The sequence below is a fragment of the Ochotona curzoniae genome, unplaced genomic scaffold, assembly GCF_017591425.1.
Source record: "Ochotona curzoniae isolate NIBS_2020 unplaced genomic scaffold, NIBS_Ocur_1.0 scaffold_4701, whole genome shotgun sequence".
Taxonomy (NCBI): Eukaryota; Metazoa; Chordata; class Mammalia; order Lagomorpha; family Ochotonidae; genus Ochotona; species Ochotona curzoniae.
This window is the reverse complement of record NW_024467122.1, coordinates 10,005,059-10,149,237: the sequence shown is the minus strand read 5'-3', so window position 1 is coordinate 10,149,237 and position 144,179 is coordinate 10,005,059. Positions and strand designations below refer to the sequence as shown.

Sequence of the window (144,179 nt, the reverse complement as noted above, 5' to 3'; positions counted from 1 at the left end):
AAAGCTACGTTCACTCAAATCCCCCAGGAAGAACTTACAGCATTTTAATAAGCTGACTTTTGGTCAGGAGAAATTCAGAGTGGGCAAAATAAATCTCTTGACTTTTGAACTTATACCTCAGCAACAGACACACACCTGGCCATAAAGGCTGTGAAGTGAATTTGAATGTAAAACTGCAGTGTGCCCTTGCTACTTGGCAACAGGGCAATCCACAATCCACAATTCCTTTCAAAAAGCTCAATATTGAAGTTGTTATGCAGCATTTTATAAGATGATAAAGCTTTGCCTTTCTTCATATATATCTATAAACTGCTGAGTTGTCAAAGTGCTCTATAAATAATGCAAGATTCTTGCCCACCATTAACAAAAGACACTGCTAAGTGGACAGAAAACTCAATGATTCCTTTTTATAGAGATCATAGGACACACACTTAGTGCAATTTGCTGATCTTGCCATCAAAAATTACTGTCTTCAAAAACTCTGGCCCGGATTCTTTCATGTTGGAAAATGGAGACTTGGAGTTTTGAATGGAAGACACAGAACACTGGTTAAAACTCTGGCTTCACATCAGAATTGAGCCATGGAGAAAATCTGGAACTATTGCTTCTCTATCATTAAGAGAACCTTCCAGCAAAGGCATTCTGAGACCAAAGTCTGAGCTCTTTCAGGAAACCCACTTGTACAAAGGCCAAATAAAGTGCTTAATCATAGTAGTGATGTTACCATTCATGATAGGCCACATTCATTCATCTCATTTGTATCATGACAAATATACCAGTCAAGCGCATTCACTGGACATCAGTACCAGGGACGTTGCCAGAGAACTGCTACAGAATAACAGGCAACTAGGTGAGTACATTATTCTGAACAAAGCAGGTGCTCTCAGAACAAATCAGCCAAAGCCAACCAGATACCCAGCAACTGGTGTGAGTGCTCACCCATACTCAAATTAGATTCTGGTGCTCAATTTTTTCATCTTCCCAATTAAGACAAAAACAAAACCAAAAAAACAAAACCTCAGGTCTACAATGGTGAATTAATGCCCTTTGTTTCTATCTACCCACTCCTTCATTTAGCATACTCCTCAACAATCATATTTTCCGGTGTTCTGAAAAGTGAAATTGTGTGGATCGTGAAGTACAAGTTCTCATGACCACTCCAAATTTCTTTCCAGCAGATACAGAAGTTAGACTTGAAGTATCTCCAAATATCCCATTCTACATTCTCCTATCAATATTTCATTCATTTTCCTAACACAGACATTAGTAAATCAGTTGTCTTCCCTGACTTTGGCCAAAAGAACCAAAATGATAAAGCTTGTTTGACGTTTTCCAGAGACACAGTCCACTATGATTAGATTGCCTTATACACAAGCAGGCTTCCTAAAATAAAGGCTAATACTGTGTTAGTACCCCTTTTGTCCAGGTGTCTTCTGTTTTTTGTTTGTTTTTTGTATTGAAATTAACTTTGGGACACATTAAAATCTGGATGTCTGAGTTTCACCCCAGAGCTATTCAATTAAAATTTGGGGGAATGACACTTAGAGACTGTTATGTCTTATAAGCAACCATTTACTGCTGTGCACATTGTAATTTGAGCAATATTCTGGGTAGATTTTCTCTAAGACCCCCTCTCTACCCTGATGTTCAGTGGTTCTAAAAACATCTCAAGAAAACTGTCAGTGCCTACACCACTGTTGAAATGTGCCCAGACAGGCAGGAAATAGGGGGAAAAGGAGAGAAAAAAAACTAAGCAGGGAAAGCCTGGGGCTAGAAATCGTGGGTCTGTGTTCAAGTTCAGTGTTTTCATTGCTGGTTCTTCAGTCTGAGTTCAATGACTTCTCTAATCTCAGGTTTTCTCCAGTAGATGAATTCCATCCCCCATGCCAGAAGCCAGTAGGATTGAGATTTGAAAAAAAAAAATGTGAAAGCTATCAGAGTCAAATGGAGTTATTTTCATCAATCCTTTAAAAATAGAAAGAAATAAAGCTGAAAGTATAAATCAAGAGTTCTTACTTGCAATTCCCTAAGAGTGACTATCCAAAAAATACTACTGCCAAAACCATGAGCTTGCACAACAGCCACAACAACCTTGTCCCAAGTCCTTTTATAAGAACATGTGTCCAATAATTGTCTTATCATTATACTGACATCACCCTGCTTATTAACATCATACCCGAAGGATATTGTTTCCAGGTGTCTGATGTAATCCTCCTCAGTCTTGCCTTTCAAAACTTCCCCTTGACTCCATTTCTTTGAGTGAACATTTACAATGCACACATGTCCCCACTGAATGTTCTACTCTTCCCAAATCAATATTATTTTTGGAGACCTTCTCTGCAATTTTTTTATATTTAAAAAAATAACAAAAATACAAGAGCCATGTACAGCAGGGATCAATCAACACAAATTATTTAACCCAGTAAATATGAGCCCCCTTTCTAAATTCTCATTTGTAAAGTGACAGTGACAGTAACCTCTGGCTATTTTGACTATTGTTACATGTTGGTAAGTGACTCCCATGCATGGCACTATGAAGCACAGGGTCCTTGAATTCCTTTCCTAGCCTTGTTTGCCATAACTACACTGTATTATTCCCTTTATTAGTTTCATGGTTATCACATAGACTGTTGCAATATTGATACTCATGTATGTAAATTTTGCGTCTGTCTATTTTTGCTAGCATTCATCAGACTCTTGGAATATATCCCCCAAGTATACGTAAGAACTACAGTAGATGGAAAGATGGTAATTTGATGACATGAGTAGGAAAAGATAAACTAATGGAATGCCATAGGCCAAGTAATTCACTTGTTTCTAAAATATGAGGAAGGCAAGAAAAAGGATTCTTGCCTAAAAACCTAAGAAAGAATTAGTACTCTCAACACTTTGATTTGTGCCATAGGATTTGTTTCAGATTTCTGAATACAATGAGTATAATGAGTATAATGCTTAAAATTGCAATACTTGAGCTATCCGAAAGAGTAAAAATAAAGCTTGAGAAATCACAATTCCAGACCTCCAGACAAACTACAGGGAAGTGGTAAGCAAAATAGTCTGAAACTAGTACAGAATAAGAGAAAATAGATGGAACAGACCAGAAACTGCAGAAGGCAACCTACATGTGTACAACCAAGTAATCTTCAATAAGAGACTGAAAATAATCCACGGGAAAGGTTTGTTCTCTTCAACAAATACTGTTGGGACAATTGAACAGCATCCTACAGAGTTAAGAGGCGGGTCCCCTACCAGCCGGACACAGTCCACACTTGCAGGCTACCCCAGGCCCTGTGCCTTGCCTGAAGGAGAGCTAGATCCCTGGTCACTCTTCAGGCCCAGGAGAGAGTCAAGGTGTCAGGCTTGGTCCCAGAACTGCTCTCAGTAGCTCCAGAATGAAATCCTTTCAGAGAGTGGGTTTTATCCAATGGACCTGACCTCTTGAGACTTGACCAGGTCAGGAATCTTACTTAAGGGGGAAGGAATTTCCTGCATGCTATCTTAGCCTCATCTATTTGCTTGTTTTTGTTTTTTGCTTTGTTTTGCTCCCAAGTCTCCTCATTTCCTTTTTCACTCTGTCTTCTGGAGTCAAATTGCCAAGGTTGGTTTTATGACTCATTTTTTTTTTTACTATTTTTTATATTATTTTTCATGGGAAAAACAAATCAGCCAAAATGATTCAAAGCACAGGGTCAGTCCCCAAGCTAGCAATAAAGCAACTGTGTAATACATCTTTCCTACCAACACTGTCCAAAGGTAGCACCACCTTCCCAGGGTAGGATTTCAGTTGGAACAGAAGAAGTTATTCTTCAAATTTCTTCTTTATTTATCCACCAGGGCAACACAGACCAATATCTATCTTGGACTCTGTGAGAGGCCACCAAGGGCTGAGCAGTGTTTTTCCATGGATAGAAACAGGCCACTAGGCCTTCACTCCCTTTTCTGCAAGAACACCAGTGGTCATGTGTTGCTCATTTTTCCCCAGGCAGAGCACTGGATTCAGGGGATGGGCAGGAAGCTCAAACCTTTGAGATTGTAACCTATGGCTAGACCTTCCAAATGCAAAACATATAAATATCCAAGTGGAGAAACTTGTCTCATCTATAACAAAGACAGATGATAGATAGCTAGCTAGAGAGTTAGATAGATGATAGATGATAGATCAATAGATAGGGAATTCTGAGGGAAGAGTTCTGAAACATGAACAACTGATAATAACTATAAAAGGTGCCATAAATACAAGCTTACAGAGAGGCCACCAGAATCTTATAAATTAAGTCCCTCTATAAGGACATCTGCTCAGCTACTGTTTAAGCACAGACTAATGTTCCCTGTGGTTATTAATCATTGTGGCCCAAATCATGGTTCAAAAATAGCTGATGTGATTCTTATCTTTGCCTTTAAGAACTTTTCCTTGCCTCAACCTCTTGGAATAATATTTTCTAACTGCAATCTTTTGTTACTCCCAAGTACCTACCATATTCTTTGGGGAAATCTCTTTAATTGTTTTTTAGGTTGGCACTAAGGCTCAACGATTTTTGAGAGGTTGTCAGCCAGGATTCTGCCCCATGTACGCTGCTCTCCTGAGCCATCTGTGAAGCTTCCGTTTCTCAAGGGAAATGCCCTGAGTTCCCACCCCATTTTCACAGTTGTCAGGAATCACATACCTTGGATTCTATTACAGACCAAGAGGCTTCCCTAACATTAAATATCCTTTCCACATATCTGATTTTAATGCTACGTTTATGACTTTCCATTTACTAGCCTTGTGGGGCAGTGAGGGAGGGAAAAAACACACACACAAGAAATTCAATGAAGTTTGTACGTCAGATAAACGTTATTTATATATTTTTGTGCTGAAATTTCCCATGTAATATTTATTTTGTTCTGGAGTTCTACATTCTCTCCATCCTACACCACCAGAACTGGAAGAAATCGTTTTTTAGAATTCTGTCACACTATAGCGTTGATATGTAGTACACATAAGAATTACATATTCAAACACACTTATTTGAGACTGGTGGATCTGGTGCCATATTTAAAATGCTACTTGGAATCCCTGCATCAGAGAGTCTGAGATGGTGACCCAGTCCTAGTTCCAACCCATCTCCCTGCTAATGTGCATGCTGCAAGGCAGCTTGGGGAGCGTGGACAGAGGTTCAGGCTTCTGCCTTTGCCCTGACCCATCCCCACCTATTGGAACATTTAGTGGACATTTGGAGAACAGATCAGAAGATGAAGAATTATTCTCTCTTGCTCTCACACTTGCTCTCTCTCTACCTCTCTTTCTCTGCACTGTAAATGCATAAAAATTAATAAATTAATTTTTTTTCTCCTAACCTTCTACTCCTGAGAAGGTTGCAAGGAAGGAAAAGTGAGTGTGATCATTGTTTCCAAAACTTCTGTTTCTTCTTGTTGTTTTGGGGTGGGAAGGGTGAAAGGGGGAGATAAGGGGAGAAGCCATAGGCAGCTATGAAACAGCCCCAGTATCCAGGGATGGGGAACAGCCACCAGATATCAACTCAGGGTGGTGTGGTGCATGCTCCAAGGGTTCTGCCCAGGTGTTTTTGAGAGTTCTGTAATGCTGTCAATCTCACGGATTACAGACGTGGCACCCACCTCACAGGTGGGCCTAAGGACCTGGTCCAGGTGACTCAGGCCTTGCTACAGCCACCACCACCAAAGCACAGAGACTAAGCACCTATCACCCCAAGACTGGCATCCACCATGGGTGTTGCAGTCTGTCTCAGTCCAGCTTGCCCCTAGGTCCTGCTGGAGGATGCTGTAGCCTAGCCTGGTCCAGCCAGCGCCCATTCCTGGCCCCTGTGTGAATTGGCTGATGTTACAGCCCCACCCAGACCTTGCTGCACCCCACTCTGTTTCTCAGATCTGCCCATGACTGTTGTGAACTGGCCCAGCCTGGCCCTCACCCAGACCTGACGCACATGTATCCTGGCCTGGTTTGAACTGTTCATTGCCTTGGTTCTTGCACTCACCTACAGAGATTGACTCTTGACAAAGGAGTTCCCCAGGATCCTCTATCAGGTCTCGTCCCAGTGGCTGATTTGTCCTTGGACCAGCTTGATTTTGTCCACCTGTTGCTCTAGCAGGAACAGTGTCCTTGTCCAACCAGCCCACACCCAATCTGGTTCTTACTGTTGAGTGTTACAGCCCAGCCAAACCTGGTCTACATCCATATATAGCTCTCACATGGTTCAGCAGGAGCCAAGACCTACTCAGCCCATTCTACACTGCTCTGGCTCTCACAAGTACCAGTGGGTGCTGGATTCTAAGCTAGTCCTATGTTCCCCAGACCCAGTCCAAACCCATGCCAAGGGAGACTGCAGCTCAGTCTCCCCATTCTAGCTCTTGTGCTCATCAGTGGTAACCCCAACCAAGCCAGGGCATCCACTTAACTCCTCAACCAGGCCTGTTCCAAGCCACAGATTTTGCATGTGCCAACAGTGATCTGCTCCATGTGGTTGAGCACACATATGCCCCAACAGATTCTGCTCCCAGACCTGATTCACTCACATGCTGTCTAGTGCCAAGGCCCAGCCTCAGATTACCTTTCCCTACAATGGCCTTGTCCATTACAGTCCCTCAGAAAATATTCTTCATCTAGACATGAGCCCTCAGGTCTCCACACTTCCCCACCTGTGCCATCCGCATGACCCCATGGAAGCCCACACCCCCAAGACTTCAGGTCATGCCACAGGGCAGCCCAAGGGCTTCGCCTGGCCCAGGTTCTACCAGCTTCAGCCACACAACAGGCAGAGCAAGAATCCCAGGCCCCGAGTCTAAACTGACCTGCATTCCACCTGCCACAGCCATACAGTAGGCCCACTGAAACTCTTTCATCAGCTCCAGACAGAACAATAGATAGGCTGCTCACACATGTAGCTTTAATCTTCCACCTGACATGAAGAGGTCTCCAGCTATTAGTATCTACTAAGTACTGATTTTTTTTTAACTTGACTACCAAAAACTTAAAGTCTATTTATTTATTACTTATTTGTTTATACTTATGCATGTAAAGTTAACAATTTTTTGTGAAATTTTATGAACAGATTGATTTGGGGTATCTACTGGAACTTTTTTTTCTTCCAAAAATAAAAATGTTCTCTGAATACAAACAATAATGGGATATCAGGGGAGTGTAGGCTTAAAAACAAACAGCAACAGGGCTGCAAAGATGATTTCATGGCCTGGGTAGTTCTCATTAAGCAGATAACTTATTGAGGAAAGTACAATTTCTAGCTTCATGGAGTTGTTCCCAGACTTAGCCAGACGCTATAGAGGACAAAGATGGTCTTAGCTCAGAAGTTGAATTACTGGGTGTTCTGGAATCTGAAGTCTGAAGTTAAACTGTTGTGGGCTGGCTGGCCAGATGAGGATGCAATGTGTAGGTCTTCTTACAAAATTTAAGGGAAATTAGCCCATGGATGCTCTCCGCAAAGGGTATAAATGAAAATCTCCTCCTGGACAAATTGGGCTTATTATTCTTTGGAGCAAGAGAGACCAAACACAGGGTACATACCAGGAGTTTCTCAGAAGAAGGACTAGAAAAGGATTTATGAGGGCACTTGAGCTGGAGATAGAACAGGCATAACCAGCCTCCTCTGGTCTCATGGAGCTTGGCATAGTAGCTGCAACAGATCATTGCTTTTGTGCTACAAGCCTCATCTTTTATTTTCGCAAAATTCTAGAGGGCAAAACTGACCATCAGCAGCCTCTGTTCCTCAGATATGAGACAGAAATCCAATATTCTCACCACATGTAACAGGGAATAAGTTAAACTTTTTTCTTGCTTTAAGATCCCAAGAAAACAATCCTCTGTGCTCAAGTTATGAAAGTCAGAAATGAAAAAGGAAGAGTTAGGTATTTTCTCCATCAGCATAAACAAGATTTCCATGGGAAAGACTCCTGGTGAAAGGCTATTTTGGCATATCCACTAGGATAAAGGCAGTATCCTGTGAAAGGCAATCTGTATATACCCCAGTCGGCCTCCTCTTCATTTCCTGTGAGGACAGGGCTTCTAGCTGCTTGGAATCCCAAGTTAGCTGGGCTCTGCTCTCAAGACAGCACATTCAAGGAAATAAGGTTTTGCCCTGATCTGAGACTGTCAAAAAGATGGCAATGTTGTGTTTGGATGTCAGTCTTATCTAGAAAGAAGACAGAATGTAGTGAGGCAACAGGTTTCCAATTACAAAGAAAGGGATACTCACATTGGGAGAGGAAAATATTAGGTCAGTTTGACAATGTTCCTATTTTGTGTGGATTCAGGCTGATGGTACAGTGGCCTTGTTTACCACTGGGGAGAATTTTTCTTTTTTTTTTTTTTGTTTTTGCTATAAAGATTTATTTATTTTTCTTGGAAAGGCAGATCCACAAAGAAAAGAGAGAGAAAGATCATCCATCTACTGATTCACTCTCCAAGTGGCTACAATGGCTAAAGCTGAGCCGATCCAAAGCCTGGAGCCTCTTCCAGGTCTCCTTATGGGTGCAGGGTCCCAAGGCTTTGGGCCATTCTCTACTGCTTTCCCAGGCCACAAGCAGAGACAGAATGGAAAATGGAGCAGCCAGGACATGAATTGGCACCCATATGGAATGCCTGCACTAGGAAACGGATTAACCAGTTGCTAAGTCAATGTGTGGGTCCCCTGGTATCATTATTATATATGAAATTATTGTTGAGCAATGCTTTAACATCATTCTTTCATAAAAACCTGAAAGAGAATCAACTTAGTAGAGATATTTTAAGTAATGGAAGGCATGCAGCAAAAGTAATCAAGGGGTTGTGGACTAAAATCAAATTCTGCAATACACAATGTACTCTACTGCTGCAGCTACTAAGCCAAACTCCACGAGATCATAGGAGGTTGGGTATGTCTCTTCTCAGTTTAGGTTCCTCGTTTCTTCCAAACATGTTTCCCCAAGGCGAGTCCTCCATTGGAATGTCCCTCTGTCCAAAAGCACCACTGACCCTTTTCAGCACCCACACCTTTCCTTTATTTCATGAAATATTTCCAAATGTCACAGTTTCCCTCAAAGTACATCCCCCCAAGTCTAAGACAGTGCATTAACGAGGCAGCACCACCTCCCAACAACTGGTCAGGATGAGATGGGGAGACCCCAATGGCCGTCTTCAGCATAATGAAACATGTGTAATAACACAAGAAGGAACCAAAGGAGAATCTTTCTAGATCAGATGGAGATATAGGTTTCGTACCCCAGGAAGGGACAAACAGCATAGTCATAAGGAACTTCACTTTCCCTGACCTAGCACTCCGCAGGCAGTCTGGAGCATATTCCACTCTGACAGAGTGAGGATTTGTCTCAACAAGTCAGCTTAACACCATCAAAAGGGACAGATCTGGGGCCCACCAGCACAGGGGACATTTGAGAGGCCCTTTCTCATGAACTGTGAGTCCCATCAATTCTCATCAAGAAATATAAGGAATGCACATGGGGTAAGGGAGGATCCGTTAGTTGATCCTGCCTCAAAACATCTTTATTCAGGGTCCAGCATGGAGGCCTAGTGGCTAAAGTCCTTGCCTTGAACGCACCAGGATCCCATATGGACACCAGTTCTAATCCCGGCAGCCCCACTTCCCATCCAGATCCCTGCTTGTGACCTGGGAAAGCAGTCAAAGATGGCCCAAAGCCTTGGAACCCTGTATCCATGTGGGAGACCCAGGAGAAACTCCTGGCTCCTGGCTTTGTATCAGCTCAGCTCCAGCCTTTGCAGTCACTTGGGAAATGAATCATCAGATGGAAGATCTTTCTTTCTGTCTCTCTTCCTCTTTGTATATCTGACTTTGCAATAAAAATAAATTTTAAAAAATCTTTATTCAGACACTGGAGCCCCCTGGCCTCTTTGAGAGACATCCAAGGCTCAGCCTGGGGAAATTTCTACCCCTCAGATAGCGTCAGCACTGCTCATGGAAACCCCCAGAGACATCAGATAAATCAAACAGAAAAAAATAACACCAGACACCCAGAAAATGTGACTCAGTGAAATCACAGTCTATAAAAGAGGCCAGAACCTACACGCCACACATCCACAGGCAACTGCTGCTGAAGTGAAAAATTTTAAATGCATCAAAATCCCCTAACACAATCGACAAAACATTTGCAGCACAACTGAAAACTAACCACCAAGAATCAAGAGCCGCCCAACTTGAGTGGGATAATCAAGGGCTGCCAGCATTGAGATGAAGTGGAAGTTGAATTCTCTGATCAGGACTTTAAAGTAGCTCCCATATCAACAATTGCACACTTTCTTGACTGAAATCAAACGCCAGAAAATCTCACCCTTTTTCTGTCAATTCCAGAGCTGGCAGCAGCTTTAGGTACAGAGGCGCTGACCCTAGACTTAAACTGGGGCTGTGTCTCAAGAAACTCAACATAACTTGAAAGTATCTGAATGGCAAAATACATTCAAACCATGGATCCTACTGCACGCCTAGCTAAGCACTCAGCATGCTGGGTGACATCAGCTCCTTCCCCCATAGCCCAATGGCAGAGCTAACAGGGAGCTGTGCTCATTGCCATTACCCAGCATCACTGCAAGCCTTCAGATCACTAAGGGCCAGTGTGGAACACTGTCTGAACCCAAAACTCCAAGTGTGTGCACTCAACTCTTGCACTGCTGTAAGGCATAAGCGTCATTAACTGGAACTGTCGTGAGTAAGGGACTGTCTGGGCTTGCTGCTGCCTCTGTTAGATCAGTTGGTGGGAGATGGTTGAATCTGGGGGTAAAGTCAGTGACCAGGAGTGGTCCTATGTCATCACTAACCCAGAGGCACCATAAGAGATGGTAAGGGAACAGAATTATCAGCCAGAAGGAGCCATGGTTTGTTTTATTCTTTGGTAGCCAGCAGCTTTCTTCATCTGTTTAACCATTCTTTATACGGAAGTTTCTATCTACAGCTGGCATCATTTCTGGCTCCTGGTTGCACCAACTGACAGAGGGGACCATCTAGGGCTTTGGAAATATTCATCTGAGGAGATCCAGAAAAGGGATTATATAGCGCTGTCCTGGAAAATGCTTTATAAACTTAAGCTGATTTTTCCTGCCAGGTCCTTTTGTCCTGGGCCCTGATCAAAAGTTCTCAACCAGTTTCCTTGCCTGCATTATTCCATTCCTTTTGTGCTCTATAAGTCCCACCTTCTAGCTGATCACAAACACAAAAGTAGAACCAGTTCCAGCTATCAAAATTGCTCTTATCAAACTTGCTTGCTGAGCAGAGTTCTCAGCTAACACCTTCCAGAGTGCAAAGAAGCAAAAATGATGCAGAATTCCCCAGGTTGATTTTAAGACTCCAGAAATAAATCAGATTATATTCCTTCTCTGCTTATACCCTTTAATTGTCCCTATTGCTCTAAATAAAAACCACAGAATACCTCAGGGTCCCTTCCATCTCCTTTCTTCTCACCAGCCCCCACAATCCTGCTCCCCCATGGGTTCTTGCTATCTCGGTTTCTCCTTGCTTGATTACTCTGGTCCATCACTGGGGCTTGCAATGCTCAGGCCACCTCCAGGACAGCCAACATGCCATCTCACTCCCCTCAAGGGCTAAGCTCTGGCTCTCCAGTCTGCCCTCCAGGCATCAAGCTTCAGGCAGGTAAGTCTGTCTCTTACCTCCTTGTCATCTCTGAACACACTTACCACAGAGTAGGCAGTCACCACATGTCCATTCTGTGAACAGCTTCTGCTGTTGTTCATGTGTAATGGCCCATCTCTAATGATTCTGGCAGTTTCCTTAGAGACACATTACCAAAACCCTGGCATTTTTGACATGTGCTTTACAGGATTTGTGTTCTGGAAGATGTCACTAAGGAACAGACAATTGGCGCTGGCTTTTTAAACTTTCCTTTTCCCTGACCAGAGAATATTGTGAGGTATTATTGTCCCAGTGGCAGGAGGAATTTGTTAAACTTGAAAGAGAAAGCTATTTTTGAGAACCATTCACAATAAGAAGATAGCATCTTCCACGTGGGAGGGGTGAGGTTTGATCCTGCAGATAATAAACCTGGTTGGCATTTTCTGGGTACATCTTGTGCTCCAGGCTGTGCTCTACACTGGTACAGTGGTCTCCCTTTATCTGCACTTTTGTTTTCTGCTTTTTTAGTTATTTGTGGTAGTTGCAATCCAAAAATGTTAGATGGAAAATTCCAGAAATAAACAATCCATATCTTTTAAATTTTATTACAGTATTTTACTATACTAAATTGGTCTACTCATCATTGTTTGAGTCTCTTACTGTGCCTAATTATGAATCAAAATACCCTAAATATGTATGTATAAAAAGAAAACAGGGCTTACTATATATCCATTGTTTTAGGTGCGCAAGGTATTTTTGTTTGTTTGTTTTGATTTGCTTTGTTTTAACACATCTACTGTGGGTAGAAAACTGGGTAAAGGGATCCACACACAGAGATCAGTTGGTGGGAGATGGTTGAATTTGGGGGCAAATGCAGTGACCTGGTGTGGTCCTATGTTATCACTAACCCAGAGGCACCACAGATGATGGTGAGGGAGCAGAATTATCAGCCAGAAGATGCCATAAACAAATTTTCTCAACAATGACCACCCAGCATATCCTTTCTGTGGTTCCTGAATACAGCCCCAGAACATTCTTTGGGAACCTTCTAGCTACATAGTTCTTGGGAGGTTCACTGCTAGGTTGTCTTTTGATCATGCCTCAACTAGAAGCAGTTTTAGAGACAGCTGGTGTTGCAAGAACCAACATATTGAACAGACCATGTTTTAAAGAAAAATAATTTCACCCCAAATTTTTCCTTTATAGCTACCAAAAGCAGCACATATCTGTGACCAAAATGAGTCTCTCAAAGAAGCTAAAACTAGAGTGGATAAGCCAGCGGTGGGGAGGAGGGTCTTAATTCCTGTCCATTCCAGGCATTCAGTGACAAGACACTGCTCTAAATTCCTTGTCATATTCAAGGAAGTGAAGACAAATATGTTGAGGGTAAGCAGAAACAGTATCAGAACATTAAGTATCTAGCCCAAGTTCAAAGTGACTCAGCAACTCATTGTTGGTCTCAGTGCTCTTACCTGCTGTTATCTAAGGCATCAACATCTCTAGGAGGTCTACCATGATTGTGCAAGGCTGGACTTCTTCACTGTGTGGCCCTTATCTCTTTGCTGACCTGGTTAAGAGGCACTCTCATCTGACTCTATGGTCCTACTACCTGGCAGAGGCAATAGTATACAATGTGGTTCCCTAGGCTGTTTGAACCAAGGACCACAGCCAAGGTGGTGTAAACAACACTTAGTGTCCTACTTCTCTGCAAACCAGAAGGCCAAGATCCAGATATCAGCATGGCTTATTTCTTCCAAATCCCTCAACCACCACAAGCCCCTTGCAGGTGGCCATCTTTCTCTGTGTCCTCATATGGTCTCCTGCCAGAGGGTCTGCATCCTAAATCCTCTTATTATGGGGATCTCAGTTACACTGGATTACAGCAGATGCAAAAAGATTAATTTAGCTTAATTTTTAAAGCTTTCATCACACAGGTTCTACATATTAGGGTCAGGGCTTCAATACACAAATTTGGAGAAGACATAAATAATTCAGTCTATAACAGAGTCCAACAGGTACCAGGCAAATACTGGATCTCATTCTATGGTTCCGATGGGCTCATGCCAGTACATGTTCTGATTTTAAGCACTGTCAGCCTAGCATCGGGAACCCTACTGTGGAGAATCTTCCTAGGAGCCTTGGAGATTTTTACAAGAAAACCTTGAAGCAAAGCACTGCCACTTTCCCCTGCTGAGAGCAAAAGGTCCCCTACGTGCAGACAATACAAGACGCGTGCTGCTCCCTGCCAGTCCTCCTGCCTCAAATCACTTACAATCTGGCTTCAGTCCTTAGATCAGGTTCCAGTGCAAGACCAACCACACAGCTTGTCTTTGGGCCAAACTTTAAGGATCCTAGATGCAACTCCAGAACAAATATTCTTCTCTCCTCTGCTTATAGAAACAGTTTTTGTTGTTATATACATTTTAAAAGAGTTATTTTATTTTTATTGAAAAAATCAGATATGCAGAGAGGAGGAAAACAGAGAGGAAGATCTTTCATCTGTTGATTCACTCCCCAAGTGGCTGCAATGACTGGAGCTGAGCCAATCTGAAGCCAGGATTCTGGAGCCTCTTCTGGGTTTCCCATGTGGGTACAGGGTCCCTAGGCTTTGGGCCTTCCTTGACTGTTTTCCCAGGCCACAGGCAGGGATCTGGATGGGAAGTGAGGCCGCTGGGATCAGAACCGGCGCCCATATGGGATCCTGGCATGTTCAAGGCAAGGACTTCAGCCACTAGGCTTCTGCACTGGGCCCTGTTATTGAAAGGTGAATTCTAAGCTTCTATAAGGTTGTGTGTGTGTGTGTGTGTGTGTGTGTGTGTGTGCATTATTCTTTCTTTTATTTTTCTCACAACTGTTTTTTTATTATTATATTTTTGACAAACTTTACATAGTTAATTGGGGTAAAAAGGTTCAAGGGTTATAGGAAAGTAGGTAAGACTATTATTTCCATATTGTTTCCTTCAGCTTAAAAGGGGGGTATTAGGGAGAAGGACCACCCAATTTCCCACACTCCTCAGGTCCTGCATGTAGGGTATGCTCCAAGGTTCTTGCTCAAGTGATTTTGCTAGTTCACCAATTAGGAATCGCTGTCAATCTTGCCACTCCAAGCACTATAAGGTCTTTGAAGAATCCACTGATTGACATAGTCCATCATAGAGTCTCCGTTTACCCTGTATTTTGCTGCCAACATATAGCTGAGATGGCTGATTGACCTGTTCTGTCTTCTCTCTTTTCTTGGTTAGGGTTCTGAGTCCAGCATTTCGATTGGGGAAATCTCCAAAGAAACTTTGTCTGAGCTGTTCCCAGACCAGATTCTTGTATGTACTAGCAGGTACAGGGCCCGGCTCAGTCCATGGTCCTGATCAGCTGGTGGTTGCGATCGCTGGGTTGATTCTGTTTTTAGCCTCGACTTCCACTGGAACCAATGGGTGTTACAGTCCAGCCTGGTTCTGCCCAGCACATTCTCAGCCCTCGCATAAACCAGTGGGGGTTGCAGCCTAGTTGGATTGACCCGCAATAACCCCCACCAGGCCCACCCCCTACCTTGGTTTGCCAGTATGTGTAGCAGTAGTCCAGTCTGTCCCACACCCCATTCCACCCCAGCCCCTGTCCTGGTTTTCGTGCCCTCCCGTAGAAATGGTAACCCAAGAGGGAGGAGCCCACTATTTCCCTCCCAGGCCTCTCCCACTCCCGAATTTTGCACTCTCCAGGTAGTTCTGTGGTTTGAATTGACAGAACTAGTCCCCAGTGCCAGCTTCTGCCAGCTGATGCTGTGGCTAAGCCCAAACCACCCTCACCCACTCTAATTTTGTTTGCACCAGTAGGAATAATCAGCTCAGCCTGGCTTTTCCCTGATCTAGTTCACATGAGACGTACAGGTGTTGTAGCCCTGCTTAGTCTGGTCTGCCCCCATCCCAGCTCATGCTCTCCAGTGGGAGTAGCTGTCCAGCAAAGGAACCACCTCTTATTCCCCTGCTGGCTCCGCCCCCTCCCTTCCTGGTTCTCATGTGTGCTGGTTGGGTGCTGTGGTCACTTCTGGCACAGGCAACCTCACTTTGGCGCTAGTTTTTGTTGCGACCAAACCTGGCTCGACCCACACTGTTCTGGTGCCTGAATTTACCAGTGGATGATGTGAAGAGATTCAGTCTGGTCTTCCCCCAATCCATGCCAGCTGTATGCCCATGGTTAACTTTCCATGGCCTGTTTTGGCCTGTTTCCTATCATGTTTCTTGCGCTTACCTGCAGGGACTGTGTCCTGCCAGAGGAGTTGCCCAGGCTCCTCCATCAGAAACTCTCCCAATGACAGATTTTGTGCATGGGTCCATGAGCCAGCCCTACTTAGTTCACCTCCTGTCATAGCAGAAATAGTGGCTTTTCCTGATTGGTCTTCAACCCAAACTGGTCCTTGCTGTTGGATATTTTAGCCCAGGTATGGCTGGTCCATACCCACATATGGCTCACACATGGCTCAGTAGGGGTTGAGACCTTGCCTAGTTCATCCCACATCTACCCTGGTCCTCCATAGCACCAGATGGTGTTGGAGTCTGGCCGGGCTCGGTGCATCCAATCCCAGTCCGCATTTGTGCCAAGGGAGACTACAACCATTTCCCGTTCAGAACGCACAAGTTTCTATAAGTTCTAGAAATTCTGAAACCAGTTGAATAGAGTGGATGTGTCTCTTCCCATAAAAGATTCAAAGTTCTGTCTTCTAAAAAGCAAACTACCCTTTCATCTATAGCTAGCACTGCAAGGGTGTGAAGGGGGTGCTTGGCAACTAAGGATGCCTGTGAGAATTCAAGGCTATCACCTAGGAATCAGAAAGCCAAGGATGACCAGAGTACAGGAAACATGCTAATGTACAGGCCAGATTGTGCAAATCGGAAATTCCAATCATGTTTGAAAAGTACAAGAGCAGTTTATAGTATACAGTGATCATCAAAATGCACAGGGAAATATATAATACATGTTTGACTCCAAAGCATTTATTTCTGTGATGCTATCCTTAATCACAGTTCATTCACTTGTTTTAAAAAACAACAGTGCTGTTAGTATTAATAAGACATGACAAGGAGTGTCAAACTCAGCTATTTTCATTTACTATACAGAGAAAACTAGAAAAATGCAGTTGGAGAAATATCAAGCTCCAAATTCACACAAGATCCTTCAACATAAACTTTAATTGCTTCAACATAAAGTGAAAAAGACCTGCCAGGACACTCAAAATCATTGAGATGTGGCTGGCATTGTGGTACAACAGGTTAAGCTGCCACCAGTGACCCTGGGATTCCACATGGGAGTGCCAGTGCTAGGCTCAGCTGCTTCTCCTCTGACCCAGCTTCTGGTGAATGTGCCTGGAGTGACGACATCCCAAGTACCTCTGCCTGTGCCACCCACACAGGAGACACAGCTGACCCAGACCCAGCTGCTGCCAACTGGGGTGCAAAGCAGTGGCTAGAACATCTCCCAATCCATATCTCTCATCTCTCTCTCTCTCTCTCAAAAACAGGTAAGCAAATAAATAGATAAGTTAATCACTTTGGAAAAAATCAGTGGGAGATAACTTATTACTTAGCCTTGGTTGTAGGCCGACCACTTGACACTGCACTACTAGTTATGTCTCTATATGGTTAGAGTCTTGGGGTAGATATCAGGGTTAATGATGTGCTCACCCAGAAAAGCAACTCTTACAATAACATCATCCAAGTGAAGGGCAAGGGCCTTTCACCATAGTCTTCAAAATACCAATGGTAGGAAAGAGAAAGACAAAAGGTATAAATGTGCAAAGTATAGGCCCTGTCTTGGTGCACCCCATCCTATAGATGCCTCCACAAGGAACATTCCTTGTCTGAAAGTCTGAAACCAAAATTGATATGCTATCACCAGTGAAAAAAATCCAGACAACTTTGTTTCATGCACAAGGTTATTAAAAGCATTGTATAAAATTGCTTTCAGGTTACACATATAACGTATATATGAAACATAATGCATTTTTTCCACTTTGAAATAGAAACATCCATTTTCAAGCTATCTCATAATGTATATTGAAAATAAGAACCTGAAATATGAAATACTCCTGGTCCAAAGCCTTTCTGACAAAGATCATTTATTTATTTATATTTATTTTTAAATTTATTTCATTATTTGATGATACAGTTTCATAGGCTCTGGGATTTCTCTTCCCCCTCCCCAACCCCCCCACTAGTTGCCCTTACATTACAGTAGTATAGTCATTCATAAAAAGTCATAAGTCCCATCATTCAGCTATTTAGATGTATCCTGACATTGTAGGCATGGACAATGGCAGAGAGTCCAGCATCCTATTGTTAAGATACATTTAATAGTTTCATGGGAGGGTGGTCCATGTTTGATTTGGAAGTAGAGATGCACACTGCATTATATCCTCACATCTGGATATGATGGACTCTGTTACACATTTATATACATCCCTGTAAATGAAAAGCCATAAAACAAAATCAGCAACAGGAAGGAAAAAAGCTCATAACTTTATAGCTGATCCTGCTCTCCCTACCCTATCTATACTGCTCATGCGGAGTAAGGGTGATTAAGAAAGGAAGTTGTGGACATCGCAGGATGGCCTAGTGACTAAATTGTTACCTTGCATCCAGCAGGATCCCATATGGGCACCAGTTCGTGTCCCACATGCACCACTTCCCAAGCATTCCTGCTTGTAGCCTGGGAAATCAGAAGAGGATGGCCTAAAGCCTTAGAAACCTTCACCTGTGTGGGAGACCTGGAAGAAGCTCCTGGCTCCTGGCTTCAGATCAGCTCAGCTCTAGCTGTTGCAGCCACTTGGGGAGTGAATCAACAGACAGAGGATCTTTCTCTCTGTATCTCTGTTTCTGTATTTATCTGCCTTTCAACAATAAATAAATAAATAAATATTTAAAAACATTAGGTACTATTTATAGTTAGGAATCACAATAAATGCTGCTTAGTATTGCAAAGGAAGAAAGAAAGGAAGAAAGAGGAAGGAAGGAGAAGAAGAAAGAAAGAAAGAAAGAAAGAGAGAAACTGTAACCAGTAGGCAAACACTTCCTATGCCCTAGCAACACAGGGGATGTCAAGAGGAGGAGGAAAGTCAGGAGTGCTCTTCCAGGCCTTCTCAGTGGGCAGCAAGGAAAGGGGTGCAGCTATAACCACCTAAAAGGCGCAGTCAGGGCAACAGCTGAATGCTGCCACCAGCCCATCAGCCTCTGGGCACAGAGGCAGTGCATCCACAGATAAATGTTGATGAAGGATCTGAGCTGAAGAATCTGGGTAGGTGAATACTGATGGAAGGCCAAACTGCGGTGAGAAGGCTGAGTGCCCCAATGCTGGCAGGTCCCACTATCTTTGGCCACAACAGAGTAATTACTGGCAGTGCAGGTGTCCTTCAGGTAATGCAAAGCAGGGCATCTGGACCAACAGCACAGAGAACATGGTGAGAATAGAAAAATTGGCCCTCCATCCCAGCAGTTGAACTTCCTCTCCGATCCTCAGGCCGGAAGACTAAAAGCGAGAGGGAATATTGAGTTTCAACTTGAGTTTGAAAGACAGAATAATTAGGGAACTCAGGAAGAGGGTCAGAGATCTTGTCTAGCACAGGAAATTGAAGGCCCACATGGAGCTGCCCAAATTAAGACAAGATGAAAATGAAAACAAAAAGCAAAGAATTCGTGCACACAGTACAGGAGACCAGAACAGGGCATAGCCTGAGAACAGACCGAGAAGTGAACACACAGAAGATGCTTCTGTCTAATTCAAAAAGAATTAACAAGAAACTAATGTCAATGAAGCAAGAACTAAGAGGTGGAAAAATGTATTGAAAGGGAAATTACCAAAATAAAAAAAAAGCAACAAGAACAGGTCAAAAAGTAAACACCAAGAAACAGAATATATTATTTTTAAAAGTGTCAACAAAGGGAAAGATTTTCCTATCTCCACTGAAGATGAATGATGACGACACAGCCTTCACATGCAAACCAAGGTGTTAAAAAAGATGAAAAATCCATTTTGTGCATGTAACTATTCTACACATATGATGGCAAGAAATGAATTTTCAGAAGGGAAATGTTAGTATTCATAAAGCTTTAAAAATAATAAAGAAAATTACACTGCCAAAATTTGGAGGAAAAGATAACATGCACATTGAATTAATTTTCATATCCTTTTCAATATCGTTTAATTTGTTCCCAGTTGAGGCCTTCAGATATGCTCTGAATTAATAAATAAGAAAGCATGTTGCATAAAGTAATATGAGTAAGAAATAGAAAAGATAACTAACAATATGCTGGGGTTTGAAGTGAAAAGTAGAGAACTAACATATATTGTTATGCTGATAAATTATAAAATATGAGTTCAATTATATTGTCTAAAATTATATAGGTAACTATGTGCATGTAAAAAATAACGAGTCTTCCATTTTAGCAAAAGGAAAACACATTCACAGAAAATGAAAGGGAGAAGTCTAAGCAAGATACAAAAAAAGAAAAATTAATTATGAAAGTTTACAAAATAAAACAAAATATATCAGTTATACTGAAAGTATAAATGCAATTCCAAAATATTTCTACAACCAAGTACCTTATAAGGGATAAGAATAAGGGCCAAGGGCCAGCAGGATTGTGGCTTAGTGAGTTAAGCCACTGCCTGGGATGCCAGCATTCCACATGGGGGTTAGTTCCTGTCCCTGCTGCTCTGTTTCTGGTTCAGCTCCCTGCTAATAGCCTGGAAAATACACCAGAGAATGACCCCCGTGACTGGGCCCCTGCAGCCATGCAGGCTCCAGATGTAGCTCATGAATCCTGGCTCTGCCAGTACCGGTCCTGGCCATTGTGGCCATGTGGGAAATGAACCAGCTAAGACCCTCTTTCTCTGTAGCTGAATATCAAGCAAATGAATCAATTGATTTTTTAAAGATGAGTGTGAAACAAGAAGAAATGCATTTCCTTATGCCAGTCTCTATCTTCATTTCCTGACACAACACCTGAATTTCCTGTGCTTTCCTAAGTGACAGCAACACTAGCAGTAATTTTTAACAATTACTTATCAGAGAGACACCTGGAGGGAGGGAGGGTGGCAAAGTCCATTTGCTGGCTTGCTTCTCAAATGCCTGAAATGACTATCTGCAACAAAGGGCTAACAACCCAAACCAGGTCTTCCACCTGGGTGGCCAAGGCCCAAGTATTTGAGCCTTTCCTTGCTGCATGCCAGGGCATTACAGCATTAGCAGAAAGCTGCAATCTGAAGCAGGAGTCAGGAATTGGACCCAGGGACTCTGGTGTGAGCCGCCAGCTTATGACCTTCACCACTGGGTAAACGCTTGTCCCACCCATCCTCTTTTTTTTTCTGAATATCTGGCCTTGACACAGAGATCCCAATTCCATGTGCTTCCACGAGTGATAGGAACATCTTCTGCTGTAATGAAGGGAGTCTTGGTAGCTCCTGCATGGGAGTTGATCAGCAGAAAAGATCAAGCCATGGTTAAAAGCTTAGAACATTCAGCATCAACATACTACCCTCTGTGCAGAGAGCAGGGTCTGGAGACAGTTTCAATTTGATCCTTGCTAGGTGATGAAGCCTAAATAGGAATGCCTGGAGTGTATACTTCAGGGAGATTCTGGTCTGGCACACGTAGGAGTGGCGCCCAGGGAGGTGTGGAAGCTCTGTGCTATTCAACCTTCTGTACAGCTTTTCCTGAGTTTGACAAAAATGTCTAGAAGATAAAGCTAATATAAATACCACCTATCAAAACACATGGGTTGGGCGCTGGTATGGTGGTTTAACAGGATAACCTTTGCCTGCAAGTGACAGTATCCCATGTGGGCACTAGTTCATGTCCTGGCTGTTCCACTTTTGATCAAGCTCTGTGCTTATGGCCTGGGAAGGCAACAGAGCATGGCCCACATCCTTGAGACCCTATGCCCATGTGGGAGACCTAGAGGAGGCTCTTGGCTCCTGGCTTTGGATCAGTCATGGAGGCCTTCAGGCCAGTGAACCAGAGCATGGAGGATCTCTGTCTCTCCTTCACCTCTGTAATTCTGTATTTTCAATAAAAAATAAATAAAAATTTTTAATAGAATAAAAAAATCAAGCAAAATAAAATTCAGAACCCAAAGTACTTATATAACTAAGGAAAATAGAAATACATGCATGAAGTGTCTAGTAACACAAAAAAGCTAGAGGAGAAGCTACAACGTGGATGAAACATGAGAACATTTTGCACAGTGACAAAGATCAAGATCAGGTCAAATGAGTCGTGACTTTATTCACATAAGGTACCGTGAGTAGACAAGTTCATAGACAGAATGAACAAAGAATGGTGGGGAAGCTGAGAGGGAGAGCAGAAGAGAGGGAAGAGGCAAGTAAGTGTTCACTGGGCACCAAGTTTGAGTTAGGGAGTGAAACATTTCTGCAGGTGAGAAGTGATGGTCAAACAATGTGAATGCAGGTTATACCACTGATTAAAGTGGAAAGCAGCATATTAAGTCAATTTATCGCGATTAAAATACAGAATAACTTTAAAAAGCAAGACAGAGGGACTAAAATACTAAAAGCAAGCTATTTTTAAAAAATGAAACACAGCAGAATTTAGTGGATGGCATTGATTAGAAGGTAACAGACATCACAGAACTCAAACATAGCAGAAAGGGAGGGGAACAAGGCTGAGAGTGAAAACTTAAGGGAGAGGTAGAATTTTAACTGAAATTGGTGGAGAGAAACAGACAGGAAAGGGTGAAGATGCTGGCAGCAATACTGACCGGGGCTTCACTCCTGTGACTTCTGCAGGGGGATGCTCTGAGCAAACTTGAGTTCGACCAGGAACAGTTTCATGAAGACCAAAAGTGTAGGCCATGTCTTCCAGACCCCATTACTTGGGACCCCATTCTCTGCTCAAGAAAGGCTGTGATGTTAGCTCAGAGGCACATGCAAATGACATCAACAGTCCTTAGGAAAGGAGTCAGAAGCTCTGAGGTCAGCTACACTCACATGAGGGCTTTGGAGGATTGGGAAGGGTTTGTGCCTGAAAGAAGTTTATCTGTGGAAGTAATGGTTACTTCCTGTGGCTCTGGCTAAAGCTCCTGTCATCTTTTCTTCCACTGAACACAGCCATGGCAAGTGCAATGCTAGCTGGTATACCACAGCCATGATGGGTTCCCTCCTTCACCCTACTGGCTTCCAAATTTGCTGGGGCAGGGGAGCAACTGTGGTTCGGGCCACTATTTCTTGCTAGTGCCAGGAAAGCCAGGAGAAGCTCCTTGGCTAACAGCTCTCCATACCCAGATCTTCATTTTGATGAATGAATCTTAGCATTTAGGGTCAAAAAATATCAAAAACATAAAACCCAATCAAAAGCACAAAAGAGAAGGGCACAGAGCCAACAATGATTAAAAAAAAAAAGGAGAAATAACCTCATAGAGGATGTTAAAATTATAAACTGCCTATATTGCAAAAACTATACAAGTATCTTGGAAAAAATGGATGAAATTTTACCTTAAAAATTTATAATGAAATTTGATTTCAGAAGTGCTCAAAGACCTAGCCTACTGGTGGGAAAAGTCCAGAAACACAGAGCTGGCCCAGATGGTCCAGGTAGGTTTTTATACTGAAGTAGAAGAGGATTCTAAAATCAAATGTAGATGTCCCTAGGTGTCTGTGGCAGAGTAATATCAGGGTTCCCTAAGGACATTTAAACCCAAAGGTGTTCAAGTTCATTATATAACATAGCACAGTATTGCATATCATCTGATCATATCCTTCCATATACTATAAATCATCTCTACATGACTTAAAATATCTGATAGTAATATAAATAGTATGTAAATTATCATTACCCTGTATTGTTTGCAGAATAGTACTTGTAACAAGAAAAAAAACAGCATTAAAAACTCAATGTAAATGTCATACAAATTATTGTTATACTATATTATGTAGGGAATAAAACTCCTAATGAGAAAAAAAAATTGTACACATTTAGTGCAGATGCACTTTCTTTCCCAAACATATTTGATCTGCATTTAATTGAACCCATGGGTGTGCAAAAAAGCAAACAGAATGACTAATCTTAATTATGAATATTGACTGCAAAATTTTAAGTCCAAGTAGGGATCATTTTAAGAACACTCTTAGGATTTGATCTTAAGTGTTCTATCAGTCCAATAAAACAAACTATTCCTACAAAGGGAAACATGTTCTCATCAGAGAACTTTAACAGAAATCTAATATCCTCATTTTTTCCAGACAATCTCAATAGTTTGAGAATAGAGGGGTACTTTCTTATTATAAAAAGGAAAATATATGCTTCACATAAGTTATTTGAGACACTAAAACATCTTCCATGTCAAAAACAACTATATCACCTGAATTGCTGTCACTGTTCTGACTGGTGCAAGCCGAAATTGGAGTGGGTGAGGGATGGTTGGGTTTTGCTGTGGCTTCAGCTGGCAGACACTGGGACTGGGGGCTAAATCTGTCAAGCTGAATCCCAGAACCACCTGGAGAGTGCATAATCTGGGAGTGGGGGTGGCCAAGAAAGGAAATAGTAGGTTCCTCCTTCTTGGGTTACCACTCCCACTGGAGAGCATGAAAACCAGGACAGGGTCAGGAGTGGTTAGACAGAAAGGCAACCAACAGCAGGTGTGTGGGCTGGATAGTAGAGTTGGTTAGGTTGAACTAGGCTGCAATGCCCATTGACATGTATGAGAGCTGAATGGAATGTGGGACAGACTGGACTAGTCTGCTACACGTACTGGCAAGCATGGGAACCAGGGCAGAGGGCAGGCCTGGTGGGGGTTATTGTGGGTCGCTCCGACTAGGTTGCAGCTCCCACTGGTTTATGTGATGGCCGAGTGTGTGCTGGGCAGAATCAGGTTGGATTGCAACACCCATTGGTTCTAGTGGAAGACAGGGCTAGAAACAGAACTGACCCAACAATTGCAACCACCAGCTGTTTGGGGCGATGGACTATACCGGGCCCTGTATTGACAAGTACACACAAGAATATGGTCTGGGATCACCTCAGACAAAGTTTCTTTGGAAAGCTCCCCAATTGAACTGCTGGACTCAGAACCCTAACCATGAAAAGACAAAGGACAGAACAAATAATCAACTGCCCCAGCCATATGTTGGCAGAGAAAAACAGGGCAAATGGAGACTCAAAGATGCACTATGTTAATCAGTGGATGCTTCAGCGACCTCATCGTGCTTGGGATGGCGAGATCAGCAGCAATTCATAACTGGTGAACTATCAAAACCACTTGAGCAAGACCCTCAGAGCATGCCCCACATCAGGGACCTGGGATGGGTGGGAGACTGGGTGGGGCTTCTTCCTTTACCTCCCCCTTTACCCCAGATACAGGAAAAAAATGTGGAAACAATAGTCTTACCCACTTTCCTGTTGCCCTTGGACCTTTGTGCCGCAATTAACTATGTAAAGAATGTCAAAAATAAAGGAAAAAAAACTGTCCTCAAATGTAACTGGATAAGAGAAAAAAGGGAAACCAGATATTTCTCAGTATGCGTGTATGTATGTGGGGTGGGTGTGTTCCAGGATCCCAGTGGATACCAACATTTAGGGATGCTTTGGTCCCTCAAACAAAATCCTATGCACATTCTTTAAATCATCTCTAGATTACTAATCATCCTCAACAAGAAAAAAAATGCGACTATATTATATTTACTAGGAAACAATGACAAGAAAGAAGTTTGTGCATGTTCAGAATAAATGTAATGTGTTTTTTAAATGTTTGGTCTATAACAGGTTGAATCTGCAGACAGAGAACTCAAGTATACAGAGGGCTGACCCTACTAGAAAGGAGGAGTCAAAAGAAAATCTGAAACGACAGATATCATTGGGGCCAGCACAGTGGCTCAACAGGCTAATCTTCCACTACCAAGTGCTGACATTCCATATGAGCAGGGTTTGTGTTCCAGCTGCTCCATATCCCGTCTTGACCCCTGCTTATGGCCTAGGAAAGCAGCAGAGGCTGCTTCCTTCAGTCTTGGGACCAAAAGCCTACATGGGAGACCATGAAAAAGCTCCCGGCTCCTGGCTTCACTCTGGCTCAGCTGTAGCTGTTGCAGCCATTTAGGGAGTGAACCAGTGGATAGAAGAACTTTCCTTCTCCCTATAAGTCTTTCTTTTCAATAAAAATAAATAAATCTTTAAAAAATAAATATCATAATTATACTGGTTGGTTTTGAACATTAGAAGAGAATGAGCTAGCATTTTTCTACACTTTGAAGAGGAAAGTGAAATGAGATCATTCCATTGCAAATGGAAGCCAAATAATAATAAAAAAAATCTATAAAGTAAGCAACAAGAAATTCAGAGTATCTGTCTGGACAAAACCATAAAACTCTATTGCAAAACATAAAATTACTCTTGAACATGAGCCTAGATTGAGATGCTCTTGAATAGGAAGACTATAAATTCATTAATATCCCATTTTTTAAAGAGAAGATGTGCTAAGGTTTTGAGAGGGACAGCATACGTGTGTTTGTGTGTGTGTGTGTGTGTGTGAGAGAGAGAGAGAGAGAGAGAGAGAGAGAGCGCAGAGGGAGGTTTTGACTTGAGTTGATTTTAATGTTAATAAAACTTTAGACATTAAAGGTATCATTAGATAGATCAATGTTACAGAAATAGACCCAAATACTCAAACTTAGTTTATACATAAGGTAACATTTTAAACAAGTGGGAAAAAAAACTGTCACTGAATTAAAGAACCACAGTTGTTTTATATTTTGTTGAGAAACTGACCACTATTTGGAGAAAAAAAAAATCTGTACCTCCAATTGCTACACTAAGTAAATTCCAGAGATTCAAGAGATGTAAAGATTAACAAATAAAACCATAAAGTTTTAGAAGAAAATATGAATAAGTTTATTTATAGTCTCAGAATGGAGAAGGCCTTTTAAAACTAGAAACAAATACATGTTGTACAAAGGAAAATATGGATAATTTAATGATATAAGAATTCAAAGCTCACATATGACAATATATATAAATCATAAAATAACATAAAAAATAAATTACAAATATTTCCTAGACATGGCAGAAAATTCCCAACATGCCGAAGTAATTAATAAAGAAAAAGCCAAGTAACTTGACAACTGTGCCAAAGACACTCACAAAAAATTGATTTTTCAAAAAAATAAACACTTGTAAAAGTACTCAAGACCATCCACAGTAAACTGAATTAGAATCAGAATATTATCATACAATTTTTCAATGATCATATTTGAAAAAATAACTTTGAAAACACCCCGTGCTTTATAACTTAGAGTCACTCCTTTCATTATTTGTTTGGTGGGGGTCCCAAGGGATCAGTTTCTGCAGAGTAATCTGTCAATACCGATCAAAATGTTAAGTGCACCAAGTCTTACAGACCACAATTCCATCCCTAAGTTGGAATTTATACCACAGTACAGTTCAAAAATGTGCCAAGATATAATTATAGCTTTTTGTATAAAAGTAAAGCTGGGGATAACTTTATGCTCACCAGTAAAAGTCTAAGCAGTTTCAGTCCATTGGTCAATGGAACGCTAAGCAGCTACTCAGAGGAATGAGGTAGATCTTCATGTATTACCATGGAATGATAAAACACTAAGTGAAGACAGCTTCACACGGCATGAGGGCTGGAAGAGGATCCTCTTTGTCTGTACTCGTGTCTCCCCCTCTGCAGGCCCCTGCCCTTTCTTCTTTTCCAAGAAGGACCCTAACTGCTCATGCATGGCACCCTTATGGTGATGCCCTGGAAGGCTGCTCTTAACCAGCCACACTCAAACTATGTGCACACTTATTTCGTGTTACTTTCATATGTGACAGAATAGCTATGTAGGTGGTCAAAACATGAGCTACTATTATTTGTTCTTGATGGTTTTATTTATTTATTTATTTTGGCAGAAAATACAAAACAGCCAAGGTTTTCCTTTTACGGCAAAAGTACGGTAGAGATCAATTTGGGGATGACAATCAGAATGTAGCACTCTCTTTATAAGTCAAAACACTCATCCTTGTTTCTAAAGACATTTTAATAGAAAAAGAAAACTCAGAAAATAGTGTGCATCACTCATCAATTGCACAAAAAATGAGTGAATCCAATTTGAAGATGACCCTACTCCAAAGGCCTTGATGCTGCAGGGTCCTGATTCATCGGCCCTCTTCATGTGAACATGGTGCCCTCTCTTAACTCACATGAACAGGTGCGTGTGCCCATGGACATACACAGCACACAGGCCCCATCTTCTTTCCTCCAGGGCAAACTAATTGATGTGCATTACCAAAAAAAAAAAAAGAGTGAAACGGATGGCTGGAAAGATAAATGCAATTTATTTTGCTCTGAAAACTTAATACTCTTGCGCGATGTGTCCATCTTGGGAATTAGAAGTAAATCAAAGTTCTCTAGGAGTTTGGAAGGTTTCTGTGACTTTGAGCTGTGAACTGTTACCGGATGATATATTAGAACAGGAGAAGTTTTTTCTTGGTCAATTAACCTCTGATCTCATCTAAAATTCTGATAATATTGTAAGCTAGATAATCTAAATGAAGCAACACTACCACTTAGGTTTAAAATTTCAAATTATTCTTGTTTCCAAGACACACGTATGCAGTGAACCCACTGACTGACCTGGGGCAGCTTGTGGTGCTCAAGCTAGGACAGGTAAACCGAGGGGAGGCAGAACCCCAAACGCCAGAAAACCGAGTTGCTGACCGTGCAGTCACAGAAGCTGGCTGTGCAACTGCAGATGCTGTCCCAGCGCCAAGCTGCTGACTACACTGGCTGGGCATCCAACAAAGACACTTCTCACAGTCTCTGCTCCCCAGCTCCTGTCACACCTGGGGCCAGCCTCCACACTCTGGTCCACACTTGGAGGAAAGAATCAAGCAAGGGATACTTCCACTTCATGTTGTGCATTTGTGTGGATGTACATATTTTTAAAAGATTTATATTATTTTTATTGGAAAGTCACATATGCAGAGGAGAAACAGAGAGGAAGATCTTCTGTCCGATGATTCACTCCCCAAGTGGCTACAACGGCTGGAGCTTGCCAATCCAAAGTCAGGAGCCTGGAGCCTCTTCTGGGTCTCCCCCACGGGTGCAGGGTCCCAAGGCTTTGGGCTGTCCTCCACTGCCCTCCCAGGCCACAAGCAGGGATCTGGATGGGAAGTGGAGCTGCCAGAATTAGAACTGGCGCCCATATGGGATCCCGGTGTGTGCAAGGCGAGGACTTTAGCTACTAGGCTACTGCGTTGGGCTCAGATGAACATACTTTTAAGAAGAATCAACACCAATACATTTGAAGCATCTAATGTGTTCCTGCTTTCAAAAGAACACAGGCATGGTTCGCGTTAGCTTCAGCTAGTCATTCAGGTGGGGAACTAGCCATCCTGTGATTTTTGCAGAACATAATAGACTCACTCAACTCAAGTCAGGGCAAAGGACAGAGTGTGAAGCTCGGGGGTCCTCTGATATCGACAAGCGACACAGCTCTGTCCCACTGGGTCTGAGCAGTTTGGAACTGACTCATATCTATCCATCTGATCCCCTTCCCAGAAAAAAAGTTTGCAGAAATTAGGCTGGTGAAAACAGATTTCGAGAGATCAACCATATCTCTGCTTTCATTATTTGTTTTCAGGGCAGAATAATAGCATCAAGTTATTTCTGTCACATGTCTCTGGTGAAGAGGAAAAGTGTGAATCAAAGGAAAATCAGCAGATACGGTTTTAGTTCAAGAGTCTACTGTTTGGTTTGGTTTGGTTTGCTCTCACTAATCATAGTGGAATTACTGAGTTTGGCTTATTTTTACTAGCTTCAGTCTAGGTCTGTCCATAAGCAAAAGCGTTTCCTTCCTGCCAGATGACATGCACGCATGCAGAACTGACCGCACAGGCTCTGCCCAGTGATCCAGAATTCTCCAGGACTCTAGAAGCAGCTCCCCAGGAAATGGGCAGAACGCTTAGTGACCCTGTGAGTCAGGATACATCAAGGGTACGTCAGCTCATCAGAAGGTTTCAAACGACAGGTGCTGGGATTCGGTTACTGAAACTAACAAGGCAATCACAAGCAACATAACTACCATTCAGGAGGATCAGAGCAGTCACACTGAATGCTTCCATGAATTAGCACCCTGAAGTCTCACCGAGCCAGTGACTGTCCTTTTGTACATTTTGTTCCTGTACAGAACCATGTGACATTACGCGAAGTCTTTGGACACAGCCTCGACAAAGTTGGGGGCGGACATGAGGATGCCGATGGTGCAGATGATGGTGAAGACGGAGAAGGCCATGAGGCACAGGCGGTCCACCACACAGGCGGCAAACTTCCACTCGCTGCACACCGCCTCGCTCTCGTCCTGACAGCGGAAGCGGTTAGCGATGTAGCGCACCTCCTCCAGGATCTTGGCCAGGTCTGGGTCCCCCTCAGAGGGCTGCCCACCATGTAGCAGGTGCTCATCATGTGTCGGGGAGCAGGCTAGACGGCCACACACCACCCCGGAGTCAGGGGTAGGGGCACAGTGCATGCCATCCAGGCCTCGGAAACCAATGTAGAGCAGGTTCCCATTGGGTGCTGGCGGCCCGACTCCTGCGCTCAGCTCCACGCTGGCCAGGCTGCAGCGACGCTGCTTGTGCTGGCAGGCGGGCCGCACCTTGTCCTCCCCAGGCCTCTTCATGCGCAGGAACCACGCACACCAGTTCAGGAGGATGATTCTGGTCTGGAGAGACAATTGCACATTAAGAGCAATTACATGCATGAGAGCTACAACGCAAGCCCTCCTTATTGACCCATGGGGTAACAGGCTCCATTGCCTCCTGGTCATTTCACCCAGGCAACCTATGTGAACACATCAGGCTGGCTGAGTCAAAGACAAGGGGAGAATGAATGATATGGAGGGGACACAGCGCAAGGTCAGAGAAGGCAGACTTAGAATGGAGACTTCTTTCTTAGCGAGGGACTCCCCTGAGCTGTGCTATCAGGGAACGCTGCTTTCCCTCCTTGATTCTTTTTCAGACCTAACTCCCTGGCCCCCACCCTGCATGGCAAACACTACAGAAGGCTACAGCAAACTCACAGTGTCACAGGGAAGAGATTACATTTCCAAGGGTAACCCTGGGATGCCCATCAGACACCCAGTGGACCACTGGCTCGAAGCAGTACAAGTTTACATATGAGGTCGCCAAGTGTCTCCTACCAGGAAAGCATTATCTTTTGCAACATTTTCGAAAGTTGCCCTAATGAGAAGCAAGTACCGAGGATGTCAATGTGAAACAGAAGAAAGAAATGTCTGATCTGAGATTTGAGAGGGCCAAGCTGTGAGCCACAGATACTCTGTTATTAAAGCATATATACAAGGGAAATTGCTTTGATACATTTAGTAGCTCTGAAGATCTGTGAGAAACTGAGCAAACTCACAATCCTCTCATTTAATGCATGAGGCTTCCAGTACTTGACGGTCCAAGTACATGGGCCCGACACCAATGTGGGAAAGTAAGACACAGCTCTTGACTCCTGGCGTCAATGGAGACCCAAAAAGAAGCTACCTGGAACAGATGCACTTTGAAAAGTCAAAAGGAGGGATTGGCAGGCCTTCTGTCAAGGACCAGTCTCAATATTTTAGTTCCAGGAGCCAAAGGTTTTTGTTCCAAGTACTCAACTCTGTTGATGCAGCACACAGTGTAAGCATGCCAATTTACATGCCTGCCTGGTTTGTGATATATTTACTAAAATGGTTGACAGGCTGGATCTGGCTACCACAATTCTCATTTCCTAACCTCTGACTACAGTGTTACAAGAAAGTCACCAAGCAAATTCACACCACTTTAGTTTCTCATGGAGAGAAGGGAGGCAGTTAAAGCTTCGATTCAGGCAAATAGTAATAATAATAATAAGAAGAAGAAGAAGAAGAAGAAGAAGAATTTAAAAGCCTTCTTGCAACCATAACCAGAGTAGTATATGAGTAGTAAGCCCCTTCACTGAAAATCTCCAGACACTGGCTTCATTTCCATTTGGTTTTATGACTATGAGCTAATTCCACTGGATACCCAGGTGATGTGTTTCCCATCTGTACATGCAGATAGTAAGCTACGAAGTTCATGTCTATGGGGCTTTCTTTCTTGATGATCATTTTTATGCCATCTTTTTTTTTTAAAGATTTATTTTTATTATTTTTTTATTGGAAAGGCAGATATACAGAGAGGAGAGACAGAGAGGAAGATCTTCCGTCTGATGATTCACTCCCCAAGTGAGCGCAACAGCTGATACTACGCCGATCCGAAGCCAGGAGCCTCTTTCAGGTCTCCCACGCGGGTGCAGGGTCCCAAAGCTTTGGGCCGTCCTGGACTGCTTTTCCAGGCCACAGGCAGGGAGCTGGAAGGGAAGCGGGGCTGCCAGGATAGAACCGGCGCCCATATGGGATCCCGGGTGTGCAAGGCGAGGAACTTAACCACTGCGCCACTGCGGCACCGCGCCGGGCCCCATTTTTATGCCATCTTATCAGAGGTACTTGCAACCAATTCTCTGCAGACAGGGATTGAAAGAAGACTGCATAGGATCTCTACTGCACCTGTACAGATAGCCCTTTGTTATACAGAGCACTTTATGTGGGAGGGGACATCCTGAATACTCTGCAAAGGCTGGGCCTGCTGACCCCGAAGGGTTTTCCTCCATCAAGAAGTGGCAGGGACACCTGGCCCCCCGAGGCCTCCATACTAGTTTCAGGAGACACGGTACCCCACCTGGGCCTTTCAGGGTCCTTTGCAATGAGCACACTTCCCCCATTTCAGAAACAAATGGAGGTTCAAAGAGAAGAATAAGGAGCTGGCACTGCAATGCGAAGGGTTAAGTTATGCTTTCTGGGCTGGCATGTGATACCAGAGTGTGGTTTGAGTCCTGGCTTCTGTGCTTTCCATCTAATTCCTCAGTAATCCACCCAGGAAAGAATTGGAAAATGATCCGAGTACTTGGGACCCTGCCATCAATGTAGGGAGCAGAATGGGGTTCTTGATTCTTGGCTTCAGGCTGGCACAGACCTGGTTGGGGAAATGAACCAATAAACAGCAGATCTCTCTTTCTCCCTCCACTATTTTATCTTGCAAATAAATAAACAATCTTCTCCAAAAAGACTAATAAATTGGCACAAGATCACACAATGAGCAAGTGGCTAAAGCATTTAATATGTTTAGACTTCTACAAACTTCCCTATAAAATGTTCTCTTTGAAACTTTAGCCCAACCCCCTCTTGACAGACACCAGAAAGCTTTGGCCGGATCCCAAAGGAGGCTGTCGTGCAGCAAGCACACGGGCATCCAGAGACACAGTTTTGCATGCAAAATCGGTGAAGTGCCAGGCACTTCTGCCATGCGGGGGTACTCATCTCCAGAGGCGCATCGCTAATATGGCCTATACTGCTGAGTCTATTTTGAATTTCACGGGTTGAATCATTAGCCTGGGAGGCCAAAGCATCTCCACAGATGAAATTATCCTCTTGGCACTTATCAAACTGCTCGTGACCTCTTCGTTAGGTTGCAGTTTTGTTTCTGGCTGTGCAAATGTCATATAATGCCACTGCTCCTGGCAGTGTCTTCTTCATAGCTACAGATCATAATAAAAGTCCCTGGGAGGCTATTGATGCTTTAAATGCACAAGGAAGGGAAGAAAAATGTGGAGTGCTATGTAAAGTGAGAGAGATGCCTAAGCCTTATACTTCATTTGCAGACAATTGGTTTTAACAAGCTCTTACTCTGGGAGGTGAAGAATTAGCATATGCTCTTAATTAAGGTTTTTCAGGAACAGGAGAATTGCTACCAGGACATTAAAAATGATTATGAGCTACTGTGTCTTAATCGCTTTATCTTTCCATCAGTCAAAATACTCTTAAGAATGTGAATAAATGTTTATATTGCTATATTTGCATAAATAAATGATGGAAGGGAAAACAAAGAATTCATTAAATCAACACTGAAAGAACAAGCAAGGTAAGGGACACAACTCCACATAACTTTGACTTTTGAAACACATCTGCTTCAAGAAAGACAGAAAGACACAGAGACACAGAAACAAGAAATGGTTTTACAAAATTGGGCTGCATTTTGCCCACCTGGGTTAGCAGCTGAGTGTGTACAAATGAATCTCAGCCTTTCAAAAGGTGGGAGAACTTCCGCAAACAAGCCATGTGCTCTGGGCATGAGGCAACAGCACTGGGCCCCTGCTGGCAGCCAGAGCTGAGGCTTGATGACGCTCATAGGAGGGACATGCCACGGCAAAGGATCTGAAGGCAGAAAGTCTACAAGGCTTTTTTCTTTCTCTTTTAAAAATATAATCATTTCTGAGTTAATTCTGGGGCAACTGTCAATTACTGTGCAATGAACACACTGTTGTCTGGTGGGTAACTCAGTGTGTCTCACGCTATCAGTGCCTTTAGCATGCCAGCTACTCTCAGAACTCTTTCTAAATTGGGATGCAAGCTACTGCCTCTTTCAGAGTGATAGGGTGTTTATAGCTTCTAGCCGGTTTGAGGTTTCAGGAAACCTGGGAAGGTTGATCAGGGTGCAAGTGAGAGGCAGGCAATATGCAGCCTTCCCCTGCCTGGTGATTTATTCTTGGGATAGGGAAAGCTCAGACTCTGGCTTGTCCTTAATCAAAGTTTGCTGATTGGCCAACAAGGGTAGGTGCAGAGCTCCAGGAGGTGGAGCCCAAAGGAGCATATGTTGGAGACCAGGCCTAAGGCCAGCACACAGCAGCTACGGGGAAGGAGGGTGCAAGAGCTGGGGTGCGGTCTCAGGCTCTGGATCGCTACACTTTCTCCTCTGTTTCCTTACATGTCATCCTATTTCCAACTGGCTGTGATTATTCACCTGTGCTGTACAGGCATTTGGTGTAATTACATTCCTACATGTATTAAATGTGTGTTTTTATATAACTCGTTCTGTTTTTTTTTTTTTCTTTTTGCACCTCACTCTGCTGTGAAGCTCCCTCCGCCTCACCATTTTGTGTCTCATGTGATGCTCCCAGCTGCTGCTCAGTACTCTGTGGGGTACATGCCAGGAGTCAGTTTGTACCAACTCTGAGTTTGCACATCATACCGTGCAGCCAGCGTACAGGCTGCAGAGGGACATTGAGTTCCCACACGGCATGCTGGGGACACAAGGAGCACACGAGCTGGGCCTGCGCTCCATGCACACACAGGCAGACCATGTGAGACAGCTCTGTGCTTAAGAGAGCCACCGTGAATTCTCAAGCGGCAACCACGGCGGGCGTTTACCCTAGTGCCTAAGATGCTGATTAAAATCCCTGTGTCCCGTATCTGAGTGCAGAGGTTGTGCTACTTGGTTCTCGCACCTGACTCCAGCTTCCTGCTAGTGCAGACCCTGGGAAGCAAGAGTGACCACTTGAGGACTTAGGATCCTGCCACTCACCCACCTGGGAGACTGATTAAAGTCCTGGCTCCCACTTCAGCCTAGGCCGGCCCTGCTGTTGTAGGCATCTGGGGAGTGAGGCAGCAGACTGCCTTTAGAGTAAATAACGGGTAAACCACAACAGAAACATCTTTCCGGAGGAGCCTTCTCAGGGAGGGGTACTGGCTTCATGGTGCGGGGAGAATGGGAAGGAGGAACGCACCCACTTGGGCATCTTGCCACCGTCAGGGTCATGGTGGTGGTACTGCAGCACGATCACTGTCACTACCACAGAGAGGCCCACGATGATCATGGTGCTGGCAAAATACTGGGCTGTGGAGAGACAGATACACAGGGTGAGTCTGAAGCCAGGTACCACAAACACCACAGGGCACATTTCCTGACCATTAGGGCATGGGGTGCAGAGATGCCGGATCTATGTGGGCCATTCTTGCACCCCACTCCCTGCTTAGGCATGAGGGCATGGAGCTCTTCACTGGGTTGGAGCTCCTGATTGGCTGAACAGGACTAGAAGAACCCCACAGCAGCAGGAAGGAAATCAGATCCCAACCCAATGCAGAACATAACTTCATATGCTTCCTTGTCCTTTTGTCCAGTTTCTTTTCACCTAGGATTTGTATGAAATCAGGACCCTGGCTAAAACACCTGAAGTCTTTAGCTCCCCAGTAAGGAGGGCATTTCTGGGAGGAATTATAAAGGAAAGGGTGTTTCTGCAAGTGGAAATCAACTGGAATACTTGACACCTTCTGTCCCTGATTGGGCAGGGTGGGCAGAGGCCATGGGTCACTGTGAGTGGTTACAGAGCAAGTCAACTCCTCAGACAGAGAATGGAGGCCATGTCTGCTTGAGGCACCTGCTGGGAAAGCTTAGACATTCTCTCAACTCTGCATCTTTAAGACACAAGCCCAGCTCTGCCTTACCTATCAGAGGCACTGAATCAGATGTTGCAGGCATGATTTCAGCCACAAGCAGCATGAAGACAGTCAGGGAGAGTAACACAGTTATCCCTGAAAGAGAAACACACAGCAGTCTCTCAGGAAAAAAGAAAAAGACAAGACAAAGTGCTTCTGGGACATGTCCTGAATTCACAGTTCCTGTACATATGGGCTTGGGTGATTCTCTGGGGACAGTGTCATCAATCAGTCCCAAAGTACTCTCTGGGGGAGACACAGGAGCCAGAACCTTGCAAGAATCAATACAAAATGGATAACTAATATCCTAAAACTACTTTTCATTTCATTACACTGTTAGTGAGAGTTATTATTCATATTGCAGACCAAAAGGAATAGGCAGAAGACCTGAGTTCAGAACTTTGCTACTTGGTTGCTTGCTTCTTAGTGTTTCTGAGCCCCTTATTTGTGAAACATGGGTTTCAGGATGATTTTTTCCAAGCACTAAAAATGATCTGTTTTCTTCATACAGCTATGAGCCAAAGCAATTGTACTGTGTGGAGCAACAGAGAAATCAAGCTGGCATTGCATAACAGGTCACTGCTCACTAAGTTTCCAGCAAGGAATGGGGGAAAAGCACAGCTCTAGGTAGAACTGAGCTGAATCCTTCTGGTGTCCCTGTCACTCATGCAGGATCAGAGGATCAGGGTAAACACCATGAGGTTTGTGGGACAGCACAACTACAGAACATGAGTCTGACACAGGAGTTACACTGGATCAGGAGGCCTGTATGCGAGGAACCCGGAGCCCCTTCACTGCCCTCGGTGAGCCTTGAACACGGGATACTAAGGAAGGGTCTCCAGGCCCAGTCACCGTTTAGTGATGGCTGGACACTTACCAAGGGATATTTTCTCTCCGGAGTCTGCAGGGAGCAAGAACACCAGCAGTGCCAGGGCTGAGATGAGCACACAGGGGATGAGCAGGTTGAGGCCGTAGTAGAGCGTCCTACGGCGCATGGTCACTGTGTAGGTGACATCCGGGTACGGCTCCTTGCAGCACTCATAGAACTTCTCGCTCCTCTTGCCCGGAATGCCTCCACAAGGAGAAAAGGAGCCAGTATTGGAATGCACAATTAGTCCCTTTGTGCCAAAGTGCACACCTTGTACAAGTCCCAGCCGCGAATCTGTTGAACCCTAAAACACTGGGTAATCAGCATCTGAATGAACCCTTGGCTGGTTTAAGATAAAGCTGTTAATAGGGTATCTCAGTGACAGCTGAATAAGAAGTTAGATAATCTCTTACTCCAGTAGAAATACAAGGTTATAAATATTATGTTGTCAATTTTACAGCATTATACATGTAATCAGCTGTTTTTCAATGGAAAATAATCAAATCTAAGTTCCCAGTAACTGCAGTGGGCTGCCCAAGCTGATCTGGGGAACAATGTGGCTCTGAACAATGCAGGGCGTCCAAGCCAGCAGGTGTGGGCTTGTTGTTCACCTTGGCTCAGGTTCTTAGAGAAAAAGCTCTGCATTTCCTTACAGTTTTCTATTTCTTAGCTTACTGTTCTCCATACATTATGAGGAAACTTCAGGGTTCAAAACATGCTCACCCTGAGAGGAACAGGGCAAAATCATAAACTCTACACATTCACACAGAAAGCAAGCCTCTTTCTCCCAGGCTGTCGGTCACATGTCTTCCCTGAGCTTACCCACAAGGTCCCACTCTCCATTCGGGATATAGCCGCTGATGTCCGCCTCCTGCATCTGCAGGTCCAAGGACCAGCCTCCATATGACCAGGATCCGAACTTCAGCTTGCACTGCTGCACATCAAAGGGGAACCAGCGCACATCGATGTAGCAGGAGCTCTTGAATATGCCTACACAGTGATGGGAACGCTCGGAAGACAGGAGCCAAAGCTGGCTGTGCTGTGCTCACAAGGCACAGCAGCACCTTCAGCCAAACCCACCCTCCAAGCTACTCCTGCCCAGAACAAACTGTCTTCTTTCTGCAAATCTCTATGAACCTGTAGCTAACGTGTCAGTGTTTGTTTTCAAATTCAAATGCCATAAGGATACATTCTATTGAAGAATGCTGAGTGCTCTCTGTACAAGGCTAGAGCAATTCAAAGTTTCTGTAAAGCAGAATTAAAAGGAAAGTTTCTATTGAGCAAAAGCTTTTATTTCTAAATTCATGCACACTTTTTTCATAAATATGCACTTTCCTGAGCTTTCTGGACAGCTACTATGTGCATGGATTTCAAAAGTTGTTTGTGTCCAAATAATAAACTTATTTTTTTTAAAAAAATCTCTTTTCCATGAACTGTTTAGAGAATGCTAACATAAATGTGCATTCACCATGAGCATCCTGAGACTTTAAATGACACAGGTAAACAATGTGAGAAAAAAAAATCTCAAAGAAGGGGAAAAGGCTGAAGGCGTTAGAACTAGGTAGAAAAAGAATCTGCAAGAGGTGTTTTGTGTGTGTCCTTGCGTGCACATGTGCACACAGACATGTGCTGGTGAGGGGTGAGGTAGATATCTTCTTTATGTTTAGTGTTTGAAAAACATTCTTCATCTAGAAATACATGTAAAAGAGAATATCAACTCATTCAAGTTCCAGATAAAAAATGGAATCCTCACTGATACATTTAGGTTGAAGAAGGGGTACTTAAATAAAAGCAACTTTTCCTATTGAAAACATCCTGTTCAAGCTAGGTAATGTAGAAAAGGGGACTAGGAGAGCTCACTCCATTTATTTATGCTCATTTCCAGACTCGAGAAGGATGGAGCCAGTTGAAAGGTGGGCATAGCTTGAGAGTCCCAGGGCTAATGGGACAGGACCTTTGCTCTGTAAATTTCTGCTATTAAGTTAAATAAAGAGTGAAGCAAGAGGGAACCCAGCACCCTTGCTAAGAGGATTCCCAACCAGCAGATATGTTAATAAAATATTGCATCACTTTGTATTTCTTTGAATATGCTTAGCAGCATTGCGTCAATGCTCATAAGAATCTGGAAATTATTCCAGAAACTTCCTCATTAAAGTGCCGGGTCCCCCAAACCCACATTGTTTACAAATTAGAAAACCCTGTATGACTGTATTTCTATGAAATAATGAGAGATGGAGAGAGAGAGAGTGACCGACTGAGAGATGGAAAACAGATCAGTGGCTGCCTGGGACTAGCAGTGGCAGTGGGGAGTAAGTGCAAACAGGCGAGAGAGACCTTTGAAGGATGATGAGAATTTACTAAAACTAGATAGTGCTGATGGTTACACAACTCCATAAATTTACTAAAAGCTGTTGGATCATGTACCTAAAATGTGTGAAATATAAATTCTACCTAATAAACCTGTTCCAAATAAATACATGAAAGAAGTTGCAGGGGGAGCACGATATAACCAAGTCTGTATGCCAAAGTTGACACCCCAAATGTTCCTTTTAAACTGTGCCTCACTAAGCAGGCAGAGTGGCATCCCAGAACCAGCACTGCACTCCCTGAGGGCACAGCCAGGCTGTCTCCTAGCTGAACAGTTCAGCAACCGCCCAGTATAAAGATCCTCAGGTGGTGGCAAAGCGGTGCCCTGTCCTGACCAGGCTCCCAGGGCCACTGAGGTCAGCTTCCAGAGATGGGGCCAGAGGCAGCTGGTGCACTTGCTGGTCTTGGGTAAGAGGCATGGCTCCTACAGCTGAAAGCAAGTTTCAGCCCCATCATCTACATGGAGGACCAGGGAAGGGTATTTTCTAAAATACCCCTTGTAATGGAAGCAGCAAGTCATAGGCCTGATTGGAAAACAAACAAACAAACAAACAAACAAAAAAAACAGGCACTGCAAATGTGTCACAGTTTCACAAGGGGCCTTACTGAGGAGGACATGCTGGAGGAGAGTGGGGAGCATGCCCAAAACACTGGGCTTACTAACCTGTCCAGACACTATTATCAGGAGGGATGTGTGTGTGTCAGGTTCAGTCACTCATTCCTTCATTTATTGACATTTGGGTTAGGCACATGGAGGATTAGTGATTGATTCCAATGTTAGCACACAGATTCTGCAGTGAGATACTATCGCCAGCTGCCAGGAGGAGCAGGTGAAGCCAGTGTCACCGTGTACTGCGACATGGGCAAGGGTGTGTGTGAGTGTATGTGTATGTGGGGAGAATTACATGTGTTGGTTTTTACTTGTGCAAGCAAGTGAGGCTGTGTTAAATATATGCATATGATATGTATGAGCAAATATGCATGCATATGTATATATGCTTGCTATATGCTTGGCTTGCAGTGTTTTAATTATATATATGTGATTTACACATGCATATGCATGTGACAGTGCATGGAGTACATGTACATTTATGCATGTGTGTGCATATGTATTGTAGGCTGTATTAGTGTATACATATATATAGAATGTATAAATGTGTGGGTGCATATGAGAGGACATGGTGTGTGGCTGTAAGTGTACCAAGAATCCATGGTTCGAATGTGTGGTTGGTGTGGGTGTTTGCAGGAAGAGGGCATGTGGTAGTGGTGAGATGGAGGCAGCTGTTGATTGCCTATGAGCAGGAAAAAATCAAGCAAAGCAAACAGCTGTAGTGCAGGAATTGATCCTTCTGAAAAATGTAAATGACTTCTAAAAAACAAACAAAAACCCATCAACTACTAACCCATTAAGTCCCAATTTTTATTCCAATAACATAATATTTTAAAGTTACTGCAACACTTCATAATTCATTGCTCAGTTTGAGTCTTTATATGAGACCTGGATAAAGGATAATGGGGCATAATTACATATGCACCAAAACATATTGTGAATATGCCTCATAATCATGACACCTTCATCGGTTTCCCCAGACAAAAACTGTTCCTGTGCAGCCCACGTCTCCATGATGGGATGGTGGGAAAACAACCCCACGGACTAGCTAACCTCTAGGAGGCTGAGAATGAGAAAAGAGAAATTTCTGCAGGAAGTAACAAATGAGTTCTCTCTTGACATCACCCCACCTTATGCCTTCCCCAAAGGCACTCTTGAATGTGTACGCTTAGAATGCGTTCCTGGATTTCCAACCATCTTCCACCCCAAAACATGGTGCTGAGTCAGGGTGAAAGATGTTGGGGTTGAAATGGGGTGGAAAGGACCTACTTTTCTGGTTTACTTGGAAATTATCCAGCGGAAGAAACTTGATTTAACTGTGGATTGAGTTTCAGGAACACATGACACTCCAAGGAGAAGCCTTAGGAAATACGTGAAAAGTGGAAAGTAGGGAAAGGGAAGGGGTGGCAGTGAATAGTGGCAAGGCGGGCACATCGCACAAAACTGGACTCCACCAAGGTGGGCACCTGCTTACACATTCTAGCTGGAAGAGGACTAAGGATGTGGCTCTTACCTGGAGGGAGATATTGGCAATGCCCAGAGGAATTCACCAGAACATTGGTGTGGAATGTGGCATCAAACCGCTCGTCAGCACTAAAACAGGAAAGAGGATTTTGTGAGCCAGTGCTCCCAGGATAGGGACTTTTCATCTAAGTTTTGTCACAGTCGCGGTCAGAGCAGCAGAGACCGGAGTTGGGGCATGTCTGTGCCTGAGAGAACCACCACAGCTCTCCTGGGAATCCTCTCAGAGCACAGCTTGAAAGGGCCTGCATCTACCACATTCCTCATGAACTGTGAAGTAAACAAGATAAAGTGCTTAACCAAAGTGGAACTTGAAAATAACTTAGGATATCAGTAGAAGAGAACTCCTAATGTACTTGGAGGGGACCCAGAGTGGGAAGAAGCTCACGCTATCCCTATCAGTCCCATCGGGACCTCCTGTGTACAAAGTCCTCATTCCAACCTCTTGAATGGGGCCCAACATTTGGCTAGTGTTTAAAAAAAATCCTGTATTTCTGACGACTGAAGATACAGGTGCATGGAGAAACTCGGTGCCAGCAAAGAGGGAGGCAGAATTGAGTATAACTTTAAGCAAAGGCACCCAGCTTGTTCCTCTGCCCATGTTCAAACCCCCCTGCAGCCCGTGGTTACCAACTTGTATAAAGAGAAAACGCACACACACACACACACACACACACACTATCTCCCCCAAGGAACCCTCAATATCCAAGGTCATTCTCCACCTGTCATCATCACCCTGGGCCAGGTATCAGAAAACTGACAACACCCCAATGCCTCAGAGCCTACTCCAATCCATCAAGGCAGCTGATCCTAACAGTGATAACATGGCTGTGCCTGTTCTCTCCCATGGAAAACACAAAAAGTCTCTTGTTCATACTTTCCTCACTCCCTCTAGCTCAGTATGAACCCCGGTATTTCCCAGGATGACCCTGTGTGCTGTGCTATAATTCTTGGTGCTGACAATCATTTCCATGTCTGAGTGTCTGGCTACATTCAACTCAACCAAAATGCTGGTTGCCCTTGAAACATAATTCTACATGCAAATAAAAATAAGTTGTCTCAAGAAAATAGAACGGGAAGAGTGGGGGTGAGGGGAGGTGGGAGGGAAGGTTTGCAGCAGAGTGACACTCTCCTCACCCTAGCAACCAGGGAACCCCAGCAGGTAGCCCACAGAGCAGAGTCCCAGGAAAGCTCTCTCAGTAGAGACCTCAGAATCATGAGATGGATGAATTCAGCCTTGAGCATGAGACATGCACAGGCAAGGGCACACACCCAAGATGATGCAAAAGGCAAGTCAATGACAGGAATAAACAATGACTTCTTAAAAACGAAGACGCCCCTGCACAAAAAAAATAAAAGAGAGAGCAATATGGAAATTAAACTATGAGTTATGACATAATTATTTATAAATGGGTGATGGAATTTGTTGATAAAAATCACACAGATGACACTTAGGACAGAAATCATGCATGCCGCAAAGGATAAGGCTGGGAGAATTCTATTGATCAAGCAAGCAAAAAATCTTATCAAGAGGAAACAGGTTGAGTGGGGTGGAGAAAAGTTCCAAAGCAAAATGACACAGAAATTTCCCAGAGTAGAAAAGAACCCATCCAAGCATGAAGGCCAAGAAAGGCATTGCCCAGTCTGTTAAGGCTTTCAAGAGCTCTTCCCCATGTGCATTCTCCCTGGCACCTGCAGGAAACAAGGATGAAACCCAAGACACCAGAAATAAAGTTTTGGACCAAATCTGGAGATTAGGAAAAGGGAATTCCACAATGATCAGAGCAGGAAGAAGCCTAAAAAAAGGAGTCTCCGAGAGAGATATACTGTCAAGAGATAAACTCCGAGGAGTGTGTCGTGGTGGAGGGTAACAGGCTGAGTTCATCATGAAGTTGGAGACACTTTTTTTTTTAATGTGCTAGTAAGAAAATGGGCAACCAGAGAGACAAGAGGAGAACAAAAGCTGTGCACAAAGTTATGATGTGAATATGAAGTAGATAAGTGGTAAAGTTTAAAGGGAGGGAGAGCAATTGGTTATCAAAGGATAATGCACTACGATGACAGGAAATATCCACCCCTTACCTTCAAACTCACCTAGGGAAAAAGGGAGAGCCAGTGCCATCAGGATGTAGCTGCTCTCTGCAGGGCTGCATTCTGTAACTGGTTGGATTAATGACTCTCATGATAAACAGGATTGAGCTACAGAGTATCTGAAAACTCAGATTCTCCAAAACTCACTTAAGATAATACCATGGATTTCAGATGAAGTTCTCCATGACCCTGAAATGCTGTGCAGATACTTCAGGGTTTTGGCAAATGTTTTATTCCAAAATTTATTTTTCCTTGTATTTTAAGATGTTAACAAAAGTCAACACATTCAGGCCCAGAGCGGCATGGCCTAGTGACTAAAGTCCTCGCCTTGAATGCTCCAAGATCCCATATGTGCGCTGGTTCTAATCCCAGTGACTCCACACTTCCCATCCAGCTCCCTGCTTGTGACCTGGGAAAGCAGTCAAGGACGGCCCAAAGCTTTGGGACCCTGCACCCATGTGGGAAACCCAGAAGAGGTTCCTGGTTCCCGGCTTCGGATCAGCACAGTGCCGGCCGTTGGGGTCACTTGAGGCGTGAATCATCGGATAGAAGATCTTCCTCTCTGTCTCTCCTCCTCTCTGTATATCTGACTTTGTAATAAACATAAATAAATCTTAAAAAAAAGTCAACACATTCAAATGATTGCTGACAGAATTTTAACTCTTCAGAGACTTCGAATGGATGTGGCCTGTTCAGCTTTCCAAGGTTAAACTACAACATGAATGTGCTTACCTCTAAAAGTCCTGGGAATGATTTCAACCAGGATGTACTGTTCTTAGAATTTCAAATTTGTACTCCTAACGACGCAGCAGTGCCCCTGCCCAGGTACCCACTAACATCCATGTCCATGGTAACACAAAGTGTAGTCACCTATATCTGTCAGACACAACTTGTACTTTGGTTTCTCCTGCATGCTTTCTATATTTGTCAGAAAAACTGTCTGTAAGAGCAAAGATTCAACTCTGAAAGAAAAACTCATAGTTTCAGCAAACTTGAAGCATGTGGATCAATTTAATTGAAGAGACTCTTGAGATCACAAGGTGAACGGATAAAAACAAGATTAAAACAAACCTGTTGCTATTGGCAACAGCTTACCTATGTGACTCTGTGATTTCTCAGTATTGTTCATCCAAACAGAACCTCTTGATGCATGGAATTGCAACACAGTCACTGCTATTAAAATTCAAACCTTAACACTCATAACAGCAGCTGCGTGGCTTCTTCTCATAAAAAAATGATTTTACCATGACTAATATAAAAGTAAACTCTCATACTAGATGAATGCCAACACTGTTTTGTCTGTTTGGAGTTAGTAATGGCTGATACCAGATACATTTGAAAAGAGGCCATGTTGCAAAAATATCAGTTTGAAAGATGCTCTCTGAGGCAGGAAAAGAAGTCTCAGAAACAGGAGTGACCATGATCCCTCAAGGACCTGGGTGGCATCAGCATCACAGAGGTGTCCTGCACACCAGCCTTTGAGCATGTGGGGCAAATGAGCCAAACCAGTGCACAGCAAACACAACATCCAATGCCAGTGTGGCCTTGCCGCTGACTGGTGCTGAAAACCATGGAGAAGGGACAGGTCCACAGGGTTTCCTTTCACTCCTGTTTGATTTTGTGTATGTTTGACATTTTCTGCATTAAATAATTTGAAGATGATGAACTCTTTTTGTTCTCTTGGATCCTGAAAGTCACAGTGCATCTGTGTGATTCTTAAGGATCTGGCATGGGTACCCTTGCCCTTTCCAATCTGCCTCCCTCTGTCTACCCCCAGCCAGTGACGACCAGTGATCCCCAGTGCTCCTGGGGTGAGGAGCACTCTTAGTCCTACTCCCACCACTGGTGGGAAGACAAGGCATGTTTGTAACTCAAATCTGCAGAATGTAGGCTCTATGTCTCTGAGGGATGCACCTCTGCAGGGTTCAGGGCCCCAGGCCTTATGGATGTGGAAGCTGTGTCTTCAGGCATCAGCGGTAGCATAACTGAGCCCTGGGAGTCTGGCTTTTGATGTTTTCTTCCCCCTGCATTCCCTGAAGTCTCACAGTTGCCTGGGTCTACCCCTGCAGAGGGCTGCAGGCCATGGCACAAGAGTCCTCTGATTCCAAACTTGGCACAAGCTGCTGCCTCATTCACTGCACATCAGCAACCCAGGTATCCAACCATCAGCACCCTCAGAGGAGAGAACACGGTGGACAGCCATCCAGGAAACCAACACCCTGTTCACCTGAACAAGAGTCTGTACCCAGGAACTGTTGAAGAGAAAAGAGAGCATTAGACACCGTGTGCTCTGGCTCAGGATGACCTAATTAGTGAAACAGCTCCACTCTGTTATCGCTCATCATCCTGGAAGACAGACGGAGGAGCAGAAGCAACAGAAATGAAATCCACCCAAAAGAGTAAGAGCCAGAGCCAGGCAAGGAGCGGGACCTTTCCTCTCAGACAATGGAGGATCTAAATGCCCCCTCCCCCCATTTAAAATCTCTGGCAAAGCAAGATAAAACTGCCAATGATGTTAAGATACAAATGATAGAAGGTATGCCGGGATTTCAGAGGCGAACAAGTCTGCTTAAAGCAGATGAATTTATTGGGTCGGAGAGAGATACAACAGACCAACCCTGCCATCGATACTTTTAGTTTTGTAGGCAATCATTACTTCAACCTCAACCTACCAGTGACCCCTGAAGGCTAACACCTCGGGCATCAGCAGGAGGCTGCCAGAAAACTCACTAAAGAAAGAGAATAAAGCATTTGTTATCAGAGCTGTGGAGGCAGGACAGTGGGGGAGACCTCGGTCATAGTATGAAAGTACTGGCAGATACATAGAAAGAATGCATCTAGAGATCTAACACAACATGAGGATGGCAGGTAATAAAACTGTCCTATAAACAGAATACCTGATGACTGGATTTTAACTGTTTTTCACACACACACACACACACACACACACGTACACTACTACAATAGAGGATGGATATGTTAATTTGATTCACTATAGCAAGATTTCTACTTTTACATATAATTCCATAAATATATATATACAGTAAGTTTGAAACAAGGAATCCTTTCTTGATTAATTCAAATGTTAATCTAAATGCTGTCCAACCATTGCATGCAATACTGAATAGATTATAGCAACATCATAAAAAACACAGGATAATGTCATTACTGCATATATTGAGTTTCTGGGCTCCCTTCTTCATTCCTTGAGTTATATCTCCACCACTGACTCAGCAAAACAGAGCATCATCTTAACCCTACAACAGTGTAGAAATATTGGTCTTTGGAAAGGCAAATCTCCCAACTTGGTTCTTTTCCTTTAAATTGCCTGAGTTACTTGTGAACATTTCTGCATTTATTTTAAATTTAGGATCTGCCTATTCTGTCTGAAGGAGATCCTGTTGAGACTGGTTGGAATCTCATTTGACTGAGTTGGTATCACATGAATCATAACAAATTTTATCTAGTGAGATAGCATCTTTATGGTGTTTGGTCTTCCCAGGCAGAAATATAACTCAGTGTTTATGGAAGTTTTTGTTACATTGATTTATTAATTTTTATTTATTTATTTTATAACTACAGATATTGTATACATAATTGGTTAAATTATACATTTCTATTATCTATGCAAACACATAGAGATATGCTCTATACTTTCATGACATTGTTTTCTTAAAAAATTTTATTTAGCTATTTATATATTATTTATTAAAGGATAGAGTTAGAGACATGAGTGTAACAATGGATTACTCCCCAGAGGGCTACAATAGCCATGGTTGAAGCAGTTGAAAGCCAGGACTCTGGAATTCTAACTGGTCTATCATAAGGGTGGCAAGAACCCACCCACTTGGGTTATTTGCTGCTTTTCCGGGTGCATTAGCAGAGCCCTGTGTTGGTAGTGAAGCAACCTGCACTCACACCTACATGAATATGGGATGTCTATATGACAGGCAATACCTTAATCTGCTGTGTTATAATGGTGATCTAGTAATTCTGCTTTATATCTAACATCCAACAGATTTTATATAGTCTATTTTAAATTACTTTGATTGTCAAAAGTTCAGATTACCATAAAATGCCTGAATATTTTGTAGGGATCTAGTGTGATACCTCAACAGATAAACACAGCATGAGTCAACAGAATAGGCTGGTAGTCCTTCCTCTAGCACTGTCTATAGTCACCATATTGTTCTACAGAACAACAGAGCCCACCACCTTTACTGAAATGCATTCTGATACTCATTATCAGATTTCTCTCTCCACACCTACCCTCCCCAGCCTTCAGTAATCACTATTTTAGATACATATCAACATTGATGGATATCTCTCTATATATCTAACTTTACTACTGTGAATAGGGCTGTAATAAGCATGAAAATTCAGACATCATTTAATTGGCTAACTTCAGAATTTCACTGTCTGCTTGAAAATCAGAATGCTCCCATTTTCTGGATCATTCCCCAAAAAGAAAAGGGCTGGAAAGGACCAAAGCAGAGCACAGGTCTCCTACTCTGGTGGCCGAGACCCAACCCTCTAAATCACCATTGTCATCTTCTGGGTCTGCATTACCAGGAAACTAGAGTCAAGAGCCAGAGACAGGCACCAAAGCCAGGTACTCCAGTACGGGATGCAGGTGACTTAACTCCTTATTGAAAGGCCCACCATCTAGGGGTTGTCTTCATAATAAATGAAGTGTGTGATTTATGATAATTGCATTTATTATTTTTGAATCTTGACATATTTTGTTCTTTTACTTTGTCTTCCTATTTAAATGCATGTGCTTACTAAGATTATTTTTAAGGAGAGGTAACAGCCAATCTCTAGCCTCATTTTGTTCTGCATAAGGAAAATTCCCATGCTTCAGCATCAAATCATCTCCTAGTGAAGATCTTCAAGTTAGGAGAGTTTTCTTCTGTTTCACATATGAAGGTGGATTCATTTCTGTGTCTCCATTCTATTAATAGAAGAAATTATACTAATGGATTTTAAAAAGCTACATTTTTAATAGAAACTTACACTCAAATATCAAATTTGTTAGTATTTAGTAAATTATTTCTGCTGATATTTCAGTTAAGAGCTAAGAATTTAAGACTATAAGTTATATTTCATGCAACCTGGAATTTGCCAATAAATTTATTTTTTAAAAGTTCTTTCAAAAGTTATCTTATTTGAAAATCAGGCAAAGATATTCCATCAACTCCAGTCCTCCACAATTACCCACAACAGCTGGGGTTGGGCCAGGCCCAAGCCAGGAGCTCCATCAGAGCTGCCTTTGCAGATGGTGAGGACCCCATTGCTTGAGCCATCACCTGTTACTATGTGCACTAGCAGGATACTGACAAGAACAGTTCAGCTGGGATTTGACTGCACTGTGATATGGGATGGGGGTGTTCCAAGTTGAATGTTAACCATGGTGCCAAATGCATACGCCTTGAGTTTCTCTTTAAAAACATTAACAATCAAATGAATGGAAAAGCCGAAGCCAAACACTGGGGAAAGCTCTCCATGAGACCATGTCAGATAAAGGACTGTTACTCAAAACACAAAACAACTCTTAGAATTCAACAATAAGAAAACAAAAACAAATAGCCCAGGTGGAAAATGCATCCAACCCCCTAACAGATATCTCTGATATGCAAATGTGCAATAAAACATAGGGAAGCATGGTCCCCAATACATGACATCAGGGAAGCAAAAATTAAAATAACATGTCGTCTCTGCCGAACATTAAAGCAGACAAAATCAAGACCGCAGGCAACACCAGACTATACAAGCTGCACTCATTGCTGGCTAAACTGCAAGATCACACAGCTGCTCTGGAACAGAGTTCGCAGTTTCTTGAAAAAGCTAACCATGTTCCCATCACACGATCCAGTGGTACACACCCAAAGGAGTCTGAAATTCATGACCACATATGCAGCTGCACCTAGATGCTTATAGCAGTTTTAATCATTATCAGCTGACCTTTTTAAAAGTCTATAATACTTTAAACATTTTTTAAATTTTGTATGCATGTGTGCTTCCGTTGTAAACATAACCGCTCATTCCACTTTGGTTCCTCACTGTCAGTTGTTCCTTGCCTCCCTGATCGTGGTTCACCTCTTGTGTGATTTATGCTTTAATTCCATCTAAAGGGCTTTGTGGAGGGCCTTCAGCACAGTGGCCAACTTGCTGCTTGAGACACCTACATCTCAAATTAAGTGTCTGGTATGAGCTCTGGCAACTCTGCTTCTGATCAAGTGTCCTGCTAATGTGCACCCAGGAAGAAGCCAGATGAAGGTTCATTTATTCATGTCCCTGCCATGAGACAGGCTGACAGAGTTCCAGACTCCAGGCTTCAGCCTGCCGCACACCTGGCTGCTGCAAGCCGTTGGAAGATTTCCTGTCCCGTTGCTTTGTTTCCTTACTCTCTCACTCTCACCCCCTTTTCTCTGAGTTTGTAGTTGGATTTTATAAAACTACACAGGGTTAGGAAGTGTTTAATCTTTTAACCTACTGGTAAACCCATTTATTTTTATCTTGTCTACTACAGTTTTATTTCTATTGATGTTGAAATATTTTAGTTTTCCCTCCTTTAATTGCATTTATCCTCCTTTCTTTAGGTTTCTCAATATTCTTTATTTTTCCACTCACCATCCCTGTTTGGGAGCTAAATATTAATAGTTCTTGCAATTCTAGCTTGTATATCTTACTTATAACTGGCAATATGTGGAATTCTGGAATAACTGAAAAATACATGAATGATTTGCCTTTTGTGTCACTGAGTCCAGGTATTTTAGTCTTACTTTATTTTCAACTGTGAGTTAACCACTTCTATGTTATACTTTCTTTGATTGTCCTATGGCCTATGCATGTTATACCTCTTTGACTTCTTTTTTGAGAAGTCTTGATTTAGACACCCTCTATCCTGCCCTGAAAAGAATGATTTAGCTTGGAACAGAATTTTAGGTGAACGATTATATTCTGCAGTATTTAACAGATACTATTTTCTGGCATTTTATGTTGCCTTTAGAAAGTGTACAGTGTAATTGCCGTGACTCTGTCAGTCATTCTCTTTTCTTTCACTGTTTCTATGACCTCCTTTGGCTCTGGGCTGCCTACAGCTTTCTTTCAGCACAGTATGTCTCAGGTTCATTTCTCATGTATTTTTCCTCAGATTTGTATCTCCTGGATCTGAGAGCTTTTATTTTTCATCAATATTAAATTCTTAGCCATCCTTTTGGATCATAACTCTTAAGGAAAAAATAAAAACATTGTGCTTCAACAGGAAATGATATATCATCGGTAGTATGCAAAACCAAGCCAGCCATTCTCACTTACAATCTCACCTCTGCTATGCAGCTTCTGCATCTGAAAAATCAACAACTTCAGATTCAATATATTATAGAAACAGTGAGGGCCAGTGCTGTGGCATGGTGGGTTCCACCACCACATGAAGAACCAGCATGCCACTGGGGCATCAGTTCAAGTGCTGGCTGCTCCACTTCCCAGAAAGCTCCCTGAGAAAGAAGGCCTGGAAAAGCAGCAGAGAACAACAGTCCTAGTGGTTGCTCCCCTGCACCCACTCAGGGAGCTAAAAGCAGCTGTATTCTGGCTTTGCCTGGCCCAACCCCAAGCACTGCAGCCGTCTGGAGAGTGAACCAGTGAACGGAAGTTAGTTCTCTCTGGAAATCTGCCTTTGAAATGAACAAATCTTCACAACAAAAGAAAATGAAAAATGTTACGTCACTATAAATATATACTTTGCAGGTATGCCTGTGATGGTTTTCCCATCTTTAATGCATCTCAAAATTCCTTTATTCTCCCTGAACATGCAGTGGCTTGACTTTTCCATTGAACTGGCTATAACAAATGTCTGGTATCCTATGAATAAGAACTCCTTAACATGAGGTCATTTTTATACCTTTACATGAAACAATGTTTTAACACTTTAGGTGTTCTCTCTGTTCCTGCCAGGGGAGATAACTGCTGGCAATGTGGCAACGCCCATGCTTCCTTTTGAGGAGCCTCATCTGCATGCCAGGCAGGGGTGAGAGTATCATTGCTCCTTGGCCTCTTGGGTGAGGACCCAACCTTTCAGATTTGCCCTTGGTGTGACCTTGGACACTATGCTTGTGTTTCCTGATCTGCAAATCACAGTGTTTTCTTCAAAAGGTTGGTAACACATGCAAAGCACCGGGAACTGGCCCTGGCACACAGAGGCAGCTTCTGTTAACCATTCTTTCCTATTCCCATCTATTTAGCTTTCAGTGACACATCCAGTAAATTTCCTCTGTTCCTTCAACCTGTGCCTCATCTAAGATCCTAGGCCTCCATTGAGATTTAAATTTTGATGAGTATATTTCTCACTCCTATTAATTTTACTTGATTCTTTTCAAAATTGCTTTTTTAAAAAGTGCTTCTTCTTTTCTCATGTTTTCAGTTCTTAATCATATTTAATTATCTGCCTTTCACTGAATTTGCAAATGCTAGCTCAAAATGAACTTTTTCTTTCTGCATGTTGTAATTTTAACCCATAGTTCTTCTCTAGCAAGTCATTAATTTTTTGGTTCTCAGTTGATATTTTCATCTTAGTTTTAAAATTATTTCATTCTATAACATTTTGTATAAACTTCAAGAAAAGCTGAAGAGATATTATGGTTGTGATAGCATAAAGGTGAGGGGCAGTAGAACCCTGCTCTCCCCTCTCACAGATGCACCATTTGCTTACCCATTCACTCATCACAATGCAAACTATTTCTCAGATTGCAGAATACTCCAGATTCAAACACCAATCCCCTCATGGAGGTGGGGGCATGAAGCTCACTGAATGGACAGACCTAGATGAGTATCCTATCTGTGTGAGAGGGCCCCACTTGGGCTTTTATAATCAACTCTCCTGCCAAAATTATCTTCCAAGGGAACAGCCCAGGTGACCTAAGACCTCCTTCTAGGCTCACTTCTTGATCATAACTGAACTAAATGTCCTGGCCCCTAGTGTGATTAACTTATGACTTTGTGGTTGAACCAACTGTAGGAGGTCAGGAGCCTATTCATTTTCAAATGTACTCAACATCATCTGAGGCAATACAGCTAGATGACTAAAGAATCACCTGAAACATAAGATCCAAGGCCACAAAAGCAACTTCTGATGATGCTGCCTGCCACAAAGGTATCCTGGAAGCCTCCAAAAAACTGGGGAGCTCCAAATCCATGCCTGAGGATATTAGAGATTAATCGAAAAGTGAAAAAGCTACCTTTTAAATGAGCCTTTTTTTTATTAAGGAAATCGACAATATTAATTTGAATAAACATTTATCCTCAAAAAACTAAACATATACATAGATTCAGAAAAGGGAGCAAATGTTTGGTACAGCAATTAAGATGTTTCTTAGAATGCCTGACTCCCATATCAGAGTGCTGGGGTTGGAGTCCTTGTTCTGCTCCCAAGCCCAGGTTCTTGCTAAAGCACAAGCTGAAAAACAGCATATAACTACTCAAGTAGCTAGATCCCTGCCAGCCAAGCAGGAGGTCAAGTGGAGTTCCTGGATCCTGGCTTCAACCTGGCAGGGCCTTGGCCATTGCAAGATCTGGGCAAGTGAATCTGAGGATCAGAGATCTCTCTTTCTCTGCCATTTGCCCACTCTGTCAAAAAAAAAAAAAAGAATGAAAATTTTTAAAATAAAAGGAAAAAAGGGAATGAAAAACAGCACTTTCTATGACACTATCAGTAAAACAAACAGAAGACAAGGAAATGATAATGCTGAAATGAGAGGGAGGAAATAAGACCAGTCAGGAGCAATCGAGGATGGGCAAGGCATTTCCAGATGAATGAAAATTATGAAAACTAGCTGCTAACAGAATTAGCCAAAAGAAGAAGCTAAAGAAGTTCTTGAAACAAAGAAAAACAAAGGAAGATAAAATTTCTATTTTTTTGAATTGGTAAAATGACCACAGCATATAATTTGTTAGGTGTCTACTACTGTATATACCTGAAAAACCCTCCTTGCATGTCTGTTTCTTGGTTTCAGTGCTGACCCCATCTTTGGATGTTGTGGACATTTGAGGAGTTAATCAGTCAATGAAAAAGCTTGCTCTCCTCCCACTGCCTACCTGCCTAACTCTCCTTCCCTCTCTCCCATTCTCCCCTCTTTTTTTCTCCCTTTTCCTCCATTTCGCTCTCAGATAGATTTACAAAAACACTATCAACACATTTTTTTCAAATTCTAAAAATGTTCAAGTAATTTATAGGATAGAGAAAAGCAAATACGGAGGAAATATTACTCAAAAAGAAAACAAGAGGCCTACATTATCGTCAGATAAAGTAGACTTTACCCAGCAAAAACATTAGGAAGCACAGATGTAAATTTACATAATCATAAAGGCTCAGTCCACCAAGTAGACACAGCAATCATAAACACTATACCAAACAAGAAAGCTGCAAAATATGTGACCCCAAAACCAATGAAAATGAAAAATAGAAACCAACAGATGCACAATTATATTTGGAGACTGCAAGATTCTTCTCTCAATATTTGATGACAAGACAGCTAGACAGAAAGTCAAGAAAGATACAGAACAACTTCACATACCATCAACCAAGAGGATCTAATCGGCTTTTTAGAAACAGGCTACCAACAACAGTAACAATGAATTCTTACAGCAAACATAGAGCATATACTAAAGAATACCATATGCTGATTCACAAGACAAACCTGAATCAAGTTTAAAAATCAAAACCACAGGGAATTATATTTACCCACAGAAGAAGAAGACTAAACAAGAGTAACAACCAGATAACAGGAAAACATCCAAACACTTGGTAACTAAACACCAATGTGTAAATAATTCATGAATCAAAGAGGAAGTCTTAAGGAAACTAAAGAAATACACTGTACTGAATGAAAATAAAAATGTGATATATCAGCTTGTGTGAGATGCAGGTAAAGTACTGAGAAAGAAATTTACAGTAGTGCAAGAGAAAACAGTTTCCAAACTGTAGTCCATGGTACCTCCTCACCTCAAGAAAGTAGAGGAAAGAAGAGAAGTCTCTAAAAATATATAAGGAAGAAACAACAAAGGGAAACAATAAAATTTAAAAGAGAAAAAAACAGTAGGGGGAAAAAATCAACACAACAAAAGTCTGCTTCTTTGAAAAGATCAATAAAACGAAGGCAATACCAGCATAAATCTTAGTATCTTACTGCAGAGGGTGCAGACATCACAAAGAAGATAAATTTACCACCCAGCTGAAGCCCACCAGTTCTTTGAAAAGGATACAAAAACTCAACCAGGAGGATATAAAACAGCTGAAAAATACTAAAACAATTAAACAAATGGAATTCTTAGTTTCAAAACTCAAAACAGCATGGGAAAAGCATAAAAACAGAAGTGTATTAATGGAACAGAATAGAAGTCTCTGAAATTAATCCACATATCTATATGCAAGTAATTTTTGGCAAGCAAACTGAAACCATTCAAGGGAGAAAGGACAGTCTTCTCAACAAACTGTGCTGCGAAAACTTTATCTACACATGCAGAGTATGAAACAAGACACTCTACTTATCCCTCCTACAGAAATCATCTCTACATGGATCAAGTATCTAAATCTGTGGTATGATAGCAATAGAACTATTTTGGCAAACTCCACAAGACACAGGCAAAAGTAAGGAACAAAGACTTCATAGAAAAAACTTCAGAAGCATAGGCAATTAAAGCAAAAGTAAACAAACGGGATTGCATGTGCTGCAAAGGAAACTGTCAACTCAGTGAAAAGCAACCAGCAGAATGGGAAAAATATTTTCAAACTATGCAATGAACTCAAGAAACTCTACAACAAAACAATCCAGTTAAGAAATGGGCAAAGGCCATGAACAGGCATTTTTTCAAAGCCTGACATACAAATGGTCAACAGAAACATGAAAAGATGCTGAAACTCTCTAGCCACCAGGGAACTGCAAGTTAATCTATAGTGAGGTTTTACCACAACCTGGTTAGAAAGGCTATTATCTGAAATTTTTTTTAAAGATTTATTTTTATTATTATTTTTTTTAATGGAAACGCAGATATACAGAGAGGAGAGACAGAGAGGAAGATCTTTCGTCTGATGATTCACTCCCCAAGTGAGCGCAACAGCCAATGCTATGCCCATCTGAAGCCAGGAGCCTCTTCCGGGTTTCCCACGCGGGTGCAGGGTCCCAAAGCTTTGGGCCGTCCTAGACTGCTTTCCCGGGCCACAGGCAGGGAGCTGGAAGGGAAGCGGGGCTGCCGGGATAGAACCGGCACCCATATGGGATCCTGGGCATGCAAGACGAGGACCTTAACCACTGCGCCACCGCGCCAGGCCCCTATTATCTGACATTTTTAAAAAGTTATAATAATCCACTGTAAACTAGTGCAACCATTATGGACGGCAGTAGAGCTATTCCTCAGAGACTTAAAAATAGATCTACCATAACCAGTCATTTCTCTCCTGACAAATTTACCCAAATGCAATGAAATCAGCATACAAGAGAGTTATCTGTGGTCCCTATGTTTATAGAAATAGGTAAGCATGGGGTCAATCTAGATATCCATGAGCTGGTAAATGGATAAAGAGAATTATGTTATATCCACACTGTGGAATACTACTCAGCCATAAAAAAATGAAATCCTATCTTTCACAACTATGCAGATATAACATTATGCTTAGTTAAGTGAGACTCAAGATTAAAATGATATATATTGCATGCTTTCCCTGGTCTGTGGTAACTAATACACAATGTCCAAAAAAATGTAATTCATAGGAGCAAACTTGGCATTTTGAGATCTGATTAATATTTACAACCTTTGTCTACACTCTTGAGGAACAGTAATTTTTTTTCTTGACATTTGTTGAATTCTTTGCCTAATGAACAATTAAGCCTATGATTATGAAGTGAACTGAAAGTATGTCATTGTAAAAATTTATAGAGAATGTATTAAAGGAGGAGGAGGATAGAGGGGAATATGGTTGAAAGGTAGTGTAGGTGGGGAAGTATCACCATACTCCTTGATTTGTATAGTGAAATACACAAAATGTAAACTATATAAACATATATAGTCCTGTCATTAGCATCTTTATTGACAGTGAAACAGTGACTGTTTCCTCCATACTCAGAAACAAACCACAATGTCAAGTTCCAATTCTCTTATGAGGTGTAATACTGGAAGCCCTCACCAAAAAGGCATGGGGACCTGACAGAAAGAAAAATTCCCCTATTTGCAGGTGACAAAAAGAAAGGTCTAATAATAAAATTCTAAGGAATTTTCAGAAACAAAAACAAAAAGAACTCGTAAGTACAACCAAATTATTGCACAATTACATCTATATGAGTAACAAGCACAATACTATTTACAGTTGCTAAAAGCTTGAGCCAGTTTGGGAGGGCACTATGGCTCAGCGGGTTAATCTCCCGGTTGAGACGCCCACATCGCATGTCAGAGTATCTGGTATGAAGTCTTGCTTCCACTGATATACACACTGGAAGGCAGCAGATGATGGGTAAAAGCTTGGGTCTGTGACCTTCACGTGACAGATGCAAATGAAATAGGGGTCCTTGGCTTTGGCTTGCCCCAACCTTAGTTGTGGGGGCTTTTAGAGAATGAACCAGCAGATGGAAAAATCTGTCTCTGTGTTTCTCTCTCTCTGGATCTCTTATTTCTATTTTCAAGTAAAATGAAAATGAATATCTTAAAAATACATAGACCTTAGAATAACTTAAGATATCACATAATAATGATTAATTCATAATAATTCATAGGCATAAAATAAGAACCAAAACTATAAAACTGCTTGAAAAAAAAAAGAAGAAACATTTAGGACCTAGGTCTAGATTGAGTTTTTTTTTTTTTTAGATTTATTTATTTATTTATTTTTATTGGAAAGGCAGATACACAGGGAGGAGAGACAGAGAGGTAGATCTGTCTGCTGGTTCACTCCCCAGGTGGCCACAACGGCCGGAGCTGAGCCAATCAAGCCAGGAGCCTGGAGCTTTGGGTCTCCTCAACTGTTTTCCCAGGCTACGAGCAGGGAGCTGGATAGGAAGCAGTGCTGCCAGGATTAGAACCAACACCCATATGGGATCCAGGCACGTTCAAGTGAGGACTTTAGCCACTAGGCTATCTATTGTGCCGGGCCCTAGAATGAGTTCTTAGACTAAATATAAAAATACAGTCCCAAAGTAAAATTTGATAATCTGGACTTTACTAAAATTGAAAAAAAAAAAAGAAACTACTTTTACTCTATGAAAGAACTTTCTAAGAGGATGAAAATACAAACTATAGAAGAACAAAATAATCATAAAATTTAGTTGGAAACCTAAATCCCCTAAATGGCCAACTCAATCTTAAAGAATAAAGAACAAAGGTTTAGGCATCAAAATACCTCATTTCCATATATATGATAGTTATTATAATGAAACCAGTAGTAGAGGCATAAAAATACACAGAGACTAAGGGACCACAACAGAGATATCAGAAAATAATCCACATCTCAGCCAACTGAATCTTGACAAAGGCATCAATAAAAGGATAATCTCTTCAACAAATGACTCCAGGAAAACTAAACGTCCATATGCAAAAGATTTAAATGTTATGCCTGTCTCCCACCCTACATAAAAATCAATACAAGTAAATCAAGCACCTAACTACAAGATGAGAAAATGTGAAACTACTACAATAAAACACAGAGGAAACACTTCTAGACATAGGATATTTTTATAGGAATAGCATTTAATCTGTGAACCACCTTTGGGAATATGGACATTTTAATACTAAATTCTTCCAGTCCACAAACATGGGAGGTCTTCTCATTTTGAGTGTATGTCTTGCTCAGTACAATTCATTAATGCTTTGTGATTTTGATTGTTGAGACCACTCATATCCTTGGTTAGATTTATTCCGAGGTATTTTTCTAAGATTTATTTTATATACCTGAAAAGCAGAATGATGGAGGAAGAGGTAGGAAGGCAGGGAGGAAAGAAGTGGGGGAGGCAGGGAGAAGGATAGAAAAAGAGAAGGAGGGAAGAAGGCAGTGAGAAAGAGAAAGAGATTTTCCACGTATTAGTTCACTCCTCCAAAAACCCAGGGCAAGCTTAGGTTGAACGCAGGATCCAGAAACTTCAATTGGAGTCTTTCATTTGGGTGACTGTGGCCCAAGCACTTGGGTCATCTTCTGTAACTGCTTTCTCAGGTGCTTTAGCAGGAAGCTGGGTCATAAAAGCAGCAGCTGGGACTCAATGTGGCAGTCCTATGTGGAATGATACAGTCATAAGCTGTCACAGCCACTGTGCCACTATGTCAGCCCTTCCACGGCATCTTGGTAGCAATTATGAATGGGATTGCTCTTATAATGTCTTTCTCAGCAAGTATGTTACTGATGCATAAAACACCACTGACAGGCCAGGCACAGTAGACCCGTGGCTAAAAGCCTCACCTTGCATGTGCTGGGACCCCATATGGGTGCTGTTTCTAATCCTGGCTGTTCCACTTCCCATCCAGCTCTCTGCATGCTGCCTGTGAAAGCAATAGAGGATGACCCAAAGCCTTGAGATCCCATACCCGCCCATGTGGGAAATCCCGAAGATGCTCCTGGCTCCTGGTTTCATATCAGCTACACTCTGGCCACTGCGGCCACTTGATGGAAGATCTTTGTCTCTGTCTCTCCTCTCTCCATAAATCTGACTTTCTAACAAAAATAAGTAATTTTTTAAAAACCAGTGATTTTTGCTTAATTATGTTCCCTGCAAATTTGCTGAAAATTTTTTTATCAGTTTTAATGTTCTCCTAATGGAATCTAGATATCTCTACATACAGTCATATTAGCTCCATGCAGAAACACTTTGACTTTCTCCAAAGCAAAATTAAAAAATCAAAAAATAAATGGGGACAATATTCTGGCACAGTGGGTTAAGCTTCCATCTGCAGCTCCAGAATCTCAAATGAACATCATTAAGTCACAGCTGCTACATTCCAACCCAGTTCCTCTCTGTCAACATGCCTGAGAAATATGGTCTAAATTCTTGGGGCCCATTCTTGTAACCCAAATGGGATACCTGGATGGAGCTCCAGGTTTCTGGTTTCAGCCTGGCTTAGTTCTGGCTACTGTGGTAATTTGTGTAGCAAATCAGCAAATGAAAGATTTCTCTAACTCCACCTTTCAAATAAATCAGGCTTTAAAATAAAAAAAAGGGGGCCCAGCGGCATGGCCTAGCAGATAAAGTCCTCGCCTTGAACGCGCCCGGGATCCCATATGGGCGCCGGTTCTAATCCTGGCAGCTCCACTTCCCATCCAGCTTCCTGCTTGTGGCCTGGGAAAGCAGTCGAGGACAGCCCAAAGCCTTGGGACCCAGCACCCACGCGGGAGACCCGGAAGAAGTTCCTGGATCCTGGCTTTGGACCAGCATAGCATCGGCCATTGCGGTCACTTGGGGAGTGAATCATCGGACGGAAGATCTTCCTCTCTGTCTCTCCTCCTCTCTGTATATCTGACTTTCCAATAAATAAAATAAATCTTTAAAAAAAATAAAAAAGGACAGTTGAGATTGTATCAAACTAAGAATCTTCTTCAGAGAAAGGAAAAAAAAAAAAATAAAGAGTGAAGAAGCAAACAACTGAAAACTACCTGCAGACTATGCTTTTGCCCGATGATGAACACACACATCTGCAGCCAACTGAATCTTCACACAGAACTCAAAAAACTCAACCATAAAAAACACAAATAATCCGGTCAAGAAACAGGCAAAGAATCTGAATAGAAGAAATACAAGTAGCCAATAAATACAAGAAAATACTCAGTATCACTGCCATTAGAGAAATACAGAAGATCACAATTTTAGTATAATCTCACTCCGTTACAGAGAATAGTATGGAGGTTTCCTCAAAATAAAACAAAATAAAATAAAATAAAATAAACCTGCCACTCAGCCCAGTTATCCAGCTTGTGGGAGCATCTCCCTTAGAAATAAGATGAGAACATGAGCGAGCTGCCTGCACTCCCACATGGTTGTAACATCACTCCCAGGAACCAACCCACTAGAGCCAACCTACATGTGCATACAGAAGCAAGTCTGGTACATGCATACAATGGCTATTACTCACACACACTGAGAATGAAACCTCAACACTGAAACAGCAAAAGGGATGCAACTGGAAGACATAACATTATGTGAAAAAAATCCAGATGCAGAGTGCCAAATACTCCATTTCTTTCATATGTGAAATTAAGAGAACAAGTTGTTCTGAACTTAGAATATTGATTACAACAATGGGAAGGATGGGGAGAGGAGGACAGAGGGAGGTTGTAGAGTCAGCATAAAAATACACAAGTAAATAAGTTTCACCATTCCTCAGCACACCGGGGCATCTGTGTTACATCCCATGGGGAGAACGTGGATGAAGGAGCTGGTAGATTCATAAAACAAGGAAAAGCAAATGAACTCACACCTAGTATATATGTTGAAATATTTCACTGTATTGCATAAAAATGCAATAATATTATGTGTTCATATAATTTAACAACTGTATTAAGTAGATTTACTCAAAGATACAGGTTGGTCTTCTCCCATTAGGACCAGAGGAATTTGAATTTAATTCTCTCAGATTTTGGAATACTTGCATATTTGTAATGGGGAATCTTAGAGACCAAACTCAAATGTAAAGATAAAATCTATTTATGATTCACATACTTCTTTGACAAACAGCCTAGAGTTAATTTATGTGATGTTTTAATAATATTTGTTGTTCCCAAAAAAGCTTCATGGTACAAAATTTACTACTGATATTACTAGTAAACAAAAAGTTACAGTTTTTGGAAACGAACATTAAACATTTTCAGGTCAGGAAAGCTCAATGTATATCTAAAAATATATTTAGCTGATTAAGCATGGACAGACAAAAATTTCAACAATATTTTTAAACTGATAAGAACAGATACTACACTTGATCTTAGCCAAAAGGCTGAGAAGCAATCAACAATATTTTTAATATTTGTTTTTAATAGAAAGGTAGATTTACAGAGAGAAGCAAGGACAGACAGAAAGACCTTTCATCTGCTGTTTTTTTCCCCAAGTAGTTGGAACGGCTAGAACTGAGCTGATACAAAGCCAGGAGATTCTTGCAGATCTCCCACACAAGCACAGGGTCCCAAGGCTTTGGGCCATCCTCTACTGCTTTCCCAGGCCCAAAGGAGGGAGATAGATGGGAAGTGACGCAGCCAGGACACAAACTGGTGCCAACACAGGACCCAGAACTTCCATGGCAGAGTCATGGAAGAGTCATTACACTGGGCCCCGGTACAATTTCAATGTGTGATGGCCAGTGATCTTGTCTGGTGAAACAGGTAAGTTTCTCTCTTTGCCTGGCCTTCAATCTGAAGCTAACTTTCACAGTAAAAGAGGTGGAGTTCAACAAAGTCAAGATTAAAAATAATGTGACAATGTCAACTACAGCCTTCTAACTCAGCAGCTATCTGCCACAGGTGTCTGGTAAGCCATGAACATACCAGTAGATGCAGAACACGTAATGGGTTCACAACTATAGCATTTATAGGCACCACCTGAAAGCCTATAAAATGCAGCCCATATTACATTGCGCTTAGTCACATTTTCCTATTGACTACAAAATGAACTGGGAATTCTGTAATGATTCTCTTGTTGCCTAGCCTTGGAAATTAATGTTTCTCTAGGAAATATGAGAAGTACAAACTAGGTAAATGCCAGATGTAGGAGGCTTATGTCTAAAATCAAGTTCCCAGCTATTCTTTTCCCATAATCCTCCATTGGTGACAGCACCATTCATCATTCAGATGGCTTTCTCTGGACAGCAGGTGGGAGACAAGAATGTAATTGAGGTGAACATGCAGGCTGAAATTGCTGACTTCCAGTTACCAAATTGCTCCTAGTTTCCACCTAACAAAAGCTGTGCCAGCAGGGCAGAGTCCTGTTCAAGGCTTGGAAATCAAAGACCACCCAAAGCTGACTTCTGAGTTTTTTTACGCCACATCTGCTGTACGAGACACAAGGGTAGGCAAAGACGGAGATTTCAAGGTGACAAGTCCTAGGAAGCCTTTTAGGCATTGCAGAAGTCAGACAATCACGGCTACAGAGTCAAAGCGGAATGAAGAACTTCAATGAACCTAAGAAACTGTCAAGAAGCCAAGTATTCCCAAAGCTCATCCCAATATTCCCTTGTGATTATCTCCAACCTGGGACACAAAGGACTGCAGAGAAGAGTGTCTTCTAGCCGGCCATGCAGTAGAGTGACTCCAGAGCTCCGATCCCAGAACCTAGGACAGCAATGCCAGGGCAGCTCCTGTCTACCTTCCAGCTTACTGGTGGCTGCAGAACCAGTGCTGGGAGGAATGCCCACTCTGTCCTGGGCTATTCTACTCTTTTTGGTGCTTGCATAAATGTTCAGTTTTCCTTTCAATTGTCTGGTACATTTGTTACCAGGTTTATTTCTTGGTATTTTATGGTTATTAACTTGAGTGTAAATGAGACACTTTCTATTTCACTTCACTATTACTCATTGACTTCTAGCTCAGCTATTATCTTGTCTTCTTTGCTTAACCAAACCTCTTATTAGTTCAGTTTGTCAGTGGAGTGATTATAAGAAATGACAGGGTTGCCTCTTCTCCTGCAAAGTTTAGATGTTCAATTTGCTCACATGGTGTTCCACTTGAGAGCTGTGACTGCTGTTGTATTGGTTCAGGCTGTCAGCACTTCTTTCTCAGTTCTGGAAACTGGGAATACAAGGCTATAAATTGTTGGCAGATTCACTGTCTTGGGATGGCTACCTCCTGGCTTCTAGATGCACATTTTTCACTGTTTCTTCACATGGTCAAGAAGGCAGACAGCAAGTAAGTTCTGTGTTTCTTCCTCCAAGGGAACTAACATTTTTTTTTAATGTATTTGAAAGAGTGAGAGAGAGAGAGAGAGAGAGAGAGAGAGAGAGAGAGAGACAAACAGTGAGATCATCTATCTTCTGGTTCACTCTTCAAATGGCCACAATGACTTGGGCCACATTCTACTGCTTTCCCAGGTGTACTGTCAAAGAGTTAGATTAGAAACAGAGAATCCAGGATTTGAATTGGCTCTCCAATATGGGACACTGGCATTGAAATTCATGGCTTAACCTGTTGCACCAAAATTCTGTCCCCTGTCTGTATAAATGTTAGCATATGTTGAAGATGCACTGTGTCACATAATTGTGCAAGACCTTTTTGTCTTCTCAAAGATGTTTGTTTCAAACAGTGTAAAATACTCACTTTCCCCTCATATAAAATATATATATGCTTATATATAAATATTTTAGTCTATTTGTTAAGTATATTGCTGTCTGGTTTCTTTTTATGGTAATTTTGCAGACAAATCTTTTTTAATCTCTTTATTTCCAACCTTATGGATAATTCTGATTAAAAATCTACCTTCTGTAAATATATACCCTATGATTGGATTCTGATTTGCTAAATCAAACATAAAAGTATATTTTTGCTCTGGAATTGTTGGGATTTATATTCACTTGAATTCCTGTGATTAGGGATTGTTCTAGCTTATTTCTGCTATTATTTTTTAATAATACTTTCTTATATTGAGGAGGAAATGCTTTTCCTCTACCATTTGAGCTGTATTGGAGGCCTGTGAATTAATCTGACAAAAGAGAGATTAAGGAGAGAAAACAAATTTTTATTCATGTATGCACAAGTGAGAACCCAGCAAAACGTGACATGACTCTGAACAGCTAATGATAGGGACTCCTCTACTTAATAGAGAAGGGGGAGGGGCAGCAAAGGCTTTTGTGAGAACAATGGCTTCTAGGGGCACACACGCCTGCGGCACCAAGTGACCTTCTCCATCTCTGTTCCTAGCAATGAACAGTCCTGGAAAGAGTATTTATGGAAGTCTCCCTTCCAGAAATTTCTATCATTAGATTCCAAAAAAAAGAATGCTTCTGCTGAATCGTAAATGCCATTAGTTTAAAATAGCATCCATATCAACTCTGTGTCCAAGTGGGTTCCTACACTTCAACTGCTCTGTACTTTTCTATTCTTATATTTTATGCATTTTTGTGTTTCTCATTTTACATCTAGTGGTTTGAAAGACTTTTAAAAAGATTTATTTATTTATTCAAAAGGTTTGGTCCTCATGCCAGGCAATCACATGAATTCCTGGCTAAAACCAGGTCAGTCTTAAAAGTGAGAACAGTGATGCCAGGACACCAGGCAGAAAGGAGGCCAAAAGTCCCAGACAAGCCACCATGTGGCCTTTGTCCATGGTGACCAGCTTCTCACACTGGCCCGGCTGAGCTCCTTCTTCCGGATCTAGGATGTGGTGTCCCTGACACCCAAATTGCTCTGTAGCGGGCTTGTCCCAGTCTCTCACCCAAGAAGAGGTTGTCAAGGTTTGGTGAAAGCATGAGGATCTAGACCTCTGGTATGGGCCTTGCACAAACAACCTGCTGAATCTCAGAAAGGGTTCCCTTAATGGGGATGGAGGGAGAGTAATAGGTCAAATCCTTGATGGCCACAAGCCCAAATCTCAGTAAAATGACAATGACATGTGACCGATTACTCTCAGCGTCTCTCTGGAGGCCAGTGAATGGTAAAGGGCACCATATCTTACACAGTAGGTCCTTAGAATATACTCCTGGACTGAAGACCTGAGGCACAGCTGCACCAGTCCCACAGTCCTGGCCCACAGCCTCAGATTCTCCAGGCTTTGAAACACTCCAGCGGACACACTCAGAAGTGGAGGTGTCCTCTAACACCTTGTCCCTGCGACCACAGCTTCCTGCATGCTCCTTGCTTGTAAGAAGCCCTGGCTGGCAGGAACTCCCATAGTCAGGCTTGGGGAGATTTGGGGGAGAAGTCGATTTTGGCCCCAATTGGTCTACCTGCCTTCTCCCTGGGGTGTCTCATGATGATGACTGAACTGCCCACTAAATTCCTGCCACACATATTTATTACACAGATCCCTACAATCTCGGTGTCTCTCTGTTCACTGCCATGATGATCAGTAGGCTTGTCTCCAAGGCCATGTTGCATGGTCTCTTGGCCCGCAGGGCACCTGGGCAGGGAGTTGCTTCTTGGCCCGGCTGCTAGGCACTGTGCCCAAGTAGACAGCCTGGCCCTGTGGTCACCTCAGCGATTAGGTTGGCCCCAGAAAACTCTGCTCCCCTCAGCAGGTAGGCCTCTATCTGAATTCTGATCATATTCCTGCACTGTGGCTGGATTCTGTCATTCCACGCTCCACCAGGGGAGTGCTCTGTGACCTGCTGTGGCTGGCAAGAAATTCAATCAAAGCAAAGGTGCATGTCAGAAGTTGAGGGAAAACTGTCAAGAGTGACAGCACGGAAATCCCAGAGTGGCACCAGAAGAGACAAACTGACCTCTTCCAGAGAAGCAAGGAAAATAGTTGAAATAGGCCAAATAACACAGAGGGCTGAATATGGAGGCAGTTCAGAAGAAGAGAAAGAGGAACTACTGCATTTTCAAATGTGGAGCATAACAAAAGAGCGTGTTGCAGAGGTGACCAGACATGGGCCAGTAGGCAAGTACAGTTTTCTAGGGTCAGCCAGACCCAGTAGGGTGACCTTGGGCCAACAGCTAAGCCTCTTGGAACACAGGTTCCAGATGGCTTCATGAGGTCTAGAAAAAAAGGAAACTCGAGCTCAGAGCTGCAGCCTTCGACATGAGACCAGTGCACATAGCCTGGAGTGAGTCAGGCAGCGCTGACGGTCAGCAGGTGACAGCATGCTCTGTTGCAGCAAGGAGCTCATGGTGGCTGATGATCATAGACACTCACTTCCCCCCCTGCTTCTCTCCATGTTACAGAGAGGCCGGAGGAAATAAGGAACCAAAACATGTCTCTAGCATAAGGTGGAAGCAGTGCTCAAGCAGAGAACAGAGAATAACTGCTGGTTACTCTGATGGGAATCAGTTGATAGCAAGTTGGAAGAAGAATACAAATGAGATATATTACTATTATCCAAAGCAAAAAGAAACAAAAATTCTATTCAAAAGATCAGAGTCTTCCAGCTGCAAAACCAAGACACCCTTCCCCCGCCTCGTCTCTTGCCCTCTCTCCAATTGCTAACCTTCCCACCCCGCCCCCAGCCCCTGCAGTTCTCTCTCCCTTCTATTCCTGGGACAGGTCTCAATGACTGGTTCCTGTTCTGGAACAATCAAACAATGACAGGCTTTGTGTTTTTTTTAAAGGTAAGATCAAGACATATCCATACTTGGATAAAATGAGCACATGTCAAAGACCATAGTTAAGAAACAAATTTATTTCCTTTTCTACATGTTTTCTGGAGGTCACAGTTTAAAATTAGTTGGAGGACCACTATAGATTACCAAGAAAATGCACCTGGCAGTATCCAGCATTCCACGGGATACCAGGTTCTCCTTTTTCTCCTCTTTCCAAGTCTTTCTCAAGCAGTCCTGACAGGCACGTCATACCTGCTGCCCTTTCTGCCAGGAACACAGCCTTCCTGATGCCATAAAGCTCAGCTGTTCACCACTTTCCTTTCACTCCGTGACTCTCACTTGCACTTCTCTGGCTGGGCCCTCACTCTCCCCTTGCCCTGCACTGTTTCCTTTGAGCACCACCTGGCATATGTTCGCTCTTGTTCCCTTCTCTGTCTCTCTCTTCCCAGAGGGATTTTGGTCTGGTTTGATCCCTGCTGCACTCTCACTTAGAACAGTGTGTGATAACAGTGGTGGCATATACACTAAATATTGGCTGAGCAAATGGACAAATGAAAAACAAATAGTGCCTGTGGCCAGGAAGAGACAGGAAGCTGAGCTGGATCATTTGGAGAATGGCTCTGGAGATGCACACACAGTTTGTGGGCTCCATCTTGTTCTTGAAAGCAAGCTGTTTCTTGCCACTCTTGCTAACACACCTTATTTTGAGGCAGCCTTCCACTAGATTAGGTCTGCACATTTGAAAATGCACATGCTGGAGCAACAATCCCCTCCCCCACCTCTCCCGGCTCCTTTGAGGTCAACAGCAGCAGCAGAACTACCTTTGCTCATTTGGACATTTCTGCCACATCCAAGAACTATTCCTAACAATTTTTCAATAGTGGCCTCATCCCCCATGCTCCAAGTCCAGTGATGACTCCATCACTGCTCTTAGTGAGGCCCCAGTTCACCATAACTCAGGAACTGTGACAATACAGAACCAACAGCTTCAACCCCTAAGATCCCATTCCTCATGTGGACCCAGGTGATATCACAAGCAGCAGATCACAACTCCCAGTGGAGTAGGTGCTACTCGTTGGCAGTCAGGCCTGGGAACTCCTTCAGCCACCTGCTCTGCTCTGCTCTGCTCTGAGAATATCCTCTGGGAACCTAAAGACACTTTTCTTCCCTTACCATGCTGTCATGCTCCCTGTCTGAAGCCAAGACAAGACCTTCAGGGATATGTGGCAAAAAGGATTGGACAATCACCCTTCTCATGGCCATGCCCAGGCACTCCTCCAAGCACTGCAACCTCATTCAAGGCTCTGGCTACCACCACGTTCTCAGCACAGAGCTGCAGCTGATTCTCTGAAGGTAGCTCTCAATCTGAAACTGCAGGCAGCTGGCAGACACACACCCCAATTTCTTCAGCACAGATCAGGTCTCCCAGAGGTCACCAGTGCAAATGAGCTCCAAGCACCCACAACAGCAGTTTATATTTTAACACATCCCTTATTGGCTTCCCTTTCTGCCCCGGTGCACTCTCCATACTGGTGTGCTGAAACCCCTGACTTGGGCTGACTTCTTGGAGAGCCTAAGATATCTGGCAAAGATATAAACTCTACTGCACTGGCAATCACTGATAGGCACAATCACATGCCCATGCCACCTGGACCACACTGCACCCCAGGAAATCTTGTGTTTCTGTCCCCTTCAAAGCTCTGGCACCACTCACAGGGTGATGGGAATGTGTGAAAGATACAGGAGGAACACACGGAAACGTACCCTTGCACAGTCAGTGAAAGGAAATGGCTGATACTCCATGCTGATGTGAAACTGCAGGGACAACAGAAATATCTTTAAATATATTTATCAGAAGATTTCCATCACTGCTACAGAATTTTCTGGCCAAGCTACTCAAAAGTGAGTAAGCTCAGAAAGACTGGTGCTATGGCTCCCTGTCACCCAGGACAAGGTGGCAGAGGGCTGACATAGCAAAGCCTTTGATTCTACCCAAAGGGAGAAGTCGCGTCAAGTTGTTCTTTATTGCTACTCATTTTGAACAAGACTGAATTTAGAAAAGAAGCTTGAACTGAGGTTTTAGGTGAGGCAGAACAAAGCAAGGAAGAAATTACTGGGATCAGCATCGGGCAAAGAGGCATTTACTAACAGCTGTCCTCTGCTCAGAGGACCCAGCCAGCTGGCTGGCAGCTCCCTGGCTGGCTCTCCATCTATCACCGGAATAAAGCAGCCCATTCCAGAAATGATGCAGAGATAGCTATTTTGCAGTGACCCAGCCTCCTCGAAGCACAGAAAATGCATTATATCTCAAAAGCTATTAGTAACTCATACGTGGATGCCAATATCAAACTGAAACAGAGTAAGAAATATGGCAGTCACGTCCGTGCGCTTCACCGAAGTAAATCAATGCCCCTTTACAAACTGTGGCTTCCACAGGGAGATGGCATTTTAACCCCTCCCTTCCTTAAAAAAGCATCAACACCCCCAATCCCTGCATTAACGAACCGATAGATTCATCTAGTGCAAAGAACATATTGAGAGCTGGAATCTGGCAGAAAGAATCAAGTTGGGCATCTCCCAAAATTTCCAATAAAAGAGTATAAGAAAGTCAGGATGTGACTAAAATCAAACCTGTCTGCTACTCACTGTGCCAAATTTTTTCCAATGTTTCCTAGGTTGCAAATACAACTGAATTCTCTTGCTGTTATTAGCATCTTTGTGTAACACTGATCTACCCTTGTCTCTCCTAGAAATTCCTACATCATCCCCTCCTCCTCCTATCTTGTCTGCTAAAGGCATCTGAGAAGTGTTGACTTCACGCACAATGGGGAACAGGAACTCTTTTACATGACAGAGTGACAAACACATCCTATATGTGGCAGGGATGGGGGCATCTGGGTGGATTCCCTCGAGGACTGGGAACTGAGTAGACCTCAGGTGCCTAGAAGGAAGCTTCATGTGAATGTCCCATATAGGAAAAAGTCAGGCTGGAGAGACATAGGTATAGACAGGCTACTAGAAAAGAACAACCAGACATAAGAGCCGGTGATCCCACAGCTCTATAAGCAAAAGGCTATGCTTCCTTAAAACCACTGAGTTTCCGGTCATTGACCCTGCTTCAGTATATGTCCGGCACTGCATCTGTGACTGGACTAGGGATTCTCTGTAACCATCTATTTCTCACTGTGGGCATGCAAACCATATATTCAGAAGTAGTCCCATGTCCTATTTCTCAGACAAACTAAAGCAGAAAAGAAGGGAACTTCAACGGAGTCCGTGGGTGTGGTCAATGGGCACAAGGGAAGAAGAAGAAAAGGGAAAATTATTGAGTTCATGGGGAGATTCTGTGCCCTCCAAGTGGATCAGGCAGGGGAGTGGGCAGATGATACCTGAGGGCCTGTCACCCTGATGACAGGTATCAGGCAACTACTGCTTTCTTTTTGCTCCTTGGAATTCAATTATAATGTGGTAACTCCCTGTTACATTGAGAACATTGGAATCATCAAGCATGTCTTGGAGTTAACAGTCTCATACTTAAACCATAAAACCCATCATTGTGATTCTACCATATTAAAAAATCTGCTTTTGATTTCCATTGGGAAAAAAAGCCACATTGGGAACTACAAAATACACTAACATTTATTAGTAAAACCATCATACCATTCAGCTCTAAGCAGACATCCTCATCGCCACGACTATGAACATACAATCATCACACTATGCACACTATGTATAACAGAGGGTTTCTCACTAACTGTCAAGTTGCCATCTGCAAAGAAGAAATCTCAGACTTAGTGATAGTGGAGACAGTAGTAATTATGTCTAAAATTTACACCCACATTTGTTCAATGCTACCTTTTGCCCTTAGGCAATCAACCACAGTGTACCTGTTACTGTTCAAATTGTTGCTGAGAAAAAATTGTAACCCCCAGTAACTCAGCATGTGATTGTATTTAGAGATGGTTTCTTTACCAGGGTGATTAAAGTAAGATGGCTGGGTCCTAATCCAGCCTGAACCTTATGAAGAGATGAGGATGCAGGTACATAGAGGGGGACCACGAGAAGCCATAGGGAGAAGATGGCATCTGCAAGCCTCAGAGACAGCGTTGGAAAACAACAGCCTTATTCACATCTGGATCTCAGATGCCTGGCCTCCAGAACCATGACAGAACACATTGTTGTCATTTAAGCTGCCCATAAGGAGGTAACTTGTTATGGCAGCCAAAGTTTGCTCACTTCCTAGAAAAAGATGACCTACTGCTCAAAATTGGAAACTCCCTTGCTTCCCTCATGCAATAGGGAGCAATGGCCTCTAACTTTAGACATACTCCCAAGCTCAGCTGTCAGAAATAAGAAGCAGAGAGTAGCAGCACACCAGATGGGGAAATACTTCCAGACCCAAACAATAATACAAGAGAAATGTGACCACCTTTGGCATGGGCAGGAAAAGAGCTAAAAGTACATAAAAGAACCCTTTTGTCACAGCTAATGTCTGGTGAAATCATCAGGTGGTTCAGGAGGACCACAGGGGCACCACAAAGGGAAATGGCTCTCTACATTTGGAAAGTTCCAGATCCCATCTCCTCCCATCTTGGATTAATGGCAACAGTCAGCACTAACCTTTTTACCATAACATATAACTTAGGGGGAAGAGATGTTCCAGGTTTCCTTACATGACAACATGTTTTAACAAAGAGTTTTGTTGCTTCAAGGTATACTTCCCCTAGATACCTGTCCGTTGGGCACTTGTTCTGGCTCTTGGTTTATTGATGAGTCTCTGACCTTTTGTCCTCAGGAGAATAACTATTAGAACTACCTTTAACTACATGTTCTTTTGTTGCGTGTGCAAATTCACAAGCTCCTATGAACAGGTAGGGATTAGTGTCCTCAATGCCCTCAGCCATGTTTGTAGCAGAACTCTTCCAAATCCAAGTAGGAAACCAATCAGTAAGAATTTAGGTCCATAGCTGTGCACTCCACAGGACAGCACCTTCTGCTGTGGATCATAATGGTCACCATCCAGGGAGCAGAGGCAACACCTTAGCAAACCGCATCATGCGCCACACACAGAAACAATGCTGTGCACCTTGCACGCACAACCCTCCAGATGTGATCATCTTAGGCAGCATGCTGGGCAACTCAGAGAATAACTGCAGATGAAACGAAGTTGTCTCAAAGGCCTGGTTACAAAGAAAGCTTCATCAGAAGCTGTTTTCCCAAGTTAATGTAACCAGCATTCCTGCAAAGCATTCAAACATGATTGATTGTTTCCTTCTGTCATCAGGGCTTACCTGTTGTACAGAAGAATGTCTGGTTTCCAAATCTGGCCATCAGGGAAACGAACCGTCTTCACGCCCGGGTATTCTGACATATTCCATTGCAGATAGTGATCTGTCCAAGACTGACACATAAGACAATGACATTAGCAGTCACTTGCTTCCTTGAATACTAATACTTCTTATAAGAGATTATTAGGTAAACTCAAAGCCAGAAAAAGCTCCAGATATTTATTTATATAACTGAGTTGCTATCTGAATGATATAAGGGAACTGGGAATTACATAATTCCTTTTGAAATAACCATGAATAGCATAAAAATCACATTCAAGGTCCTGCTGTCTCTGTGACCACATTCAGATGAGAGCATCAAAGTGAATTCCAAACCCCTGCATGTGCCAAAGTCCTCCCCTCCTGCAGCAGATGGGAGACTTCTGGACAAATGAATAACTAGTCTGCTTACCAAACCCTCACTGTAGGATATTTTAAAAATAAATTCACTTATTTCAATTGTTATAAGAATGAGAGGTTACCGAATTATAAAATATTTTCAGGAAGCACTGCTGTGTAGCTCCATGGTAACCTTTTGGTTACTTGGTAGGGGACATTCTCAGATTTGACTTCTTAGTTTGTTGCAGGGATAGCACTTTGGATACCACCACCTTATGACTCAAAGAGGGTCTCAAGTGATGGAAAACTAAGGAATCAGAAGACAATGGCCTATGTGAGGACCCAAGAAATGGACAGGGTCAGCTTCTTATGGGTGGATTCCTGAGTGACCAACGCCAGAGGAAGGCATGGTCTTGGGGTCCTTGTTTCCTAGATTGCCAATTCTGTGGGGCAGCTGGGCCATTCTGGCTGGCATCTCAACAGCTCCCACAGGGGTTCTATAACCAGTCTGCCATTCAGTCATCCAGTCTCCTGAGACCATCCACACTCTGGAGCTGACTTGCTGTGATTTAGAAAGTTGCATGATTGGACTTGGTGTGGTAGCCTATTGGTTTAAGTCCTCGTCTTGAACATGCTCAGATCCCATAAAGCCAGCGGTTCTAACCCGGCAGCCCTGCTTCCCATCCAGCTCCCTGTTTGTGGCCTGGGAAAGCAGTCTAGAATGGTCCAAAGCCTTGAGACCCTGCACCTGTGTGGGAGACCCAGAAGAGACTCCGGGATCCTGGCTTCATATTGGCTCAGTTCCAGCTGTTGCGGCTGCTTGGGGAATGAATCAAGGTCTTCCTCTCTGTTTCTCCTCTTCTCTGTATATCTGACTTTGCATTAAAAATATATAAATCTAAAAAAAAAAACATGTTGCATGATCATAACACCCCAGGTCAGGACCACAGTGATTCCCCATGACCAATCACATAGGTATTTTTTGTAGCATCATATACATAGTTACACTGAGAGACAAATAAATGCTTCAATCACATCTATTTCAACTTAATATTACACAAGATGAAGTCAAAGTTACAAATTACATCAAAGGCATCAACATTTCAGATTGTTTACTTGAGATTCAGAAATTACCCATGAGGGATTATGGGCCTAGGGCTATTTCACCTAGAGGCAAAGCGTACAAGGGCAGATGCCTGTGGTCTGACACCCAGATGAGTGACATCACCTTACAACCAGGGGCCTTGGAGAACAAGGCGTATAAAGGGGAAATGTGAGGAAATACCATGTGGTACATGGGAGACTGAGACCTGTCTTGCTGGGGTTCCCAATTACACAGGAGTAACTGGAGGGCAAAGTACTGAGGGAGTATCTGCTGTTCAAGTTGTTTTCATCAGCCAGACTATGTTTATCACAGCCTGCTCTGCCATGGTACCCTGGGCCTCATGACTCCAGATATCCTCCCCCTTGTTCTAGCACAAAGCCCTTGCATAGGCAACATCTGTGTGCCATCTTCATCACCATCCTGAATCTCCTCTTGGGAGACTTCCCTGGGCTGGTGATGATCATGCCAATAAAAGTATAAACTGCCTTGAAATTGGGCATCACAGGCAAACCCTCGTCTCTGCTATCTGCTGAGATGATGGCCATTTGAGGGACAGCAAGAAAGATGAATGTTCAGTATGTTCAATGTAGAGCTCTCTAATGGTCAACCCATAGAGCTACACACTGCCTACCAACAGCCACATTTTGTCCTGTCTTGTGTATGAGCCCAGCTTTGTGCACCATGCAGGCTTAGGCCCTGATCATTCTGCTGTCTTAGTATTTGGAATAAGCCCCACATCACCACAACCCAGGAGTGATGTGGTGGTGAGAAATAGTAGTCTGTTTCTCAGCATGACAAGACAGAGAGGATGCTGTGCTTTTAGTCAGCCAATGAGTCAGGATTAGGCTGTTACCATTCAACTTTTAAGCAAAATAGTCTTTGGGCTCCTCAGAACTGATTCTTCCAACAAGATTTCTGCATCAGAAAACCTCCCACCATGACCACATAGGCTGCACATTGTCCCTGAAAGTATTATCCATCTACTCACACTACTATCCTTTACTCCAAAGCCAAGCATCTGAACCTCAGGACCCAAAGATGGACTACAAAAAGCCTCAGGATGAGATAGATATGGATTTCCTTCACAGTTCTGGCAAAGTCTCAGTGTGAGAGCTTGAACAAATGAATCACGCTCACTGAGCTGTAGCTTCCTTGAGTCACCTACCTTTTCAGTACAGTGCTATGAAGGAAAAAAAAAATGAGATCATACATGTAGCAGGTTTGGCACAAGAGTTACCATGCCACTTGGGATGTCCACAACCTATTTCAGGAGCTTGGGTTCAAGTCTGTGCTCTGATTCTGAATCAGGATTCTTGATAATGGGCACCTCTAGAGATAGCAGGTGACAGCTCAAGTACTTGGGTCCTGCTACCCACATGGCACACAAGACTGAATTCTGGGATCCTGGCTTTGCAAGCATTTGAGGAACGAACGAGCAGAAGAGAAATCACTCTAGCTCCTTCCAAATAAAATTTTTAAGTGCCCGGGTTGTCTGGCCCAGGTCCTTGGGCCTGCCTGTGTAGTGGGAGCTGGGTCTGTGAGCCCTGGGGAAGGGAGTCCAGTGGAGCCCAAGTTGCCTGGCATGGTCCTTGGGCCTGCCTTGCGAGTTGAGTGCCAGGTCCATGAGTCCTGGGGGTGGGGGTTTGGCAGGGCCCAGGAAGCCTGGGCCAGGTCCTTGATCCTGCCTTCAAGGTGGGTGCCAGGTCCTTGAGCCCAGGGGTGGGGATTCTGGCAAAGCCTGGTCTGGGTACTGGGGCCTACCTGCGGGGTGGGTGCTTGGGTCTGTGAGTCCCAGAAGCAGGAGGTTCAGCAGGTCCCAGGCTACCTGGCCCAGGTCCTTGGGCTCACCTGCACAGTGGATACCAGGCCTGTGAGCCCCAGCAGTGGGGGTTCTGGCAGATCTGAGTCGCCAAGCCCAGGCTTTTTGGCCCACCTGTGAGAATTGTTCCCCCTCAGTAGAAAAGACAGAGTAGTGGATGGCTGGCTCAAATTCAGAGAGGACACTGCAGCCCACGGGACTGCAGAAGACATGTGTTATCATAGCAGTGGAAAGAGACACCTCCTGCAGCCCAACAATGACAGCAAATATCTGGGCAATTGGAGACTCTAAGGTGGCAATGTCACCCAATGGGCATTGAAAGTGTTCTCTCATCTTTGGATTGGCAAGACTGACAACATTTCAAAACTATAGAAACTACTTGGCAGAATCCTCAGAGCATATGCCACATTAGGATCCTGGGTCAATATTGGGTGTCTATTCCTCATCCCTGGGTGCTGGGGTGTCTGGCCTCTCCCCTTGTCCTCCCCACCCCCAGATACAGGAAAAAGAAACAGAAAACCTGGAAATAATGACCATTCCCTCCCTGATCAACTGTAAAAGCATCATTTAAAATAAAAATACATGTGTGTATACATACTCATGAGGAAGTATTTACAGGGGAAGGAAGAAGAAAAGTGTCTTTGCTTTTAAAATAGCGTATTATGAAATAACAAGAAATGTGTGTGGTCTTTGTGGCACAGAGCTCCTAAATTTCTAAATGTCTTGTCTTAGTCATGAATAGCCTTTTGGACCACTCCTGAGTTTATCCTAATGAGGCAACTTAAGTTTGGGAACCTAGATAATTTAAAGTTAGTGGTCTGGACACCAGAAGTCTGGGTAGGTGATTAGAGGAGGGGGACTTTCAGCTCCACTCCACCCTATCTCCAAAGAGAGACAGTGGGGCTTCTGACTTGTGAAAGCTCTTAAAAAATGAGGTGGCAAGAGCTTCCCAGCAGGTGTACACAGGAAGTGCTAAAAAGACCCTGTACCACTGGAGACAGGAACTTCTATGTTCCTCCTGATCCCTTGTCTTATAGATCTTGTCCATGTGGCTCATCTGAGTTGTATCCTTTATAACAAACCAGTAAATATAAGTAATGTGTTTTCCAGAATTCTATGATTCTTTGTAAAAAAAAAAATTACTGAACTTAGGGAATGGGGAATTATGAGAAACCCTGAATTTGTGGCCAGTTAAAAGTATATCCAGGTAATCTGAAGTCTGAAGTAGAAAGGGCAATAGATTCATGCTGTGTAACTTCAAGAAGAAACTGTCAGAATTAAACTGAACCATTGAACAACCAGTTGCTACTACACAATTGCTCTTTAGTACTGAAGAAGACATCTGAAAAACCACACACATTTACTCTTTGAAAATCCTTTCAGTCAACTATTTTGATCTCAATGTAAGAAACTGGGGCTTCCTTCATACCTTGTCCCCAAACCTCTTTTACTTCCTTCAATGACACACAGTGATTGAAACACTACCCTTATCCCCTTGTGGTGCTATCGTGACCCCGTGACCCTCGGGAAGTAAGCCACTGGCCAGCTTTTCTGTAACATGTGGCCTTTTCATGTATCATAGTTGAAGTATCAAGGGACACAAAAATGGCAAGGTCAACATGTTGGAAATAACAATGTGTTATAATCTAACCTTCTAGAATGCTAAGGCTATTAGCATCATAATGAAAATCAGGGAAAAAAAATAAACATACCCCGTAAAAAAAAAATAGGACAAGGCTGGAAAAATCTCCTCCTGTAAATAGTACTACATGACTATGTACACACACATGCATTTTAAAAAATTTTATTTCAAAGGCAATGGAGATTTCCTATGTGCTAGTCCATTGCTCAAATGCCTGCAACTGTCAGGGCTGGGACATGCCAAAGTCAGGAGCCCACAACTCCAAGACGACAGTAGCAGGAACACATGTACAGAAGAATAATAGAGATATGAAAATAAGAGAAAATAGACTTTTTAAAACACAGGTGCAAGTTGATGAATATCTCTTTAGAAACAGAAATGGTTTCTATCCAGTTCTTCCCACAGATGGGGATAGACTGTGTCTGATGGATTCATCTGCAGAACAACTGCCAACCATTTCCTCCTGGGAGCAGGAAGAAGTAATTAGATGAGCAGCTTTCTACTTTTTCCGATTATCCCAGTATCTGAAAGTTGGGCAGCTGGAAGAAAGAAATAAAAAAACAACAAACTGTAGAGGAAAAAGTTTATTTGCATTTGTTTATTTACTGCTGCTTACAATCTGAGTGATTGAAAAGTTGATCATCTGCAGAAAACAGACCTCAGAGTTTCAAAGCCCTGGAGAAAGATGATGTGGATTCAGATATTTGGAGCAGTCACCAGCAACAGTCACAACTGGGGGTCTTTTCTGTGGCTCTCTGTTGACCTCCTGCCGTATTGCTGGTTTCTTTCTGAACTCTGGCCCTGCTACCTTTGAAACTGAGCTTCACTTCTTGTAAATATCTGTTATTCTGACTGGGTCATGCTGAGCTGGTCTCTGGCCAGGAAACACAAGACCAGGAATCAATAGACAGCTGTTTAGCAATGGCCCCTGAGCAGCTTCCAGGCTGCCCTGGGCGAGCTCTGAGCTCCCTAGATTTTTCAGACTGACATACCAGACAGTGACAGCAGGCACATGAGATTTTGGTTAGAAATTTACCATTTACTTCACACCCAAGATCCTTCTAATCTGTGCAAAATTCAGTTGGGAGGAAGTGCTATGTGCTGTGATTGCTGTGTGATTGCCAGAGGCCACTTCCCAGGTGAATTGCCCAGCTTTCCTAAAGGCACAGCTAAAAGGGAAACCAGCATGCTTTTCATGCGGCAGACATCTGCAAATGAGCATTAATTAGTGAATTCCCACTTTTTTCCTATTCAGAAATCTGTGCCTTGGCTCCGCTCTCAATTCCATACTGTGTGCTCCCCACTGTCCAATCACCTGCCTGTCCCCTGCAATATCTCTAGGGAACTACTTTGGTTTTTGGTCTTGCTCTGTTAACTTTTTCTTTCATTTGTTAATTACAGAGCCTGACTGTAAATAGCTTTGAAGTAGAAACTTGCTGTTATATGCTGCTCAGAGCCCTAATGGCCTTATTCAATAATCTCCAGATAGCAGGTGCACCAAAAGATGAACTAAACGGGTAAATGAGATGAAAAGGCCAGTTTCCAAACAATTGAAGTTGTAGATGCTTCTGTAAATGTGAATCTTAATTAGAAATAAGTCATGTTTGAAATACACTTAGAGATCTCGGGTGGCATCCTTGAAGCAACATGTTTAATTATGGAGCTCCTGAAATCAACGCAGTGATAATTCAGGTATGGTTTTCCTGAAAACAAATCAAATCTTAACCTTGTTCACATCAACACTGTTGAAGAACGATTATTTATTGCGGTCAAAGGGAGTTAGGCAACACATGAGAAGACCTGATACATTTCTCTCTGTAGGGGAAAAGCAGAAACACAGCCTCATTCCTTGCACAAAGAGTGTGTGTGTGGGGTGGCGGGGATAACCAGTTATAAGTAAAAAGGAGAAGCTTATGCTTATTCTGTCAAAGCTTAATCTTACACTAAGGTGTGGCAGTATTATGTAGGAGATGATTTTTCTTCAGGCTCATAATATCTTGGGCTGTCTTGGGTTAATCTAGTCCTTTTTCATTCATTCACTCCAAAAGGAACTGCCTCCTCCATGTGTGGAATTGAGACAGAAGCTGGGCGTACGGGCTAAAAGCAAACCTAACAAGCTCAGCCCTCTTGGTGCACACAAGTTAGTGCAGAGAAACAGACTTGGAAACAAGGCAGAATCTCAGTACCTTAGATTGTGGGAAGTGCATTCAGAAACATAACATTAAATTTATTAAAACATGAAGCATGGTAAAAAGAACAAAATAGATTGGAAGTAGTAGGGAGTGATTTGGGACAAGACATACAAGCAGAGGGAAGATCTCTCATTAGAAAGGTTATCTGTGGGATGAGACCAGTAGTAACTGGTTCTTGGAGAAGCAGCCTTCCAGGAAGGCAGAGTGACAAGCACAAAAGCCCTCAGATGCCCACGTATGTGGGAGACTAGTACATCACCAACAATAAGAGGGTAAAGAGCAGAGTAACCTGGGGCAAGGGGTCAGAAAGGAAGAGGCAGGGGGAAAGTACAAAGGGGTAATCAAAGACAACTTCAAAGACTTCAGCTCCTATGCTGTCCCATAAGACAGGAGCTCTAAAGGGTGCTGTGTGAAACAGGCATGTTACAAAATTCCAATTTTTATCCCACAAGGTTCACACTGGCTACTATTCGGAGCACAGACACAAGGCAGAGGCAGAGTTCAGGCAGAGGCAGGAAGACTGGACTGGAGACTCCACAAGAGAAGTGAGAGATAACACTAGGAAAGACCAGAGTAGATAAATAATAGAATTGACTCATAGTGGGTAGGTTCTGGGTTTTGAAAGACAAGCTGCCAGAATTTGCTGATGGATCACACGTAAGGCGCAGAAGACAATTTTTTAACTGTCCAAACAAATCTGTCAATGGAGCTGTGATTTATCCAAATGAGATTACTGAGTGGGCAACAATGAGAACTCTTGAGACGTAAGAGGCAGTGGAGATAACTAAATGCAGGTGCAGGAAAAGGGATGAGTCCACTGATGGAAGGCTCCCTTTCGAAGGGTGAGTAGATTATAGAGGGGATCTGAGAAGGAAGCTGGAAGAGGACATGGGTGAAGGATGCGATGTGCTCCTGGAAAATATTGTGTTAAATCCTGCAGGGAAAACTCCCCAAGGTCTCTATTCATTACAGGTAGCTTCTGCAAGGGGTGGTAAGTATTGCTAAGGGTTCCCTTGGCATGCTGAGCAGATGGCAGTAAGTGAATCATTTCCCATCCTTCAACTCAATATGTATTCCCACAAAAACTCACCTGGTAGGACCAATCTGGGAATCCTATCTGTCCCTATTTTTATTTCTCCCACTCCACTTCTCAAAGAAGGGCATATTTCCATTACCTTATCTCTTTTAATACATCAGTGCCTATGTGGATTAACTTAAATATTGAGGAAAAGGCACTTTCAAAAATTAGATGCGTTTTAAGTCTATAAAATTTTTGTTTCAAAAAAAATAAAGGAAAACTTAAAGTATTAGTTGCTATGTCTGATGAAAATAACATTACCTTTGACATAAAATCTGGAGGGAGTTGAAAGAATCAGATAACATTGCTTGAATAAAACGCCTATTATTAACACATGCATATCCTTCCATATCTATTTAAAAACAGCTAAGGAACTGAGGATAAAAATTGCATCTATTTCCCATTTCTATAAATAAAAAGCAGCCACCTGTGTATACACAAACTCATCAAAAACAAAATCCCGTACTTTGCACAGACATAGATCTCCAGTAAAATATGCTATGTAATAATTATTAATTAAAATTTTGAGGTCACTTTGATAAATTATCTATGAATGATCTTAAATCAATCTAGAGGAAAAATTTGAACATTTATTCTTTTATAAGAAAACCAAGAAAGAGTTACTAATAAAAGACTTTTGGACATAAGATTATACTAAAGTAACATAAAATTTTGCGCAGAAAGTTGAAAAAAATTAGGTAACAGGAAAAAAGTTTATATATCTGGCAATTGAAGAAGGGCTTGTTCATAGTTTATGATGGTATTTAAATTCCACTTAAAATAGAAACTGATGGTTTTATTTTTGGAGTCAATACTTACCATTTGACAAAGTGATGTGATTTGGAACAAATTAAATTTAGGTTGTTGATTCCAAGTTCAACGATTAGGAATGAAATACAGCATTCCCAGATCTTTTCGGAGGTCACTTGAGCAGAGCCTGAGATTTCCGGCTTAGGAATCCTCCATTGGACCGAGCTGTGCAGCTCTGGAGGGTGCAGGGGCCAGGGCATGTGCCCCTGCATGCTGGGGACTGGCTCTGGCACATGCTGTGAATGTCTAAAAGCCACTCTGCCTCTTCCCACTTGCATGGCCTAACTGGCTTTTGAAATGTCCTCAGATCACCTTGTAGTACAATACAAGCCTACCTTGAGCCCTCCCGTTACTCAGTATTTAACATTCAATCTCAGCCTAAGGGTTCAGTCAATTAGTAATTAGCAGGCTGCAGAGCAAGATACCCAACATTCTCTGCTAGCATGTGTGGGGTCAGGGGTGACATCCCAGGCTTCTCAGAGGCTCTCTGCTTTCCTTCAAGATTGAAGGCGAGCACCTAGGAAGTAAGAGAAAGTAGATTCATGGGCACAACCAACACCTTCTTTACTTACCATCTGCAGCCAAATATTTGTGGTTAAAACTTGGTTCTTCTCATCCTTAAAAAAAAAAGAACAAATGCAGCAGCATCAATATGGTTTACAAAAGTAGAAATGATTCATTATTCATGTAGAATCTGACTGTTGGGACCAGCACATTGTGTGTGGAAATTAGAATGCACCAAGCACTTCCAAATACATGCAAGCAGCATTTCCCCAGAGTTGAGCTTTTCTATTTATTCTGAAGTAATAGACATTTATTATAGAGCACTTACAAAACGCAGAAAAGAACAAAAAAGAAAATTAAAATCCTGCCATGATACCATCCAGAAATGATGCCTAGTAGTGATATGACTATTTATCTTTGCATAGTTTTATAATTAATATACCTAAGAAAATCACCAAATTGATGCAAATTCTAATTTTTGAAGTCACATCTAAGGAATGTATGCCCAGGAAAGGAACATGGACCCAGTCAAGGTGACACGGCTGTGTTGAGGATGCTGTCAGTACACGGCTTAGCTTTGTCCCTGTGGGTCCCAGATGTCTCTTCTCTTATCCTCCACCAATTATGCAGCAAGGAAAGAATTTGATTCATACCTGCAAAGTAATTGCTTATCCAAAAAGGATCAGAAAATGGAGGTGGAGCCAGTGCTATGGCACAGCATGCTACATTGCCATCTGCATGCTGCAATGCTAGCATCCCACAAGAGCACTTCGGAGCCAGCTCCCTCCTAATGTGGCTGGGAAAGCAGAAAATGGTCCAAGTGCTTGGTTCCTGACCATCCACGTGGGAGGCCTGGATGAAGCTCCTGTCTTCACCCTGACCATTAGAGGGGGAAATCAGCAAATGGAAAGGTTCCCTCACTCTCTCTTTTTCTAGTCCGGTCACAACTAATCTTTCCAAATGACAGGCAACTAGCATTTCATCAAAACCCATACACAAAGAGACACACGAGCAAGTTCTATGCAACAGTTTTACTTAGAACACTGCTATCAGTATTTAGCACTCAATCCCAAACTACAGAACTTGGTAAATCAGCCCTAATGCCCCCTTCAGGGAAAGGGAGCATTAGTGACTCTCAGAAGCTGCTATAATGAGGACGTGGCCAGCTTCTCCAAAGGGCAGTCACCAAATGAGGACTTGAGGGAAGAAAGCACAAGGTTCCTGCTGAGGCATGATCAGCAGGCAGGGAGGCAAAGAAGAAAGACTGCCTCTTGTTAAGAGAGAAATATGTGCAACATGTAACGAGTTGGCAGAGATGCTGGGCTTCAGTGATGCCCTGCTCAGCTGCTCCCACACTAGGCACGGGAGGGGTAAATACAGCCAGAGGGAGACAGACCCCACAGAGAGGACAGGGCTGCCCAGGGAGGGATGTGGAATGATATCCAGTTGGTACCAGTCTGGGGGCCATGTCCAGAAGAAGCTCTTTCTTTGGTTTGAAAAAATGCATTCCATATTCTAAAATAAACAAGCCAGGATTGTTCCATGTCAAAACATTGCAGGGCTCACATGCCATGGTGCTCTGTGTGGATTATATGTCCCAACAGAGTTTAACATCTAGACCACACCAGTGCCTCATTCCTGACTCACCTCCAGTATGATTGGGAAACTCTTGTGAAAGTCTTCTGGATGCACATCTGTTGCCTCAACTTACTAGAAAGTTATTTTAAATGAACTTAAAATTAGCAGGGGTTCCACCTAGGAGTCTTTGCTTCTTTTAATTGCATTTGTACTTCCTTTTCAGAGAGAATGGCTTCTGTGGTTTGGGAATCCAATTACTACAGATCTAATTAAAAGGTTTTCTCATTTCCAGTGTTCTAAAGGAAACCTTATTAGAATGACACTGAATTTCTGAGGTGTGTGACAGCATGGGACCAAGGTACAGCATACCTGTAACCAAAAGCCAGCAGCAGTCAGCTATCACCTGAGTGGGTATATACCAGGGAAGGGGGCCAGTTTCAGAGGCATCAGGAGACAAACCCCCACCATTCATAGGAAAGATCTCCTTTCCCACTTCCCCAACTGAACACACAGTCTCTCACTTCCCACCTGCAGTGTTCAACATATTACGCCTAGCCTCCCCCTCCTGATCCCCACGCCACACATATCCTCTGCTCACTTCCACAGGGGGTTTTCTGACCACTAACAGGGTCAAATAACCTTCTTCTTGCATCCCACAAAGGTTCAAGTCAAGGGTCCCTAGCACAATGCACAAACCCTAATTCAGATAACTTTGTATTCATTCACTCAACATTTATGGAGCATCTCCAGTTGCAGGAGTGATTTCAACCTAGTATGTACAGTGGAAGTTAATAACTTACTGAAGTACGTGGTGGAGGAAATAGGGGTAAAAGAGCAGGGGTGCATGATATAATCATGAAACACATATAACCACAAATGACAAAGGTCATAGGCCCTTGCAGGGTGGGGGTGACAGGGAGAGAGTTCACCCCGAGTGATGAGGCAGTTCAGAGGAAAGGCTTTGCTTCGACATAATATGATTTTGGAACACCACAATGCATTCATGTCCTCACTCAGCCTTGTATACACCACCTCTGAGTCCTTGTGTAGAACCCTACTTTCCAAGGCTGTAGGCAGGTGTTCCCAGCTCTGGCTTTCTTTGCCTAAGTTAGAATGCAACCACTCTCACCTCAAGACAGTCTCTAGAGAACCAGACAGCTCTCCACAGGCCCCTCTCCTGTAAAACACAGACATGCTGACCAGTACACTCACACCTTCTGCCCTGTGCTGCCCCCAAGGCAGTCCTTTCCCCATCCATGCCCAGCTCCAGCCCCACCTTGATCTCTACTTCCTGACCATCTTATGCACACAGGACCCTGAGCATCCAGGCACAAGAGCCACGCTGCTTTCAACTTCTGGACCTCCAGCTTTACACATCACTTTATAAGCTCAGAAAAAAATGAGAGACATGCAGATGTGACCAAGTATCTGAGGTTGGAAAGCCTGCTAAAGGGACAGCTGTATATACCTGTCTCTTTGGCATTGGGTACACATTCAGGGCAGTGCATCACGCAGAGCCTACCTAGGCACAAGTTTCAGCTCCTCGATCCAAAATATAAACTTTCTTCTCCAGAGAAATGTCCTCTGCTGATCCTCAAACTGTCTGCCTCCCACGCAGAATCTGAACTCTTAAAATCATGATTCAACAGTCACGAGCTGGAAGCCATCCTGGTCAGTCTCTGAGAACACTGAGGGGGAGGAGGTTGTCATTTCCAAACCCTAGGCCAAGGATCTCTGCATGAGTAACACAGGGCCGCCCCATGAAGAACAGCACTACATAGGTGCCCCTGCAGTCAGAGCCGGCCCAGCAGTAATGTTGTCAAGAAAGGCTGTGCACTGTGAAGTTTATAAACAGAGATGGACTTCCCACAGATCTGGAGGCTGTGAGTTTGAAGCCCAAGGTGCTGGCATGGTTGAATTCTGGTTTCTGGTGAGAGCCCTCTGGTTCACAGGTGGCCACCTTTCCACTGTGTCTTCACACAGGAAGGGACAGAGGGGCTCTCTGGGTTCTCCCTACACAAAAGCCCTAATTCCATTCTCAGGGCTCTACCTCACAGAGACTCCCAGCGTCTAGCATAAGCCTGTTAAGGGTGGTCAGCATTTGAGTACCTGAAGTTCAGAACACGAATGAAGTAGCATTTCAGTAATTCTGGGTGCTCAGGTTGCTGTCTGGCTATCACTGCCTTGCCCACACCCAGCAGAAGGCGAGCAGGGAGCTCTCCGCAGGGAGACGGCCCCTGGGCCTCAGGCTCAGCTCCCTGATTAGCAGGGACTGGCTTTCTGTGGGGTTCAATGGTCTTTCCTGGGACCATGGACAATAACAGTAGTCCCTGTTGCCTTCCAAAGACTGGAGTAGGGGAGGGAAGGTGAAGGGCAACCTCTTACGAAACGTTGCTTGACACTAGCAGCTGTCATCACAGCTGCCTGCGCATACAACTCCCAGACAAGACTTGGAAAACCCCAACCCTCAAGGAACGACACAACCAAACATGGCAAAGCATCCCAAAGTCAGCAAACCTGACTCACCTTGCTCCTTTTTAACCCAAGCACTACAGTTCAGCATACAGTTTGATTTACTTGAACATGCTTTTAATTTCACTCTCTCTGAATCATCACGAATCTGATTTAGGGCAGTTTCACTGTTCTGATGATAAATAACATGTTATCTAGCATTTTGGCAGCAATTGTTCTTTAGGAAGTTATCAGCAGGCATTATTTTATGGAACTTCACTTTCTTTTAGCTTTTGTACACATACTGAGAAAAATAAATAGAGAATGACAGATACAGTACATTTAAAATTCTTGTTTGCACAGGAAATTATTGGATGACATACATTCATATTTACATAGGCTCTCCAGTTAACAAAGATGAATTCTTTCATCTAATTTAATCTTTACATCAATCATATTTTTCATCCTGGTTATACATGAAGGAACTAGGATCCTCCCTGAATTAGAAAGATATTCAATCTAATGAAAAGATTCATTTCCAAAATAAAAAATAAACTCACAAATCAACTCAAAGAAGGCAGACAACCCAAGAGAAAAATGGTCAAAATATGAACATACACATTACCACAGAAGCGATCAGTAAACAGTATTTCAAAATAACATGGCTAATCCCTAAGCAGAGTTTTCATTCCTCTAAATGTTGTGTACACAGACACACATGCACATCACAAATACTTTTCAAACTGTTATGGCCTTGAGAAAATGCAACAAATTAGGTCTATTATTTTTATTACATGTTAGGATAGCATCTAAATGCAATTGTATGATCGTCTCTTCTGTTTGCTGTGAGCATGTATTACCTTCATAATCTAGGGTACAGGGTATATATAAATATATCAATTGTGGAACAAAACAGAATATTTTTCCAGCTCTAGGTCTCACGGCTAAATATAGAAGCTGAGATCCAACTCCTGATACTTGTGCTTTGAATCACAAACCCCTCCTGTTCCCAAGTGTGACAGTTTGATTCTGACAGTGGACATGGATTCCCCTGGGTATTGTCCAGAAGTTCTCAGGTCTAGCCTAAGAACTCTGGGGTTTCTGAACTGCTTCCAGAGGTTCACTGAATTCAAAACTTCTCTTCATCATCACTGGAAGTCCTTTTCCTTTTCCCCTCATCTTCCAATTAGCATTCTGTAGAACTTTGCAGAGACTATGTGACACATGAAAACAGCAGTGTCACATAGAAAACACAGAAGCAGACCGGAGAATCCAGCCATCTTCAACTGAGTGAGGCATTCAGAAGGTTTTCAAGAGTATAAGGCAATGCTTATCATTTATTTGGTTTGGAAAGATAGTTATTTTCTATAATATGACTTACGAAAATATGTAAGTGGTTTATTATTTTAAATGATTTAATAATAATTTTTCTTAATCTCCACTTCTAACCTAGCAACCACTGTTAGATATCACCATCTAAAAAAAGGAGCATCTTCTACAACTTTTAGTGAGTAAATAGATCTTGAAGCCTGAAAGTTGGAGAGAGGCTAGAGTACGACTTGGCATCTCGTGGATGCTGGCAGGCCTTGGGCCCCGGTCCTTCTCCTGCATAGAGCTCTGCTCCACCTTAGTTCTCAACGAAAGGCTGCTCAAGGTCTGTGCTTGGTGGATGTGGGTGTTACAGGTGAAAAGCTAAGATGTCACAGGCAGATCTGGGCTTTGCTACTCACTGGCTTTGTGAACTTTTGAATGTTTACTTAACTTTCCGGAAGCCCAATTTCTGCTCCCCCCATCTTTTCTTTAAATAGATTTATTTACTTTACTTGTAAACTCAGAGTTATATAGAGAGAGATCTTGCATCCCTCATCTATTGGTTCACTCCATAAATGGTCACAATGAACAGAGCTCAGCCAATCTGAAGCTGGGAGCCAGAAGCTTCTTTCAGATCTCCCACATGGTTGCAAGGCCCCAAAGACTTAAACCATCCTCTGCTGCTTTCCCAGGCTATAAGCACAGAGATGGATAGAAAATAAAGCAGCCTAGACATAAATCAGCACCCTAAGGGATGCTGGTGCCCACAGATGAAGGATTAGCCTGTCATCCCACTATGCCAGCCCCAATTTCCCTTTTTGTGAAAACAAGAGTTATCACCCTCTCCCTTCCAGAATATACTGCAATGAATATTTAGTAGCATAAAGAAAAATGTCTAAAATATTGTAAAGTGCTCCACCATTTAATTGCCAGAAGAAAGTTTCTCAGACACAAAAGTACTAAAAGGCCTTATAGTTGTTTACATTTGGAGGTGGCACCTAATTATTGGCTTGGGTCTGTTCTCTCCGAAATGAAGGTTAGGAAACTAAGTGTCTAGAAGTCAACACTGAATGCTCTAATTGGATTAGCAATTCTGTGATGTATTAATATGCAGATCAGTCTTTTCAAACAAACCCCAGGGCTTTTACTTCCTTACTAGCCTTGACCTTTTGCCTCTTGCACCAGCTAGCTACCTCAGCAACGGGTGTAGCCATCTGGCTATCACTTCACTATTCCTGTATTAAAAGCCTAGAACACCTCAACCATAGCTGAAATATTCTGACAACACTGTTAAACACACACAAAGCAAGGAAATGCACGGTGACATAGCCCTTTAAGACACAGCACCCCAAGGGCCAGAGAAAGTAAATAGTGCTCAGGATCCCTGCAGCAGAGCCTGAAATTCTTGAATGAAAAGTGCCTCTAGAACTTCCCAGAGTGGTTCAGAATCCTCTGATTCTATTTTTTAACTATCAAAGTTAATCCTGCGCAGCTCTTTGCATTCATAGAAGCAATGCAAAGAGAAACATTTGAATTAAGCACAGTTGAACTTTTTTAAAAAGTTCTTTGTAGACAAAAATTTCAGAAAAAAACACATGACAACTGGAAAACTAGGAGATCAGGCTAACCGCTTTGCAAAGACAAACTGCCAGGTGGACAGGTACAGGAGTATCCCATGAGCATATGAACCTTTGATTCAGGTGATGCCAACTGGGTATTCTTTTTTTGATGTGCGCAACAGCACATCAGAGGACCAAGAACATTGCCAAGTCACACCAGAGAAGGACAGCTCTACTGGGGAGGTGCAGCACCACAACCTGAGGCCAACGCGGTTAACGCTGGGTGAACACCCCACTCCCCATTGTCCTGCCCTTCGCAGAGCTTCATCATCCTTCCCAGGGAGTGGGGAGGAGTTCAAGGGTGCTCTTCTAACTGCAGCTGGAAGGTTCTCCTTCCTCCCATGAGAGCCCAAAAGGATCTCAACTCTGAAAGAACCAAGTCCGGGAGGTGGGTCATGAGAGCATAATCAGAGAACTGGCATCAAGATGGTAGAATGAATAGGGAGACATGCAAGCTAGAAACAGGAAGGGAGGATGGTAAGGAGTGATACACTAGGCGCTAGGAATACAGAAGGATGGAGGGGGAACTGTGAATCAAATTGCATCTGAACTATCCCTGGAAGGAAACAATAAATTCTAAGCCACTACCTTAACCCAATCAGTTTCTGCACATTTCCTTCTCTGTTTACAATAAATAGAGCAAAAATAACAAGTTCTCTTTGACAGCTCTATAAGCAAACAATTTTGCACACAGCCAGATCTCCCCACATTGTCTTAGTTTCAGTGTTGGGGTTTTCCATTGATTTCTGCCAGAAAACATGCTGTGACAGATCCCATCAAAGTCAGGGTCCTGTAAAGAAGTGCAGCAGTCCTGTCCGAGCCCTCAACACAGAAATACTAGCAACTCTGAAGAGCAGTGTAGGAGAGTGAAGGACGGCAATCAAAGTAAGCAGTATGATTTAGAAGCAGCAGCTTTTCTTTGTCATTGGATTTGTCTCAATTGTTTTTAGAAATAATGTAGATTAACTGGCTTAATAAACTAAGGAAAAATAAACTGACCCAGAACTAAGGAAAGAATAATGTGAAAAATAATCTATCCATATTATATTATAGAAAACAGAAAGTATGAGCTGGCACATAAGGTAGGAACAAGACAGCAATAATTTGGAATGAACTATAGAACATAGTGCAATTTTAAATAAATGAAGAAATAAACACAAACACAGAAAAATGATAAACACACACACGGGAAAATGAAACTTTAAAAAAACAGCAAATGCAACTAGGAAAAGAAGAAAAGCAGACAGACAGGCACAAATCACATGCAAAGAATAATCTGGAAAGATATCCACAGCAGAAGTCACTTCTCATGAGCTCTTCCTACTGCGTAACTCAGTGAAGCTTCGGACCAAATTAAACATGATTCCAAAATTAGACAGTAAACCAGCAGAACGAGATGAGAGGGAAGACTACAGAGCTAAGTACACAGAGAACAAAAATCACACTATCGCATAGTTAATACATTAGAGAGAAACAAAACACACTGCGAGTGTCACTGCTAAGTTCTTGGCCTGAAGGGAAGGCAAGACGTAATCATCATTTGTACAGAGAAAAACCACAGAGATGAAGGCAGTTAGCAGACAGGGTGGACGTGAAGGTGACACAGACACCAACAGCAGAACTGGGGAGCAGGATGCACAGAAACCAACTAGGTATCTCAGGTTAAAATGCAAGCGGCTTGCTTCCGTGATCAGTGAAACAGCAGCTTTTGTAATGAAAACTCCATCCAACCACACAACACCTAGAAAATGCTGGGGAAAATGGAACACATGTCTTCTAAAATGCAAATGGAAGGTCGCAGGAAAGCGAGGGAAATGCTCAAAAACAAAAACAAATCTAAGAGGAAACCTAGAAGATTTTTAGTGCATGAGCTGACACTTTGGGATGATGGCGTAATCAGAGGGGGCTGGAACAAAGCCCATGTGGGACACAAGACCAGGCTCTCCCACAGGCCACATGAGGACAAGAGCTGAACAAAAGTCCCCACACCATACTCTACACCTCACCCACCTGGAGCTAGAATCTTGAGGAGGTCACTGACAGAGTCAAGCCAAAAAAAAGGTAGCTTCAGTCTGAGCTTAAAGTAGAGGGGAAAAGGTGTATCACATCTTCAGGAAAACAAAATAAAAACACACAGATCCCCCTTCTGCTGGGAGTCTCAGAAGCCAATCCTCTATATTGCCTGGGACCTCTGAAAGCCAAGGAGGCAGCGCAAAGGTCATTCCAGGCAGTACAAACTGGAGGCACCAGACAGAAGCAACAGGACAAAGAAATAGACCTGAAAACACCTACCTGCCCCCAACACTCATACACGCGCGCACACACACACACACACACACACCAAGTGATTATGTCCTCCTGAAACAAAATGCAAGAGAAAAACTGCCTCTGAGTGAGACTCAGAAAGCCAAGCTAGCAAGGACAAATCTCCCAAATTCAGCACAGTAAATATCAGAGAGAAACGCAGGGGAAAATAACTGCTAAATACATTTTTGACATTGGGAATAATAATGAGTAAGATAAAGACAGACTTCACAAAACAGCCTATAATGAAGCTCACAGGGATGAAAAAGAAGGAAAATGTGAATGCTTAAACCACGAGAAGGGCACAGTGTAAAGATTCACACACTCAGAACAGCCACAAAAGTGTCAGACTGAGAAAAATGAAAATTAAAAAAAAGAGAATTTTCTACAATTGGTCAACCAATTAAGGAATTACAAATTCTTCAAAAAGACCAATCAAAAACTCATCAAAGCTCAACTACTTCCAGCTCCAATCAGTCTCATATCCATAAGGAAAAAGAAAATTTAAATACAACAAAAGAAAGCTTAGCACACTGAGAAGTCAACGATGTTTCTGGGAAGGACTACTGGTGCAGGTTAAATGCCTCACCTGAACCTGCACAGGTAAACCCAGAGTCACAGCCAAGATCCACCAGAAACCCTGCCTGATGCTTTCACACTGATTTCAACTAACTTCCAAGCTCCCAGTGTGCACCTGACTGAGCGTGAGAAAGACCTGATGGCCAGGGGCTGAGGACTGGGGCATGGCACTTGAATTTCACAAGTGTTCATCTTGGAGGCATCCCTCCACAGTTTCTTGGAAGTAGGCAAGAAAGATTCCTTCCTGGGTTTGGTAAGGGAAGGAGAAATTCCCAGGAACTGATCCCTCAGATCCTTCTTTCAACAGCAGCCTCTTCTCCAAGCTCTATCAGAGCCCTCTTCCTGCCCAGGAAACAGCATTCCTCCGACTCTGTACCCTCGTCACCTTTCTGTGTCACCTAAGTGAGGAGAAAAGTCCTATGCACAGAACACATCTGACAGACCCTGATCCAGTAAGAAGGCCAGCCCTGATTTAGGACTGCTGCACACTTTGTCCCTACCTACCCCTACCAAGCACACCAACAGGTTTCCGGTGAAACAGAATCACAGCCAAAAGCCTTCTCCAGAATAGAACTAGAGGAACTTGAAGCCACTGGCACTTAAAAGTATAGCGGGCATGAAATAAAGCCCACCAACTAGGCGAACTAACACAACTGCCCACGATAAAGGCACATGTTCTCTCAATCCCTATTGTTTTTTACATGACATTTCCAGTTTATGACAGACAAACATCACAAGGTAACTAACTAACAGACAAAACAGTCGGAAACAGAAGGAGGCCTCAGAATGAGGTTCACAAACACTGAACTGACAAGGGATTTCAAACACAATGATAAATATGTTTCGGATGACAGAAGCAAGCAGCCATATGCAAAGGCAGTTAGTTGGGTGATTCAGCAGAAAGATGACAGCTGTCATGACTAACCAAAAGGAAACAGAGTTGTCCCTTAGTGTCTGAGGATTACATGAGAATCTCCAGCAGATACCAAAGTGCAGACACTTCAGTCTTTTACGTAAAATGGAATGGCATTTGCACAGAACCCATGCAAAACTTCATGTACACGTCAAGTTATCTCTAGAGTGCTTACAATAGCTAGTAAAGTGTAAATGTCATGTAAGTAATCTTTACACTATTTGTATAGGGAAAGACAAGAAAAAAGTCTGCACATATTCAATGTAGCTTTTTTCCCAAAAATATTTTGGTCTGTGGTTGAATGAATCTGTGGATGCAGAAGCATGGATATAGAAGGTTTACTAGGCTTACTGTACTAGAAATTAAAAAAAAAAACCCACAGTTACAAGAGCTTAAAATGTTGTATAACATTCGAATACATTTGTGGAAAATGTAAATTATATTTAAATATTTTAAATTTTCAAAGAAGGAAACAAGGCTTTTGGCTAGACTGGGAACAGCTAAGAAATGAATCAGTGAGTTGAAGATATGTTAATAGCAACTTCTGAAAATGAAACATAGATCAGAAGAGACAAAAGAAACACATAACAGATTATGCACAATTGTGGAGACAATTGCAAAAATATAATACAGATTTCAACTAAATTATCAGAAGAAGAGAGGGTTATACATGAAGAAAATTTAAAATGCGAATGGCTAAGAACCTTCCAAAATTACTGACAAGTGTAGGAGGGAGCATTTTTCCCAGCTGTTAAGAGATCACTTGAATATCTACATCCCATATGAAAGACCCTGGCTCTGAGTCCTGGATCAACTCCCAGGTCCAACTTCCTGCTAATGTGCACGGCCTAGGAAGCAGCAGGTGCTGGCCCAGATAAGTTGGGTTGCTGCCACCCACATGGTGAATCTGGACTGAGTGAGTTCCTGACACCTGGGTTCTGGCTGACCCAGACCAGCTGTAGGCACACAACTAGGGAAGAACCAGTGGATGGCAGATCTATTTCTGCCTTTGTCTGTTTCCTTTCAGGTAATATGAAAACTCATAAAAAAAGAATTATGCATAGCCACATACCATACAATTAGGAAGCTGAATAAACATCAAGCAGGATAAACAAATAAATAAACAAAACTAGACATGGGCCTTCATTGCTATCATAGAAATTAAATCAAAATGAAATATCAGCCTAAACATGAAGTATAAAATGATCAAACTAGAAGAAAACAGAGAATTAAATATATATGATCTCAGGCTTAGGGATGAGTTGTTGAATATAATGCAAAAGGCATGTAAGAAAAAAACTCAGGAAGTTGGAGTTGATGAAAAGCTGATCTCCTGATACTGCTACCAGAAATAAAATACAAATGGCAGGCTGGGAGAGTTTTTTCAAAACATTCCTCCAATAAGTAACTTGAGTCTAAAATGTAGGAAAAAAATAGCAATAACAAACAACCTAGGATCATGGGCCAAAGATTTGTACACCGCACCAAATAACATATACAGATACCAAACTGCACATGAAAAGATCCCCCACAACGGGATACCGCCATGTCTAGAATGCCTAAAGCTTAAAGTCCTGGGCAACCAACTGTGGGAGGACATGGGCCAGCACGGACCTTCTTTCATTGTTGAAGGGAATGCAAAATGGAATGCACTCATGTTGGAGGACAGTTTAGTAACTTCTTACTTAACTAAACTCAGTGTCATCATACATAATTCCATTCCTACGCATTTTCCCAGTGATTTAAGGTAACACCTACACAAAAAACTGCGGGTAAAATGATTACCGCAACTTTACTTATAATGTCAAAAACTGGAGGCAAGCACAATTGTTTGTAGATAGACAGCAGAAAGTGCCAACTGTGGTAATTCATACAATGGCATATTATTCAAGGAACAATGAAATAACAAGCCACATAATACATAGACAAATCTTAAATACATGTTGTTACATCAAAAAAAGGGCCAGGCTAACATGACTGTGCATTGCATAATTCCTATAATAAGGCATTCTATGCAAGGCAAAATTGCAGAGATAATAAGCACTTCACAGTTGCCAGAAATGGGAAAAAGTGAGGAATAGATAAAGCACCTGAGCCTTTTAGGAAAAAATTTCTGCATGATATTGCAATAGTAAATACCAGTCATTTAGCATTCACCAAAACTACAATTAAGAAGATCTGGGAATTCAGAATTAAATGCAATATATGTTATAATGTGTTATAAAAGTACGACAAGACTTCTATGACAATGTATTTACAAAAATATGACAAATTTGCAGTGGATGGTGTTAACCTAAGAAAGCTTGAAACTGAGTGAAGTCTATATGAAACTGCATAAAAGTACTGCACTTTAGTTGATGAACTTGCCCTTCTATAAAAATGGATTTCTAATTCTTACATTTGCAAGTAGATGGATAGCACAGGATGGAAATCAGGTATCTCACTGACTGGAAAGAATTTCCAAAAATTGATGTTATTAAAATTTTAGGGCCTATAGTAGTAGCCTAGTGGCTAAAGTCCTCACATTATATGCACTGGGATCACATATGGGCGTCAGCTCACAGCCTGGCAGCCCAAGTTCCCATCCAGCTGTATGCTTGTGGCCTGGAAAAGCAGTCAAGGATAGCCCAAAGCCTTGGGACCCTGCACTCACACAGGAAACCCAGAAGAAGCTCCTGGTTCCTAGCTCCTGGCTCCTAGCTCCTGACTTCAGATATTATATTCAGTTTGCTCTGGCTGTTGCGGCCAGTTGAGGGGGGTGGGGGCGCGGGGTGAATCAGCAGAGATCTTCCTCTATCTCTCCTCCTCTTTATATATCTGACTTTCCAATAGAAACATAACAAATAGAAGAACTGAGTTGAAGACATAGGATGGTCTCATAGTAAGTTTAATAATCAATGCAGATAGTTACAAGCAGAAATCTTCATCGATAAGCGTATATATGTGGGTTGACATACAAGTCCATATCTCTTTGCTCTTTCAACTTAGAAGGCCTGGAAATGATGATGGCCCCGTAGGAATGAAAACATCTGGCACTCAGATTTTGGCCATATTTGTACTCCAACAAAAAGAAATAAGAGGTCTCCAAGAAATGGCCAAGTCATAGCATGGGACAGGAAATATACAAGATGAACCTTTAGCACCTTCGCACGCGAGAGGGTTTTTATAAATGTCTGGAAAGTAAAAATAAAGTCACAGCGATGGTGGTGGGTCTAAAGGAAATGAGAGTGAACTGAACCAGTATGCAATAGCCAAAGCTAGAACAATTTACGCAACAAAACAAACAACATTGGATTATAACACGAAATATAAAATATCGATGAAACCAAAAAAAAAAACATAAATGACTAAAATAGAGAGCAACAAACCTCCCATGTAAATCCTGTATTTATGCAGAGTCTGCACCTTTAAAAAGGTGGACTGTAACTCCTCATCCTTTAAACATAGGCTGCGCAACATGGCTTCCTTCTCTTCCTGCTCAGGTGCATCCCAGAGGCAACCGATGATAGCCCAAGGGGTTAGGCTCCTGGCAGCTTGAGGAAGACCTAGACTGACATCTAGGTTCCTACCTTGAGCTTAATTCAGTCCTGGCTACTTTGAACATCTGTGGGGTGAATCAGCAGGTGGGAAATCTCTGTGTCCCTTGACACTTCCAGAGAATACATTTTAAAAGTTAAAGAAAATCTAAAGAGGGAAAAATAAACAATCTTTTTTTAAAGATTTATTTTTATTATGTTTTTATTGGAAAGGCGGATATACAGAGAGGAGAGACAGGGAGGAAGATCTTCCGTCCATCACTCCCCAAGTGAGCGCAATGGCCAATGCTATGCAGATCCAAAGCCAGGAGACTCTTCTGGGTCTCCCACGCGGGTGCAGGGTCCCAAAGCCTTGGGCCGTCCTTAACTGCTTTCCTGGGCCACAAGCAGGGAGCTGGAAGGGAAGTGGGGCTGCCGGGATAGAACCGGTGCCCATATGGGATCCCGGGCGTGCTAGGCGAGGACCTTAACCACTTGTGCCACCGCGCCAGGCCCAATAAACAATCTTATAGCACAGAAATCTAACAAAGGTTATTTCAAGCAATGTAGCCAGGTTTATCATCAATAATGTCAAAATAGTATGCACTCTTGTTATTCCAATTACACTTTCACTCTGATCTCTTTTGCCAAAACACTTTGCCCCCATTTAACCTTGAGAAAACTACCCCTACAAATCCCAATTAAGGGACACTGAAAGAAACCTAACAAATAATTCTCAATGTTGTCAAATTCACTAAAAATAAAGTATGTCTCAGAATCAATTTCACCCAAAATAGAGTCTAAGAAGATATACCAAAAAAAAAAAGTGTATTATATTCTTAATGGAATTCTGGAAAGAAGGAGGACATTAGGAGGAGGAAAGTGGTACTAAAACATTACATATGCACCCCCAAGACACACCTGGGAAGCCTGGCTTTCCAGCTTGGGTCCTAGTCCTAGCACAGCCCTGGCTTTTGTAGGCATTCAGGGAGTGAATCAGCAGATAAAAGAACTTGCACTTTCTGTTTCTCTCTCCACCTTCATTTTCTCTCAAATTAAAAAGAAAAAAAAAAAGCTTTCAATCAAATGTGCCATGTCAATATAAGACAAAAACAATAGGAAAACTGTGTTTGGGGTATATGTGAATTCTCTATGGTACCCTCACAAGTTTTCTCTAATATGTTATAAGCACTAATATTAATATGTTCTAAAATAAAATGTTTACTTTCATTTTCAAAATAAAATAAACCCAAATCACACTGCAGTAAAACTACAGAATTTTAAAAACAATACCCCAAAAGCATAGAGTCAAAGACAGTTTGTTAAAAGGCAATAATAGCCAGCACAGGAGCAAATCACAGAACACAACGACAGCAGCAGAAGTCAAGGCAGTAATACTTTCAAATTACGGAGAACACTGATGGAATTCAACTTTCAATACCATTCCATCTAAACTGTCCTCTAAGGGCAAGGTTAAAATATGATATTTCTCAAATAAGATTTCATTATAGATCCAACTTTCTTGACAAAAATACTATCAGATGTACTGTAAAAAGAAACTGAATTCAAGAGAAAAGGATAAGATATAAAATTTTCATGATACATAAAACAAAACCATAAAATCCTGTTAAAGACAACCTCTCTTCAGGTTCCTTTTGGCTTATATATTTATGGATAATTTAAATTGTAGTATTTATATTTTCTAACTAAAATTTCACTCTATTTTCATATTTCATCATATCTATGATCCAAATGATAAGACACTTGATTTTTTCAAAAAAGCTAAAGGATGAAAAATGTGTACATCTTAAAACTGATAGTGTTGTTTCATTTTATGGATAAACATAAGAAAAATTTAAGAAAGTATGTGAAACACCAAGGACAATTAATAATCTAAATGTCCTACATTCAAAATGTTTGAGAAGCAGTAGATGAGTACATAGCCTGACTGAGAAATTTTTACCAGAAGCACGTTGAGATTATTACAAATTATCTCAAAGACAGAAATATGTATATGTTTATGGATATGATGAGACTAGTGTAAATGAGGCCAAGAGGAATTCCCTATGGGAATAAGCTGTTGACCTGCAAGCAACAAGAGGAAGGAACTGATTCATCAGGTGCCTGATGTCAGAGCTGGAACAGCTAGAACACTGGAAGAGAATATTTCATCACCAATCATCTGCACACACCCTGGCTTTACCCTGTGTGCCTAAGTCAAGAAGGATTTAAGGAACAAAACAGAAATATTTTCTTCTTCCAAATATTTCAACACACACACACACACAAAAGAAACTGATGGACTTCAAGAAGTTTGTGGAAAAAACAGAATTAAACATTAATTCGGGGGCAGATACTGTGGTGCAGAGGGTAATGTGGTCACCTGTAATGGCCACATATCCTAAGTGCTGGTTTAAGTACCAGTCACCTCCTGTATTACCAGCTCCCTGCTAATACACTCAGGAGGCAGAAGATGACAACTCAAGTATCTGAGTCCCAGCCACACACTGGGGAGATCCAGATAGAGTGCCTGGCTCCCAGTGTTAGCCTGTCTCAGCTGGGATATTTGCAGTCATTTGGGTAGTGACCCAGAAGAAGCAAGATCTCTTTCTCTTGCCTTCAGCCTTTCACATAACCAAATTTAAATAAATAAATAAATCTTAAGAGAAGAGATAAGGCAAAGTTTTCATGACATGTTTGAGCTTGCTGGTTTTTCAAGCAACTGAAGATACAGATAGTCAGTGAAGAGCCAGACCTTGGAGACTCCTGGAAGAGGACAACTCTTCACGTTATCAGATGCCCTCAGAGGAATCAGCAGTTAGAATGGCAAAGCTCAAGTGTGGACAGAGACCACACAATCACACCAACCTGTCAGCAGACCTGTACTCTGGCGCTTGTGCGTGCTCAAGAAGTTCCCTACAGCAGCTAGCCCCAAGTCTCTTCCTGCCTGGGCCAATTCCAGGACAGAATGCCCCACCCTAGTGATTTGAATTTATTAAGCACTTTCCTGAGGAAGGAGCCAACACACAGAGTATGACCTCAGTGTTCCTCACTGGAGGCATGTGGGTACAACCATCTTCAAGGGCCGCACTCATGACCATTAGTGCCTGCTCTTAGATTCCATACTCTCGCATTTTGCTATCTAGACAGTTTCCAATGTTAATATCCAACCCGAGGAATGCTGTGGAAGGAAACAGGATCATCTTGAATTCATTGGCTAAGAGTTCCACCCAAATGATGTAAATTACCAACTAGAAAATGCTATTATCTCTTCCTACCCTTCCGTTATTCACAAGAGAATTCTAAAAAAAAACCCTGAGAACATAATTAAATGTTCAATTCCCAAATGTAGTTATAGAATCATGCTTTTTTCCCCATAAAACCTATAAATAAGTATAGTTCCCTATAGAATGTCAGTCTCAACTCCTTCTCTTACAGATTTGTAGAAAACTAATAAGTTACATGGACCCAGAAATATCTCAGAGATTCATTTAAACTAATAGTTGCACAGTTTTAATGATAAGAAAAGCTCTACACCACTCCTTTCACCAGCCAGGAACCCCATTCCCCATCTAACTCAGACCACATTCTGATTGCTATCTTTTGACTAACAAGAAACTAAGTAAACCAAAGTATGATTATTCACAGACCTTGCTTCCTCTGACAAGCACAGGAAACAATGGGTGATAAAGTACAACACACCAATTACTAAGGGAAATGTTCCACACACACACACAGGTATGGAGTTATTTTGGATTTTTTTCATACTTCAGGTGTTTAAATAGTTTACATACATTTCCAGACTATATCCTTCATTTCATAGACAGTTGTGTTAAGAGGATCAAGTTGCGTTAGCAGAGATTTCAATGAAAGGAAGAGATCTTTGGCCTTGTATAATATGCTCCAAGAACAAGATTTCAGAATGAGATTGCTTCCCACTCTATTCTTAGCCCCTCCTCTCGCTTCTAGGCACCCTTTTGAACCTTCCCCACTACTTCACGCTCTCTCACACCTAAAGGGAACTTTCCAAGTTTCACCTGAGTTTCTCCATCAAGAATTTAGAATCACTCTGTTCCCAAGAGTTCTGACAATGGACAGCTCCATCAGAAATGTAGGTAATGGCAAAAGGAAATTGTATTAAGCCAAGAAAAATGAGAGAAAAACACAGTGAATGACTACTCGCCATTTGTTGTTTGTGTAATTTGTCAATCCAACAAGGAGGCACATTCATTTTTTAAAATTTATTTTATTTTTATTTCCAAGGCAGAGTTAGAGAGAAAAGGAGAGATCTTCCACCTGCTGGCTCACTCTCCAAATGGAACCTCTTCCAGATGGCCCACACAGCTGCAGGTGAGGTGCCAAAGGATTTGAAGCATCCTCCTCTGCTTTCCCAGGCCACTAGCAGGAAGCTGGATCAGAGGTGGAGAAGCTAGGACATAAACTGGTACCCTGCAGGTAGAAGGTTAATCTAGTAAGCCACAGCACTGGTCCCACAGACACAAAATTCTGAATGTGTGTAAATGAACAACAGAACTTTAACACACAGAGAAGGAAAAATTTGGAGACTGAAAGGAATAATAAAACATTCAACATTATACTTGGAGATCTCGACACTTTTGTCTGTAACTAGAACAAAATGATTAATAGAAAATCAACCAGGATACAAAATCGACTGCATTGCCCAACAGGATGTAATTACCATTTACTCAACTTTACAATAGTAGAACACACCCTTTTCCCATTCCCTGAGACACACATCAAGATTTATAATGAAACAAAACTCAGTAAACAAAAAACTGACTGGAATCATACCAAATATCAAGTATAGTGAATAGTATACTAAGTACAACCTCCAATTGTAGAAGACTAGAAATTATTAATAGAAAGATCATAGGAAAATATCCAAAGGTTTAAAAATAAGAAACCATGCTTCTATACAATCTGTGGAACAATAGAGAAGAACTCAAGAGATTTTTTTAATTAATTAATTTATTTTGTGGTATAGTTCCAAAGGCTCTGGGATTTCCTCTTCTGCCCTCCAAAATTCCCCTTCCACCACCTGATTTCCCTGTTGTATTACAATAATATAATCCTTCAAAAACAATCATAAGCCCATCATTCTCCTATTTAAGAGTATCCTGACATTGTAAATATGGGAAATGGCATAGTCCAGGATCATATTGTCAAGATATGTCCAACAGTTCCATCGAGAGTCCATCTTTGAGTTGAGCAGAGATGTATACATCTTGAAAGTCAAAATTTAATACGAACATGTGTAGACATAAATAGAGTAGTGCTGTCAGGAAAGTACATAGCAGAAAAGACAGGTATAAGAGGAAAGAGGAAAAACATCAAATCAATAATGTAACCTCCTGTCTGCCTGAAAACAGAAAAAATAAATAAATAAACAAAATCCAAAACAATAAAAATGGAGAAAAATAAAGAGCAGAAACCAACAAAATTGAAAACAAGTTATAGAGAAAGTCAATGAAACAAAGAGCTCGTCTGTGAGATAAAATTTAAAAAGCCCTGGGAAGAACTCCACACTGCTCAGTTGGACAACTCAGATGAAATGAAATGGTTCCTAAAAACACAAACCATGCTAACTCACTCCATAAGAAACAACGTAAAGGCCCTATAACTATTAAGAAAACTGATACCACAATTTTAAAACTCTCAAAAAAGCAATCTTCAAGCACAGATGATTTCACTGAATTGTATCAAACACTGAAGAAATTTAACACAAATCCAATACCACTGCTTCCAGAATACAGAAGACAGTTTCCAATTCATTTACCCTGACAGGAAAAAAAAATCAGATGAACAACGTATAAAGAAAATATGGATTAAGATCTCATAGATGTCGATGCAAAATTTCTTCACAAGATGTTAGGATATGAAATTCAGTGATACATAAGAAAAATATCTGCCATGACCTAATGGGGTTTATTTCAGAGATTTAAAGTTGGTTCAATATTTGAAAATCAATCAATACAAAGATTACAATATGAACATGCAAAGGGAGAAAAGCCACAATCATATTCACTGCAGTAGAAAAGACACTTGAGAAAAAATTCAACACTTAATCTGTTATAAATACTCTCAGAAAAATTGTGATGGAAGCAAACCTTCTCAGTTTGAAAAAGAACAGCTATAAAAATCCTACAGCTAACGTTATATTTAGGAGAAGAATCAATAATCCTTGCCTAAAATAGAAAACAAGGCAAAGATGTCTGTTCTCGCTCATTCAACGTGTTTTAAAAGCTATGGCTAGTTCAATAAGTTCAAGAAAAAGAAACAAAGGCACACTCATGGAAGAGGAACAGAGCTGTCTGTCAGCAGAAGACACTACTGTCTGCATAGAAAAACCTCAAAGGATAAGCAAAAACAGAACTTCCACACAAAGTGAGCTCACCAAGGTTGAAGGACACTTCCTTAGCATACCAAAAAGAATGCGATTTCTATTCCTAGCAAGGAATGGTTGAACACCAAAATTAAATATGCTTTATCACTTACAATTGCTTAACAAGATGAAGGAAATGAAAGAAGGGGGAAGATTGGAAAAGGAAAGAAGGAAAGGATAGGCTGAATGAAGTGTAAATTTAGCAAACCATGTGCTGTACTAACAGAAAAGAATTTGACAGAAATCAAAGAAGACCTAAACAAAGGGATTGGAAGGCACAATGGCATAAACATAATAATATTCTCCAAGTAAATACAGTTTTAATAAAAATATTAGGAGAAATGTGAAGAATAATTCTAATAGATATGAAGATTTGTAATAATTTCAAATGCACACATATAATGAAATAGAAAAAGGAACCTAGGCACATTCCCAACCATGTGATTTCCACAAATGTTAAAAGAAGTTCAGTGAGAAAAGACAATCTTCAAAAACCAGAATTGTAACAATTGAATATCAGTGATTAATAATAATATTAATAAAGGAACCTGGACCTAGACATAATATCTTACACAAAAATTAACTAAACCGGATCACAGTCATATGCAAAACTATAAATCTTTGAACAAAATTTAGGAGAAGACCTTCAGGACATTGGGCTTTGTGGAAGCTTTTGGACATGACACCAAAAACATGGCTTATGATTACCCTGACACGATGCAGTTGATGCATCCAGAAAAACACTATTGGTACCTCACAGAAATGGACAAGAAGGATATTATTAAGAGGACTAATACAATTCGTGTGTCTCATCTCTAGAATATATAAAAAGCTCTCAAAATTCAACATTAAGAATCCAGTGGAAAAAGAAGAAAACAAATCTATAGCAGCAGATGAGATTAGTGGCTGCCTGAGGGCTGGCAAGAGTGTGACAAAGGAGAAATTACAGAGGGTCAAATAACATCTATTGCAGATGATGGAAGCATTCATTATCTGGATCATGGTGATGATTTCATGAGTGCATACTTATGTCTAAAGTTAAAGCTTGCATATTAAAAACACGTGTCTCAAGCTATAGCTTGTACATTTAAAACAACAAAGTATTTGTATGTAGATTGTGTTTTCAGTAAGCTTTTCAGTGTAAATAGACATTTATTAAGAATCAACAGCAAACACTTTATCAATTAGGACAACAACAGTGAGATTAACTTAAAGATCTTTATAATCTAGTAGAGATGAGGTTAAAAATAAGTAAGAAATGATTATAAACAGAGCATACTTAACAATTTCTTGCTATGCAGTCCCAGTGTGTTTCCACCATTGAGTTTCCAATGATTGTCCAAATCTGTGCTACTACCCAGGTATGCACATCATACTGACTTGGGAGCTTTCTTCACAAACTACTTCATGGACCAATTTTCACAATCAACATCTCAGGATAGTAAAAGGTTAGGAAAGAAGTGTTTATGCTTTAAAAACCAAGAATAATGAAATAATGACCCTATAGAGAGAGTAAAGTGGATGAACATAAAGTTCTATTTCCCTCTAGCACATTTTTGCTGAGTCCTGTACTTTCATAAAATGTTGAGTTTTCCTTCATTCATAATAAATTATGTACTTTCTTTGGTTATTGAACCGTATTCTGTCAAATATGCACATTTATGGGCATCCCACATTTCCTTAAATTATTGATATTCAGATTCTGTTCTACAGTGGTCAACAAAGTTACTCTATGTTCTTTCTATAATTGTCATTTAATTGTGACTTGTTTTGTTATCAAACACATATTTATGCTGGGAAATGGTCCATGTGCACTTGAAAACGAGATCGACTCTGCTTCCCTGTGTTGAGACTCCTAACAACTTGTCTGCTGGATCAATTTAAGAATAACAGTATTTAACTCTATTATTCTGTCTATTAAGGAATGTGGGATACCCATAATTGTGGAGATTTGAGACTATAAATCATATTTATTTACCTGCCATTTTCATTTAATGAGAAAATGTATTACAAGATAAGTGTTCTGCTTACTTATTTTCTATTGTCTAATTTTTGTATTGTTGAAAGAGGAGTACAGAAGTTGCCAGTTATTTTTGTTTATTTATTTATTTATTACTTAACTTTCTTTTTCATGTATTCGAGTCCTCTGCTGACAGGCACATGTTTATTCAAAAAAATCTTGATTGGCTCACAATAACCTGTCTTCCTTGTCTGTGGCAACGCTTTTTAAAATCCACTTTGTCTAATAGTGCATCAATTCCCCAGGTCTACCTTGGTTACTTTCACAGTTGGATTCTCTTTGTGTCCTTTGATTTTTCACCCACTTATCAATGAATGTAAGGCATGTCTCTTTCTGACACAAAGAGTCAATCATTTTGTGCTCATTCTACTTATCTGCCTTTTCTTTGATATATTTAATTAATGTGCAAAGCCTGATTTACATGTACCATGTATCTATACTTTCTGTAAATAGTAATGCATTCTCCCAATCCCGCTTCCTGCTTTCTGAACTTGTTAAGTATTTTCTAGTCTACCTTTGCTTTTTTAAGATGATTTTATAAAGTTTGGATTTACATGAAATACTTGTACAGTTTTATGTGGTAAAGGGTGATATTTCTTTTTTTTTTAAAGATTTATTTTTATTATTTTTTTTTTATTGGAAAGGTGGATATACTGAGAGGAGAAACAGAGAGGAAGATCTTCCGTCCTATGATTCACTCCCTAAGTGAGCGCAACGGCCAATGCTATGCAGATCCAAAGCCAGGAGACTCTTCCGGGTCTCCCACGTGGGTGCAGGGTCCCAAAGCTTTGGGCCGTCCTCGACTGCTCTCCCGGGCCACAAGCAGGGAGCTGGAAGGGAAGTGGGGCTGCTGGGATAGAACCGGCGCCCATATGGGATCCTGGGCATGCAAGGTGAGGACCTTAACCACTTGTGCCACCGTGCCAGACCCAAGGGTGATATTTCAACAGATATACAGCATAAACCAATCACAACAGGCAAGCAGCCCCTCCATTTCATTGTCAAACACCAGATCTAATGTCCTTCAACTGATTGTTATGGATACTAATTATCTATTAATTCCTATATCCTCCAAGCCTTCCTAATCTCTATTGTTATTTTAGATCCATATGTACTACATATATGTATATATAATGCATTTATAATACACAAATATTTAAAATTTTTCTATTTGTCTTTCTAAGTTTAACCTATTTCACTTAACATAAAGATCTCCAATTCCTTCAGTTTTGCTGAGATGTCAGAAATTCCATTGTATTTTATGGTCAAGTCCAGTGAGCCATTTTAACTGCCTTGTCATTTTATTTTCAAAGTTATTTGGGGGATTACAATTCATATATTGATAGATAAAAATCTTGAATTGATGCTGATTTAAAGATTTATTTTTATTATTTTTTTTTATTGGAAAGGCAGATATACAGAGAGGAGAGACAGGGAGGAAGATCTTCCGTCCGATGATTCACTCCCTAAGTGAGCGCAACAGGCCGATGCTATGCTGGTCCGAAGCCAGGAGCCTCTTCCGGTCTCCCACACAGGTGCAGGGTCCCAAAGCTTTGGGCCATCCTCGACTGCTTTCCCGGGCCACAGGCAGGGAGCTGGAAGGGAAGCGGGGCTGCTGGGATTAGAACCAGCGCCCATATGGGATCCCGGGCGTGCAAGGTGAGGACCTTAACCACTTGCGCCACTGCGCCGGGCCCGATGCTGATTTAAATAAAAAGAATACAAAATTTTGTTCATATATAGAGTTCTTTTTCCACCCTCTGTATGGTTTTTACTGCCCTATAAACTACATATCTATAACTATACATATTTATAATTATTTGGGTATATTTCAAATAAGAAAGGAGACTTAAAGCACATAGTATATTTAGCCACCACCCCCTAGCTTGTTACTTCTATTTCTTTACAGATTTATGTTACTGTCTACTAACCTCTCACTACTAAACTCCCTTTAGTATTTGCTGGGGGACATTCTCTCTAGCAATGAGAAACACATTTTTTTCCTTCACTTTTGTAAGATATTTTTTCTCAATATAGAATTCTTGTTTGAAAGTTTTTCCTTTAACCACTTGGAATATGTCATCCCATGTGTCTTCTATTCTCCACAGGTTTGAGCAAGAAATCAGCGGTCAACCTGATTCAGGAAACTTCCCATGTGATTCATGTGTTTTCAATGTTCACTCATTGACTTGTGCTTTCAACAGTCTGGCTACTGTGTGTAGGTATGGATTTCCTTGAATTCATCCTACTTGTAGTTTGAGGTTTTTCAGTGTGCAAATCAACATTTTAAATCTAATTTTGAAGTCTACACACACTATTCTGTTAAAAGTTCTGTAATTCTCTCTTCTCTAACACTTCCATCTTTCACATATTGGTACACCCGTTACCTTAAGAGACCCTGATTCTCAGGCAATTGTTTGCCATTGTTTTCGTTGTCAGGCTTCTAGAGTGGCTAAGCTCAGTCAATTTATTTTCAAGTTCATTGCTTCTTTCTTCTATCTGCTTCGATCAGATGTTGAAACACTTTAGTGAGTTTTTCATTTTCAGACATTGGAATTTCCAACTGTAAAGTCTGTTTTTGTTTTTGTTTAAGATATCTCCTCATGACTGTTTTTATTGGATGGCACGGTTACACTCTGCTTTAATGCTTCAGAGATGATTTCTTCTATTTCACTGAACAAGGTAAAATACCTTAAGAGCATTGGTAACTCAACATCTGGGCATCCTCAGCAAAGTTTCTACTTTTACCTTTTTTTCCCTGTGCAAAGGAAATATTACTTTTCTTTCATTGCCTGACATTTCATTAACTAGACATTTTAAACACTTTCCCAGGGTTTCTATGGTTATTGCTTAATCAGTCACTTTTTGGAACTAGTTCTGCAAAGTCTGTGGCTACCATATTCTGATTTGTTAGGGTGTCAACTAACAGCAGAAGAGATATCCATAAATGCTAGAATTAGTAGATCTGGCAGTTGCCATTAATGAGGAGTGTGACCATGTATTGGGGTACAGTTTCAATACACACTAGGTAGTTGACAACTCTGCCTTCTTGTTCAATCTGTCCTTATGCACAGCTTCAAAGTCAATCAGGGCTGAGAGCTGGGAGTATTCTCAGATACTCCCTGAGCATATAACATACGATTTTTGGAACATTTCAAAGACCCTATGGACATCTAATTCCCTACTCCTTTTCTTTTATCTTTCTTATTAATTCATTATTTTCCCCAACTGCTATCTACTGCCTCTGGCAGCCCCAAGGCTAAGCAATTACTTCTAAAATCTGCAATATATGTTCCCAGGAAAAAGTCTTTCTGGACTGGCAAACCTCTGGACTAGGTCACCTAATGATATTCTTGAAGGTGGAATGTTTTACTGAACCACCAGAGAAATCACATAATAATTATTTGGCACTGAGACTCTCAGGAAAACCCACCCAGATCTCTCCACTTAGAGACAGGTTGATGGCTTTGGCTGTGATTGTGGCCTGGTGGTTTTCTAGCCTCCCAAATGGCTGGTTCTAGGGGCAGAAAAACAGATGTCAGAGAGTAGCCCACTGGCTTTTCAAGGAAGATTCAGACTATTTTTAAAATAAAGTCAACCTAGATGGCTATCAAAATCTTGAACCTCTAAGACTGTGAAAAGGTGTTTTGGCAATGTTTAGCAGTTCTCTTCTTGCTTTTATGCAGAAAAAATTCTAGAGGTTTTTATTCTAGTGTTTTTACTGCAAATATAAAGAATTCACATATGACAAGTCCTTCAGTCTACTACTGCACATTCCTGATCCAGAACCAGTGTTCAGATAATCTTTTTTTTTCCCTCATATGAACCAATGTCCAGATGATTTAAATTCTTTTTTTTTTAAATGTATAGTTGTTATTTGATGGGGGATGTAGCCATTGTAATGAATTCACCTGTAGCTCATTACTTTTGTTTTATTTCTTTTTTTTTATAATCTTACATATTTAGATTAGGGTACAAAGGGTCAAGGACTACAGGAAAGTGGGTAAGACTATTGTTTCCACACCAATATCATCATTTTTTCCCTGTATCTGGGATCAGAGTGAAACAATGGAAAAAGCCCCACCCAGCCTCCCACTCACCCCAGGATTCCAGCGTGGGGCATGCTCCGAGAGTCCTGCTCAAATAGTTCTGATAGTTCAACAGCTCTGAATTGCTGCCAATTTCACTGTTCCAATTGCAATGAAACCTATTCAGAATTCACTGGCTGACATAGTCTCTTCATGGTTGGGGCTCTGAGGTCAGCAGTTCAGTTGGAGACATCTCCAAAGAAACTTCGTCTGAGGTGATTCCAGGCCTGATTCTTGTGTGTGCTTGCCAGTACAGGGTCCTGCACAGTCGTTGCCCCAATCAGCTTATGCAGATGCTGGTTGTTGCAATTGCTGGGTCAGTTCTGTTTCCAGCTCTGTCTTCCACATGAACCAATGGTTGTTGTAGTCCAACTTGATTCTGCCCACTTTATACTCAGCCCTCATGCAAACTAGTGGGAGCTGCAACCTAGTTGGGACGACTCCCCATAACCCTCATCAGACCCGCCCCCTACCCTGGTTCCCATGCTTGCTAGTATGTATCACAGACTTGCTCAGTCTGTCCCATATCCCATTTAGCTCTCGTACATGTCATTGGGCATTGAAGCCTAGTTCAACCCAACCAACCCTACTATCCAGCCCACATACATACAGGTAGGTGCCTTTTTGTCTAACCATCCCTGCCCCTGTCCTGGTTTTTGTGCTCTCCAGTCAGGTAATCTTATTAAACATATGATTTGGATATAAACATGCCTTTTCTTCTTTGTAAAGATTTACTTACTACTTATTTATGTACTTATGTATTTATTTGTTTTATTTTTTATTTAAAAAGCATATTTGCATAGTGGTTCATTCTCCAAATGGTCATAATGGTAAGACCTGGGGTAGGCCAAAGCCAAGAGCCCAGAGTTTCTTCTGGATATCCCACAGGGATGCAGGAGTCCAAGCAGCTGGGTCATGTTCTGTTGCTTCCCTAGGCACATTAGCAATGAGTTGAGTCAGAAGTGGGAGCAACCAGATCTCAAATTGGAGCACTTATAAGAAGCCAGTATCATAAACAGTGGGTCAATATGCTACATCACAACATGAGTCCAATCATATCTCTTCTTCCTCCCAAACTTCATAACATCTTTTAAAAAAGGTTGTTTAGGCTTAAATTGGTATTTACAAAAATGTAAGGGAAAGATAACAACCACATCAACTTAAAAACCACTGAATCTGCAAAATGCAAATCTGAAGCAGCATAGAATGAAACCAAGACAGAAGGGCTCACAAACTGAAGGAAGCTGTAACAGGAAGTATAGATGGGATTTAAATCAGGAGAATATTAATAAAGTCATTACCAAAAGCATTCATGAGTCCAAATACTTTCATATATAACTAGCAAGTCCTCCTACACCCAGAAGGATATTACAAGTGTATTCTTTGGGGAGGAAAAGCCAGAAGGACTCTGTATGACAAATACAGGGACAACTAGAACAGAGTAGCCATCTAAGCAGACTTTATTTTAAAAATATGATGAAAATAGATGGGCGAGGCATGATGATTATATGACTACTGCATATTCCTGGTCCAGAACCAGTGTCCAGGTGATCTTATTAGACATATGGTTTTGATTTAAACATGCCTCTTTTTCTTTGTATAGATTTACTTATTTATTTATGTGTTTAATCATTTATTTGTTTATTTATTTAAATATGATCTTGGTTGCCAGAACTCTGACAGCCAGGCTCACAGTGATCAAGTAGCAGAGATGGACATGTGGACAAACAAACACTCTCAGCTTCCATGAAAGATCATCCATCATTATGAAAAAGCCTTTAATATTACAAAGAGACCAAAATTATTCCAAGAAGGAATAAAGGGACACGGAGCAAACAGACAACACAGGGAACAGAAAAACTTTATAACCTCAAAAAAAATAATAATGTGAAGAACATAAATAAAATTGTGTCCCAGGAGCTCAAAACTCTTTATCTTGATTCATTTCTACTTCAAAGCCCTAAAGCTTCCAAAGAGCACCTGATGTTTTTCAAAGTTAGTTTTCATTTACATTCCAAGGAGAGATGCAATCCCCAGCCTCCCTGAACTGGTCTGAACCTAACTGCGAGAGTAACATCTGTGCAGATAGGTCAGGAAGTAGCCAAAAGTCACCCACAGTTTAAATTTAACATTGAAATATCTGCCCCAGATGGAATTTAAGCCTCATTACAACAGGATGCAAAGTGGGTGACAGAGTGTTTGCTAACCTGCCTCTTTGTGAGATTACATCTACTCCTACCTGGCTAGACAAAGCATCTCTTTTTTAAATATGCATTCACTGCTCAAAACACAAGGTACCCAATTTTCCTTGCTCCACACGCCACAACTCTGAAAGTAACTGCACAATGGTCTCCTTATCTACAACAAAGGAAACGTAGTTTGTGTGATAGCCACATTGTGTTTTCTTTCACCAAGACTTTACTAAAGATCCCTTCTGTTCTCATGGGGAACTGCTTAGCAGTATCTCATCTTTGGGTCCCAGGATGTCCCCGTGGTCAAGCAGGGGGTTCTTCAGGTCCATTTCACCACCTGGTCTTCAAAGCATTCTGGACTGAACCTTTCTGACAACTACTAGCAGTAAAGGTTTTGATTTGCATTTATCAAAAAGCAAACTTACTTTGATAGGAAATAACTTAGGTACAAAATAATATAAATAAGAAACAACTAAAATAAGAGAATGATAAGGTCCAACAGGAACAGGATATTACCCGCAAGAAAATTACAGAGAAAAAAAATAGAGGAGCACTTCGACATTGAAATCCTGGAATACAGAACACAAAGAAATAAACAAGATTCTGAGGGGAAAAAACGTCCAATCTATTCTTAGCCAAACTATCCAGTAGGTCTATGTAAAATTTGAAGTGTGTCCTTCAATATTCCTTTTCTCAGATTGCTAATGGAACACAGACATAGATATGTCCTCATCATAATACGAACATGCTGAACTAGAAGCCAATGTGGACCTCTGAGAACATACCTAGACAATGGTGCTCTGAATCCACTGCTGTGGAATGATGAACTGTGCCTGGTCCCCAACTGTGTGGGTTCAATTCAGTGTTTTGACTTCAGGGTGAAATGGAAGCAATACTCAGTACTCAGGAGAAATCACGCTTTGAGTTACGGTCTATTCCCAGACTGGAGACTGATGGTATTATAACCTCTCGTTCGCCTTCATAATGCTGAGCAGCAGTGGCAAGCCACAGTGCCAAGTCAGCCTCGCAATCAAGACAGGAAGCAGCTAAAAACAGTGTTTCACATTGCCAGGTCAAGAGTTTGTTAGGTTAGGTGTGTTCAATGCATCTTTTACATACAATATCATGAAATTGTGTCAGGTTTTTCATCCCAACATAAGTAGAGGGCTTTTAGTTCCTCACACAGCTTCCTTAAAAGCTTTGGTAATCTCCTGAGGAATAGAGACATCTTGATTATGCTAAAACAGCAAGTCCTGGAAGAGGTCCTCTGAGTAATTTCAGAATGGGATAGGGGCTGGCTGCAAACAAAACCAACCACGTGATTAGAGACACAGGCTACACAACTTCCGAGCTTGACTTCTGGAGAGGTGAAAGGGCTAGAAAGTGAGTGCAATCATGCAGCCGGCAATTTAATCAATCACTACTGGAAAAGTTAGACTGCAATAAACACTCTGGACCACAAGGTTTGGGGTGGCTTCTTGGTTTTGAATCTGTCAATACAGCATAAAACTGGTGCTACCTGACTCCAGTGCCACAGAAGCTCCCGTGTTCAGGACTTCCTAGACTCTGCCCTATATCCTTATCTTGTGGCTAGCCACTGGTATTCTTTGTAATAAAATGCTAATCATAAGAACAGTGTTTACCCGATTTGCGTGAGTTGCTCTAGTGAATTAATCAAATTTGAAAGCATTATGAAAAGCCCAGAATCTGCAGAAGAGTCACTGTAGACTATACTGGTATCTGGTGTCTACAGTAAGGGCAGCCTTGTTGGGGACCTTGTCTATGACTTATGGAATCGGAAGCTAACCCCAAATTCAATTTAGGACAGCCACATGATGTCAGAGAAAGCAACCGTGAAAGCAAAACCATTTTGACAGCTGTAAGACAAGACTAGGAAACAACTACTTTAACTCCAAGGAGTATGGACTGTTTGAAAAGAAATATCTCTAAAAACATGACAAATAAATGAAAGACACAAAGCCATGTCTATCTAAACATGAAGAGACAAATTTAAACACCTACTGACAAGTTCAACTATGAGAGTGATTAGTAAATGAAAAATTTTAAACCTGGAAAAAGAATTAACTGTAAGGAAAATAAAGATCATCACAGTCTACTACATGGCATGGATATGAATAATGGTTTCATAAATTTTTATATTGAACTTTGCATATTAATTTTATCAAGACTGATGATGCTATTTCATTGATCAAATAAGAGATGGGGAAGTGTGCTAATTAAGAATGGCTCCAGGTGAGGCAGCAAGCAGGCATCCCAGCTGCAAGGACAGTCCAGAGGAACACTTAAACAGTCCCAGACACTGCGGGAAGAAATCAGAGACCTGTGAGCAGCCAGTGGGCTATGGCAGCATGCACGCCAGCAGCAGCGGGCACAGTCCAGAGGCACATTTGAACAGTTCAGGGCACCATCTGAGGAAACCAGAGAACTGCAAGTGCTGGAACTGTAAAACACACCCACAAATTTGGAAGTGACAAACTCATTATAAAGGAAGAATCTGAAGAGGAAACTTGCAGATCTAAAAGACCATGGTCAAGGGGAACAGAAGACCTGCAAAACACAGAAATGAAAAAAACATAGTGTCCCTCAAAAGGGAGCCAAAGAGCACCTCAGTTTTAGTGTCACAGGATGAAGACATTGAGGATATCCCAAACAAGGAATTCAAAATATCATGATCAAACTCCTCAGAGTCAAGGAGAAACAAAGGTAAAAATTCAAGGAATTTAAGGAATATATCACAATGCAAATACAAGCTATAAAACAGAAGCAAACTTAAACCCTTGCACTGAAGAACTCAAGAGAGCAAAATATATATATTAAAAAAAAAGGAACAGAAAGCCTCACAACAGAATGAGATGAGAAAGGCAGAAGAAAGAATTTCAGAATTAGAAGGTTCTTTATTCAAGGACACACAAGTAATCAGAAATATGAAAGAGGAACGAAATAAAGCTAAGAAAACTATCCAAGAATAACACCTTTAAAAAAAAACAAATATAAGAGTTATAGGGGTTCCTGAAGGTGTGAAGAGGTAGTGTTACAGGAAATTATAAAAGAGAACTTCCTAAACACTGGGAACATAAGCCAAACACAGGAAGGGCAGAGGACCCCACACAGATTTGACCCCCCAAAAAATCCTCACCTAGACACATCATTGTCAAGCTCCCTTTGGTTAAACACAAAGAAAAGATACTGAAACTGGCATACAAGAAGGATCAGACAAAACATAGAGGAACACCAGTCAAACTCACTGCTGACTTCTCAGAGGAGATCCTTCATGCCAGAAAAGAATAGAGTGACATTTTCCAGATCCTAAAACAGAAAGACTATCAATCCAGGATAAAATATCCAGTAAGGCTTTCACTTGTATTTGAAAATGAAATAAAATACTTCCACAGCAAACAGAAGTTGAAAGACTTTACTGCCATTAAGCCAGCACTAGAAACATTATTCAAAAACACACTGAAGACAGAAAAAAAAAAGGAATTAGCCACCCTAAATAATGCAAAGTGGTAGAGTGATAGACTGAAGAAAGAGATTTGGAGGACAGAATTCCTTACCAGTTAAACCATTAACCAGCTGTAAACCTATAAGAAAGCTCCTGAGACTCCAAGCAAAGGACTTGAGACAGTCTGCATGGGAATGCCTGGGCCAGGAACTCCCTAATACTCAAGCTTAGATAACAAGAGAGAGAAGCGCTTCTCTCTATGCTATGTAAGTATTAGTATCCTGCTAGAAGAAAACATTGTTTACTTACTGACCCCCTTAATGCCTGCACATAAACCATGTCTTGTTTCAGACCCTCCTTCCTTACCTACGCGACCCTCAGTCTTTAAAAATCTAACACTGTTAATAAACTTTGGGCATTGACCACCAAAACAAAAAGCAAACAAACAAAAGAATGGTTATGGGAGTGAGGAGTGAATGGGGAGCTGAGTCTCCAATATCAGAATTAGAACTTCTCAGATGTTAAATGTAACTCTACACCAAAAATATGCAATATAAATTTTATAGGCATGTACATGTAAATCTCAAGGAAATAGTTAAGATTGCTGGAAAAGTCTGAAAGAGCAGAAATTAGGCATAGGATTAAGGAATCACTTAAGATGGCTTTGTCCCACATGGCAGTGCCTGAGTTTGTGTCTTGCCTCTATTTCTGACCTAGATTCTGGCTAATGGGCACCTGGCAGTTTTCTTGCTGAGTAATGATTTAAGTGCTTGAATCTCTGTCACCCAAGTGGGAGACTCAGGCATTGGGCAGATTCTATCTCAGCTGTCATTGGAACTTTGGGAGTGAACCAGAGAATTAGATTTCTCCCTGGGTAAACATATATTTTATCTAGCTGTATCTCTACATTCCTTTCAACTTCATTCCTCCCTCCTTCTGGTTTTCTCCTTTCTATCTTTTATCTTTTAAAAAAAGTAAAAAAAAAAAAGAGTAAATAGAGGCAAATGTACAGCATTTAAAATAAGAGAAATCGTTATATTTATGAAAAAGAATCACATGCAAGAACTGGTGGCAATTTACATATTCACACAATTACTGAGGGTTTCAATTTGTTTTAAATGCTGTTCCTAGGTTTTCACATCTTTTGTTTCTCCGAATCTTCCTACTAGAAACTTCTAAGGAAGTGCTCCAAATATCTTGAGAGCGAAAAGATCAGCTCTGGTAGGGACAGATGTAGAAGTTCCTATGGAAAGCCTCATTTGAACCAGACCTTGAACCATCACTCAACTGTTTGGGATACTCTCTTTTCTCCTCCTCTATTGCTACTACTTTGGCTATCCCAAGATCTGGGATAGGGGAACGGAAGGCTCTAACTTCCATCTAATATTTGAATCCTGATGCAGGATCTTCTGGGTCCACACTTTTTGGAAGGTATTAATACTATGTATGGTGGCCACCATTTCCTAGGTGATAACACAGGGACAGCTTCAGCATCCACCCAATAAAGATACTAAGTTTAGTACACTGGAGAGGGTTGCTGCTAGGACTAGAGGAGTAACTCACCTACCACAGAACGAGGCATTGACACTGGCTCCTGCCTCATGCATCTCATTTGCTCTTTGGATAAGACACCATACTTCTTGTGTGCTATAATATAAATTCACAGCTCTGCTTCTCACCCCACACTGTGTGCTCTTATCTTGTGGTTACATGCTCTGTTTTTCTTCCATATTCAACATGCCTGCTTCAAAAGGCAGCCTGTGCCTGCATGCCTCAATGATGCTTCCTCTGCCTCCCAGGTGAGAGCTGTAGAGGGTGTTCCCCTGGAGCCTCCAATACACAGGATCCACCACTGTGTCCCTCATTCATACCAGTGTGTTGTAGTTTTCTCCCATCTTCCTATGAACCCATATGTCGATGTATTTAGTTTTTGCCCGTGTATGTGTGATTTAAGTCTCACCTCTTGAAATCAGAATACAACTCAATCTCTTTCAACTGAATCTGGGGTCCCATTCCAAACAGGATGATTATTGATAAGATTAGGCTTGTCTCCATTGCAAAAGGTTGCCTCTTTACTAGAGCTTTTTGTTGTAATTTCAAAATCCACTTTTTGGATGTATTGCATTTTTCCATTTTATGCCATTATTCCCCTTCTCTGACATTCTGTTTCTGTCAATATAGCACTAATTTTCAATATTTGAAAGCCTATAATGTACTTATTTTTTTTCTGTACATGCCTACATAAATCAGCATACACACACATAAAACCAAGCATTGTTTATCCATGGGAATATGTTCTGAGAAATTCCATCTCTGTGTAGACATAATAGAATGCACTTACACAAATCTAGGTGATACAGCCCTCTGCACACCCATGCTGCATGTTACAGCCTATTTTAGCTTTTTATTACCTTGTGCTAAAATCTAAGGCGTGAGCACACACACACACATTAACCTAGGTCTACACAGGATAAGGTCCATTATTATGGCCGACTTTTCCACAGCTTCTCCCTCCAAAAGATCTTCAGGACTGTAATATACATGGAGCTGCCATATATTTCATATAAATTATAACAGCACAGTATCACATACACCAGTTACTATCAAGCATTGTGTATTGTAAATAATCGCATGCATTGTACTTTACACAACTAGCATCAGAATAGATTTGGTCATATCAGCATCTCCACAGACATAAGGCTGCACGTCACATGCAGTGATGTGACATCACTGCATGATGGGAACTTTTCAGCTCCATTATAATTTGTGCAGAAACATCTGTCACATGCTCCATTACTGACAAGAACATTATGTGGTGCATGACTACACATATACAGATGTTCACTTACAAACAGAAAATACAGGCAAAGAGACTTCTTAGTGTCTCTTCCCTTCCTCTTCTCCTTCACCATGAGATCTAAAATACAGGTGACAGGAAACTGTTAATAGTTCAGAGAAAGGTTGATAATGGACAACTGGTTTCACGATGCATTTTTGACACTTCAGCTCACTTCTACCTCTTACACTCCACTTACTCTGCTTAGGATTTGTTTGCATAAATATAAAATTCCAACAATTATTTCAGTTATTTTGTTAAGTGGTAAACTTCAGAATCTTGTATATTGAAAAAATTTTCGACTTTGCAAAGATTTGTAGGTGAGTATTTAATTTCTCATGTGAGCTTCAACATTATGGTCCTTCAACAATAACTGCAAGTCCTGAATTTCTAATCATATAAATGCCAATATGTACTCATTCTTTGGGGGAATAATTTTCCTTTAATTCTCTTATGGATTCAAGATTTTTTTCTTACATTTGGTGTACCAGAATTGAATGTTTTATATTTGTATCTTATGTCAACTCTGGAAACTGCTTTTAAAAAGAATCACTTCTCTATATTTGTACTTCCCATTCACTGAGTTGAATCCTTCAGAGATACCATCAGACTCGAGTCAGAATTTATTCCAAACCCTACTGTCAGTCAGCGGGTTCCAAATACGTTTTCTCTCTGAATGAGTCTTTGATAAAGGCAGCTCCTAGGACTGGGTCTGGAGGTACACACAATGAGCTTGGGCACCTCATTGTTATTTATTTTGTGCAACAAAATAGAGAAGATAAGAGCTGAGAGACCACAACAAAAGGATGCAGGAGCCAACCATATAACAGAAAGGAAAAAAAAAAAACCAAAACATTGAAACCACATCCAGCCCAGGGAGTGGGGATGCCCCAATTCGAGAGGAAAATAAAACTACATCATCTTTTTATCTAAAATATTACATTATATAATGAATTATATTGCATTATATATGTGTGTATATATACATATACATAAATAACCTGAAAATACAAAGAGGACCTGGTTTCAAACCCCCAAATGCCCTTTACCTAGCAATATAATCACAGTAGTGTAATATCTCACAAATCACCAAGAATCAAATTTAGCAGAAGTGGGGCCCGGTGGCATGGCCTAGCAGCTAAAGTCCTCGCCTTGAACACGTCAAGATCCCATATGGGCACTGGTTCTAATCCTGGCAGCTCCACTTCCCATCCAGATCCCTGCTTGTGGCCTGGGAAAAGCAGTCGAGGACGGCCCAATGCTTTGAGACCCTGCACCCGTGTGGGAGACCTGGAAGAAGTTCCAGGTTCCTGGCTTCGGATCGGCGCAGTACCTGCCATTGTGCTCACATGGGGAGTGAATCATAGGATGGAAGGTCTTCCTCTCTGTCTCTCCTCCTCTCTGTATATCTGACTTTGTAATAAAAAATAAATCTTTGAAAAAAAAAAGTTAGCAGAAGTGATCAAAATGTTAACTACACACACACACACACACACATACACACACACAGCCCTGTCCAGACTTCCAGGCAGACTTAAGGATGCAGTGAGAAGACATTCATTTTCCTTCCAAAGAGCAGCATTTCTGAAATAGGACACCCTCCTAGTACAAACCAAGTTGCTCCATCCACCTTTTCATTTCTTCCATTGGAAATTAAGTTTCAAGCATTTTAAAAGTGGTTTTTCTAATATTGTGCTTTCATGCTTTTCAAGTGCTACCTGGGAAAGGGCGGGACAGCAGTCTGGTGCTGACACATGGCTGGCCAGCTACCCCGAGTGGCAGCAGAGCACCACTGCAAAGGATGTGGAGGAAACATTCCTGCAAAGGCAACCCTTTCAGCTTCCACTGACTCCCACCCCTCACAAATCTCCCCGTCAGAAACAAGGAAGGTGCCATCTGCAGGCTGCCGTTCCAAGGTGCACCTCACAGCTTCTATCACAGGACTGCCATGGACACGCACACCACATTCATTGTCCCAAGTGTGGAAAATGACCAAGGGCTCCAAACTGTCCCATTTCCTCAGAGAAGGAGGCAAACAAGAACTTTCTGCAGCCTCGTGTCATGTCCAGATGTTTGATTCTCAGCTGCAGTGGACCTAATGCTGAGTTCAATTCCTACTTGTACCGGATGCACAGGTCAGTACAGACCACTCCCAGGCCCAGCAGCTGAGAGAAAAAACAGCTGATGTAGCTGCTGTCTGGCCTGGCACAAAACACCAGCTACTAAAGAAGAGCGAAGCCACAATGTCAGATGTGGAGCTGCTCCCACCTGAAATTGATCTAACACAGCTATAGCTAGAGTCATTGATATCCCCAAATCTCCATATTCTTAGGATATGTCCCTAATGAAGAAGTGCTGTTTATAAATCTAAAACTTCTGTGGATAGTGTCCATTCTTATCAAAATATCTGCTATTTTTTAAATTTCTAAGCAATGCTTTTTTATTTTTAATCTACAGATATATTGGGTAAACATAAAATGTTGTCCTAAATGATCTACCTTGTTAAAATTCACCAAAAACCTACATTTCATGAAAAATTGCAAAATTTTCTTTAAAAAAGAAAGCCCTGTAAAGGAATTTTCAAATGTTGTTTCAAAACAGCAAGTTTCAAGCTTTTGACCAGATGATTTTTAAAACCAATAAAATGTTTCATTTAACATATAATCTATGAACATAAAACCAAGTTTTTTCAAGCTAACATTTCAAGAAGTGCATTATCAAATGAAGGACTGTCTTTAAAATTAGTGTAGAAAGGTTTTGGATAGCTAGGACACTTTCAAAAATTATGTTTTGACTTCCCTCGGAATCAGATCATAAAACATCAAACGTCAAAAGTATCTTCACATTCACGAGCTACCAGCCTTCATTATTAAGAGGTGCATTCCTGAAAAACCGCCACACTGAGAAGGAAGCCACTGAGCAGAGCCTTTTTCCAGACTTTTCCTGAGTGACAAACAGGAACTTTACTGAATAAACCAAAACCTGGTCTAGGACTATCATGCACAGCTGAGTATCAGTCAATCACAAGCAGTCAGCTTTCAGCCACAGCAAGGCAGCCAGCTGATCAGACGGCGTGTCTCTTCTGCCTCCCTCCTAGGAACACTCCGTGCTCCCGCTGCTGAATGAGGCCCTTTTAACCTCTTCTGGTTTTGTCCCACTTAAAAAGAAAAATATTCCTACTGAGAATATTCAAAGTATTGAAGTCTTCACTGGAATTCAGTGTTTGATATTTTAACCAATCAAGGACTAGAAATATAAATCGAATACTAAACTAGGAGTCACAATGAGAAATAGAGGCTGTTCAAAGCAGCTGTTTCGGGGAGATACAAGGCAATGGGAACCCCTGTGCTGTGGGCTGAGGCTTCCCATGTGCCCTTCATGACAGCCAGCTCTGTAAATAATGTGTGTCATGTCGCACTGTTAAATGCTTAGACTTCCCTAGGCTGTACATTCTCCCCATCTCACACACACATTAAATAATTGAAATATCTACCCAGCACAGACACAGCAGACAATGTGATGTGCAAATATGATAGAGTTCAATGCTCAGGCACAGGTTACAATCACAACCATTTAATTACTATCAAAAAACAGATTCTTCATCAAAATTTCCATAAAGCACATAAATTGAGAGTGACATACTTCATGTACAAAAATCAATTCCAGGTGAATTATAGACATAATTAACAAAGGCAAAAGAGCAAAAAGTCTCTGAAAGAAAACAACAAAACAGCTTCATAAACTCAAGGCACTAAATATAGAACTTAGAAATTGGGCCACATTAAACTGTAAGAATTCCTATTCATCAAAACACATCATTAAACTGTAAGAATATTAAAATTCAAATAAAAGTTGAAGTTCATAAAAGATAAAAGATTGAACCTTAACAAGATAAAAAACAAGATATCTTCAAGACATGTAACTGACTGCCATAGTCTCAATGCCTGGTCCTTCCAAAAGTGAAGTTAGAATTTTTTAGATATTTATTCATTTTTATTTGAAAGGCAGAGTTACAGAGAAAGAAGGAAATACACAGAGAAAGATTTTGCATTTCCTGGTTCACTCCCTTAAATGGCCACAATGACCAAGGCTGAGCTGATCCAAAGCTTCTCCTGGGCCTCCCACACATCTACAGAGTCCCTAGCACCACAGCCCTGCTGTGCTGCTTTTCCAGGCCCTTGGCAGGCAGTTGGGTGGGACTTAGAGTTGCCAACATTCAAGCTCGTGCCCCTATGGGAGGCTGGTACTCCAGGTGGAAGCTTAACATGCTATACCACGCTGCTGGCATCTGATGTTGGAATTTAACTGCTGCTGTGATAGGGAGCTGACACTTCCACTGGGTGTTGGGGTCACAAAGGCTCCACGGTCATAAGTAGATTAATGTTGCCATTATTGAAGTAGGTTGCTTATTAGAAAAGTAGACTCACTCCCTCTTCGTCCTCTTTCTCCTTACCCTTCTGTCACACAATGCCCCCCACTGTGTTACAACACAGACAGAAAATCCTTCCTGGACACCGGTACCTTGGCATTAGAGTTCCCAGTCCTCAGAACAACAAGAGATAAATCTTTCTTCTATTTTTTTTTGGGGGGGAGGGTTGTTGGTCAGAGGAAATGGTCCAGTCTCAAGTATCCTGTTCTGGCATCACAAAAAGATAGACAAGACTCATGTCTGCAACATAGAAAATGACACAGTAATCACCAGTAAAATAACACAAAACAGAATCGAAGAAAAACACAGACACATGAGATAAACAGACGTCCCTCAAAATCAAATATCCAAATGGAAACATCAAGATGAAAATTGGGACTAGCATTACAGCACAGCAAATTAAGCCACTGCTTCCAATGCTGGCACCCAGACAGGAGCACCAATTGGAATCCTGCTGCTCCTATTCTGATCCAGTTCCCTCCTAATGCAAGCCGGGAAAGGAGCAAATGCTGGCCCAGGTACTGGAGTCCCTGGTACCCAGGTGAGAGACACAGGTAGAATTCTGAGCTCCTGGCCTCAGCCCAATCATTTTAATCATCTGGAGAATAAACCAGAAAACGGAAGACATTTTAACATCTCCCTCTTACTCTGCCTTTCAAATAATAAATAAATAAAGAATAATAAAAATTCCTTCAATATTATTGGAATCAAAAAACTAATTAAAATCATCAGTAAATATACTCAGTACTTACTACAGCAGTAACTTTAAGACTATAAACTTCAAATTTTGGATCTTACGATGCAGAGCAATTAGAATTTACATATATCTTGAAGGCTCATTAACTAATGTTTGACTGATTCTGAAACTGTTTGGCATCACAAGAAAAAGTTAAATATAATGCCATCCTAAGAGCTGGCAGGTCCAATTGTATGTATGAACCATCCCAAAGTGCATATTCCTGTGCATACAAAACAAGCACAATAAAAATATTCAAGGAAGTACTCTTCATAATGGAGAAGATCTAGAATAACCATAAAGTAACAAGCACTGTTATTTTCATACAATATAATAACAAAAGGCTTTAGGTAACAATATGGGTGAGTTTTAAAATGGAGTTAACCAAAGAGATGTCAGCTCCCGAAGAATATATAATGTGTGTTTGTTCAATTCCTCTTCTGAACAGCTGTGAGTTTGTTTTGTTGATACTCTCAGAGTTGATTTTGATATTGTGACATATTCACATAAATCTACTATATGACAATTCAGAAAATAGGAATAAAAAATAACTTGTGGGACAGGTTAAGCCTAGTAGTTAAGACTCTGGTTATGCTGACTATTTCTCATACTGAGTGCCTGTGTTGGAGACCTCCATTTGCTCCTGAACCCAGACTGATTCCTCTTACTGCAGACCCTAGAAGGCAGTCATGGAGGCTCTCGTGACTGTGCCTGCCGCCACCCGGGAGACCTGGACTGAATTTCCATCTCTTGGCTTCAGCTGCTGTTGTACGCATTAGGGAATAACCCAGCAGATGGCAGAGCACTCCAGCTCCTTCTACCCCGCCCCCAAAATAAAAACTCCCACAATGAAATATATGAGTTAGCTGCACTTTAAAGGTTAGTTCAAATGTAAGTAAAGCATCTTAATAGAGAATATTAACAAACTAATGTTTTCTGACAAGTTATTTCAAATGTAAATTTTATCAATTTGAGTTTAATTAAACACATTCTGGCAATCATTGAACACCTTTGGCCTAATTTGCTTGATTTAAATCCCCAAACATAATTTATTCTATGTGTAAAATTCTTAAAGCAGATGTTAGATTAAAAACTCATGTTATGGGCCTGGCATGATAGCCTAGCAGCTAAAGTCCTCGGCTTGAACACACCAGCATCCCATATGGGCACCAGCTCTAATCCCAGCAATTCTGCTTCCCATCCAGCTCTCTGCTTGTGGCCTGGGAGGGCAGTCAAGGACAGTTCAAAGCCTTGGGACCATGCACCCACATGGGAGACTCAGAGGAGGTTCTGGGCTCCTGACTTCTCGGATCGGCTCAGCTCTCGCCATTATGGCTACATGTGGAGTGAATTATTGAATGGAAGATCTTCGTCTCTGTCTTTCTTCTCTGTATACCTGACTTTGCAATAGAAACGAATAAATCTTAAAACAAAAAAAAAACCTCACGTTATAATTCTCAAATTGGAAAAGAACAAAAGAGTTACCCTAACACCACTGCCCTCCCTGAAACAAAGCGAACAATTTCCTTCCTAGATATGCCCCACCTGGGACTAGAAACGCTATCTCTTTCACCCAGGGCAGAAGCTTTCACAGGTGACATTCACTAACCACTACAACTATATTCTCCTTCCAGTCTGCTCATTGTCACCTGAAAGTGACACCAGTCTGCTTCTATATCCACAACCCAACTTAAGACCTACGCTCAAACTCAAAGCCAGGACTTTTCCATGGGCCATTCTCCTGATCTGATTTTTTTTTTGCATGCATCTTGCTGATTTATTTAATATAGGTTAAACCAGTTTTGAAATTATAGTGATAACTATTTTTTTGTTTTTGTTTTTTTATTATTGTTAATCACATTGTATTATGTGATACAGTTTTACAGGCGCTGGGATTCCCCCTACCTTTTTAACAATAAAAGGAAAATCGAATACAATGTTTTTAAGAGAACTGGTGGGCCAAGTTCATAAAAGCTAATGTGTATGAATAAGACGTAGAGAGGAATTAAAAGCTCAAATTCAACAGATAAAAGTGGATTTGACACATCTTTGTTACCAAAGGCTTCTAGGCCTTAGAGAAAATCAAAATGGAAAATTCCCATTTAAATATCAGTGTGACTGCTTGCATGTATTAACTAAAAAAGCATGTGATTTCTAGTAACTTCACACCCTAATGTGATACGTTTTTCCCCATTTCTTTAATCCCTTGGTGAAGTGAAGTCACCGTTATTGTTGTTCTCTATTTGCAGAGGAAGCAACTGATTCACAGATGTTGGTAACTTCCTTAAATATTTAATAATAAACAAAAATGAATTATATGTAATGCCTTTTTTGATGGTGGATTTGGTCAATTATTTTGACTTCCTGGACACTTTAACTCCAAGGTTTCTGCTATGTCTCCTAGGTATATAATTTAGAAATCTATTTTAGGTATATCATACAGTGCTTCATTTGAAAACATGAAAAATATGCAACAAGAATTGCATGAGCGTTTAAATATGTCCATATACATGATTCTTAAATACTTTGGGGATTTTTATTCTGAAATAGTTTACAGCTGATGTTGACTGTCAGTACAGAAATCCTTGAGATGAAGAGCATGGGAATTGCTATCAGAAGATGCCAAATGACTCTCTTCTTTTCTGAGAGGTAAAACACTATCTAATCTTGGTTGTTAAAAATAAAATCAATAAGACAGCAGAAATTTCCATTGGCATCCTCCCATGACAAGGCTATTTCTCTTCCTTCAACAGCATGTCAGGGACAAAACAGCGGCTCTGAGAGAGCTGACCTCTGGGGAATATTCTCACCGGCATATTTGAGAGATATCATTTACAAGAAAGATTATTTTAGCAAAAGTGTCCATAACTCTCAGTATGTAACAGTAAATAAATTTTGTAAAATTATGGCCCTGATCATTATAAAAAAAAAGTTTAAAGGTAATTTTAGAGGAGTAGTTTAAGAGACACAGTGGCAGATATGGCTCAGTTACAGAGGTGCACTGTAAATAACTTTCAGTTTAGAATTCCAGTTCTATGTGAGAAGTAGACGGATTGGACGGTTTTTAAGAATCCTGAAGTGAGCCCTGTGCAACAGTCCAATTGGCTAAATCTCCCCTTGCAAGCACCAGTTTATGTGCTGGCTGCGCCACTCCCTATCCAGCTCCCTGCCTGTAGCCTAGAAAAGCAGTAGAGGATCGCTCAAAGTCTTTGGCCTAGCACCTGCATGGGAGACCCAGAAGTACATGGTTTTTGGCTTCAGATTGGCTCAGCTCCAGCTATTGAGGCTGTTTGGGGAGTGAACCAACAAATGGAAAATCCTTCTCTCTGTCACTATAAATCTGTCTATCCAATACAAATAAATAAATCAAAAAAAAAAAAAGAATGCTGATTGAGAACAATTAGAAAAGCTGGAATAAACAGAAGAAAATCATGTTTTGAAGGCAACAGAAAACTACCAGGGCAATGAGGAATTACACTGACAAGACCAAGAAGGAGAGGATGCCCCCCCAAAAAAAGGAATTTAAGGATATGTTTTCTCAATTATATTTAAGAGTGGGAACTCTTAAAACAAAACAAAAGAAAACTTTAAGAGACTGCAAAATTGAGCAGACCCTGATAAACTCGAGGCAGGGGAAATACATAGGGCTTCAGGGCTCAGGTAAAGAGTAGATTCTTACAAACTCTGGATTCACGCCGTAGGATTCCCTCGGGAGAATCAGTAACAGACCAGCCCTAACAGGTACGGAAGCCCAGCTTCTCGGCTTTTTAGTTTCATAGTGTAATACAATGGTGCATGAGTGCTGATTCCTACAGGCTGGCTGCTGATCAGTTATGAAATGGGAATGTCAGAGTGTCCTGAGGCCCCTCCAAGGATCTGATCTTTCATACACATCGAGGCAAGCTACACAGACAACCAGCCCTAGGAGGAGCACAGCATGAGGCAGAAAGCCCCATGGGTAAACAGCAGAACAGAGGCACCTAGCAACTGAAGAACAAAGTTACAGAACTGTAAAATAATCCTATTAACATATTTGAAAAATTCCTGGACAAATTTGAGTCAAATGGGGGAGGGGGAGAGGGAACAAAATAAAATCATAAAAGTTAAAAAAAAAATGCCCTATCTAAAACCTCAGAAGCAAGTCATCATGTGAGACTAACAGCAATTAGACACAGCTAGAGAACTGGTGGCTGAATATAGGTCAGGAGCAGAGAGCATGAATGAAATATTGAGAGACAAAACTACAGAAATGACAAAATCACGTGAAACGGGATAAAGCAGCATTTGTCAAGGTTGGCATTATCATATCAGGCCAAATCATTCTCTGTTGGGGGAAAGTTACTGCATGCACTAAAGGATATCTGCAGCTCCCCAAGACTCTGTTCAGTAAATTATCAATACCACATCTTCTCCAGAAAGATGTCTCAAGGTAGTGTGAAGTGGCCAGTGCTGTGGCATAGCTCACAAGGCGGCCATCTGAGGTTCTGGCATCCTACACCCCCACCGCTCAGGGCTCAGCAGCTCCACTTCCAACCCAGCTTCTCCCTGATAGTCTAGGAAAAGCAGAAGACCTGAGGAAGCACTGGAGTCTCTGTAAACATGTGGGAGACCTGGAGAAATTTTTCAGCTCTAGGGTGCTGGCTATGCAGGGGCCCACCTCTTGCTGTTGCAGCCACGTGGGGAGTGGACAAGCGGGAAGAAGATGTCTTGTTCTCTGTGTGTGTGCGCATGTATGTCTTTTATTCTTTTAGATAAATAAAATGAATATTCTTTTAAAAAGAAAAAGAGAGAAACTGAATGTGAGATAAAGCCAAAATACTCCCATGGGGACAAAACTGCCACAAGAACTACTGCAAGAAGGTGACAAAAACATAATTACAGTCCCAAAGGAAAAGACAGCAAATGAAGCAAAAGCCACATTTGAAGAAATAATTGGAGAGTTTTCCAAACTCAGCCAAGGAACCATGTAATGGATTCAGGATGTAATTATGATCCAAACAAGTAAAACAAATGAACAGGAATATCCAGGCTTATAATGGAAAGACTGTTGAGAACCAAGAATAAAAAAAAAAGAGAGGCAGCTTAAGAAAAGAGCAGAGCAGTGTCAAAGCAGAAACACAAGCACACAGCTGACCCCTTACGAGACACAACGGAGGCCAGAGACAACAGGGTGATGTGCTCCAAGTGCTGGGGAGCCCGGCCAAGCGCTGTGTTTCTGAACTCTTCAACAACAAAGGCAATATAAACACATTCTGACAGAAACAGGGAGAGATTTTGCAACTTGAGGACTCATAACAACAGAGAACATCAAAAGGTCAGGAAGAAAATTACCTCAGACGGAAGTAGGAGCTAGAAAAAGTAATAAAAATAAGAGAAAAGGTAAATGCATAGATAAATCTGAAAGGATATTGGGTACAGAAAGCAAAGACCATCTTGTAGAGATTTACAATGTACACATACCAGGTTACTTACTTTAAAAAATTTCAAGGAAAAATATAATTTACAGGTAGATTTCTTTGATGCCCAAAATTTTGAAATCCCTGCATGATTTTTTCATGATACACACACACACACACGCGCGCACACACATATACATATATAATATTCTCTAAAGAACCCTAAACTAGAAAATAAAATAATAGCATATATACTGTGATAACAGAATTGAAGTATAAATTGAAATTAAAGATTATAAAAGCACATGGTTCTGAACGGATTACAACATTCATTATACTTTAATTAGTTTTGGACTCTTAATGTAATTGCTAGATTAACTACTATGAGAAAAAACAGATTTTTGACTAAGGAGAAAATGGGATAGTGTAAAATGAGTAATTAGTCCAGAAGTTACAAAGAGCAAGAAAGAACAGAGAAGTGATATGGAAAATGGCAGCAAACAGTGCAAGATTTAAACCCAAATACACCAATAATCACATTAAAGAAACACAGGAGAGAGATCAGCAAACTCAGACTTTAAAATAAAGAAATCAAACTACAGTCTGCTTATAAGAGGAACCATGAAATATTTATATAAAAGTAAATTATTTCTAAAATAAAACAGAAATAAGAAATACAATTTTTAATACGGTTTATGGGGCCGGCATCGTGACAGACTGGGTAAAACTGCCACGTGCAATGTCAGCATCACATATAGATACAGATTTGTGTGTTGGCTGCTCCACTTCTGATACAGCAAATGGCCTCGGAAAAGAAAAACAGAAAAATCCAAACTTTGGATGCCTGCGGCCCATGTGGGAGACCCAGATGCAGCCCTAGCTTCGGCCTGGCACAGCCCTGGCCATTGCAGTCATCTGGGTTGTGAACCAGTGAAATCTCACCCTTTCTCTGTCTGTCACTTGTTCACCACCTCTGAACTTTGAAATAAATCAACAAGTCTCTTACAAATATGTACTTTCGATCTATTTATTATTTGGCCTACTTGTTTTACTTTAAAATGAATGCTTATTCATACTGGCTAAGGTAACACACATGAAGCTGTAACATTTTAGTTTTAAGTATTTCTCCACACATCTATAAATACAAAGCAAAGGCAGCATTAACCGCAATAGAATGCCTTGGGCAATGGTAACTCCTCCTTCTCAGTCCTTTTTAAATTAAAATAGTTTCCTATATGAAACAAAATACTGTTCAGTTTTATGAAATGTCACCTCTAAAAACATCATTAGGTTTGGTTTCCAGTTTTGCATGCAAAAAACTAAGAAGTCACAAATCTGCCCTAAAAGAAGTATTAAAAAAGAAACAACAAACAAAAAATACCAACAAGCTAGTCTTACTGAAAAATCAACAACTTTCTTTGGTTCTGTAAGAGACGGAAGGACAATGGGAAAAATGCTAGTCACTCTCAGACCGCAAGAGAATTGAACTAGAATAACAACAAAAAAAGAAAATGACAAGGTACATGGAGAATACATGTAATGCATTCAGATAACACATACAGAGCGAATCACTAGACAGATTAAAAATCTTTTGAACCTAGAGTGAGGATTCGGTTTCCATTTCCTAGGGTTAGTCTTGACACCTGACTCGGGCACTTTACTCCAACTTCTGGTCAATGCAGATCCTGGGCAACAGCAGTTATGGTTCGACTCACCATGTTCCTGTCACTCCCATGGATCGGGGTATTCTCTTTCTCTCTCCCTTCCTCAAAATACTTAGCTAAAAGAAAACTACAACTCGAGTAATTCAAAATTTGAGATTCAGTGTAACTAGTGCATAGAAATCAAAGATAACAATGCACATATTGGAAAGATATTAAGTTAACCTTGGGAAACCTTAGAAAATCAGAGATACAAGAACAAAATAAATGGAAACAAATAAAGCAGGAACTACATCAAATACCAATAAAATTGAAAACAGGACATTAATAGAGAAAATGAACCAAAGAAAATCTGATTATTTAGGAAGATCGATAAAACTGGCAGTTTCTAGTGAAGCTAACAAAAATGTATTAATAACACAAATAAAATACAGGTCATTTCTATAGATTCTATGATACTGAAATGATAACAAAGAAATTTGAAAGTTGGATTAGGTAGACTAATAACTTGAATGACCTAATTTGCCAACATTCACACAGGTAAAACAGAAATCCGAATAGGCATATACCTGTGAAAGAATTTGAGTCTATCATTAATACCGTCCAAAACAGAAAACATAACACCCTGGTGGAGGTCACTGGTTAACGGTACCAAACATTTAAGAAAGAAATATAGGGCCCAGTGCGATGGCACAGTGGTTAAGGTCCTCACCTTGCACGCCCAGGATCCCATATGGGTCGCCGGTTCTAATCCCGGCTGCAGCCTTCCCATCCAGCTCCCTGCCTATGGCCTGGGAAAGCAGTCGAGGACGGCCCAGGGCCTTGGGACTTTGCACCCATGTGGGAGACCCGGAAGAGGCTCCTGGCTTCGGACCGGCATAGCATTGGCTGTTGTGCTCACTTGGGGGGTGAATCATCGGATGGAAGATCTTCCTCTCTGTCTCGCCTCTCTGTATATCCGCCTTTCCAATAAAAATTAAAAAATAAATCTTTTTAAAAAAAAAGACTCAAAGAAAGAAATATAACACTCTTCTACAGTAGCTTTCAGAAGACAAAATTAGCAGGAATACTTCCAAAAGCATTCTATGAAGCCTTTATCTCTGGTAAAAATAAAATCATATAAAGACATTATAAGTTCAGATCAATACCACACATCGACATAGATTCAAAAGTCGTCAAAAAATACATATATATGCCAACTGCATCCACAAGTGATAAAAAGAATTATATTCCACAACCAAGTACCTATGTGGGACTTAGTACAAATAGACAAGGCTGATTCAATATCTGAAAATCAATTAACACAATCAATCACATTAACATATCATATCAACAGAGGCTGAAAACTATTTGATAAAACTAATTACCTCAGTCATAATAAAAGCTCTCAGTAAACAGAAGAAAAGAAGGGAAACTTCTCAACCTTGACAAAAATATCTATAAGGAAACACTATAGCTAGCATTATATCTAGTGAGAAGAAATGCAAAGCCCCCCCATCAGGATCAGCAATGAGGCCTTGGATTCTCATTTTCAGTATCGCAATGCAATCACAACCATCCAACTGAGAAATGGGCAAAGGATTTCAACAGACAGTTCTCAAGAGAAGAAACACTAACAGCCAGCAAATGTACAAAACAACGATCAACATCAGTAGCCACCAGAGAATCACAAATCAAAACCACTAAGATTCACTTCATCCCTATCAGAACGGACAAAATCCAGAGCACACAGAGTAACAAGCTGCCAAGAGTGTCAAGAAAGGGGACACTTATAAATGTGGGAATGTAAATGAGCGTGGCCACTGTGGAAAACAATGTGGATACTTCTTTAAAAACCAGAAACAGACTTGCCATATAATCTGTTCATCTCACTAGTGGATATATACCCAAAATATTTGAAAGCTGAATCACTATGTGTACAGTAACACTCTTCACAATAGCCAAAATATAAACAAAGAAGGTATCCATCATCCTAAGAATTGATAAAGAAAATATGGTAAACATGCCCAATGGCATAACATCCAGCTATAAAAATTAATTTGCAACAAAATGGACTTAACTGAAGCAGATCATATTAAATGAACTAAGCCAAATCCAGCAAGACAAAATACTACATGTTCTCATTTTAAGTGGGAACTAAAATTTTTTAAAATACTCCTAATAAATAAGAAATGTCTATGTATATCAGTATTGCTGCAAATATGGTTTGGAGAAACTTGTTTATGTCTTTGTCAAATCAATGGTTAAGAATGGTGTACTACTGGGCCCGGCGCGGTGGCGCAAGTGGTTAAAGGTCCTCACCTTGCACGCCCGGGATCCCATATGGGCGCCTGTTCTAATCCCGGCTGCCCCGCTTCCCTTCCAGCTCCCTGCCTGTGGCCTGGGAAAGCAGTCAAGGACGGCCCAAGGCTTTGGGAACCTGCACCCGTGTGGGAGACCCGGAAGAGGCTCCTGGCTTTGATTCGGCATAGTATTGGCCCATTGCGCTCACTTGGGGAGTGAATCATCGGATGGAAGATCTTCCTCTCTGTCTCTCCTCTCTGTATATCCGCCTTTCCAATGAAAAAATAATAAAAATAAATCTTTTTTTTAAAAAAAAAAAGAATGGTGTACTACTGTACTTTAAATTAAATGTGATTACTTCATAATTTATTGTATATTAGTAAAATGCTCATATTTTATTCAATTACTATTAGTAGCTCTTGTTTGTATTCCCACTAATTAGTTTTCGGGTTTGTTGTTTTGTTTTGTTTTGTTTTTTTTGCTTTTTACATGTTAAACTCCTTATTTGGTGAAAATTACCAAGTCTTATACTGTAGTGCGAATCTGAAACACGCCACCTCGTAAGTTAAGAAGACAGAGAGAGGGAAAGGAAGGGCAAGGGAAGGGGAAGAGACGAAGGGAGGGACAAGGGGCATGTCATTACGCTCTTAGAATTGTATCTACAAATCATAGTGAATGCTAAACACTAATTAAAATTTAAAATCAAATTATAAGAAAAAATAATAATGTCCAGAAATGTACCCACATAAATACAGTCAGCTGTTTGAAAAGGGAGCAAAGGCAGTACAACAGAGCAGTTTGTCTTTTCAGGAATGACTGCTGCAGGAATTGTAAAACACATGTGAAGAAGAAGACACAAACCTCATACTCTTCACCAAAATTAATTCAGAATGGATAACAGGCTTAATGTAAAATGTAAAACCATAAAACTCCCAGAAGATAACATAAGAGTAAATCTAGCTGACGCAGGTTATAGTGGTGACATTTTAAATACAACACCAAAGGCACAATCCATTAAAGAAATAATTTATAAGATAGACTTCATTAAAATTAAAAACTAGCATGATACAAAAAATAGTATCAAGAGGATGAGTTAGGATAAAGTGCAGTCTAGGACAAAGTATTTGCAAAACACATCTGATAAAGAACTGTTCTTCAGATCCATATGAAAATGCTTCTTGAAATCAAGATCAACCAGGGGGAGAAAAATAAAAAGTGGATCAAGAGTCTGAATAAACTTCTAAGAAGACATACTGATGAAAAAAATGAGCACATGAGATGCCCCATCAAATGCCACTAGGTGAATACAGATTAAAACCAATCTGATATTAGGACCCACCCATCTGGATGGGCCACAGTATGGAATGCGCATGCTAACAACTGCTGGTAAGGATGGGGAGCATCAGAAATTCTCATTCCTTTCAGAACAGGCTGAGGTTCCTCACCATGTTATCCAGCACTGCAGCACTTGCGCTCTTTTGACCCAAAGGAGCTAGAAACTTATTTCCACTCAAAAATCTATACACAGATGTTTGTAACAGCTTTATCCATAATTGCCAGAATTTGGAAGCGACCAAAATGTTCTTCAGCAGCTTAAAAGATAAATAAACTGTGGTAAATCTAGACACAGTATTAGCACTAAAAAGAAATGAGCTATCAATCCATAAACAGACAGGGAGAAACCTTGTATGCATATTAGTATTGAAGAAAAACAATTCAAAAAGGTTACATTCCATATTATTCCAACTCTATGACACTGTGGGAATAGTAAAACAATACAGATGGCAAGATTAGTGTGTGGAATGGATTGGGGCAGAGGGAAGAAATGAAAAGGCAGAGCACAGAGGAGTTTTAGAGCTATAAAACCATTGGCAAGATACTATAATGCTGTGTACATGTCATTATGCACTTTCCCAATGCCATGAACTACACAGCACCAAGATGAACCCCTAATCGAAATTAGGACTACAACGGTGTATAAGTTCATAAGCTGTAACAAATGAACCACTCTAAAGAAGAATATCGATATTGAGAGAGGTTATGCACTGCACTTCCACAGGCAGGAGGTCTAAGGGAAATCCCTGTGTCTTCACTTTGCTGTAAACCTAAAATTGCTCTTAAAAAAAAAAAAAGTTTAAAAAATCATTAGGATAATACCTGATTGTAACTTGGGAGCTAAAATCTAAGACTGTAATGCTCATAATTGGTATTTGATAATACTTACCTTTAGCATTTTAAACAGTGGCCAGTAAATTAAAAACATAAATCTAGTGAACCTGAGCAGAGAGCCCCCAAGAAAATTCAGGGTAAGAAGCTAATCCTTGGTTCCCTGAGCTTTACCTACATGCCTGCCAACTGCAGTAGAAAACCCTAAGGTACTTAATTCAACTGTCATGGGACTCACGTGTCTGACAAAAAAAAAAAAAAAGAGTACTCTGTAATGCGAGATCTACAAAATAGCAGAAATCATTCATGCATAATTATGTTTTATGTTTTTGTGTAATTATGTGTTGATGCACATTATTCTGTTTAAACACCTTGGCTCCTGGACATGCTTTCATAACTGTGCTCATTTATTTTATGCAAATCAACACTAAAATGGCCTTTGCATATATGCACACAGGTGACTAGCTAAATGGTAAAAATAAAGGAAAAATATTGCAGAATTGCTTCCAGTTCAAAACTTCACATTTGCATCACTTCAAAATGATTTCTTATGTATTATCTCATTCCCAGCTCTGTGACAGGCAAAGGAAATAAATTGAGTATGCATTTAGGAATAATTTTGGCATCTTCCCTTTACAAATTTATGGATATATGTACACGGTGTTTATATAAGTTATATATCATAGACAGTTCTCCAAAACATCTCTTGAAGCCATCTCCTTCTCCACATTTCCACAGTGGCCATCCTAGTTCTGACTTGACTTTATTTGAGTATGTCCTCCAAAAATTCACCTACCAAAAACATAACTCCTCCGCCTGTCGGTGTCGGGAGGTGTTTGGTCATGGTGGTAGAATCCTTTTCTGTGAACTGATGCCTATCTGGGGGCACTGGGTTAATTTGTGTACGTCTGAATTCAGGATCCCGAGAATGGCTTGTTATAAAGAGGGACTATGCCTTGTATTCTGCTTGTTTAGCATGCTTCTTCCTGCCTCATACTGAGGCAGCAGCAAGCCCTCACCAGAAGCTGAGCAGATGCTGGCACCATGCCCTTGAACTTCCCAGGCCCCAGAATCATGAAACAAAAACAAAAAATCATTATAAATTACCCACTCTGAGCATTCTGTATTAACAAAGGAAAATGGACCAAAAAACCCTCACTGCTTACCTAAATACTCTGTCTTTAGCTCATCCCACACTGTCAGCTCTCAATACCCTCTGACTAAACACAGATCCAGTAATGTTGCTGCCTTGCAAAAATTCCACCATTTGGTCCCACTCCTAGTCAATCAGCAAGAGGCCTGATGAATAATTAGAACACCCACAGTGGGCAAACCTATTCCTTTGGAGATCTGTATCTTTAAAATGTATATACACTTATTTCTCATTCTAATTTATAATTTATGCATGCTAGATTTAAAGCCAATAGCAGGGTTTGGATTGTTTCCATTTCCAGCAAAATATGCTACGGCAAGCTGGTCTTGCAGCTCCACAAATCCTCTTGCACCCAGCTTTCTCATGCCCTCAGCGGCAAGAGATGAGGGTCCAGGGCAAAACGTGAAGTCTACAGACACCTCACCCGTGACACCCCTCCCGCTTCAGGCTCAGCGAGCGCCTCCTGCTGAAGAAAAAGCACAACCTACATCTCATAAGATGTATTTCTGGAACATAATTCTTACACAGAGGTCTAAAAAACCATTTGCAGTTTTTTCAATACTATGTTCCTTTTTTAGAAATCCTTAGTACACATCAGCACATTAGATTTTCTGAAAAGTCTAACAAGAAAGCCTGCAAAAAAGGCCCAGCAGCCAGAAGCCATGTCCTACAGAACCCACTTTGCTGAAGGTGCCCTATTTTCCACCACACTTTCAATCTCTCCTCACCCCGTTCCTACTATCTGGAAATACTTCTCTTCTTCCTGCAACTGGCCAGCTCCTACTTGCTCTTAGAAATCCACCAATCTACCCCTTTCAATCATTTTCAGGCACCCTAGCTAGATATTACAGCCACCGGTACAGACATATGTTAAATTCCATCATGTGTTGTAACCTTGGATGTACTAATCGGTCCCCCTGGCCACTTTATGAGAAATCTGGAAGCAGGAATCATGCTTTAATCACTAGTGAATTATGTGAATCTAGAAAGTCAGTAACAGGAATCTGGTAAGCCCAGGGAAAACTAATTTATGAGAAAACAATGACTTGGTAACGTGTGTGTGTGTGTGTGTGAGAGAGAGAGAGAGAGAGAGAGAGAGAGAGACATCAATTGTCATCTCTGCTACTCCAGCCAGAAAAGTTCTGCTAACAAAAAAAAGGGAGGAATAATATCTGGCTAGGGGAAACAGAATTGATGGTCTCTGGAAAACCCAGATGGAATGGGCAAAGGTCTCCTACAGTTGAGTCTGTAAAGAGAATCTGCACCAGCTAATATTTTGCCTATAGATCAGTTACGGCTAGTGGTGTCTCTGTCCAGGGTCCTGAGATTTCAGCGGGAGGCATGGGGCTCTGTTCAAAATTAGGCAGAACAAAAACAAGGCTGGAACAGAAATGCATGCCTATTTTTTTAATACAGAGGCTTTCTTCTCACCCAAGATCCCAGGATAACTGTATTCAACCAGGTGCAGTTAAATTGTAATGAACTTCATTCTGTCAAAAAAGTTAGAGTCTGAAGGAGGCAAAGGATACAGGGCAAAGGACTTAAGTGTCACATGCAGATTTTCCTTGGAGCTCTGCCTCTAATCTTCAGGTGACTTTGGACAAGTGACCCCCTTTCTAGACCTGGACTTGCTGACCTCTGAGCCCAGCAGCTTCTTAATTAAGATGCAGCAAACCTTTAGTACAATCACCAGCATGCGTCAAACACTCTTGCTTCTTTAATCCTCTCAAAACCCTTTGAAGTGGGTATTATTCTCATTTGACACATAGGAAGACATGGGTTCATAAGGTAGAGTAGTTTAATCAAAGCCTTTACGTAATCACACGGCATTGCCTGGCTGGGAAATTCAGTATGTTCACAGACTAAGACTGTCTCACAATGCCAGCCTCCCTTAAACTCCGACTAACTTTTTTTTTTCTAATTTTACATTTCATATCACATAACCTTAAACTACTCTGAAGGTTTCCTAGAGACCCAACATGTCCCACATTTGGCTGATTCCTCTTAATGAGGCAGAGGTGCCCAGCTCTTCTCTGTATGATGTAGTCTCCTAGAGTTTCCCGCACTGCCACACACAGCCTGTTTCACTTGCTTTCTCTTACTCCTCAGCTGAGTGGCCACTGCACCCTACTAACACAAGGACTGCCCAAAAGGAGACAGCTGCAGAGCAGACACAAACAGCAAAAAAATCTGGGAATGTGGGGGCACCTTTCTCCATCCATCTTTTGCCCCACTTGTGGGACACACCAGTTCAATCTGCCTGGTGCTTTCTCGGGTGGATTCACAGAAAGAGAGTCATTTATCCAGCTTTGGGGTCTCTAAGATTAACCTGCTAATGTTTAACTCAACACAGGGACTGATGAAATTCTAGTGATCTTTCTACTAACAACAACAACAACAATCAAGATCCACGATGCTTAATAAACTTACCTAACAGGAGCCGTTCAGAAGCCAGCCATGCCAGATCCCACCCACCAAGGCCCCCACGGACAACTCTAAGCCCCTGAAACAATGGAGGATCTTGTCTGTAAGCACTGCCAGCCACCCACACAGATACCCTACAGCCTCAGGAAATCACCCAATCATCTTTCCTACTTTGATTGGAGCTGTTGGAGTTCCTCTTTCAGCTTCTCCCCTGACTCTTAGTGCAAACAATCCCCAGCTTTTCTCCTTTCCCACGCCGCATAGTCAGCCACCTTTGCTAGGCTATAACCCATGCAACAGTAGCTCTCTCTCCTTGGAAAGCTCCCCTCATAACTTTCCCACTTCAACATGAATACATTCAATACTGTACAGCGTGATTGTGCCTGCAGGAGAAATGACATGTTTAGCACAGGTTTAGGATGGGAGAGCCAGCCACCCATCACAGCAGTTTTTAACTTGGTTAAGTGATATGACATGCATCAGTAACATTATGTTTGCAGGATTGTAAAGCATCACCCACCAGACACAGTACACCATTTCACCTGAACCCCTCTTAGCACTTTAGACAGGGAAATGTGGCTCATCTCGCACCTCTTTCCCACCATATTCTTCCCTCCCCGTCAACACCACAACCCCCATTGCTCTGCCCCAGCTCATGCCATACACAGACCATACCAGAAACCCGTTTACAGTGAATTAACAACTCTGCATTCTATAAAGAATACAGCGGTGAAAATGGAATATCCTAAGTTTGCACAGATTCCAAACTAAAGGGCACACTACTAAAGCTGTCAGACAAAGAGCCCCTGGGGCCAGGAGCAGCTGCCAGAAGGGACAGCCAACCCAGTAGATCCCCGCTATGGGGCTTGGAGTCCTCAGCACACGGACTGCCCTCACCTGTCCTCATCAAAGAAGGCAGAAAATGCCCACTGAAAGGGGGAGGTTCTTGATGCCCACAGCTGGCCCTACGCTCGGGGCAGATGCATCACCCACAAAAAGCCCCGGGCCAGGCCCTAACAGAGCTGTTCCACAGCGTGTGCGACAGAAAAGTCTGAAGTGGCTAAACTGACAGCGGTTGCCCGGCAGCAGGCCGACACCTCCATCACAAGACAGATTAATATGTGTGCACCCTGTTCTTGCTACGGACTCCCAGCTCGGGATACTTCAGCCTTGAGTTTCCCAGAAGAGGGAAAGCAAGTCCAGGTAGCTAGGAGCAGGTGGATGGGGTGATGGGATAAGCTTCTGTGGATTCCTCCTGGGTAGGGAAAGACAGCCCAGCAGCAGGGGCCAGTTGGAGCTCCTGATCCAGATCCACCGCCTGGGCGCCAAGGCGTTTTCATAAAACCACGAGTCCGCGGCAGGGAGGGCAGCCCAACTGGGCAGGCAGGGGACTCACCACGTCCATGATCTGCAAGAGGCTCAGGGAGAAGTAGACAGTGAGCGGCTGTGAGTCATTGGCCACCGGCCTCTCCAGGGGGTTGTAGTTCTTGACCAGCTCCTTGTAGAGCTTCCTCTGGAACTCGCCTTGCAGGGACACTTAAGGAGAGCGGGATCCAGGCAGGCTACTCAGGAAAGGCCAGCGGGGGTGCGCCCCACATCCCGCAGCCCCAAGCCACCCACCGCCCAACACAGACCACCAGCCCGGGCGGCGTCCCCCGCGGAAACTAACCTCCCGCCCCCTCAGCCTAACCCAGGCGCGGGGGACACAGTGCCGCCGGGGATGTGCCCGGGACCCCGCGGCAGAGCAGGGAGACGAGCTGGCTTTACCGTGCAGGAGCGACGCGGCCAGCGCCAGCCAGAAGCCGGTTCGCGAGCCGCGCATGTTGGTGCCGGAGCTGCCGCGGGCCGGCGCGCCGCGCGTCTAGCCTGCTGGTCCGGGCCTGCGCCTGCCACCGCCAAGTCGCCTCCCGCCCTCCTCGCGCGCCTTTGAAGCGCCGAGCGCGCCCCCGCCGGCGCGCGCCCCCGCCTGGCCCGCCCCCGCGCGCCGCTCCGCGTGACGAGCCCCGCCCCCGGCCTCGGGCGGCCGCGCGGGGAACTGCGGCCCGCGGCTGTCACGGCCAGACGCCCCACGCTGGGCAGCCGGAACCCGCACCGCGCACTCGAGAGCGAGCCGGAGCGCCTCTGACTGGCTCCAGTTCCCCAGGATTCTCCTCCCCGCGCGGGCTGCCGAGCGACGGCAGCCGGGAGCTAAGCTTTAGGAAATGTCTGTGAGGGCACGGGACTGTCACCCTGTTCTGCCTCACCCAGCGCTGGGCGGCCACAGCTGGAGTCTGGAAGTTCCGTAAGTTCCATCAGCTCTCCGCAGATACCCCATTTAACTCTTATTCACTTTAAAAGCGCATGCAAACAGGAGAAAAGTTAACTCCCAGCTCATCCCCTCGCTGGGGAATGGTCCAAACTTTATGCTCTATTCTGGGCCTTTTTGGGCCCACGGAGTAACTTAATAGGCAAGGAGCGGCTCAGCTCAGCAAGACCCCCAGCAAGAGGGATCCCAAAGGAGTGACATTCGCTGCAGTTTGGGAGGAATCCCCAAAACACCAGCTTGGTCACCAGCTCCCAGAACTCCCAGAACTGCTTGAAGCAGACTTGCAGCGTTCTCTGCGTCCCCGTAGGCGGCGCTGTGGCCCGCCTTCCTGCTGGACCCCGCAAGATCTGTGCTCCTCAGTGCATTTGTGTAAAAGAAGGAAAATGGGATGTCATGGCACAGAAGAGTCTTGAAGCAAAGCTTTGTCTGTGAAGTGTTACATGCATACACAAATAATTTGGACATAGGCATTGACAACTACAGCAAAAGTCTAGCAGGAGAATTTGCTTTCTGGAGCGGGGCTTTTTGAAGAAGGACAAATGAGCTGAAATCGAAGAACAGGTGTTGTGCCAAGAAGTATACGGCAGGGCAGGGGACCCTGGGGAGCAGGCGGGCCTGTTCTTAACATCTGGTTCCTTCATCCTTCACCACTGCCACAGTCTAGACACCCCACAGCAGAAAGAAGTGTATGTCAGGAATCAGCAGCTAGCAACAAGAAAAGGAAGCAAAAGTAAATATTGTAAGTGCTCACGCATCAAGTTGCAATATTCGCAGCGACCTAGGCCAGGCAGAAGTCACCCCTATGCTTCCTGCCTAGCCAGCAGCCCACAGAATTATGGCCCGCATGATCCCAGTGCTGACGGCACAACTGTTTCCTTACCCTTGTGGTCCCCCCCCCATAATTATCAGAAACATAGAAATCAGCCATTTTCAAGTGGAATAAAGGTCAATATATAAGACCCTGAACTCCCCCTGGCAGCCATGAAGGTCCTACAGTCACAATTCCCTGGCTTAGTTCACAGTTTAGAATGGATGTGCTTGTTGGTGGTTGTTTTAGACAATGGATTAGGAAATTCTCTGAGCAGTTTACTGAACTTCACAGGCTCCACCCTCACTTGCATTCCAAAATAAAGGAATGGAACATAAGATCTAAAGGTAAAGCACGCCTGGCTTATAAGGACAGAGAATGGGGGACATTCTGGACAATCGCAAGGTGATACTCCCCATTGCCAAGCGAAGAGGTAGACCATAGCGTGCAAAGTCAAGAGTCTGAACTTGTCTCACACTCTGGAGATACAACCAGGCCTTCAGCCTTGGACTGGTGAGACATTGGGTTCCTAGATTTGAGGCATCAAGCTAAATTCAGACTCTGCAAAATTCCTTCAATTTAAAGGAGAACCAAAATGTCAACCACTACCCAGGGAAACAGGAGGAGGCATGGTATCTGTCTGGATGCTGGGTTGAGTAGCATGGTGAAAAAGGTGACTGTTAAAAACCTGAAAGCAAGTCCCTGGAGGCGAGTGTGAGAACCACAATAGGGAGCAGCACAGATCAAGCCAGGGAACAGTATCCACTGGCATACATTTGGGTGTGCAGGCTAAGCCAGTTCACATTACCCACTGGCAAATCCAAACAACAGAACAGAGTGTGGGTCAGGCTAGTTTTGGGCCGCAGCACATACCAGTACACTTTATGGCTGGGACTGGGTGTTGGCTCGGCTGGACTAGGCTGTAAACCCCACCAGCAGGAGCTAGAATTAGGGGTGGGCCAGGCCAAGTCAGGCTACAGCACCCACTGGCAAATGCCGAGGAGAGGCCATGCCAGACTGAGACGCAGCACTGAACCAGCACATAAGAACCAGGGAAGGGAGGGAGCAAAGCTGGTAGGGGGAATGTGGAGGGCTCCCCTGCTGGACAATCACTCTCACTGGAGAGCATGAGTTGAGATGGGGGCTGACCAGACTGAGCAGGGCTACAACACCTGTGGGCTTCGTGTGAGCTAGATCAGGGAATAGCCAGGTTGGGTTGACTATTCCTTCTGGTGCAAGCATAAATCAGAGGTTGAAGGTTGATTGGGTTTAGCTGCAGCATCAGCTAGCAGACACTCCCACTGAGGTTCTAATTCTGTCAAGTTAAACTGCAGAACCATCTGGAGAGTACCTGATCTGGGAGTGGCCCATTAGGGAAATAGTAGGCACCTCCCTCTTGGGTTACCACTCCCAATAGAGAGCATGAAAAACAAGACTGGGGCAGATATGACTAGCCAGAATGGCACCCACCAGCATGTGTGTGGCTGGATAGTGGTGCTGATTGGGTTGGACTATGCTTCAATGCCCATTGACAAGTACGAGAGCTGAACAGAATGTGGGACAGACTGGACAAGTCTACTGTACATACTGTCAAACATGAGAACCAGGGCAGGGGGCAGGTCTGATGGGGGTTATTGTGGGTCACTCCGACTAGGCTGCAGCTCCTGCTGGTTTGTGTGAGGGCCAAGTGTGTGGTGGGCAGGATCAGGCTGGACTGCAACACCCATTGGTTCATATGGAAGACAGGGCTGGAAACAGAATGGACCCAGCAATTCACAGGCACATGCATAAGCTGATTGGGGTGACAAACTGTGCAGGACCCTGTACTGGCAAGCACACACAAGAATCTGGCCTGGGATCACCTCAGACAAAGTTTCTTTGAGAATCCTTTCACCTGAACTGCTGATCTCAGAATACCAACCATGAAGAGAATCCTCAGAGGCTCAGACAGAGCAGTGGACAGCATATCCAGGTGCACATAGAGGATATGGCAGTCCAATGGAACCTGCAGAGGACACCTGGTACCACAACAGAAGATGGAGGACAAAACAAATCGATCAACTACCCCAGCCATGTGTTGGCAGCGAAAATCTGGGCAGAGACTCTAAGGTGGACTATGTCAGCCAGTGGATACTGGAGAGATTTCATTGTGCTTGGAATAGCAAGATTGGCAGCAATTCAAAACTTTTGGACTATCAAAAGCACTTGAGCAGTGCCCTCGAGGCATGTTCCACATTGGGGACCTGAATGGGTGGAAAGCTGGGTAGAGCTTTTTCCTTTATCTCCCTCCTTACCCCAGATACAGAAAGAGAGAGAGAGAATGTGGAAATAATGGTCTAAACCACTTTCCTGTAGCCCTTGACCCTTTGTTCCCTAATCAACTATGTAAAAATTATCAGAATAAAATAATAATTTTTAAAAACCCTGAAAGCAAGGCTAGTGCTGTGGCAGCACAGACCCGTCGTCCACCCTATGATGTCAGCATCCCATAGTGGCACTGGTTCCTGTCCGGGCTGCTCCACTTTTGATCCAGCTTTCTGCTAATGAATGACCTGGAAAGCAGCGGAGGATGGCCCGAGTCTTTGGGTTCCACATGGGAGACCAGGAAAACAACTCCTGGCTTCCAGCTTTCGAATCAGCTCAGCTGTGACCGCGGTGGCTATTGGGGAATGAACTAGTGGATGGAAGAGTTCTCCATCTCTTCTTCACTCTATAAAATCTACCTTTCAAATAAAAATAAACTAATCTTCAGTAATAATAAAAACCCCAAAGTGTATGAGGCATATGTACACAGTTGAATGTAAACTTGGAATGCAAGAATTCCTCTAAAGAAAAACTTGATAACTTCACATATAGGACTAAAAGGAAAAAGAAAGCCACACAATGTGCATGAATCTGAGTTCACAGTAAGAAAGCATAGCACTCCAGAAAACATTCTTGTGAATCATACATGATAATGGTTACTAGAAAGGAAAAGTCATCCCACAGAACAAAAAGGAAAATTCCTGCCCTACAAATTGAAATGGAAGAACAATCTTAAGGAAAAAACCATAGGGCCAGTGCAATAGCAACACATATGGGTGCAGGTTTGTGTCCCAGCTGCTCCACTTCCCACCCACTTCTCTGCTTCTGGCCTGGGAAAGCAGTAGAGGATGGTCCAAAGCCTTGGATCCCTGCACCCACACGGGAGACCCCAAAGAAGCTCCTGGCTTCTGGCATCGAATTGGCTCAGCTCCAGTCATTGGGGCCTTCTGGTGAATGAGTCAGTAGATGGAAAATGGAAGATCTTTTTCTGTCTCCCCTTCCATCTGGATTTTTTTTTTTAATTTATTCACTTTTTAAGATTTTTTACTTTTCATGACACAGTTCCTTAGACTCAGGAATTTCTCTTTCCACTCTCTCCATTTCTCCTCCCCGCACTGTTTTCCCCTGTAATAACAGTATATAACTTTTATCTGTAATTCTCTGTTTCCAATAAAAGTAAGTATTTTTATAAAAACAAAAAACAAAAAGTAGTATGTATGAAATCTGACAGCTATTAATCTTGATGGGTAACATTAACTGCAGTCGTAATGCACAAACGCCCTTAATTTCACACTGTCACAAATTTATTTCTTCCTCACAACCTAATCCGAAAGTTCAAACGACTTTTCCTGGGTGGCCAACCCCCTTCCCAGGTCTTTCAAGGACATAAAATCTTTTCATATACTGGTATGCTTCATCCTTGAGGAATAAATTCTGAGAACTTTTCAATATAGATGAGAGACCTCAAAGCAGATTCACTTACATGGATATGAATGCCACTGAAATTAATTTGCTGTAGATTTTAGCAGAATTTTCCATCCATATCCATGAGTAATGTTACTCTGTAATTTCCATCTCCTGTAATGCCATTGTCCAGTTTGAGCAGCACAACTACTTTGCCCTCCAAAAATAAGTTGGGACATGCTCTCTCTCCCTTATTTTCTGAAATTGTGCATGATATAATTTCTCCCGTAAGTGTTTGATAAGACTCAACAGTGAAGTTGGATACCTAGAGTCTTCTTTGTGGTTAGTTTAGTTTGTTTTGCATTTATTATAAACTCATATTTTATAACTGTTACACAAATTTGAGTTTCTGTTTCTTCTTGGGAAATTTTT

The 144,179-nt window shown here is 41.9% G+C and overlaps 1 protein-coding gene and 1 pseudogene across 1 annotated transcript; both read right to left on the bottom strand.

Annotated features, from left to right (window-relative positions):
* Positions 1-29,760: 29,760 nt before the first annotated feature.
* On the bottom strand, positions 29,761-138,848 carry CHRNA7 (cholinergic receptor nicotinic alpha 7 subunit). The gene is made up of 10 exons (XM_040968959.1): positions 138,694-138,848; positions 138,323-138,462; positions 81,475-81,519; positions 71,882-71,991; positions 41,289-41,368; positions 37,621-37,788; positions 36,808-37,002; positions 35,940-36,026; positions 35,222-35,331; positions 29,761-30,320 (listed from the first exon to the last, which is right to left on the bottom strand). Exons 1-10 carry the CDS (start codon positions 138,746-138,748, stop codon positions 29,802-29,804), a joined length of 1,509 nt encoding a protein of 502 aa, XP_040824893.1. The 5' UTR covers positions 138,749-138,848; the 3' UTR covers positions 29,761-29,801.
* LOC121149719 lies at positions 61,216-61,354 on the bottom strand (annotated as a pseudogene).
* Positions 138,849-144,179: the final 5,331 nt, after the last annotated feature.

What these genes read in the sequence shown, in the direction of transcription:
- CHRNA7 (XM_040968959.1), bottom strand. Translation starts at nt 138,748, where the DNA reads ATGCGCGGCTCGCGAACCGGCTTCTGGCTGGCGCTGGCCGCGTCGCTC. An exon ending in TCTTGCAGATCATGGACGTG is followed by an intron (nt 81,520 to 138,322) that starts GTGAGTCCCCTG and finishes TTTTTTTTTAAG; the next exon opens with GATGAGAAGAACCAAGTTTT. An exon ending in GACATTCTTCTGTACAACAG is followed by an intron (nt 41,369 to 71,881) that starts GTAAGCCCTGAT and finishes TTCCTGTTTTAG; the next exon opens with TGCTGACGAGCGGTTTGATG.